Raw genomic sequence first — 139317 nt, forward strand, 5'->3', positions numbered from 1 at the left:
CTATTATCATCATTCTATTGCATGTGAGACTTGGAATGGCTGAAATAATTGCCCAGAAGTTTGGGCTGTGTGAGAAACCCAGCACCTCAAATAGCTGTTTCTAGTCAAACTTCAACTAACAAAAGAATAAACTGTTTTGGTTTGTCAAACAATCCTACTCTGAGAATAAGGACAGCAAAATAGGATTCATATTCCAGATTTGTAAGATTTCAGTTTTGCACAATTTAAATTCTATATGTCTAGCCCAATATTCTGCAAGCCAGTATTCCTCATGAAGGAAAACGTCTCTAAGCTGTTAACCTGGTCCACAGCATAGACCCAGAACCATGCTGCAGACTCTACAGAGGTCAGACTCAAGTAGTGAAACAGAAAGCACAAGCAATGGAATGGGAGTAGAGGACTATTGGCTCCTCATTCTTAGGCATCTTTTAAAAATACAATGGACATAAAATGTAATAGAAATGCATTGAGAGTGGCATACAATGAAGTGATATTGTTTATGAAATACCTTCTCAAATCACTCACCATCAAACATAATCCCTGCCAGTCACTCCTAGGAGAGTAGGAAACAAAGTCTGATATTGGAGCAAAGTGAGGCATACTATGACGGATTACAAAGACAAGGCAGAATGTGTAATAAACCTGCCAAGGAGTATGGTCGAATTGCTAAATCCTGAACATGCACACCAGCTCTCTACTAAGAGAGAATCCACATGCACTGCAGAAGAAAGGAGGATGAGGGAATCCATATTCACCTCAGAAGAAAGGAAAACGTCTTCAGAGAAAAATGCTTCACTGACCCAGGAGCACAGAAAGCTGCTCCGTGTATTCCTGGCAAGTTTCCTTTTCCAAAGTCACTAGTTCACGACATTTTTAAAAAATAAAATAAAGGAGAACGTTTTCCTCCAAGGATACAGCCCCTCAGGAAGGCAGTCTGACCACCAGCAGAGGGTGACCTTGAGGCTCCCAGGGAGCCTGGCTTTCTGCTTCCTCTTATCTTCTCCGCAGTGCCTTCACCTCCCTTTAGTTTAAAGTCTCCATTTCTTTTAGGGAGCAAGGCTTAGGGATTTGACACCAATCTCCTCAGAAATCACATTTCAAATGTCACCAGACGTTGAAAGGAGAATGACTATTAAAGCAGTCAGGCAGAGCAGGCAAGGGAGAGAGTAGGAAATGCTTGGAGAGCAGAATGAGCTCATAGGGAGTTTTCACTATTTTGCATTTAAACAAGCACACTCTGCCCCCTGCTGGAGAGAAGATGTTTTGGCCTTTGTTTTGTTTTTTGATTGTTCTATTCTTCTATTGTCTACTGCAGGCCTGACCCTCATGGGTTCTGCAGCATGGATTCAACCAAGTGCAAAACCAAATGTAAATTTTTTTAAAAAAATTTTTAATGTATCTGTATTGACTGAAGAAGTGCGAACTCTTTTCATTATTTTCTAAACAACACAGTATAACAACTAGCTTGGATTTTTCAGATTTGGGGATATTTGTATATGCATATTTTGGGGGTAGAACACAAGTTTAAAAATTAACTTCATTTGTATTCATCTTGTGTACAGGGACTGGGAGTAATTTGATGCCCCCAAGGTCAGGTATGGAGTATTCCATTTGTGACATGTCAGTAGTCAAAAAATTCAGGATTTTGGATAATTTTGGATTTTCAGATTAGGGATGCTCAACCTGAGTACATAGTCTAGAGAGGATTTAAAGTGTCTGATTGGTTATCTGCAGATACTATGCAGTTTTATAAAAAGGACTTGAACATTCACAAACTTGGTATCAGTATAAGGGTTATGGAAGAAATTCCTCATGGACACAAAGGGATAACTGTATGATTTTGATAGCAAGAGAAGACAACCAAGAATCTTAACGTCTCAAACTATCTATGGTGACATTTAGCTTCACCAGCTTGAATTTTTTTATAAACTCCTTCTATCCCCCTTCCCTACCACACTTCTCAATTTCTAGTAATAACTATTATATATTCAGCTCAACATTTTTTAGCTTCTGCCTGTGAGAGAGAACAAGTGGTACTTGTCTTTCTGTATCTGACTTATTTCATATAACATAATGTTTCTCAATTCCATCTATTTTGCTGCAAAGTACAAAATTTCATTCTTCTTTACAGATGTATAATTTTCTGTTGTATATATATTCCACATTTTCTCTATCCATTCAGCTGGTAATAGGCATCTAGACTAATGCCATATCTTAGCTATTATGAACAGTGCCCTCAATAAACACAAGAGTACAGATATCTCTTTGGTATATTGGTTTCATTTCCTTTTTTATATAGACCCAGAAGTGGGATACCTGAATGATATGATACAGGTTTTTTGTTGTTGTTGTTGTTTTGGTTTGGTTTTAGTTTCTTAAAGACAATAAAAAGTAGTAAGGTTTTTATTGTTGGAATAGAAACCAAAGTGTACACCACAAGAAGAGATGGAAAGAAGAAAGGATATATAACATAAGGCAGAGCCTCAAGGGATGTGGTGGAGCAGGGACATATGAGAGATTTTGTAACTCAAAAGAAAATTGGAGAATGGAGAAAGGAATTGTTAGAAAGTGTTACCCCAGGTTATGAATTATATTTGTCTATTGTTCTTCAGTGAATAAAACGCAAGAGTATATAAATAGTTAAAAAATTAACTTCATTCATAGTCATCTTGTGTACAGAGACTAGGAGTAATTTGATGCCTCCAAGAATACAATCACTTTTTAAAATTTTCTGTGGCTGCTAGATTCTACCTCTGGGATTTAGAACTCCAGATGTGTAAGAGTGAAATCACCATCATCATTATTACTATTCTTAGCATTACCCAGTTTTTATTTATAGACTTGAAGTTATAGGACAAGGGATTAAAATCATTTTCATGACTAATAACATTTTGCTCTTCAGAAAGACCTCCCTGGTTTACATGGCCTGGCTACCTTTCAAAAGAATGAAAGTCCTCCCCTGGTCTTCTTGAGTATCAGGGGCTCCAGCTAGATGAGGTATGTTGATCATCAAGCATCCTCTTTCCAGAAAGCTGAAATGTGTCTGAATTGAAGGCGATGGAATTTAGTCTTCGGAGGGAGAGGCTGCTTCTGGAGAATGCTATTTTTTCACAGAAAGCAAAGTCAGATGGACTTCACTTGGTGGATTCTCCCCACCAGGCCAGAGTCCAGCCTGCTCTGGCAGTTAATGACTAGGGGCCAATCCTGAATGTCTATTCTTGTCTCAGCAACTCCACAGTAAGTGTCTACAACTACATCATAAACTGGAAAAGATACCTATCTAGATTTACTAAACATGAAAAGAGCAGTTTCAGCCTTGAATACATCCAATTTTCAGTTGCTTCTCAGTGATATTCAGTTTTTAATCAGTGAAAATGGGAATTCTGTTATCTTCTTGACCCGAATAACCAGAGAAAATCTAAAAACAAATAAAAAGCCTGCATCAGCATAAGGTTACAACTAAATGGAAAGGAAAATTAAGAGCAAACAAAAACCATCAAGCAGATCAGTTCACAAGAGCCATATAACATGATCAGCTCTATAAATAAATAAAGACTCTGACCAGTGTAAATAATTTGGAAGTACCTAACATTGCATTACAGGTGGCAATAGAAAATAATCAGATATTCAAATATACAAAAGGAATGACCACCCCAACATCTCATCTTACTAAATAAAATATTTTAAAAAACTAAAAAAATAATGTTCAGGTCTCCACCAATCTATACTAGTAGAAGTTGTAATACTATAGTGTCTGCCAGTAATAATTCATAGCTCAGGTGCTAGAGTCAAGGCCATGTGTTGAATACATTCTGAGGATCAGTTGAATCTGTTCAATAAGATATTATAGATATTGTGAAATGTGAAGTGTCAGAGATACATTGAATAATTTTCTAAAAAATGAAATTAGTTGATGAATTTAAGCAATCTTACAAAACTCTATTGTACAAATTAAATTTAACAAGTGTCCAAATAGGAAGCATTTTTCATGGGGTTAAATAATTACTTTTATTAGTACCATATAGGGCACATTTGATGTGACAAGTGTTTATGACAACTCTTCATATTAAATTGAAATCATTCCTCATAGCAAAAGGAAAATAGAGCTTCTCTCTCTCTCTCTCTCTCTCTCTCTCTCTCTCTCTCTCTCTCTCTCTCTCGGTACTAGGGATTGAACTCATTGCCACTCGAACACTGAGCCACATTATTCTCATCCCTATTTTGTATGTTAGAGATAAAGTCTCATTGAGTTGCTTAGTGCCTCACCATTGCAGAGGCTGGCTTTGAACTCAAGATCCTCCTGTCTCAGTCTCCAGAGATGCTGGGATCACAGGCAGAGGACAGTAGAGAATTCTAGGCCAACTTTTCTAAAAACTAGATGCATTTCCATTTCTAATTTGTAACTTTTATTTCTTATTGACACAAAGATGTTCATGTTTATAGGGTAGAGCGTGATATTTCAATCCATGTTTATGCCATGATTGCATCAGGGTAATTGGCATAATACATTACCTCAAACATGTACCATTTCTTTGTGTTGGGAACCTTAAAAATCCTCTCTGGTAGCTATTTTGAAATAGCTATGTCAATCATAGTTACCCTGCTGTGCTACAAAACTCTAGAGTCATTTCTCCTATCCAACTGCACCCCTGCACCCATTTACCATCCTCTCTCCCTCCTCTTACCTTCCCAGACCCTGGTGACCTCTACTCCATAATCTATGAAATCTAATTTTTTAGCTGCCATATAAAAGTGAGAACATGTTGTGCCTGACTTATTTCATTTAACTAAAAGTCTTCCAGGCTTATCTACATTGCCACAAATGATAGGATTTCCTTCTTTTTATGGCTGAATAATATTCCTTTATGTGTGTGTGTGTGTGTGTGTGTGTGTGTGTGTGTGTGTGTGTGACATTTTCTTTATCCATTCATCAAACAGGAAGAATTTGATGAAAGAAATTTTGTAGATGGGGTAGGGACAGTATCTAGAATAGTGAGTCCTAAAGCATAATCACACTCACCCCAGGCACACATGCACATATGCTCACATGCAAACACATTACATGCCACAAAAACGCATGCAACTTTTTAACATGTAATAGACAACTATGAATATGAAAGAAATACCTTAATGTTTGAGAGGGCCCTCGGTGGGCCAAACTTGATAGGGTTGGGATGGATGGTTAACTTCAGCAAGCTGGTTTGCAACTGAAGCTTGGGTCTTTTTGCACAGGGATGAAATTACCCCAACATATGCAATCAGCAGCAGCAGCAGTAGTAGCAGTAGCAGCCTTCAGCAGCCCTCCACTTCCAGCCTCCTGAGTTATTTCTCTACCTACCCAATGCTAAAATTCTCTATGAGCAGGAATAGAGATGGGAAGGAGGAGGAGGCAGTAGCAGAAGGTGGTGTGCAAGAATAGATCCTGTTCTATCACCTTGAAAGAGGATTGCTAATAAGCCGCTTGTGTGTTTTAATACCGACTCTCTAGTAGGACATAAGATTTTTGAGTCCTTAAACTGAAGATGAAAAGAAAGTCCCTCCAGTATGGGGGCATCAGCCTTTTAAAAAATTAAATTGTTCAATGTACCATTAAAGAAGATTATAGTTTTTGTTTCATCATAAAACACTCCTTCTTCCTTGTTATGTGTTATTTCACAGACTTCCCAGAATAATTTATCCCACCAATTCTTCTTAGAGACCCTAGAACACATTGGTAATAAAGGTGCACTCAGAAATATTTCCTGAGGTTTAGGGTATGAGTTGGTGGTTCTACTTTACTACGAATCATCTACCCACAATCTTAGGCTCATATCCTTTTAAGGCAAAGATGGAAACTCTGCCATAGACATGATACCATAACTCCATGAACATCAACTTAATGATGGCAAACCTTTGTACTCAATTAGCCTGTCTTCCATTTAGTTTGTGTTTCCAGCAGTGCAGAAATTCTGGCCACAATGACTGAAGTTTTAAAAAGTATCATGGGCTATGGGTAGGCCTAATGTACTGCAAAAATAAAGAAAAATAAAAAAAAAACAAAGGGGAAATGTCATGCTAGCTACAGAAATGCATGCTTTATGGTGGGTTGAAAACTTTGTAAGAAAATAATCAAAAGAACAGAGAAATCGGTAGGTAACTGATAAGGGATAGATAGAAAGTGCTTTGACATGAAGAAGAAAAAACATGATTATCATCATGACTTTCTGATAATAGACAAATAGTAGAGGGGAGAAATGATTGCCTTCGGTGCATCTTGGCTTTAAGTGATTTGAAGATGATACACACTACAGATGTATGCATCTCCGTGGGAGCTACGCTAAACAGTAGTAGTTGGTTCTCTAAGCATGCCCAGACCCACAGCATCAGTACCACTTGGAATGGGTTAGAAACATTCATTCTAAGGTTCCACTTTACCCACCTAATTAGAAACTTGAGGTGGGGCCCAGCAATATGTGTTTTAACAAATCTTTCATGTGATTTTAATGCCCTGATTGTGAACAACTGGAGAAGTGTGTCAATTAGCTTTTCATTTCCGTGCTCAAAATCCACATCTGTGAGCTGTGTGTGTGTGTGTGTGTGTGTGTGTGTGTGTGTAGGGGTGTTTAAAATTGTTTAAAAATAGATGTTAACCTTTACATTTTTTTCTCCTTTGAACTCAGTCATGTTAGTGAAGGAAATAATAAGCAGAAACAGGATCACTAAATAGCAATAAGTGGTCTAAAATGATAGTAAAAGAACAACAGGAAAATACACAAATATGTCATTTTTAATTTTCTTTTTCTTAACAGCTGAGTGTAAGCCCCTTGAAATTCTGTTGATGTGAAAGTCATATTTGTTTTAATTTGGAAGCGGCCTTTGGCACATCTGTTGCTACCTTCTCAATTTTCAGATGAGGAATTTGAACAGGGTAAGGTTTTACTGACTTGCCAAGCTTAAACAGCAAGTTGGTGATCCTGGGTCTGAGTAAAGAGATCTCAGGTAAAAGTTTAAGTTGAGTAGATATTCTTGACTTGGGCATGGGGGGGGTGGGGGGTGCAGATAAAATGCTTAACTACCCTTTATTTTATATACTTTTATGATTCCTTTAAACTATCTTCCCAGTCACTTGGCTCCTGCCAGAGGCTGGTGCTGAGACACGTCTCACTAGAGGAACACAAGTTCTCTCCGGAGGTGACAGGCCAGCAGAGGGATCAGGGTAACAGACAGGGCCCCAGCTGCAAGGCTGCCTCTGCCAGGCGAATGAAAGAGCCTTTTCACTCCCGGTTTCCTCCCTCCTCCACACCAGGCACGGCACCAGCAACCAGCCCCCACCTTCCCTCTGCGAACACATCCTTCAATTCTGGAAGGAAATCATACTCGAGTTGGCCAGGAAGGATTGCTCTTGAGTGAGTAGAGGGATAAACTTATTGTCATTATTCACCACTATTGTTTTATTTATGCTCTCTATTCCTCCTTCTTTCAAGGGTATTGGTGGGGTGGGAGGTGGCCTTTATTTTCAAGGGCTGTTCTCTGTCCCATCATTCTCTGCCAGGTCTCTATGTCTCCAGAAGGTGAGAGTGTGGAGAGTCAATCCATTGTTTCTCCAGTGCCAAGTTCACTGCCTTGTACACAATGTAGGCTTTATAAGTCCTTGGTGAGCTCCTGAGTAATTGTGAGAAATCAGAAGGGAAAATGGCAATGGAAATTATAGGGGAAATTCTCTTGTTTTGTTGCATAAAAGGGGTAGTTTCTGAGAATAGAATCCTTTGTCTTTACTCTTAGAAGTAAAGATAATGAGAAGGTGTGGAATCATGGTAATGTCACCCTGAAGGTGACGTTAGATGACAAGTCAGATCTCTGTGTTTCTGGGCAAAGAAATCTTCCCAGATTTCCTTGGAGGAAAGTGTCTTGGGTTTGAAGATCCTTCAAACCAGAATCCAGATATTGGTCATAGCTGGCAGTCATGCTTAAATGAAAAATAAACCCTAACAAAAGGACTTGATGAAATAATAGCAAGATTGGAGGCAAAATTATGTTCTATGTCATCTTAGAATTGAGGGGTCTACTAATACTAAGACAGATTTTGATCTATAATAATGAGGCTATCACTCTAAAATGTCAGCCTTAGGATACTTAGGAATAAATTGCAGTACTCCTAATGATACTGCTATTTTTTTTACTATATCTTATTCTATAGCTAATAAGAGACTAAGTGAATTAATTCTGTCTGGGTCTCTTGCTGTTTAAAGTATTAATGAAGAATGAAGAGGATGAGATGTTTTCGAGAAAAGAAGCAGGAAGTAAATATCATCTGATTTAGAAAAGCGTAGAAGTATTCAAAGGCAAAAAATCTGAAATTTGTTTCAATCATTACCGTGTAGTAGATTAGAATATTTATTTTTAGCTTTAGTAATAATGGAAAAATGTAAAACAAACATATATGATATATAAATAGCTTGACTTTTCTAATACTGAACTTAACCAACTGATTAAATTGATATTTTATTAGGAAAAGCATATAAATGACATATTGGAAATAACTTATTAGCATTTTTAAGTAAAGAAGGATAAAAACTATTTTGGCAGGACAATCATAAAAATTGTGGAAATGTAATGCTCTTTTTCAGCAATCGATAAACATGTTCTCAATAAATTTTCTCTGTCCTTTTAAAATAATTTTTTCGTTTTTTTTTTCTTTTTTTCTCTTATTGAAATATGGTCTCACTATGTTGCCCAGACTGGCTTTGAACTCCTAGGCCACATGATCCTCCCACCTCAACCTCCTGAGCAGCTGTTTCTACTAGTATGCGCCACTCACTGCCTCCATCTTGTCCCTTTCTTGATGGCTTTTCTGCCTCAAAACTTTCTGGATTGGTTTGAGTCCATATGAATCTTCTGCAAGCATGATCAGAGAGGAAACTTGCCTTTGTTGTGTATTCCTGCATCCTCAGAAGCTAATATAGTAGCTAACGTATTGGCAAATTAGAAGGGAAAAAGGAACAAACAAACAAATAATTCATTTCTTGTTAACATGTTTAAAATACTCCTAACAGGGGCTGGGGTTGCAGCTCAGTGGTAGAGATATTGCCTAGCATTGGATTCGATCCTCAGAACCACATTAAAATAAAGGTATTGTGTTCTCTACAACTAAAAAAATTTATTAAAAAAAATATTCCTAACTGATCATTTCCATGAAAGAAATGTGATAAGCCTGAAAGTTTTATACTTATGATTAGTTAACTAGTAGCAAAAGTTTATGGGCATTAATGTATGTATCTTGAGTCCTTTTCTTGTTTATAATTTTTAGACCTAAAGCCCATTAAATGAGAAGAGGGGAGACACAAATAAATCACGCATCTTAATTTCGTGGAGGCAAATGATTATCTATCCTTTTTCTGAGGATACTTTCATTTTTTAAAAGCTTAGGAAAAAATAATTTTAATATTTGTGTCTATTATACATTTGAGCTAAAAGATCTTTCAGATATATTTTAATTGAACTGGATCCTGGTACCAGATGACTATAGGATCACATTCTTACATGAGTACATGTTACCAGAGAAGTAGAAGCTCTGCTTCCCAACAGGGCTGAGGAACATTGCCATCTGCCCCCTCGTTTGTTTTCAGATCCCCTTTCCAAGAGGAATTTAGAGGACATTTTTCCTTCATATTAAAGTACTTTAAACAGAACAATTTTAAAAGATACATGTTGTAGGTTTTTAGCCTTTTATGAGTAATATGTTTTCAAAACTCAACTGCTCCCAAAATTCCATCTAGAAACTATTATAGATGGAGTCACTGCTTTGCACATAATATTTGATGCATTCATTGACATTGCCAATATAGAAAATTTCTGTGTGGGCAGGCAGTTGGAGAGGGGGAGGAAATAGATTACTAAGAGGCTAGAGGGGAGCAAGTCTCATGAAAGTGGTAGTGAAGGTCATTGTGGTGCTGGCTAGTGGTGACAGTAGTGGGATAAATTTACTGGAGCCATAGAACAGGTTCTATGGAATTTGTGGCATTTCAGAGAGATCTAGAAAGCAAAGAGCTGAGGAATGCAAGGTTTGCTCTGGAACAGCTGAAGGCATTATATGGATGGGGCAGACACCATATAGAGAGAAGGAAGAGAGGCAAGGCTGATTTGAAAGTCACACCAGATTGTATGGAAACCTCAAATGCCCTTCTAAAGCTATTAGATTTATTTTCCAGACAATATGGAGTCATTAAAGGCTTTTAAGCAGGAGAGTGAGGTGAACAGATTGTGTTTTAGAAAACACTGCTCACAGATGGAGAAAGGATTCAATTAGAGAGATCAGTGAGAGGAGACTACTGCAGAAATCCAAGTAAGAAATGACAAGTCTGATAGAGCGGTGGTCATGGCATGTTTGAAGACAGTTTGAAAGTCAAATACACAGGATTTGACAGCTAGTTCTGTGTGGAGAGATGAGGAGACCTAAAGATGAGCTCTTACTGCAAACACAGCTGAGTACTCTGGTGCAGGCTTTAGCCCATTCGTACAATCCACAAATATTTTTTTTTTTGTAGAAATAAAATATTGCAACAAGTAAAATCATTATTTTTATCCCTCATATATGCTCAATAGAGAAATGGGTTGATAAAAATAGGTGGGTTATAGGAGAAAAAATATTTGAAGAGATGCTTGGCTTTGCATTAAAACAAAATAAAAACTTCTGGGGGAAGAGTTTAACAGATTGATAAAATGAAAAAATAATAACTTTAACATAACCCAATTTTATAAACTAGAATACACAACACACACACTTGATGGCAGGACGAATGGTAAATGTATACATCAAATTGCTAATGGCTCTTCCTAGATAACAGGGTTATAGATTTAGTGGGTTTCACTTAATTCTTTGTGCTTTTTAAAAATTTTTGTATATTTTTTATTCATTCTGTGTTGCTTCTCTAAGGTAAAATTAAGCAATACTACTGTTATTACTTTGGGAAAAAAATGAAAAATAGCATTAAGTTTAGAGGGCATGAGAGAAGAGCATCCCTGGCAGTGGAGGGGTATATGGAAAGGGACTGGACACAGGGAGTGTTGATGGGAGTCACTGTTCAGCATCATACAGCATCAATAATCAGGCAGATTGCAATGGTGGTTACATGAGTCTAAATGCAATCTATTAAATTTCAGAGTACATATCCCTCTTCCTCAAAAAAAAAATATTTTTGAAAAGTGCGTGTGAAAACTGGAAAACTCCAAATAAGGTCCCTAGTTTAGTTACTAGTTCTGTATCAAGGCAAATTTTCTGGTTTTTGACAATGTCTACTGGTTATGTGAGATGTTATCTTTGAGAAAAGCTGGGTGAAGGGTATACAAAATTATTATTTTTATATCTTCTTATAATCTTTAGATCCAAATAAAAAACAGGCTGGAGCACTATCACAGCTGATACATTGGAACATGCCCATTTAGACATACTAAGACAGGGCTGCCTCAAAGCTGCCTCATAATTTAGAGTAAGCTACTGTATGCTAATGTTATTTTAAGGCTATCTTGAGCATTGATCTAATTTCAGGCCAATTTCAAAAGAATGTGACCAACGTCACAAGCTGAAACAACTGGGACATTCATGCTACAATCTGTCTCAGTCAATACAAACTCTAAATCTGTGGGGGGGATGGGGAGAAAATCAAGCAGAGGCAGAGAAAATTCAGAAAAGAAAGGAGAGAGCCAGGAGGCAGCAGTTCAGCATTTCTGTGTGGGCAATGGAGATGAGGGGGTGGGGAGGGACCTATTTAACATGACACACAACTTATTTCCAGATATTTGGAAAGAGAATTTACTTTCATTAAAATACTTCCATAGAAAAAGTAATAGGCGAAAAATTAGAAAAATTAAATCAACTAAAAGTATTTTGGGTTCTTATTGCCTTCAGGAAAGGAAAATCTAATTTAAAAAAAATCTCATTAATAATCTTTAGATTTATCCTATTCTTATAGACCCCCTGGCATATAAGGACAACTTGAAGTCCTATGCTCCTGATATTGTGATGCATCCCATAAATGCACAATCTCAGGCCCTACAGCAGACCTATTCAATCCGACTCTGTATTTTTAAAGAGTATTCAGGGTATGCACATTAAAGTACCCGGAACTCTGACTAGTTAAGTTTGCCTTTCCACCACAATAATCATCACCAACAGAAAATTAATTCATACAAAGGACAATTATTGACAGTACTTTAGAAAAATAACCCCTCACATAACTAAAACAAGAAGTGAAATAAAATTAATTTTTAAAAATTAATGTTATTTAATGTTATTAAAATACTTTCTATGGAAGTATTTTAATGAAAGTAAATTCTCATTTTGAAATCTCACTTTGAAAGAAGTCTTCCTTCTCTGCATTATGATCTGCTTTGTTGCTGCTGCTTTGGGGCCAGCAGCTGAAAGGCAGCAGGTGGTGGGGCTGTGGGCTATTTCAGGCACCAAGCAACCTCTGTGGGTGAGCTTTCCAGAGGGGCAGAATGCACACCTGTGGCCCACACAACTTTCACCTGTCCAAGGCCTTGAGCTTCTTTGCACTGTGATATGGAAGTTAACCAAGAAAAGCTGAATGCACAGAGAGTCCCAAAGCAGAGAATAGAAGTAGATATTCTAAATCTCAAGATATGTCCCTGACAGTAATGTCCATTTCAGAATGTGGTACTGGAATGTATTGGTTTTTTTCAATAACTGAGTTACTGGTGGTTAGGTTTTCTAACAGAAATGTAGTGAATTTATTGGTCTTGGTTTTGACTCATGAGATCTGGATTTACCTATGCCCCTTCAAAACAGGTCACTTCTCTGAATCTCTGATTCTTCTTTTATACTAATGGACACTGTTTGCCATACATCCAGTGAGGCTAGAGTGATAATAATGCCTATCTAAAATGGATTGCACATGGTAATATTTACACAGCATGCTGTAAACCTTGAAACATTATACAAGCATAAGATATTTTTATTATTGTTGTCACAATATCAAAAATTGATCTTAAAATCAAAGAGCAAAAATACCAATTGTGAATATCTTTGGGTAATCAGTATAGCTTGCTGTTTTAGTAAGCTTTTCATCACTGTGACCAAAAGACCTGACAGAACAACATAGAGGAAGGAAAGATTATTCGGGGCTCACGGCTTTAGAGGCCAGTCCATAGACAGCTTACTCCACAGCTCTGGGCCTGAGACAGGGAAAAGTAAAAGGGCATGGCAGGGGAGAGCAACTCAGGATATGGCCACCAGGAAGCAGAGCGAGCTCTGCTCACCAGAGACAAAATATAAACCCCCAGGGCATGCCCTCGGTGACCTACCTTATCCACCCACACCCTACCTGCCTACAGTTACTACCTCGGTTAATCCGTTAAGACTCTCATAACCCAATTCATGCATTGGCTAACACATGAGCTTTTGGAGGACACCTCATTTCTAAACCATGACACTTGCTTACTCTAATAATGTTGTACTATGATTTTGAATGTAAATAATAGTGATAATATTTATCTAAAGTTTAGAAAGTTGCAGGACTAACAGGGAAGGGAAAATACATGGTAACTTGACATCTAAGAAGCTCTATGAACACCCTCACATTTACTCCCCAGGTCTGTTTTCCTCCAGGCCTGAATTCTTAAAAGCCCTTGAAATTTAAAATATCATGTCTAGGTGACTAATGCCTGCTCTGCTGGCTTACATGATGCATATTCTTTAGAAAAGATAAAGGCAAGGGAAAATATTGTTAGGGATTTATGATGTAAGTATATTCCAAACATTATCTATTGACTAGCTGACATCAACCTCGATCCTGAGGACCAGACCATTGGTAACCCTCCCTGTGCTCCATGATTAAGAGAATGATACTTAGCAGGCTGCTGTCACTCCACCACCACCACTACCACACACACACACACACACACACACACACACACACACACACACATACACACACACACATACACACTTCTCAGTTTCACTGTTTACAAAGATTCTTTTAAAAGGAAGAGCCCAAGCCCCCAAAAGCATGCCTTACTCTTAAACATCTGTGCTCCTTCTCCCTTTGAGCTGCTGTACTGCTCTATTGCCTGCTTTTCTAAATAATTTTTTTTTAAAGAGAGAGTGAGAGAGGAGAGAGAGAGAGGAGAGAGAGAATTTTTATTATTTATTTTTTAGTTCTCGGCGGACACAACATCTTTGTTGGTATGTGGTGCTGAGGATCGAACCCGGGCCGCACGCATGCCAGGCGAGCGCGCTACCGCTTGAGCCACATCCCCAGCCCCCCTAAATAAATCTCTTTACTTTCTTAAATAAATCTTTGTGCCTCTTTTGACAGTTCTACAATCCCTTTCCGTGGAGTAAGTCAAGAACCTTCCAGGACTGAGTTGACATCCCCTCCCTTTTGGGAGAACTTCTTGGACCCTTTTCTGGTGACAACATGGTTCCACCTAATATTTGTATTACAGTTAGTTTTTGAAATGAACCACAGTTCCTTTTAGCAGTGCTTGTGCTTAAGAACTTTATGGTTCTGTGATTCAGAACTTGGATTTTGGTAGAAAGTTCAGAAGAGACATATATTCTTTTGACCAGTTGAGGTGGTTTTTAATGTGTTTTGCTCCCAAAAGTTTGAGGTAATACAACTGGCAAGCATCATTCAGAAGATTGGGATAGAAACATGTATATTTTGATTTTCTGCCAACTAGAACTAGTTAAACTGGTTGAACTTTAATGTTGAAACTGATCTAGACAACTTTGCTATGGTTGCTAAAGGCAATTGCTGCATTGTGAATTTTAGCTCCAAGATAGTGTATGCCTAATTTGAGTAGTAGAAAAATACAGAAACTCTCATGACATTTCTAGGCAGAGTTGTCCGACCATTACAGATCTCTTAAGTTATTATGGAACTCTCAGAGCCCATGGGGCATCTCAAAAGGTTCTCTATGGAGTTATCAACAATCACCAAGAAAAGGAAAGGGTCATTTTGCATTGAAAGTCATGACTACACTAATATATAATACAGTGTAACCCTTGATGTGAAAAATTCAGAGCTTGGAAGGGTGAGGAGGCAGGAGAAAAAGAATTCTTACCCTATTCATGCAATAAACTTATTTGGCAAGTTGATTCTCATATATAGATAGTGTATATGGCAAAACATATGCCTTCAAAGATTTTCCAAAATCTATAAAACCATTGTAGAGAAGAAAACCTCTAGGGTGGTTGAATCGTAGAGTGAAATGAGGTGCTATGTATACCATGTGCCTAGCACAGTGCTAGGGAGATACTGATAAAATGTGAGTTCTCTTTCTTCCTCCTTGCCCATATGTCTAATCCTCCTTTTTCCTATCTCAGGCAATACATAATGTCACATTCAGTTGCTTTGTCACACAAATCTAGAAGACCCCCCAAATGTCTTTCTTGCCACCTCTCCTTCCCACTCTCCAACTCCAACAAACCTACTGGGGTGAATAAATCTCATCATTCTGGGGCAGCTGAATTAATTTTATGTTTCCCTAAAGAAAAAAGATCAAAAATTAAAATTTTAAGTTTTAGGAAAAAAATCATGTTAATTTGCTCACATGATAGTAGGTAAAATTGCTACCATTTATTTAGCATTTACTGACATTCAAAGAGTATTTATTTAAATTCAACAACAGTCTGTATAATGTTCCAGGCACTATCCTAAGTACTTTAAACAAGAAAAGAAAAATTATGAAGCAGTTAGTTACAGTTTTTACCAACGAGAAAACCAGTGGCACAGCTAGATACGTAAAATTGCCCAAAGTCACAGAGACAAATAATGGCAGACAGAATTTTAATGCAGGCAACTGACTCCAGGATTGATGATTTGCTACCTCCCTTGGGGTACAGAGCTTTGCATACATTATCTTATTTAATCCTAAATTGAGGTATCTATGAAAAAATTGTTGCTATTCCAATTACACCATGTTGGGAACTGAAACTTTGAGAGTAAGTGATTAGCCTAAGTTCAAGTAGGTAATAGTCAATCCTGCCAGGATTCAAATACAGGTTTGTCTGATAGTCCATAATGTTAGGTATTTGTCTACTGTTAGGGTAACTTGAAGAGGCCACCCCTGTCCTTGACAAAATTACTCTTTTACTAAGATGTTTTAGATTTTTCTATAATATATTATCTGTTAGGATAACCAATAATAAGACATTGTGATATAAAAGATCATGCTCAAGTTTTAAAATCAAAGACTCCAGTTTAAATTATAATTCTTACTAGCTGCAAGACCTTGACTATTTAATGTGAATAAACCCCACTCCATATTGTTTTGAGGGAATTTGAAGATAATATATTTGTAGTGAGCATACAATGTTCAATGCAACATTAAATTCAACAAAATAACAGGTCTGAAAATAGTCTTTGGGACAAGTCTCAGGTTCTTGCTGTAAGGTTTGGGACTTTCTGAACTTTCTTTTCATTTCATCTAAGGTTAGCCACTTTATAGGTTCATGCGAATGGGGTGTGATGAAATAAAACTGAGGGTTTTCCACTTGGTTTGGAAAAATGATATTTATTACTATTGCACCAATTTCAGTTTTTTAGAAAATTATTTTCATCTAAAAGGGTTACTTAAATTCCCAAAGTTCTTAACTTATTCTGATGGAATAATTTATAAACTTGGCAGAGTAAGTTTAATACATATATATGTATGTATTTTCCATGGACTGTTTAAAACTGAATTTTGTTAGCATTTTAATATCTATCTCTTTAGTGCTGCATAAGAAGCACCCTGCTGTTATAATCAAGCCTTGCAACCAAATAGAGTTCAATGATGCTCAGTTATACAACACTGGGACACCTCATGGCTTGTCTGCATATAAATTAAACTAAGGAAAAATCTTGGGTGGAAGAACTAGCTCTTTTAAAAGAAACAAGCCATAAAGAGATGATAAATGTTTGAGGAGATAGATATGTTTAATGAGATTTTCACATCACACAATGTGCACATGTATAGAACACTACACAGCACCCCATTAGTGTGTACAATTATTATCATTTTATGTATCAGTTAAAAATAAATTTAAATTAAAAAGCCCTGAAATTCTCAATACCTACTTCTATCCTAAATTTAAAATTCTAAAATAGTCAATATCTTCTTTTAGTTGGTAAGAGCAATACCAATTATTCAAGCCAAATGAAGCTATTGAGGAAAAAAATGTAAATGCCAGTTTGATTTCTCACTCTCATGGCAATAAATCTTTGTAGCAGTGTTAAAAAGATACAAGATTTGTTTGTTTGTTTGCTTGTTTGTTTTGGTTGTTTACAAAGTATATTCACACCAATTTGTGTCTTCATACATGTACTTTGGATAATGATGACCATCACATTCCACCATCATTTCTAACCCCATGCCCCCTCCCTTCCCTTCCCACTCCTTTGCCCTATCTAGAGTTCGTCTATTCCTCCCAATGCTTCTCCTTCATACTCATGAATCAGCCTCCTTATATCAGAGAAAACATTCGGCATTTGGTTTTTTGGAGATTGGCTAACTTCACTTAACATTATCTCCTCCAACTCCATCCATTTATCTGTAAATGCCATGATTTTATTCTATTTTATTGCTGAAGTAATATTCCATTGTGTATAAATGCCACATTTTTTAATCCATTCATCTACTGAAGGACATCTAGGTTGGTTCCACAATTTAGCTATTGTGACTTGTGCTGCTTTAAACATTGATGTGGATGTGTCCCTATAGTATGCTGTTTTTAAGTCCTTTGGGTATAGATGGAGGAGAGAGATAGCTGGGTCAAATGGTGGTTCCATTCCCAACTTTCCAAGGAATTTCCATACTGCTTTCCATATTGACTGCATCAATTTGCAGTCCCATCAACAATGTATGACTGTGCCTTTTCCCCCACATCCTCGTCATTTATTGTTGTTTGTATTCATCATAGCTGCCATAGAGATACATGTTTTTAAAGTTTTTATTGCTCTAGGAAAAATAACTTTTTTTTTTGAGGTACTGTGGATTGAATCCAGAGATGAGTTACAACTCCAACTTATTTTATTTTATTTTAATTATGTTTGAGACAGGACCTCCCTGAATTGCCCAGGCTGGCCTCAATCTGCTGATCTTCTTCCTTCAGCCTCCCACATAGTAGGGATTACGGGTACGGACCACTATACCTGGCTAGAATTTTATTTAAAAAATAAAAAACACTAGCAATTAGACACTCAAACATGCAAAAAAAGACTGAGAAATGCAGACTGTTCAGGAATATGATTTAATAACAAAGAATTTCTGGGAATCATTTGAATTTTTTTACTGTAAAGATGCAACCCTTGAAGTATTTTTTAACCAAGTCTTATAAAATAGTAGTAGTTTTCTTTTTTCTAAGAACAGTATCTTTAACCTACGAACTCTTTGAGCTGATGCACTTGTTGAGTGCTGGGTTTCTGGTCATCATCTCTAACATTTTATTTGAGCAATCAGGCTCAGATGGGTCAGCCTCAAGAATACAGTCCTGGTGATGGAATTTCTGCATCTAGATCTTTCCATTAAACTGTCTGCATATTGCCAGAAAAGCATTAGATGTTCTGGAACCCTCCCCCCTCCACCTTGGTCCCCCAGACAATCAAGGATGTCCAATTATGAATTTGTGTTGTGGATTTTATCAGCAATCCATCACTTCTTTACATATATTTCTTCTTGATCGCCCCAGTAAATGAGCTACACAAGAAAGAGAAAGAGATAGTGTTTGATGTTATAGCCAACCAGCAGTAAAGATATTCTCTCCTCTTTGTTGTTGTTGTTTTATTTTGAGACAGGACCTTGCTAAATTGCTGAGGCTGGCTTTGAACTTGTGGTCCTCCTGCCTCAGCCTCCCAAGGTGCTGGGATTTCAGGAATGAGCCATTGCATCCAGCTTTCTCTTTGTTCTTGTAATCCCAAATTATAAGGACTTGGAAAGCTTTTATAAGTATATATTGACTGCATAAATATAACCCTATTCTATTAATGCAGAAAATCTAATCACTTTGCTGTTTTACCAAGGAGTTCTTTCATATTCCACGTATAGTATCCTTCTATTAAAAAAATAAAAGCAGTGTTTAAACAGAAGATGTGTGGTATGACTCACCGCAAAGCCACACATACAGAGTGGGACACTTCCTCTGATTCCTCTGTCTCAGCAGAATCCCCACCAGGGTCTCAAGACCTTTCTGTAAGTTGGCCACTCCTGCACATTCTTCTGAGAAAACTACTCAGTTTTCATCAACTCACCTTATACCAGCAAAGAAATCTCACTTGTCAGATCTAATTTTTGCTCCCATCAGGTCTCTTGGTGGTGATGTCTGTCACTGTGCAAGGAGCCTGGATAGCAAAACTTCTATTCATGCACCTACTTCCTCAGGAAGCAGGTCCCAGATGAGGACCATCCACATTCCCAAGAACAAAACTATTAGCTATCCATAGGGGTAAGAGCAGGAGTGTCCATACTCTGCCCCCTATCAAGGAGGATAATGGTGATCCAAACCCACCATACCCCAGAGCATAAACAACTCCGAGAATCTGTGTTAGAGCTTGAAGCTGGCATGTCCCTCAAGGCTCCTGTGATGTGGAGTTCATGCAGCTATGATAACTTTATACAAAGCATGTGTTAGGAACCCACATACCCAGTTCTGTTCTAAAAGCCATTTTAATTCCATTATAGAGCAAGAGTTTGATACACAGCAGGTCCTTAATAAATATCATTTGAATGACTGAATGGATACAATCCTAAAAAGCAGACTTAATTTCTCTCAAGATGGTTTATTGGAAATATGTCTTCTTTGACTTTGTCCTCTTTCTCTTTACCTCCATTTTCTATCCTTAGCTCCAGTTACTCTTTTAGTTATTACTTAAAGAAGATTGAAACAGAAAATTATTTTGTTATGAACAAAGAGCATGTAAAGAAATAAATCCACATTGACTAGAGCTGGCAGTAAAGGGGACACACACACGAACACACACACACACACACACACACACACACACACACACAGTGAAGGAGTGAGTCAGGGCCTTCCCAGACCACACTCAAGCTGAGTGATTCAATAGGAGGACTCCCAGGTCTTAGAAAACTATTATACTTACAGTCACAGTTTATTAAACAAAAGAATACAAATTAACATTAGCAGCAGGAAATGGTGTGTGTGGGGGGGCAAAGTACACAGAATCCAAATGCAAACCCAAGGAATCCTTTCCCAAAGTGATTAGCTTTTCTAGACAAGATGTGTGAAGGGTTGCTAACCAGGGAAGGTCAACTGGGCCTTGATGTTCAGGGATTTTACTGGAGGTCAGTCATGTAGGCCTATATTGCCTGTTATGATTGACTGAGCAACTCAGACTCCAGAACCTGAGAGCAAAACAGGTGTCCTCCATAGATCACCTTTTAATATAAATTATCTGATAAAACTGGTATTGCACGGCCCAAGGTCTCAGGCATAAGGCACACAAAGGCACTCTTATCAGAGAGACTATTCCAAGGGTCAGAGCTCATTTCCCAGGAGCTGGCCAAGGGCCAGTCCTGGAGATAGGCTTCTCATGAGTTGAGCAGGGTCTGAGCAGTCTAGGTCTATTCAGTTGTTAACCTTGACCTGCACAGAAAGGTTATTGTTTTAAGGCAGTCATGGTCACAGTCAGAATCTTATAATAAAGAAAAACCTTCTTTAAGCTTCTTTTGCTTTACTTTTCTACCTTCAAAGGACATCAAATAGATGTCTTTAGTCAACTAATTGGCAGATTAAAACATGAAACAGTTCAGTTTTTCTTTTAATGGCATGATTCAAAGGAGAAGAATAGACTGTAGTCAACCAGCCCTTCAACCTGCTGAAACTATGTAACCCAGATATCATCTAAACTCATTCCACTTCATTAAATCTAGATAAAATCCGTGAGAAAGGAAAACAGTACCCTGTGACTTATGGGAGCAGGCCTCATACTATTGACCAGGTTTTGGTATTGCCGGGGGCTGGCCTGTTATTTAAAGCTAGGCTTTGGGGTTATCCTATTGAACATAGCAGCTGCATAGAACATGCACATCAGACAAGGCTCCTCTGTGACTATGAAGGATTAAGACAAAAATACAACCACTCTGAAATGGTGTCTGAACAGGGAGTATAAATGTTGTACCACGTATAAAAACAGCCAAACACCCACCTATCCTGGCTAATATGAATGACTTCTTAACTGATAGTTTTAGTGTGGTTTTAGTCCTCTCTCCTTCTAGATGAGATTTATTAAGAGCCTCAATTGTATAATTATCTTTATTTCTTGACAGCACCCAATTTAAAGCAAAGTCCTTCTTCTATATATCCACTTCCAAAATCAATTAACATGGGCCTAAGTCCCATAAGTCCTTCCCAACACCCTCTTAATGTCCCATAAGTCTTTCCCAACAGCCTCTTAATGAAATGTCTCATAGCTCCACTGCTGTGTGTTTTACCTTGCTTCAATAACTAATAAACACGAGTTTTTCAAACTTCAGGTATGTTGTTGGGTCTTTGATCAGAGGGCATTGCATTTGCTTTGAGCCTGGATTCCACACCTCTAGTAGAAAATTCAATACCCTCTTTAAAATAACCAAAAGTTCCCAACAGACTTATAGCCTCAAGGGTACCTCTGGGTTCTGATCATTTGCTTTTCCTAATTTGGTTCAGTTCATAGATTCTTTCAACATCATTCTTTGTCTTGCTCTGTATATATTTGTCTTCTTCTGTACAAGTTAACAAAATAGATATTAAAGCCTCTTTTCTATATTTAGAGCTAAAACAAAATAAAATAAAATAGAAACAACTTTTTTTGGCAAACTGGAAATTTAGGCTTATATCATGATGCATAAACAACCTCAAATATGACATTCAAAACTCTGTCCTTCTGAGTCCTTTGTCAATCCACAATATTGTTTAGCTTCTCTCTCCTCACTTTTTACTGCTCCTCATTCCCTACTCCACCAGTGCAGATCTCTGCTCATTTCTAATGTAGTGACAATATTCTTTCATTCATTTGTCTCCTATCAGAGCCTTGGAGACTCATCTTAATTCTAGATGGCTTACCATCTAAAGCCATTCCTAAAGCCATGTAATTACTATGAGAAGAATTTGATGTCTGGTGTTAAATTCCATCCCACCATCCTAATGTAAATAGAAAATAAAATAGTTTACTGAATAATCCATTAACTTCTTTATAACATAAAAAGTACAATCAGACTAGTGCAAAACCAAATCCAGATTAGTAAGAAATATCACCCGAATTGCTTCTAACAGTTACCCCAAGAGATTTTTTTTAAAAAGTGGGTGTACTTGCTAAAGACTGAATACTTCATGTGGAAATAGGAAACCTTCAAAACCTGATTATGTATCTTCAATTCTGTATTTAAAGATTCTGTTTTATACTAAGGATTCAGTTTTTTTAAATGTTGCATTTGTCTATCAGCCACGGTATTTTGTCTGCAAGGGAGAAAATATGCTGTTCTAAGAACATCAATCTTTTGTCAAATTTTTGCTTGTCATATAACAAGGGATTTAAAGGAAGAGAAAATGCAATGATCTTATAGATTGATGACCTAACCTCATGTCGGTCTCTTGAAACATTATTATCACATTAGCCCTCAAAATAATGTGCTCACTAGGAGTTTCATTTCACTGAGTCCCTATCAATTTCAACATGAGCAATTAGGTGACAGTACCATGATAACCTAGATCATCAGTTCATGAGATGGATGCCCTGACACCTAGCTCAATTCATGGCTAAACTAATTTGGACATTTCTCATATTAATGTCATGCAACATTAAATGTCATTTAATGGTTTTTCTTATATCTGGTTGACAATATCATATAATAAATGAATATACACACACACACACACACACACTTAGCATGTGGATAAAAGTAACTAGGTAATCTGAAAATGAATATAGTACAATTTATGATAAATTTTTTTATAAAATTCTTCAAACTAAAATGCAGGCTTCTATACAAACATCTTTTTACAAACTTTTTTTGCATAATCATTCATGAGTTGTAATGAATGTAATGGATGTTACATACTTACATACCTAAATAGGCATATATCACTCCTAAAGCCCACTAATAGGTAGACTTTTCTTCTAAGCACACTCATGTAATCAAAATAATGCCATATATTATTGTTTTTGTGAGTGGCACTGTGAGACAGTTAAAATAGTATTTATATTTACTCTTTTCTATACTGTGAAGTAAATTTGTAATTATGGAAAAATAACTTCATCAATTTATGGAAGACACAATTAGATGGAAAAAATAACTCAGATATAACAAAACCACTCTTTGCTGATCGTTAAAGAATTTTATCAAAGACAGAATATCAAATATCATTATGACCGAGCACGGTGGTGCATGTGTGTAATTCCAGCAACTCAGGAGGCTGAGGCAGGAGGATTGAAAGTTCAAAGCCAGCCTCAGCAGCTTACCAAGACACTGTCTCCAAATAAAAATGAAAAACAGTTGAAGATGTAGCTCAGTGGTAGAGTACCCCTGGATTCAATCTCTAGTACAAAAAAAAATTATATCTATATATCTTATGAACATTTGAGTGCCAACTTTAGAATGAGTTATTTCAGTTAATTCATACAACCCTAAGAAATTGGTCTTGTTATCACAGCTTTGTCTTAACACATGAGAAAACAGGTTCATAGTGATTAAGTATTTTTGACAGTGAGATGAGGTAAATGTGAACTCAGGTACTAGGATTCCAAAGTCAGGGGTGCTCAGCTATAGATACATGATTCATACAATATTTATCTGGATTATGAATACTGCTGAAGGTATACAGAAATTTACAAGAATACAGAAGTTTTAAGAGAATCAATATCCACATCCTTAAAATTTTACGGGGTACTTCCTAGCATCTCTTTTTCTACGTCTTTCACATTAAAATTTCTCTCACTTTCCCCAAGAAATGCACACTTCTATTTTCCTAAATCACACTTTAGTGCATTATTCAGGATATAAAAACCTCAAGAGTGTCAAATAAAAGAACAACTCAAAATATTTGGTGGAAGCCTCTTCCAAACCACCATAAACCAAGCTTAGAACTTTTGTCTTTCCCCATCTAGACACAATGGTTCAGGTAAGACCTTAGAAAAGAGGAATACTTTGTTAGGCCATTACTAAATCAGAAATATTGTGGCATGCAGGGAGTATGTGAATAATGATAATTTTTGTTTGAAAACTTTCACCTACCTCTTTAAATTCTTCATTATTATTAAAGAGTGCTTATTTATTTGTGTTTGAGACAGGGTCTTGCTATGTTGCCCAAGCCTAGAATTTCTGTGCTAAAATGATCTTTTTGCCTTTGCCTCCCAAGTATCTGGGACTTCAGACACATAATATCATTTTTGGCACAAAGACATTACTTTTTAGAAGAGACTGACAAGAACAAAAGTTAAGTATTCACCAGCTGGTCCATAACCAATTATTCTTAGCTGGAATGCTCAAGTAGAAATGACCAAATCAAAGCTCCTTCAAACATGCTAACTGGAACAACATATATACAGATGGAAAGATAATGGAAAGTCCTTGTCTTTGAAATGCTTTTAGCTGGGTACACTTGGGTAGTCCAGATGGCTTAAAGCACAAAGACTTAGTATTTACAGAGAAACATATAATGGCCCAGTAGAAAAATGTCAGTGTCAGCTGTATGCTTACATAAGTATAAAATGGAGAGAGGGCATGACTGAAATAGCTGTGCTTGTGTAAGGGCTAGCTGGCATACCTCATCTAGAAACCTCATTGCTAGGTCATAGGTCAGAGTGTGTTCTTAGGAGGTAGAGGGAAGATGGGTTGGCAGTTTCAGACATCTCATTTCCTTGTGACTGGGTAAAAGTGCTGATTCTTGTTGGCCTGATTAAAAAATCTGAGACTTTGTTTTTATCTCAGTAAGATGTATTAAATGTTAAAAATTATTTTCACGTTTTTAAATATAAGCTATTATTTTCTGCTAATCTCAAGCACTGTTTCAGCATAAGCAGATCCAAGTTGTATGGTGGATACACTCTACACAGTTATTTAGTATTTAGGAAAATCCCTTTGGCAAGCCATCTAGAGTTAAGATGAGCCTCCAAGACATAGACAATAAAGGACAAATGAAAAGAATACAGAATTAGTTGTTGTTGTTTTATTCTAAAAACACAAAATTAGGGAAAAAGTAAATAAAAAATTACAAATTTTTAAAAGCTGATATACTACAGACGCCACAAAATCCAGAAAAAAAAACATAATTCTTACATTACTTAGGTGATTGAAAAATATCATGGTACCTTTTTTTGACTCTTTACTATAAAATAAAATTTAAGGGAGAACAAGGATTTGAATTGAGCGTCTGCCCTAGAGTTTAATCACAGTAACAGCTTTAGTTGGTTGTAGAAGTCCCTGTAGCCAATTAACTAATTAGGCTGCAAACAACTAGTTTAGCTGTAACGAACTGGATGGCCAGCTAAGCTGTAGCTAACTAAGTTCACTTCTGTTTTTCTAAAAACACTGTCAGATCATATTGTTGATTGAATTTTTATGATACTATTCTAGTTGTAGGATGCTTATTCAAAAAGTATTTACCCAAATTTAGAACATATGTAATACAAATAATAATCATTCAATATAGGATACATCTTTAAAACTGCTTTAGTTATAATTTACATATTATAAATTTCACTCATTTTGAATATTGTATTCAATAAATTGTTTTATATTTACTGAGGTAGATATCCATCATTACAATCTAATTTTAGAACATTCTAACTTAAAAACTTTCTGCCCATTTATAGTCATTTACCATTACCAACTCTAACCCTTAGCAACCACTCAGGTACTTTCTCTTCAAATTTGCCTTCTTAAAAAAAAAAATCATACAAAAGATTCATACAAATTCATGTCTGATTTATTTCACTGAGCACAATGATTTTAAGGTTCAGCTATGTTTATCATGTATCAATACTTTATTCATTTTTGTGGCTGAACAATATTCAATTGAATGGATACACTGTATTTTAAGAAATCCATGCTTCAGTTGATGAATATATGGACAGTTTTTACTTTTGATCTAATGCTGCTGTGAACATTTGTGTACAAGTATTTGTATTATTAAAAAATATTTTACATATTCTATTTTCAAAATGGTCAGGGGTCAATATCAATTCCATTCAAATTTTAATTTTTAACAATGTAAGCTAAAAAATTCTGTCTAGATAAATAAATTTATTTATTACCTAAATAAAGTAAGTAGCAGCAGAAGAGGTTTTATAACAGCATCACTCAATTCTTTGAATCAAAAAATTGAAGACTTGCTCTCAAAATTCCACCTAAGAATGGAATTGCTAAGTTATATGGTACTTCTATGCACCAACTTTTTTTAAAAAAGAAAAATTGTTTTCCAAAAAATGATTGCATCATTTTACATTCCTAACAGCAATGCATGTGGGTTTCAGTTTCTGAACATTGTTTCCAAACCTGTCACTTTTATTATTATTATTATTATTATAGTCATGTTAATGGGTAAGAAATTATCTTATAATAGTTTTAATTTGCTTTTCCCTAAAGACTAATGATGTCATCTTTTCATGGTTTTTTGGTCATCTGTACATCTTCTTTGAAGATTTGGTCATTTCTACATCTTCTTCATCATTTTCATTTGTTACTTTTTTAAATTATTGAATTGTAAATGTTGTTAATATATACAAGACAAAAATAGTGATTTGCAGGTATTTCTCATATACTGTGTGTTTCCCTTTTCCTGATAGTATATTTTTCAAGAGCAAAGTGTAATTTGATGAAGTCCAATTAAACTTTTTTTCTTTTATCACTTAGGCTTTGGAGGTCATATCTAAGAAATCATGGCCTAACATGTTCATGAAGTTAATTTCATAACCTGGGAAGTTATATTTTCTTCTAAGAGTTTTATCATTTTAGTTCTTACATTTAGGTCTAGGATCTATTTTTGGTATATGGCATGAGATATGTGTGCAAATTCACCTGTTTGCTTAAATATCTGATTGTCCCATTTGTTTAAAATATTTTTCCCATTGGATTTTCTTGTCACCTTTGTTAAAACTTAGTTGGCTATAAATGCAAGGACATATTTGGGGGATACTAATTCTAATATAATGATCAATTGTATTCCATATGTCTTTACTCACACTAGCACCACACTGACTTTATTACTGCAGTTTTATAGTCAGTTTTGAAACTGGAAAGTGTTCGGGCCTCCCATTTGTTTTTAAGATTGTCTTGGCTATTTTAGGTCATTTGCATTTCCATGATTTTATGAATTTTAGAATCAGTTGATCAATTTCTGCCTAAGTCTTCTGGTATTTTTACAGGGATTATGTTGAATCTGTGTATCTATTTGAGGAGTATTACCATCTCAATATTAAATCTTTCAATTCAAGAGCATGGAATATCTTTTCAATTCAATTCTTTCAGTCAGGGCTGAGATTGTGGCTCAGCAGTTGAGCGCTCCCCTAGCAAGGACAGGACTGGGGTTCAATCCTCAGCACCACGTAAAAAAATAAAGACATTGTGTTGAGTCCATCTACACCTAAAAAAATAAATATTTTAAAAAATTCTTTCAGTCATATTTATAGTATTTAGTGCACAGGTCTTTTACTTATTTTGCTAAAATTATTTCAAAGTACATTATTCTTCCTGAAGTATTGAGAGTGGAATTCTTTTTTTTTTTTATACCAGTGGCACGTAACCACTTAGCCACATTTAAATTTTTGAGTCACAGTCTTTTATTAAATTTTTGAGACACAGTTTCCCTAAGTTGCTGAGGCTGGCTTTGAACTTGTTATCTTCTTGCCTCAGCCTCCAAAGCCACTTGTATTATAGGTGTGTGCCACCTGCCCAGGTTGTGAATAGAATTCTTAATTTCATTTTCAAATGTTCATTGCCAGTGTATATAAATATTATTAATTTATGTATGTTTAACTTGCAACCTTGATGAACTCATTTATTACTTCTAGTACTTTTGTAGTAAATTCTTTTGGGTTTTCCATATATAATGACTTCACATATAGAAACTTCCATTTTAAGCACTAATCTTTATGGACAAAGGAAATTTTAAAAATTAGAATTTGACTTAATTTTATGCAGAGAAGTATAGTAGATGATCAATAAAAGATTTCCAAGAATAAATAAATATTATGTTAAGATAAAATTTCAGAGTGGAATGAAGTGGGAGTTCAATTGAGGGAAGTGGGAGTTTTGATTGAGGGAAGCAATAATTCATCTGAAACAAGCCACTGCCTTAATACAAGTTACGTAATTATATTTAAACATTTAAGGAACTACAAATAGACTTTTTAAAGTCAAGCTTATTCAAAAGTATTAATCTACCATCTATAGCTTTTTACTAACTTTAAGAACTTTTGAAGAGAAGTAAAGCATGTTTACTTAGACTTTTCCCTTTTAGCATTCTATAAGCCCAGTGGTGTTGCCTTATCATCAGAAATCTTATGTTTTCTACGACATTGGTACAAATATTCTAACCTATTGAGACCCTTGGGCGGGCAAACCATTCGCTGGGTCCTGTAGTTATGAGGGCTGGGCTCCGGACCGCAGATCAGCCTTTGTTCCCAGGTGCACAGCGCCTGCGGCTCCCTCCAGCGGCCACAAACTGTCATGACCCACTGCTCTTTTCCTAGAGTCTCCAGATGTCTCCCTTTCGTGGGGCTAGTAGAGATTGCGCAGGCGCAGGGGCGGCCGACGTGGCCGCGGAGACCCTGCTTAGGGGGTCGTGTTGAGTGGCTGACTCACGAGGTTCTCCAGGGTTTCCTACCCTCGCTCCCTCCTCTCGCTAAGGTTTTACGGCGGTTCCTGGGTTCAAAGCCGACTGACGTCCTCCCCTGCACCGTTTGGAAGGTCAGAGAGCGCAGAACCTACTCTGGGCCGACTGGTGCCGAGTGCGTGGGAAAGACGCCCGCGTGGGCGTCACGTGGCGGCGAGGAGGCGGCGCGTGACGTGGCGCGCGCGGCCTGGAACGCTTTGTGAGCCGCCGACGCGCGCGGGCACTCGCAGCCTCTGGACTGTGGCTTGCGGAGCCCCAGGTTGCGGCGGCCAGGCGGGGAGCTCTCTGGGCGGTGCCGTAGCGCCCAAGGTCTGGAAGGCACAGGTGGGGCGGCGGCGAGCGAGTCGCCCCCGCGCGGACCCCACGCTGCCTGGCTGGTGGCCTGGCGCCCGGGGTCGGGTGGGCTCGGCCTGGCGGGCAGGTGTGGGAGGGCGGGAAGCGGGGCCTAGGAGGCCGGCCCGGTGTCCAGGTCTCAACGAACTTTCGTCACAGGGTGCCATTTCTGGGGAGAGCAGTTCGAGAAGTTCTAAGTGAATCCCCATCCCCTGTTTAAGGAACCGTCGGCCTCCCTTCCCGCCCGTCTTACTGGTGCGCACCCTCCCGCCCCCGCCACTCCCAGGCCGCGGTCCTCCCGGGTTATCAGTTGGCTGTTGTGCAGCCCCACCTCCGCTCTTCACCGCGACTTCCCCTCCCTCTGCGTTCTCGGCTGCCCGAGGGTCGGAAGCGTCTCTTTAGCTCAGACTCCACAACCAACAGTAATTATATTGGGAATGCGTAACGTGGGGTTTTACTCTTTCGAACACTTTGGTTGATATTTGCTAGGGACTGAGTGCCGCAGAGGATCTCTGACCTAGTTCTGTGTCTGGAAAGTTTCTCTCGGAATGCGCGCTGTAATGACGAGGCATTATTGCGTTACTGTAGGGTTGGCCCGTTTCCCACTCCCTTTTCCACTCCGGTGGATTGCTGTAGTAGTCTTTTGAGGATCCTCGAGGTTTGCTAATTTGTTACTGCTTCAGTTATTTAAGAGTTTAACATTTTTTGAAGTTGACAAAAGAAAAATAACGGCAACATATAAGAATATTCTCCCCACCCCCCGTCAAAGAATGAATATTCCAGTTTCTGATTCCCTCCCTTTTGTGTTCACTTAATTTGGTGGTTTCATATGACCCCTTTGAAACAGGAAGCCTTTATACTATATGGTGCTTATTGAAACAGTTTGCCCAGCAAGCCAGAATAGGGTAAGATGGAGTAGGATGTTACAAAGGGAATTGCATACAGATAATATAAAAAAACCACTCTCTTTTAATTTCTCCACTCCCCCTCCCCACATCACTAGAAGGAATGAGTGATTTTTTTTTAAAGATCTGTTGCGCAGAATGGTGAATATAGCTAATTGAGTGTTGTACATTTCAATATTAGATAAAGCCTCAAATGTTTTCATTTCAAAAATTATCAAATATTTGAGGTGATAAATTAGATTTAATCATTCCATATTAAAAACCCAAATATACCATCACTTCATATCCCATAAACACATACAACTGATTTGTCAATATATAATTTAAATAATAAAAAGTAAATTTTAAAGAAAAAACCCTGTTTCTTTTTAAAAGAGCCAGATTGGCTGGCAGGCATACATTAGACTAACTTCTGCTAGCTCTAGGGAGATTAAATGCTGAATTGTTAAAAAACTATTTGGCAATTTTGCTTGTTAAACATAATTGTTTACTACCTTCATTATTTATGGGATTGAATTAAGTTGCCAAGTATTTTGGTTCAGAGTTTTACCTCTGCAAGCGCGAGGGGTTTTTAAGGCATATGCATATAGTTATATGTGAAATTAAATGCCTTTTTTTACTTCTTTTATTAGAAGGTTTAAATAATATAACAAGTTTATCATAGTATTTGGTAATAGATTTTGATTTGTCATATGACTATTATACTGGTGAAGGTACTCTATTTAATACCTTAGGTTGACTTTTCAAAGACTTTTCCAACACTGAAAATTAAAGCATGTGAAATCATTTTTTTACCTTTTCAAGATACTCAATAACTACTTAGGAATATGATAGGCCCCTGCTTTCTTGATATTCTCTTATCTTTCTTGTACCTTAAGAAGGAGGAAGAATGTAGAATGTTTTTCCATGATTTTGGAAGGAAGAGGGGGTTTGGGTCTGTGTAAAGGGAAGACATTTTGATGACACAGCAATAGGTGTAATTCCAGGGAGAGGGGGTTATCAGGGTTCTTTTGTTTTTTAGGAGGGTGGGTACTGGGGTTTGAACTCACGGGTCCTCACCCACTGAGTCACATCCCCAGCCTTTTAGATATTTTAAATTTAGAAATAGGTTCTCACTAGGGCCTCCATAAGTTTTAGCCCTATTGTTGTATACCACAAGCACTTAAACTTTCTATCTATCCATATTCCATCTTTCAAAATGGTTCTTCCATAATTTTGCTTACATCAAGATTCACATTATGAATTATTACCTTGAATTATTCACATTCTCGTTATTATGACAGTAATCAAAACTGGAACGTAATATCCAATGGTTACTTTTTGTTTCTAGTTTAGTCATCTTGTTTTCCCCGGAGTTAATAATTGTCTTGATAATTATTTCCTTAATTATCCATGTATTTGTCACAAAGTAAACTTTGAATCCTATTAATTAATTCTATTTTTCTCAGAAATTAAAAGTATGTTAAGTCAAGTCTTCTGTCAATTTTAGTTTCTTGAAGAAATCTTTTCTGGAGTTATTTCTACCCTAATCTGCATAGGTTGCATCTTGAGAATTTTCCATCATGAGTCTTGGTTGGGATACCTTTCTCCAAACATGGAATCCCAGAAATAGGATCTAGTAGCTGGGCAGTCATTTGGCTGGGCTTGAAGTATTTTTACTAAGAATTATGAATAAATTTTACCATTTTATTTTAAATTTTACTTGTTGCTTTGAGGAAATTCCTTAATATTCTTATTTTTCTTTTTTTAAGCTTTTTAAGAGGGTCCCTTTGAGCCCAGTTTTCTGAAATTTTATTGTATGTTCCTTGATGTGAATCTTTTTATCCTTATAGGTCTTTTTAAATCTGGAAATTTATGTTTTCCAGTTATGGAAATTCTGTGAATTATTTATACTACTCTTTCATCCCTTATTTTTTTGGCTATTCTTTTTTTCTGAAAGTTTTAGTTTTCAGATGTTGAACTTTCTGGATTTTCTTACCTATTTTTTCTTTATTTTTTAAATCCATTTGCTCTGCTTCCTGCACATTTTTTCATGATTTTATAGCCTTTTTTTTATTTGTTTAGTACTGGGGAGAGAACCCAGAGTTGCTCTGGCACTGACCTATATCTCCAGCTCCTTTTATTTTTGAGACAGGCTCTTACTAAATTGTCTCTGCTGGCCTTGAACTCATGATCTTCCTCAGCCTCCAAAGTAGCTTGAATTACTATGCCACCACTCCCAGCCTATAATCTTTATTTTTTTATTCCTCTACTGATTTTTTCTTTCTAGCTATATTTTTATTTAATTTCACTTCCTCTTTTGGGTGCATTTTCATCTTATTTGTATTTTATGGATTCAGTATTTCTGCATGTTTATAAATGATAGGGTTTAATTTTTTCCCTGCATGTCGTTCTTTTCATCCAAATGCATCATTTTCATTTTTATCTTTAATGTTAGAAGTTTTCCTCACTTTTATGATACTTGACTGCTTGCATGTGTGTGTATATACACACATAGAGACACACAGACTTCTTCAGGGGAGATATTTTCTTTTCTTTTTTTTAGAGAGAGAGAGCCGCTTGAGCCACATCCAGACCCTACATGGATGCTTGTTGTCATGGATGATACTGAACCCTATATATACATTATTTTTCCTATACATATGTGTCTGTGATAAAGTTAACTTAAAACTTAGGCATAATAAGAAATTAACAAATGATAATAAAATAGCAGAATTATAATATATCTTGATAAAAGTTATATGAATGTGGTCTTTCTTAAAATACAGTGCAGTTTATTCACCCTTTTTTTGATGTGAGATGGTACATTGTCTGCGTGATGAGATGAATGACATAGGCATTTAATGTGGTATTATTAGGCTTCTATTTAAGTTCTGATGTATTGATAGACTCTAGATGTATCCTCTGCTTTGGGTGATCCTGGACCATCGAATCATGACTATGTTGATTATTGGATGTCAGGAGTTGATGACATCCATGTTTAGGGTCCTTGGTAGTCCAGGTGGTCTTTTATTGAGACTGTTCAGAAGATCGTGTAATTAGAAATTTTTGTATGGCCTTCTATATTTTATGCCACAGTGCTTCCTTTGCACTTGTAGGACTTCTTCAAGAAGAAAATGGTTTCACCGGGTGCAGTAGCCCACATCTGTGATCCCAGTGGCTCAGGAGGCTGAGACAGGAGGATTGAGAGTTCAAAGCCAGCCTCAGCAAAAGTGAGGTGCTAATTAACTCAGTGAGACCCTGTCTCTAAATAAAATACAAAGTAGTGCTGGGGACGTGGCTCAGTGGTTGAGTGCCCCTGAGTTCAATCCCTGGTAACCCTCCCCATCAAAAAATAAATAAATAAATAAATCAAACAAACAAAAAACCCAGAGTGGTTTCATTGCAGTTGAAGAATTGTGTTGGATGGTATCCCATTTTCCTTAATTGACGAAGAACTCAACTCTCTGTAGCAGCAATTTCTCATCAGCACATGCAGTTTGGCCCAAAGCTAATGTTGAATCTGTAACTATTCCTTGTTTGCATTAAGTGATTTTTGATATTTTTTTTTTAGGGAATCCCTTGCTATAGCAAGACTTACTAAGTCTTTCTGTAGACTCAGTGCTTTCTATTGCAACATACTTACGCCAGTTAGTCAGGACACATTGTATTCATGTCTTCCACCCATAAATTTAATGATTTTTCTGTCTTAACTCAGCACTTATTGCACACTGTAGCTGTAACTTTTGAATTTAGAGATATGAAAGAATACTGGCATGAATATCTTTTTCCTTCTTTTTAGATATAAAAAGAAGGAAAAAGATATTAGATAGATAGATAGAAGAAGATTCATTATTACCATAGATCTTAGCAACCTCAACATTGATTTTTTTTGTTTATTAAGTTGGGAACTTTTTCACTTATATTAAGCACTTTTACAGCTTCTTTTTGGTACAGCCAAATTTTTACCAGCACAACTGCTTTGTGCTTTGGGGCCATTATTAAGTAAAATAAGAGTTACTTGAATATAAGCACTATGGTACTGAGGTTGATCTGATAACCAAGATGGCTACTAAATGATGGGCAAATACATGGATATGCTGGCCAGAGAGATTATTCACATTTTTGGTGGGTTGGAGTGAGATTTTGTAACACTACTCAAAACAGTGCACAGTTTAAAACTTATGAATTCTTTCTGGAATTTTCCATTTAATATTTTCAGAACATGGTTAACCTTATGTAACTTAAACCATGGAAAATGAATCTGCAGATTAGGGAGAACTGTACATATTTTGGCGCACACACATACACACACACACACCCTTACCTGCAAATGGAATTGCTGGGTCATAGAGTAAATGAATGTTCAGCTTTAATAAAAATGGCCCGTTTTCCAAAGTGGTGTGCCATTTTTTCCAGCAGCAAAGTTTCTTTTTTTTTTTTTTTTTGTGGTGCTGGAGTTTGAACTCAGGTAGGCCTTGTGCATCGAGCACTCTACCAGCTGAGCTGTATTCCCAGCTCTTCTTTTATGTTTTTCTAACAGTTTTTAAATTTTTGCCATCTGAAAATCACTGCGGATTTTAGTTTTATTTTCCTGAGAAATAATGTGTTGAACACCTTTTCATGTGGCTTTTGAGTCTTTGTGTGTGTATGTGTGTGAGAAATGCCTGTTAATTTCTTTTTCTCATTATGAAAAATAGGCATGCCATTTTAATAATCTTTAAAGTCAGTAAGGTTGGGGAGGGAATAATGCTAACTATACATAATTGAAATTTTTCTCATTTGTCCTTTCTAAAGTATGATTCAACTCATTTTTTATTAGCTAATCTAGATATATTTAACAATGAATTTCAGAATGAGATTCTTTTGTTCCAATGCTAAATTTTGACATAGAGAACTATTTCATTTATTGTAAGAAACAAGAACAAAAAATTACTTACTAGACATATTTTGATGTATTCTATTCTGTTTTTTAATTAATAAGATATTTGGACCCAAGAGCCTTTATCTGTTCATCAGCTACATATTGAATGTTTTCTCTGTGTCAAAACTAAGAGTAAGCTTAGGGGATGCCATAGTGAACAAGTCAGAGAAAACTGTCCTCTTTAAATATATTCAGGTAGATGAGGTGGATCCTAGAGAAGTAAACAGTTAAGCAAGATAATTACGAATGTTTTCTATTTTGCAGTTATGGAGCAAGAGCCACAAGATGGAGAACCTGCTGAAATCAAGATCATCAAGGAAGCATATAAAAAAGCCTTTTTATTTGTTAATAAAGGACTGAATACAGATGAATTAGGTCAGAAGGAAGAAGCAAAGAACTACTATAAACAAGGAATAGGACACCTGCTCAGGGGAATCAGCATTGTATCAACTGAAGCTGAACACACAGGCCCTGAGTGGGAATCTGCTAGACAAATGCAACAGAAAATGAAAGAAACACTACAGAATGTACGCACGAGGTTAGAAATTCTAGAGAAGGGCCTTGCTACTTCTCTGCGGAATGACCTTCAGGAGGTACCTAAGTTATATCCAGAATTTCCACCTAAAGACATAGGTGAAAAGTCACCAGAGCCTCAGTCCTTTAATTTACCTCTTCAGCATGCTGAAGTAGATGGAAACACTTCAGCCTTAAGTGCAGGGTTAGTGGCTACACCTCCTTTGTCCTTACCATCTCCAGGCTGTCCATCAGAAGCTCCTCCTGCTTATACTCCTCAGGCTGCAGAGGGTCACTACACTGTGTCCTATGGAACAGATTCTGGGGAGTTTTCGTCAGTGGGAGAAGACTTCTATAGGAATCATTCTCAGCCACCTCCTCTTGAGACCTTAGGGCTAGATGCAGATGAGTTGATTTTGATACCAAATGGAGTACAGATTTTTTTTGTAAATCCTGCAGGGGAGGTTAGTGCACCTTCATATCCTGGGTACCTTCGAATTGTGAGATTCTTGGATAATTCTCTTGATACAGTTCTAAACCGTCCTCCTGGGTTTCTTCAGGTAAGTCAAAGGAAAACATAAAACATAATTTCAAATATATTTAGACATCTACATATCGTATATATAAAATGACATCTTTGCATCATTTTTGACAACATTTATAATGTATCTAGGATTGTAAGACAAGTGAAAAAATATTTAAGTTCTACTTTCTTCTTAAATGTATTTATGAGCTTTGAACATCTACATTTCTGTTTGATTTTCTTTTCCTTTCTTTTTTTTTTTTTCGTTTTTTAAGATAATGAGGTCTTGTTTTGGTATTTGTGATGATAGGACCTAAGGAACATCAGAGTGTTTATTCTTAAGTTTTTAATTCTTTACCTGGAGTTACTTAGTAACTTTAATTTCAAGTTATGTAATATATACAAATTATGTATGTAATTCATGTGGCTGTGTAATTGTAAATATCCACAAATGTTATCAAGACCCAGCTGAGCGTCTGAACTGGGCTAGAATCAGCACTGTCTAGAGTAGTAGTTCTCAACTAGGAGCAATTTTGCCCCTCCAGGAAACTTTTGAGTACATCTGCAGACATTTTCAGTTATTGCAGCTAGAGAGTGGTTGCTGCCAGCATCGTGGTTAAGGATAAGGATGTTGCCAAACATCTACACAGGACGGCTACTAAAGCATTTAAAAAAAAAAAAAAATCCAGCCCAAAATCTAACATAAAGTTAGAAACTACAGATGAGTTTACCAGAATGTAGTTGGTCCAAGTGCAAAGACTGCCACTAAATAATAGTAATGTTAGAAGCATTGCTGTGGATTTAGTGAGGTATTCTGAATGTGATAGTTCAATACAACCTGCTTTTAAAAGGTTGCATGTAGAAACAAGGGAGATAGACTCTTGAAATAAGAACTTGTTATACATTGAGTATAACAAAGGATTTTGCATCAATGAGAAATCACTATTTAAGCAAAGTATTTTCACCCAAAGTTCAGATTATGTGGCTTAGTTATAGCACTATTTTTTTCTTATATATACTAAGTTCTTTTTTAAAGATATGTAGCTTTTACATGGAGTTAACTTGAATGTTGTTTAAAGAACCTAGAAGTTATTAAGAAATTAATATTTTTTAATTCAGGATAAATTAGTTGCCAAAATATAATGATGAAGAGTTAATTGCTAGAATTTTTCAGTTATATGTGGCAGCATTCTCCCCACCTGCAAAATCTCTTGACTGTTTTTCCTCCGTTGAGACTAAATCTCATCTGGATTGAATTATCTTCCCTTAGAAAATTGGTATGTTATAACTGATGTTATTGAAAGTTGCCCCAACCCCTTAAGGGTTTTTCTTAGAAAGAATTGGGACTATCCAGTTCAAATAGTCAAGGTGACAATGCATTTTAAAGAAATTGTAGTAAAGTACATAAAGATTTTCACAAACTTTGGTCATTTTACAATAATCTACAATTTTTTTTGTCAAAAATATAATCCTATTACTTTGTTAATATTTTTATTTTCACTTGTTAATTTCATCAAACCAGTAACAACTGAAATCAAGGAAAGGATGTTTTTTTTTTTTCTTGGTACATATTAAAATACATAGCTACTCAGATATTTAAGAGTTTGTGAATTACCCAATGTCATTTTGGAAGACTGTACTTTTTTTGTAGCTGTCTGAAGTTTGACTTTTATAAAAGAAGTGACTTTTGGGATAAATAGAAAAGAATATGTGAAATAAAAAGAATTTTAAAGTGCTTATTAGGCACTTTCTAGGAGTCACTTGAGTATTCTAGTTCTTGTATGTTTTTATTTTGTTGGTTAGAGATGATGGTAGTGTATCAGAGTTTTCCATCTTTCATATGAAATTTCTCATGCTCTTTGACTTACATTCATCACACATTGTTTTAATAAATTGGCTTTCAAATTTTCTTTATGATAATAGTGTTCTGGAAGTTGTGCACAATAAAATTTTGGTTACTGAAAGAATGTTAACATATTAGAAATGAATGCATTTGGAAATTCTGATTTAAAATTAATCTCATGAATTTAGATAGCCATGATTTGAATTTAAGTCAAAGTGTATTGATAAACTGCCCTCCCCAGATGGCATTGCAGGAACACTTTGTATTATTTTGTCTTAATTTCATAATACATAGTGAGTACACAAACATATCTTAATCTCTTCTAGCTCTGTCATGGTAGGTTCTCTTGGGGTTTAAAAAAAAATTTACATTATGAGTGCTGGGTTTTTAATTAAAACAGTTCTTTTCTTTTCTGATTTAGACTGCATGATCTCAAATCCTACCTTCACTTTTTAATTGTTGACCCTTAGCAAATTAGTTAACCTGTTTGTGCTTCAGTGTCAATGTGCAAAAAAAATTACAATAATACTGCTTTGAAATAAAAACTAAGTGCCTATCAGTTGATGAATTGATAACATATAGTATATAAGCACAATGTAATACTATTCACTGCAAAAAAGAATGAAACCCTGTCATTTGTGTCAGTATTGATGGAACCTAGAGGTCATTAAGTGAAGTGAAATAAGCCAAGCACAGAAAGACAGGAACCAGGATTTCCCTGATGTGGAATCTAAAAATGTTGATCTCATGGAAGTTGAATGGTGGTTACCAGAGGGCTGCAAATGAGGGTGAGGTTGGGAGAGGAGTGAGGTAGGATTGATCGATGGGTACCAAATTATAGTTAGGAGCAAGAAATTCTGGTATGCTATTGCATTATAGGGTAACTACAGATAATAATATAATGTACATTGCAAAAAGCTAGAAGAAAGGATTTTGAAAGTTTTAGCATAAAGAATGATAAATATTTGAGGAAATATATGTTTAACCTGATTTGAACATTGTGCAGGGTATATGTGTATTAAGATATTATATGGTACCCTGTTTTTATATTTTCATGTTATCATTAAATACCAATTTCATAGGATTGTTTTAAATTAGTAAATAACATGTGTAGTACTGGAAAACAGTTTTGAGTTTGTACATTTCCACAAAGGGATATCTAATTTGAATAATTAATTCACTTTGATTCTTACATTTAAAGCTAGAAGCATATTGGTAGCACTGGACTATTTAAGGCCATCAGTTTTAAAACCATTATTAGGGGAGCAATAGCATTTTTAAAGTTTTCTTGCAGGAACATCAGATTAGCAAATGATTAATTTTCATTAGGTATTTATTGATATTGATGGTTCTATAAAATCTTTTAAAATGTGTGTTAGACTTTAAAATGTTTGTTTTATAACAATTTTATTATAACATAGATGAAAATTATTCCATTTATTGATAATTTTTTTTTACCTAATTCTTTCAGGTTTGTGACTGGTTGTACCCTCTGGTTCCTGATAGATCCCCAGTTCTGAAATGTACTGTAGGTGCCTATATGTTTCCTGATACAATGTTACAAGCAGCAGGTTGCTTTGTGGGAGTTGTCTTGTCTTCTGAGTTACCAGAAGATGATAGAGAACTCTTTGAGGATCTGTTAAGACAAATGTCTGATCTTCGGCTCCAGGTAATTTGTATTATAGTCATTAGGGTAAAAAAATCTATTTTAACATAAGCACTTCTGCTTTTAAAGAAATTATTACAACATCTGATGTGATAAGAGTTAGAAGATAAGAATATATATTTTCCTCTGTGTTCATAATTTCATGCTGGGAATTTGCTGTAAATAGTGGATAAGATTGTGGAATTCACATTTTTCCACTTAATATTCTTTAACTCAGCTCTCACTGAGCTTATATGGACTTTAATGTCCTCTTTCCTTAAAATGGAGATGTTAAATGCAATCAATCCTAGATAACTGTCAACATTCATAATAAAAAATATTTTACCCCTCTTGGCAAACAGTATGTTTTAAACTTCATGGTGCTGTGGTAAACTTTAAAGCATTTATATTAATGGTAGCAAGTGGTTATGCTCTGTGAATGTTAGCTGTTGTTTCCTTTAGTATGTTATTGCTTGGTTGGAAAAATGGACTAATTGGTGTCAAATGAAATGAAGGTAATTTTAGCCTTAGCTGATAAGTTGTTAGACATAAGACATCTGATTGATGTTTTACAAATAAATATCAATTGAGTAAATTGTCTTTGTTCTCATGATATGTGAAGGCCAAATGAAAAGAAAAGAACATGTGATTTAAAATACGATCATCCTGTGAAGTTTCCTTATTTAATCTGTTTCTTCTGCCCACACACTTACCTTTCATTGGAAGGTTGAAATAGACTCATATGAGGTTTTCCAATGTTTTGCTCATCTACTGTTTGACAAGAGGGGGAAAATATTTTTTTATTATGAATGTTGACAGTTATCCGGGATTGACTGCATTTAACAGCCTGGTAGTATAATTTTTTGTTCTTCTCTTTAGTCAGCAAACAGTTGGAATCCTTTATTTAACCTGTTTTTTTATTAAATGGTGAGATGGGAAGTCATCAGGACAAATAGATATATATGTGTGTGTTTGTGTGCATATATGTGTGTATATGTATACATGTGTGTTTGTACATATATGTATGTGTGTATGTACATATTTAATACCTATTTTCAGGTACCTGAGAATGACCTGGTGATCAAGGGCAGTACTTAAGAATAACCAATAGTTCTTAATATATGTTAGCAAACACATGATCACTTGTATAGAAATGTGTAGCCTTGGTGTGTTCATGGGGAAGAATTTACAAACTCAGGAAAATGAGCTGTACTTATATTACTGGGCTTTTGAAAAGAAATTAAATAGACTTTATGTTATAGCATATGTAATTTTCTCTAATTTTAGTTTTTGGTTGTATGTTATTTTTACTTTGCTATATTGTTCCAGAACCTCAACTGTAAACAAAAGGTAATAGCCATAATTTTTATTTGTTTTGACTTTAAAGCATTCATTCAGCAAGGTGTATGCTGATAGAATACCTGTTATATTAAATGCATAAAATAAAAAAGTCAGCTTTTAACAATGCAGAGTGGACATGAGTTTTATTAATTGCCTCTAAACTCAATTTTAGTCTTGTATATACTTCCTAAAATTTATTATTGGTTACCTAAATAAACATAATTATCATATCTGATTTAAAGATAATATACTAAAATCTGTTACCATTATGCTTTGTTTTTTGAAATTTATTATAGATTATATGTGTAAACAACATTAGAGATTTGAGGTTTGATGATGAGATAAAAAAGTTTAGAGAAGAGAAAAATAGTTGTTTATAGACTGTCAAACACTGATTTTTGCATAATTGTATCATGAGAGTATGATCTAATGCATCTGGAGGAAAGTCATCTTTTTAACAAATGGTGTTAGTAAAACTGGTTATCTATATGTAGAAGAATGAGAATAGATTCTTATCTTTCACCCTATACAAAAGTCAACTCAAAATGGATCAAAGACCTAGGAATTAAAAGAGAAACTATGCAACTCCTAGAAGAAAATGTAGGGTCAACAATCCAACATAGGCACAGCTTTCCCAGTAGGATCCATCAAGCTCAGGAAATAAAGAAATTAGTAATTGGGATTGCATCAAATTAAAAAAAAAAAACTTCTGTACAGCAATATAGCAAGAATGTAAAGAGAAAAGCTACTGAATGAGAGAAAATCTTTGCTAGCTCTTATTCTGACAGAGGAGTAAAATCCGAAATATATAAAGAACTCAAAAAACATGGAAAAAATTAGTAAATAGGCAAATGGACAAAATAGACACTTCTCAAAAGAAATACTAACGGCTTAATAAATAAGTATGAAAATATCTTCAGCTTCCTTAGCAGTTAGGGAAATGAAAATCAAAACTTCACTGAGATTCATCTCCAATTAGAAAGGCAACCATCAGGAATACAAACAATAATTGATGCTAGAGAGGATATAAAGAAAATGGAACACATTTACACATTTGGTGGGATTATAAATTAGTATAACCACTTTGGAAATAAGTATGTAGGTCCCTCAAAAGATAATGGAACCACCATATGACCCAGCTATACCACTCTTTGGAATAGCTTTATCCTAAAGAATTAAAGTAATCGAACCATAGTGGTTCATGAATTGCCATGAGCAGCACAATTCACAACAGTCAAACCATAGAACCAGCCTAGATGTCTGTCAGTGGGTGAATAGATAAAGAAAATGTTATGTACATACACAGTGGGGTTTTATTCAGTCATAAAGAATGACATTTTGTCATTTGCAGGAAAATGAATGGAACTTGAAAACATTATGTTAAGCTAAATAATCCAAACTCAGAAAGTTGAGAGTTGTCTGTTTCTTCTTGTATGTGGAAGCCAGAGAGGAAAAGGAAAAGAAAGGTGGAGGGGAAATCTCATGGAAAAAAAGTGGAGGAGAGGGACCAGAGGATTGGAGGAGTGGAGAGAAAGGGGAAATACTGGGGAATGATATTGGCTAAATTATGTTGTTATATTGTGTGCATGTCTGAATATGTAACAGTGAGTCCCATCATTGTATAAGATTATAATGTACCAATAAAAAAAATACGGGAAATAAAAATCAATGATAGAGAAAAGAATCAAAAACAAAAGTTAAGTCTGATTTGAGCTAAGGTTAGTCCTTTATGACCTAGGCCAACTGGCAAAGGGCAGAAGGGGAAAATGAATTCCAAATCCCTGGAAGAGCAAGATGCCCCTCTGACCAATTGAAGGAAGAAGCTTCTGCCACTTCATTAGACCAAGGCAACAAGGATATGCGTCATAGAGGAAAACGTGGAAAAAAGGTAAATGAAAGAGCAAAAGAGAGTGGGTGTGTTCTTTTATGATGGTACCTTTCACCAGTTTCATGGGTTTCACATTTACTGAAACACATTCACTTATGCAGATTTCATTAGCAAAGACACTTAGAATCAGCTTTAATATTTCTCTTACCAAGTATTTGTTCCTTAACTATTTTAAAAGGTATTCTGTGTTTGGGAATAGTTTTTCTTTAATACTTGAAAAATTTGAATATTTAATCATTAATGATGTGCTTGCTTTTTTTTTTTTTTAGATTGTTCTCTACTTTCCTGTATTTACTAAGAACTTAGGGCTGGGTATGCTACTCTTTCTTGCACTCTACCATTTTTATCAGTTCCTTATTTTTCATGATGGGCAAACAAAGCTGAGATTTGGTTTCTTAAAAGTATATTTAGTAGTTTCTTCTATAATTGTTCAGGTTCTGATTATTAAGTATACTCTAAATGGCGTATTTGGATTAGAATTCAGTAAATTACTGAGTATTAGAATAGTGGGTATATGTATTGGAAAAAGCATAAATTTCTTATCTCAAGGAGTTATATAGTTGAAAGCACAGATAAGCAAAGAAATAATTTTTATCTAATGCAATCATTACAAGATTCAGCCTAATCTTATAGGTAAGTGTGGATAGATGGGATGGGTGGTATGGGAACCTCATCCTAGAGGACATCATGACCAAGGGGAGTCTTGAATGATAAAAAAAAAAGTTGACCATACAGTATGATAGCACACTAAAGGAGATTCTAGGCAGGAGTAGTAATATAAGTAAATCAATGAAGAAAACAGTATTGTATGTTTATGTATTGCAGGCAGTTCACTGTTGTTGTTGCTGTATTGTTCATGGTCATTGCTTGTTAATTTTCTTTGGAATTAATGAATATCACATGAATAGTCCACATTTACTCAGAAAGTGTCACTATGACTAATGTTGAACATCTTAGACCACCGTTTCCCCTGCCACTATAATCACTTTGGGAGTCTAAAATGATTCTAAGACATTTATTTTAATTTTGAAGATTTTTTAATAAGCTAATCCCAAGAAACCAAATCAAAGGTGGGTATAAAAGGATATATAGTGAATAGTAAGTTGGCCTCTCATTCCTGTCCACCAGTCACCTATCTCCACTCTTCACATTGTTAGTAGCTTATTTTCCTTCCAGATTATATTTTATGCATAGTCAAACAAATATACACATAGATATTATTTTAACATAAAATTTTGGCATTGCTTCTTCCTTGTATATTTATTTGGAAATTCTTCCATATCATGTTCATTTTTTATAATATTTCTGTGTTAGAAAAATCAAATGATATTAAAAAGGAATATACAGTTAAACAGCTTTACTTTTACTTCATCTTTTCCCTGTCCACACCATTTCCCTTGCCACTATAATCACTTTTATTTTTATCTTATATACCTTTCCAGAGTTTCTTGAGGCAGACAAAACCAAGTACAAATGGTTAATCCATACCCTACCCCACCCCCCTCTTTTTTTTTTTTTTTTTTTTTTTTTTACTTTTACAAAATATAATAGATTTTCCTGTGAGGGGATTTTTGTTTTTGTTTTTTTCCTTTGGAGGTAAACTTGAGGTATTGTTCCATTTCAGTAAATAGAAAACTTCCTTAATCCTTATATTCATTCTGTGAATATATTATAGTTTCTTTAATGAATCTCTTACTGAGAAGTGTTTTGCATGATTCTGTTATTTTGCTATTACAAATAAGGTTCAATGATAACTTTCTAAATCTGTTTATTCATTAGTGTGTAAGTAACTGGATAAATTCTTAGAAGTGGGAAAACTGAATCAAAAGATAAATGCATTTGTAATTTGGGTAGATTTTTATAAAATGCCCTCCTAGGATTGTACTACAGTACAGCAGTCACACACACATCACACATTGGTGGTTTTGATTACTTGTGATCAACCAGACTGAAAGTATTATGGAAAATTCCAGAAGTAATATGTTTAAATTAGGCACTATTCTGAGTAGCTTGATGAAATCTTATGTCTTTCTTGCTCCATGCTTTCAGAGACATGAATTATCTTTTTGGCAAGTGTGTCTGAACTGTATATGCTACCTCTCCTTTAGTTAGTTTGTAGCCATCTTATTTATCAGATGGACTGTTGCAGGATTGCAGTGGTTGGATTCAAATAATTCTTATTTTACCTAATAATTCCCCCAATGCATAAGAGCAAAGGTGGGTGCCAAGGAGAAGCTATAAAGAACTTCCTTCAAGTAAAAAGGAGGGGGTAAAAAGTCAAATGCAAGTTTCTAAGATCTATGGTAAGAATAAATTTTCTGTGATATTATGAAAAGAACAAACATTTATGCTAGTTTTGCTGTCACAAAATATATTTCTAACTGTACCTAATTAATAGGTTAAACTTTACCATAGGTATATATGTATAGAAAAAAATAGTATTTGTAGGGTTCAGTGCTATCTGTGTGGTTTCAGGCATCCACTGGGTGTTTTGATCCCTACCAAAACCAGTTTATTCAGAAAGTTCTTTCCTTATCAACTGAATCATTTAGCAGAAATCTTTTACTCTTAAGTACCATGTGTGCATACTAATATGTAAGAATGAAATTTGTGTGAAGGAACACATAATCCTTCCAAAAATAAGGAGGGAATAGTGTACCTATTTCCTTATAGCCTGGTCAACAGACTGGTAGGTGGTCGTCTTTCTGTATTTGGTAGTCTGATAGATGAGAAGTGATATAATAGAATATCTTAATTCAATTTTGAATGATATTGAGCATCTGTGCTTAAAAGGGCCTTCAGTTTTGTTTTCTGCATATTGTTATTCAAGTACTTCATTTTTATTATTGGTTTGTTGATCTTTTCTCAGTTTTCAGGAGTTCTTTATATATTAGGGATATTGACCCATAGTTGAAGATAGAAATTGTAAATATTTTACCCAGTTTGTCTTCAGATTTTACTTACAAGTGGTTTTTCTCCTCCATGTAGAATTTGTTTTTTGGTTGTTTTCGATTTTAGTTTTTCAAGTTGTTTTGTAATACTGTGAGGTCTATGTTAACATGTTCCTCGTTTCTCATTTCTTACAGTGAGTTAATTTGGCTTTGAGATTTGGGGGTTGGCCCTAGCTATTGTAGCAATGGGCTGTTATATTAGCAAAGCACATTAATTTCTGTGCTCCCCATTTCCATTTAAATGGAAGGTCAGTCATTCTGTTTATATATTTTTACTTGTTTAAATTAAGACTTTTATTTGATCCCTACCAAAACCAGTTTATTCAGAAAGTTCTTTCCTTATCAACTGAATCATTTAGCAGAAATCTTTTACTCTTAAGTACCATGTGTGCATACTAATATGTAAGAATGAAATTTGTGTGAAGGAACACATAATCTGGTCAAAGAAAGAAAAAAAATAGTCAATTTAAATATTATTTGTTAAGTGGTATTTTGGAGTTCTAATAGTATTTAGTTCATTCCAGTGGAAACATTCACAAGAGCAGAACAATTTTCAGCTTCATAATAATTCTGGTATTATTATTTTTACTATTATTATTTTTGCCAGTGCTGGGGATTAAGCCCAGGCCATGGCACATGCTAGGAAAGTACTCTACCACTAAGTTACATTCCTAGCCTTTTTTATTCTGAGACATGGTCTCACTGATGTCACCCAGACTGGCCTTAAACTTGGAGTCCTCCTTCCTCAGACTCCTGAATAGCTACAATTACAGGTGTGCACCAAAACTCTGTTCCATTATAGTATTCTATAATACTTTCAATAACTAGGCTGACTGGAGATATTTTTACTAATTATATCTATCTAGTATTTGTTGGCTGAGTATTTTATAAAATAATAATTGTTCCCTCTACTACTTAGATAACTTTCACATTATAAATATTTTACTATTTAGACTAAAGATACTTCAAATGAAGAAATTAATCTGAGTCACATTGTACCCTGTGAGCCGGTTTCAGAAGAAAAAGCAAAAGAATTGCCTGAATGGAGTGAGAAAGTGGCTCAAAACATTTTATCAGGTATTGTGAATTTTTTCTCTTATGGCCTGAAACCTCTATAACTACCGAAGGTATTGTTTATAATGGAATATTTTAATTATAATTTGTATTTTGTTTTTAAATGACCAATTATAGAAATAATTAAAAGTAGAAGGAACTCCAGTGTCTTAGAACCACATATTGTCAAGTAAATATAAATTCTTGCTGACATATCATCTATTTTACTCTTGGGAAAACTGGGAGTAAAAAGCTTTAAAAATCCTCATACTCTCAAGTAGATTTGAATATAAAATTCCTTTCCCCTTTGAGATTTCTTCCCTTTCCTTGCCCATTCCCCCATAAGTGTGGTCTAATGTTTGTGTTCTCTCCCCTCAATTTATATGTTGAAATCTAAATCCCTAAAGTGATAGTATTTGGAGATGGTGCTTTTAGGAGGTTAATCATGAGGGACAAGCCTTCATAAATGAGATTAGTCCCTTATCAGAGAGACTCCAGAGAGCTGCCTTCCCCATTCAGTATTCACAGGCACAACTAAAAGGATTTGGTGAACAAGGAAGTACATCCCCATCAAACTCCAAATCTGTTGCCACCTTGATCATAAACTTCTCAGCCTCCAGAACCATAAGAAATAAATTTCTATTGTTTATAAGCCAGTAATTTGTGGTATTTTGTTATAGCAGCACAACAGTCTAAAAGACACCCTCTAAAAAAAAAAATGAAAAGATATCCATCAATTTTGGAAGTATGTTAGTTAGCCTTCTATTACTCTAATGAAATACCGAGGCAATTTTCTTTAGAAAGAGAAAGGTTTAACATAGAATTCTGTTGGTTCCAGTTCAAGATTGGGTGGTAAAAGCACAAGATGCATTTGTGGGGAGAATAGGATATACAGGTGGAGCAAGAAAACAGAAAAAGAGGAAGAGATTGGGGTTTCTTCATGAGCCAGCAAGCTAATAAAGGAGGAGATTGGGGTTCTGTCTTCTCCTTTGAGGAGGGTACAACCCAATGACCTAAATAACCTTTCTCCCATAAGGCCCTACCTTCTAAAGGTCCATAGCACCTCCTAATAGCACCATTCTAGGGACCAAGCCTTTTAACACATGGATTTTGGGAGACACCATCTATATTCAAATTATAACAAGAAGTAAAACAGCACTCCCTAAACACCACAGCAATGCAAACACCAGAAGGTCTAAAGGTAATAACTCATCTATTTATGAAGAAGGCCTACTCTTTAGTTATAGTTACAAAAGGCTTCAGATCAATTATTCTGAAACCAGAGCTTTAATTGGTTTATATTTCACTTTGCTTTTTAATGTAGTGGCATTCTGATTTATACCTTTTATTTAAAAAAACTGCCACTTTTCAATAAGGCAGATTAATGATAGAATAAATGGGTATTTATTTATTTAAATGAGTATCAATTCAGGGTTCCGTCTCCATACAAAAGCAAAGGAAGTCTTCAACATAACCAACAAGCTAAAATAGAGAATTAGGAACTAATAAAATATTTTCCCATTGCTAAAGAACTGTGATTGAGATGAGAAGAAAAGATAAAACCCATACTTTCAAATATAATTGCAATAGTTAATATTGACCCTTGAAGATATTTTTTTAAAGAAAATTTTAAAGAAAAACCTTCACTCTTATCACCGTGCTCCTAACTTTGCAGGCTGCCCAACATTAGGAGGTCAATATTCAGAAAACTTGCCTATCGCCTTCACACATGTGGATAACTAGTTTCAAAGGTTATTTTCCGAAATTTTTTGAGTTTGTACTGCTGTAAGTTTGTTTCATATTGTTGTGTAAAAAAAAAAATTTAAACACATAAAACAATAGGTGTTAGTTTACCCATTTTGCAGCTGTAGTATAGGGGCCTGCAGCTGGGTGAACCAGTTGCTGGCATGCCCCAGTTTCGCCCAAAATAGAGGCCTGACAACCCACACTGTGCAACATGGAGTGTGCCTAAGTGACCAGGAGAAAATCAGATGTGGACAAGGGTTTACACAGAAGGAATACTGGTTGTGGAAACCCACCCAGCTCTCCCTGTCCCCATCCAGTCTGGCTGCTTCCCAGGACCAGTTAGGAAAGAGATACCTAGCTGGGAATTTGCAAGAGTAGGAGAGGTTGAATTTGGAAACTGAACTGGAGAGAGACCTGTTCCACAAGTGATGAAGTAGACTAAACATTAATTCCTCCACCCCACAAGTTGAACCTAAGGGAGATCCATGGGGTGCAGTCTTCCAGCAGGGACTGGCAGTTGGTGGGCCCTGGAGGTGCACTTATTTAAAATCTCCAGATCAAATGGCATTCAGCAAAGAACCTGGAGCCTACCTAAGCCTAAACCCTTCTTTCAGGAGTTCTGCTCATATAAGATTACCTAACACCATCAACCCCACCATGAGGGTGGAGCAACTATCACTCTAGATGACCCCACCTAACACTACAGAGAGGGGAAGCTAAAAATCTTTTGAACTCCAACAGAAACAATTCTTTAACTTTAAAGATTTTTTTTCTTTTCTCTGTTTAATTGTGACCTGAATGGTTCATGGACACTTATACATATCATATTTGGTTTTATTCCTCATTTTTGAAGCCAGTTAGTCTTCATGGGTCAGTATTTTGAAGACTAGGATATTTCATTAGTATGTTTCAGGGGTTTTTTGGTATTCTTATTTTTAAAAATTTTTACTTTATATATTTTTTCTCTCACTTATGTTTCCCATGATTCTCTTTCTCTCTCCTCTACTAACAGCCAATCTCTATTGTTCTCTTTCACTCTTCCTTTTAATTTTTTTACTTCTGTCTTTTTTCCTCTTCCCTCATAATATCCTACATCACTTCTGTTTTATTTCTGTCCACCATTCAAAGTCATAAACCCTTTTGCAAATTTATTGTTTTTACTGTAGGCAATAACTGGATCATATAATTTCTGTTTATTGTGACAGTTAACTTTATAGATGTCAGAGCAAGGACTGTTTTGTTTAAGGCTGTATATTTTTTGCATTGGTGATGGTTGTTATTTAATGTCTCCCTTTATGACATACTGGAAACCTTCAGGGACACTATAAATCCACAGGTTAGAAACTCTGCTGTCTCAGATCCATACTTTTAGATGGATAGACACAGAAAACCATGTGAAAAAAACAGGGAACAGATGGCCCCAAACAAACCAAAGATATTTCCTTAGCAGAATCCACCACAGTAGAAAAAATGTCAGAGGAGTTTAGAAAGTCCATTCTTAAAATCATCTGCAACATAAAGGACAATGGTAAGGGGTGAAATCAGAAAATACAGAAAGTGAAAGATCTATAAAGAGATAGAGATTCTGAAAAAAAAAATCAAGCAGAATTTCTCGAAATGAAAGAATCAGTAAACCAAATTAAAAATTCAAAGCAAAGGATCACCAACAGACTAGCCCACTTGGAAGACAAGAATTTCAGGTAATGATTTCAAAATACATGATCTTGAAAATGAAGTTGATTATGGAGGAAACCATGAACAGAACTTCTAAGAAATATGAAATAACATGAAAAAAACAAATTTAAGATTTACTGGGATAGATGAAGGGTCAGAGATACAAACCAAAGGAATCTTTTCTGTGAAATAGTATCAGAAAATTTCCCAAACCTAAAGAATGAAGTGGAAAATTAAATAAGGTATCTAACAGGTCTCTAAATATATAAAATTACAACAAACCCATTCCAAGACACATTGTTATGAAAATGTCTAACATAGAATGAGAATAGAATTTTAAAGGCTGCCAGAGAAAAATGACAGGTCACATTTAGAGGGAAACAAATCCAGATCTCAGTTGATTTCTCAGCCCAGACCCTTAAAGCTGGAGGTCTTAAAATAATATATATCAAGCTCTGAAAGAAAATGGATGTCAACCAAGAATACTATACCCAGCAAAATTAAGCTTTGGTATTGATAAAATAAAAATCTTCCATGATAAACAAAGGTTAAAAGAATTCACAACTAGAAAGCCTGAACTAAAAGATTTCATCAAAAAAATAAAAGTGAAAACCAGCAAAAGAAATTATACTAGAAGAATAGTCCATCAAAAGAGAAACATTCAAATTAAAAATCAGAAATAAACCAAAATGATAGGGAATAAAAAATCATTTCTCAATAATAACATTGAATGCAAAACTAAACTCTTCAATCAAAAGACATAAGCCAGCAGATTGGATTTAAAAACAAGTCCCAGCAATATGCTGCCTCCCCAAGACTCACCTTATAGGCAAAGATCATCCATAGGATGGTAAAAGGATGGAAAAAAACACATCATTCACATGGATCTCATAAACATGCAGGGGTTTCTATTTTTGTACCAGATAAAGTAGACTTCTAGCCAAAATTAATCAGAGACAAAGAAGGACTTTTATACTGCTTAAGGGAATCCTACATCAACAGTATGTAATTATCATAAATATTTATGCCCTAAACACTGGAACACCTATGTACATCAAACAAACCCTTCTCAATTTCAAGAATCATATAGACCACAATACAATACTGGGTAACTTTAACATGCCTCTGTCACCACTGGATAGATTCTCCAATCAAAAATTAAACAAGCTATAGAAAAAGAAATACAGTTGATAATTAGATTTAAAAGATATGTAGAATATTTCATACATCAATGACTAAATACACTTTCTTCTCAGCAGCACACATAGCAACTCTTAGCAAATACATAATATCTCAGGGTCTTTGCTAGAAACTCAAATGGTGGCTAGTCTTTCTATGTTGGGTGCTGGAATCATCTAAAGGTTCCTTTATTCATACCTTTCTCATCTGAGTTGGGAAAGGTCATAGTATGGGGAGACCAGATGGTAGTGCCTACATTTGAAAACTCACGGCTTTACTTCCTCATAACATGGTCATCTTAGGCTAGTGTGACTTACATGGTAACTCAGGCTTTCAAGTGTGAATTGTCCACCAAACAGAAACTGTATTACATTCTCTGATTTTTCTGTGAAATTTCCAGCATTACTTGGTTATAAGCAAGTTACATGCTTATATTCATCAAGATGTAGTATATAACATAGCTCACATCTCAGTCGGAAGAATGTCAAGGTCATACAGAAAGAAAAACATTGGGGAGATACTGGTTTTTGGCAGTCTTTAGACTACCCATCACAAAGCCCTGTCCCTCCTAGGTTCTACACAGTGCTTCTACCAGAACAAGTAGAATATCCTTGAAGCTAAGTAATCTTGGGAAGAAGTCTCTTTAGAGGGGTGTGTGTGGGGGGGTGTTTTTTTATTTGTTTGTTTTTAACAGCAGGGCCTTATTATAAGTGAGCAAAAACTGAATACTGGTAATACGTAAGCAGCCTTTGCTATTTGAGGCTTCATTTCATTTCTTCATTTTGTGTTTCTTCATTCTATTAACTTCCTTTTCATTTTATGTCCTCAGGACTAGTTCCTAGTAATATCTGTCATAGTTGGTGTCAATAAAATTATTTAACTGCCTAATCAGGATATATCTCTCTTTATGTGCTTTTTAATAGGAAGAATAAATAATAACTAGTGCACCAAATATACTTGTTATAAGTAAAAAAGAAAGGGACAGAAAATATTAAAGATTTACTCTAGTTAAAACTTCCTGATCTGTCATGAGACTGTTTCTACCTGACTCATGCAAACTATATATAAAATAACAAGTAACCAGCTGTCTAAATTGAGTTCTTTCACCCTAGCCTATGATTGGTTCCTATTCACTGTTAAAGGATGAATGAAAATTAGCAAACACTGGTCATAGGTTTTATGAATATGAAAAAAGAAAAAAGTTAAATAGTTGTATTTCAAATTTGCCTGTGTTGAATACTGGTGTAAAAAGGAAGCTGCCATATATTTTCAAAGGAGTAGGGTCCAATAAGCTAATTTTGGAGGTTGGTGACAGTACTGTGATTTGAATATACTGTTGAAGCAGTTTACATTAAACAGTTCTGAAAAATAAAATGTCCTTGGGATGCCATATTTTCATTATGCTTTTCAAGGATCTGATATAAATGAAAGAAGCAGAAGCTTTAAAGGTTGTAAGGTAGCAAAATAACATCAAGGCCATTTGAATGTACCTTCTTAATTCTCTAATTTCCCTCAATTCTATAAGTAAAGATAGAATCTAGGATTCTATAAACAGTTGACATGGAGTGTGGAAGTGTGGTCACTTTCTGCTTACACATTCTAATATATGTAGAGCCAGCTACTATAATGCACTCATAGTTTCTCCAAGGTAGGTGTTTTTTATTACCATCATGTGCCTCTGGACTCTCAGGAGAAATTTTCCTTTTTGATTAGTTCAGTCTGACAAAGAATAGTCACAAAGAAGCTCTTCTATTCTTTAGTACATTATTTACAGGACTCCATTGGCCCAGTATAGTCATCTGGCTGTTAGGTCCACAGAGAACTTTTTCTAATAGAGGGGAATCAAAATTAATGAAGCATAATCAAAGAGTAATCCTATATTCAAACAACTTAAACTTTGATGGGGGTACATGGTGATTAAATGCTAAAATAAATCATTTGTAGATTTTTAGGGGACAAAATCAAACAGGATAATAAAAAATTCATGTCATAAGATGAGAATTGCTGCCATTTCCTCCCCTCTGTTAGCCAAATATAGAATATCGAAAACTGAATTAAAAAGATCAATGTTCTAAAAATCGCATATTTTTTATAAAATTATTAAATACTCAGAAAATTCAGATCTGTATCATCTTGGATTTCAGGTGGCCTTTTACAAGGAGAGAAAGCTGTGGTTTGGGGTTTCTATTTTTAATAACATGTTTAAGGAGTTTAGTAATTGTGGACTGCAGTAATTGGGTTTAAGTGAAATAATTCCAAATTACCTGCCAACTTTTCATTTGTTAAGCATTCATTCATTGTCTGCCAATCAATCTATGTCTGGTACTACACATGCCATTTAAAAGTTCTAGATAGCTACCAATAAAGTATTATGTTTATCTTCTATTGCTGTGTCTACAGTTTTAACATATTTATCTGTGTTATGCTATTGCCTGATAATATATTGCTTATTTTCATCTAGTATTTTGCTTTATTAGTCCTATGATCTTTCATTTATCTTACTTCCATTTATTTTCCTCAGTCACCAGTAGACTGTATCCCTCCCCCTTTTTTACAATGTTTAATTTGGGGGTTATAATCTCCTTTGTTCCATTATCAGTTTGATTTCTCAGTCTCTTCACGTTCAACCAGTTTTTCATTTCTTCAGATTTTTCAACCTACAAGTTAGTAACTCTAAAATCTTTTTTTTTTTTTGTGTGTGTGTGTGTGTGAAGGACATGTTCAAGCCTTTTATTGTTATGGGAACCTGTTCACCTAGGTTTATGACTTGGGCCTCCTTCAGAATTAATTATTGGGCATGACTATGGGGCAGGATTAGAGATGGAAGTAGGGTATTGACTGAATTAGGAGAAACAAAAAAGTGGCAAGTCATCTCCTTCATACTAACTTAAAAAAAAATTTAGGTATGATTTTCATGTGATCACTGGATGCTTACTCATGGACTGGAGTAATCATGTAAAAGTAGGTCATAGACCTTAACATAATATCCTAAAGTATTTTATATGGATAGCTTTAAAAGTTCAATGTTTTGGGGTTGGCCAAAAAGGAGATTGTTTAAATTTTAAGCTCTCTGTAGAGGAGTAAAATACTCTTAACTTCTTGCTTCTCTCACTCTACCTTTTCTTGGAAGTTTCCAGTGCTGAGGACTTTTTCTTTTCACCAAAGATGACCCTGGCATTCCATTTTTCCCTCTGCTTTTTGATCAAAGGAAAGAGCTAGGGACCATAGTAATGGGAAATGACAAATCCTCTAGGCCTTTCATCTTTCAAATTTCCTCTTCTCATCCAGTCTTTCACGTTAAGTTTTTGTCAGTCAGATTTAGCAATCTAAAGGGTCCTGAGATCTAGGAGTTGGGTTTAGGATACAATGACCTTTAGCTTAAAGTAAGCAAGAATTTATGTGGTATTTGAAAGACATCCTTTGTGTTTGCATTGTTCGTGTCTTTCTCCCTCAGGATTTCATGGGAGAAAAATGGTACCTGGACCAAGGCAAAAAGAACAAGAATATCCGGGTCCTCCTGCCAAATACTATCTTAATGGCACCAAAACTCAAAATTAGTATCTAACAATAGTGTAAACTGTGGTAAGTAACATATGGAGAAACTACAAGTTGTAGTACCAGCATACAGTAACGCAGAATTCTGTCATGGAGAAATGTTAAACTTAAGTATTGAAAGATAAGTTTAGTTTGAAATAAGATGTGTAATCAAGGCAGAAAATTATAGGTTCAGATTTGGCTTTAAAATTTATGGCATTGTATTTATGGGACCTAAACTCCTTTTATGTTTTTCTTGTCAATATTACTTATTAAAAGGTTTCAAGATATATATACTTAATGCTATACAATTAATAATTTTCCTTTAAATAGGTGCTTCCTGGGTGAGTTGGGGTTTAGTCAAAGGTGCTGAATTTACTGGTAAAGCAATCCAGAAAGGTGCCTCTAAACTCCGAGAACGAATTCAACCAGAAGAAAAACCAGTGGAAGTTAGTCCAGCTGTCACCAAGGGACTTTATATAGCAAAGCAGGCTACAGGAGGAGCAGCGAAAGTCAGCCAGTTCCTAGGTAAATTAATTCTAGATAACATTGCTTCTTTTTAGTAAATTAAAAATAATCTCTTAACCCACATTTAATCTAAATATTCATTTAGATGTTTTAATCTCAGAATTAGAATGCAGCAATTTCACCTTGCTATTCATGGTAGGACCTGTAGATCTTCAACATCAGCCTATCTGGGAGCCTAGAAATGCAGAATTTTAGGTACCATACACACTTTACTTATTCAGAATCTTCATTTTATAAGATCCCTAGTGATTGTTTTTTGCTTATTAACATCTGAGAAACTGGTAAAAGGGTAGTTTTGATGTATTGAGAAGGAGAGTATATGTTATCTTGGAAAGGAGATCCAAATGTATTTATTATTTATTCTTTGAGCTTCTATCTAAGGAATATGACACATTGTTTAGTGGATCACAGCTCAGTAGTTGAGGGTCAAGGAAAAGGGATAGATATATTGTTTATGAGATGTTGACTTAGTGATTCTGGTGCCAGTCTTGCCAAGCTATATTCTTCTTCCTTTGTCTTTTGACAATCACAGCACTAAAATTTGATGTTGTAAGAAGGTCACATTGTTAATGGATTACCATTAAATTAGTGAGATTATCTTCTTTGATATTTGGATACTAAATAGTATTCTTTGAATCACATTTTGGGTTGTTTACTTTTATAGACTTAAATATCTTACTATTTCTTGAAATATTTGGTGCTAGAGAGAAAGAGTATAAATATGCTTTGCTGAAAAACTAAAGGTACATCCAGTTTTGTATTGTAAAAGTCAAAAGAAAATCATCCACCTTTTCTATCTAAGCACAAGTGCCAAAAAGAACATGTATAGCCATGTATGGATGGTAAGGTTACCAGTAGTAGATAAAAAGCACACTTTAAGCTAAATAATAGCCTTTGTTTGAAAACTAGCCAACCTAGCTTCTCATTTTCAAGTAGAAATGGTAGCATTATGTAATAAAGAATTTTACTAAATGATTGTGGTAAAATCAAGGAAGAACAGGTTTTCTAAATACTTTTTTTTTTTTTAATGGTCATATTAGTTGATGGAGTTTGCACTGTAGCAAATTGTGTTGGAAAAGAACTAGCTCCACATGTTAAGAAGCATGGAAGCAAACTTGTTCCAGAATCTCTTAAAAGAGACAAAGATGGGAAGTCTACCCTGGATGGAGCTATGGTTGTTGCGGCAAGTAGTGTTCAAGGTAATAAAAAGGCCCAGAATGTTACACTGTGTTAGTTTGGAGGGGTTCAAACCTGGGCCTTTTGTATGATAGACAAATTCTCTTAACACTGACTGAGCTACATCCCCAGCCCTCAGCAATTTTAATTGGGAAGCTTTGTTTGCTTTGAGTTGAGATTTACTTACTTTGAATACATTTACAGGATTTTCAACTGTCTGGCAGGGATTGGAATGTGCAGCTAGATGCATTGTTAACAATGTTTCAGCAGAAACTGTACAAACTGTCAGATACAAGTAAGTTGAATTTTATCACTTTAATGACTAAATCTTTTGTATAATTTGTTAAAATCCATGATGATAAAGATGATTATATAATTATTATTTTTAAGTATCTGATAAAACATTTTTTTCACTGTGTTTCTCAAATAGGGAGAAGAGTAGTATTTTTTAAATTTTATTTATTTTTTTTAAAGAGTAGTATTTTTAACATAACAATAGAATTCTTGTGACTTTGCTTCATGTTACTAATTATAACAAATGTTTACCATTAGTGCAAAGACTAGGCTTATTTTTTTTTTTACAAAAGCTTGCATTTTTTTATACTGTTAATGACTTCGTTTTGATGGTGATGTTTGTTTGAAAGGAATCAATTGAACTATAGTACCCCTTATTAATGTTATCCTACTGTTGTACAAGACAAATTTTTGACACATCTTGACTCTAGAACCACTGTATATTTGTATTAAAAAGCACAGATGGTATGTCTTCTATTTCATATATTAAGAAGTGAACAAACAAATGGTTTGTACATGTTTATTTGGTAAGTGGTGTTAAGATTTCTTTCTAGTTTGGCTTTTGAGATCTCTGAGGAGTGTGTATAAACTCTAGTCCTGCCCTTCTAGGGCTTCAGGGTAGGTAATCATGGGTTTTTATAATGCAGCTTTTAGTATTACTTCTTTATCCTGGCAGATTACCCAGTACCTAAGTTTCCAACCTCTGACCACGTGGTGTCCCTCTCACAGGAACCTTGTTTATGCTGGCAGACATTCTTGTGTCTCTTGTCAGACCTGTATCTAGTTTATTCCTACTGAGATTAACTGGACGAGACCATTAACTGGAAGGAGAGTTAGGTTTGGTTGCATTGGTCATGTGAGACACAGAGGAGGTAGTACAACAAAACAGAAAATAATAAAAGCATCATGTTACAAATCCACGAGAAAAGAGGTGTTCCCACAAGAGCCGTCAGGAAGTCTGAAGACATCAGGGTTACTCAACCAGTGTGTCAGGAAAGAGAAAGAGAACAGATTTGTGTAAAAGAGGGGAGGAAAGAGGATCTGTGACACTGTGACTTTAAGATCATGGACATTATCCTTTTAGCTAGGAATTGTGGATTAGCTAGTTTAAAGAAAATGTGTAAGAAAAGAATTTATTCACATGACTCTGGTGTGGGCTGTTAGGTTTTATCATGGTCAGCAATTGTGAAGTGTGTTGGACTTTTGAGTCAGCGAGATGAGGAACAAGAGGACTATACCACAAAACAGGGGAAGTTTTAACTAGGTCAAAAGACCTAGGATACCACAGATTTCAAACAGCTTATGTGAGACCTAAAAAATAGATGTTGTGGCAGCAACTGTATTTAGTTTATGACAGATGGTATTAAAGATGAGATTTAAAACAAGATCTGCTTTTATCTCTCTTTTTTTCTAATTATACTGCCTTTATAGTAAGCACTAGAGGAATCAAGATCTAAAAACTATATCTAGTATGAAGGAGATGACTTGCTTTCTTAGCTTTGAATTAGTTCAGATTTTATGACATAGTTACAAAAGAAAAAACATTAATAATGTTCACTATTCTTGGTCATTTGTGTTAATTATTCATTGGCAGTATTGGCATTCATATTTACATATTAGGCATTGTCTGTGTTCATTGCTTTTCATATGTGTATTTTAATATTTTTATTCTACAGATGAGGAAATCAAAGCATAGAGTTAAATACCTAGTTAAAGATTTCAGCCCTAGTAAATTGTAGGGCTAGGATATAAACCAAGTGTTATCATCAGAATCTTTGCTCTGCAGTGCAGAGAATAGTGCTGGGGCACTACGACCTTGTGTTGTGAAAGTTTAGTACCTAGAGTTTTTGTAGCATTACCTAATGATTTTAGACTCCCTTTGGTTTAGGAATTACCAAAGTTAATTTCCATCCTAAATTGATTTGATCTGCTCGATTTGGATTTGGGGCATGTATAGCTTTGAATCAAAGCAACATGGCACAACATATTGTAGTCAGTTTTACCAAGAGTTGAAAAAGAAAATATAGAGTATATCTAAAATTCTTTTGATAAATGTAAAAACTCACCTTCCAGTTCACCTCTTCTTCTCACACTGACCTCTAATATTGCTAATTTTTTATGCCCTTGAATTTATTTTGATTAGTCATTCAGAATTAGAAAGTTTCTTTTATAAGCAAGAGCAAGTCAGAAGTGCCTTTTAGGCCAAAAGTCAGTTATGTTTAGATTATCATTTATTAGCATAATTAGATAGTTATATCAGAAGGTGAAAGTACTTGTTGGGTTTTTCCAAGTTTGATAGTCTGTTAACGAAAACGTACTAGGTTTTGATATAGAGAATATTTCTGATCTTAGTAATATGATAAACAGAATATTTTAACAGTGGTTCTAAATTAATTTCTGTAATAGTATATATTGGAATTCTTTTTATCCTTTCCTTCATTTGGATGACAAAAAGGTGAAAATTTAGTTAAGTAGCTTTGTATTTGCAACTGTAGGGATGATTTTCAGTTATCGTAGTAATTTATTTTCAAATCCTCTTAGAAAGGATGAGAGAGGCAATGGGGAATAAAGGATCTTGTCCAGGTAATCTTATTTTCTTTCTTTTTTGGGGGAGGAGGGGTGGGGAGTATGAGGGATTGAACTCAGGGGCACTCAACCATTGAGCCACATCCCTAGCCCTATTTTGTATTTAGAGATAGGGTCTCACCAAATTGCTTAGTCCCTTGCTGATTTGCTGAGGCTGACTTTGAACTCATGATTCTCCTATCTCAGCCTCCCTAGCCACTGGGATTATAGGCATGTGCCACCACACCCAGATATCCGGTTTTCTCACTGATGGAAATAAGTATTCAGCCAATAATAACTTGGTGAAAGAACTGAAGACATGGAAGATCTAGTTGTTCTGTCTTTTAATTGAGTTCTCAGTTATTTACATAAATTTATACTTTTTTACAACCTTATTTGTTTACATTTATTATAGTATCAAAAAGCAGAGGAGCATTTGTGTTGTGGAAAGTAAACCAAAGTAAATGTATATTATTTATCATTTTAGTGATAAAATGTTACTCTCTCAAGTAATTTCTTTTAAATCTACTGCTATATGCATTATGCCTGGAAGAAAAACAAATACATAAAATCCATTATCTGATTTCTGGTGATATAAGCCTATATAGAGGGTTAGCTAGCTACATTCTTAACATTTTTTAGGTAAATGTATAGCACTATTAAGACTATTTTTGTCAGTTACATTAGTAGTTTTGTCTACTATAGGAACAATGAAGGTAAGTAACTTTAACTCTGCTATACTAAATTGCACTATAGTACCTATTAATCATCACTCTTCTTCATAGTTTCTAGATTTCACTATTGAGCTTCTTTAGTTCCACCTTCAGTTGTTTAAGGAGAATAATATAATTCCAGTAGGTTAGACTATTTTTATTTTCCCCTAACAATATTTTTATATTGGAATGTTTGTTTTTGAAAAATAAGCGTAATAATAAATATTTTCCTACAAGAAATTTATTGTTGTATGACACAGTATTTTATTGGTTTGTTTATAATGAAATTTAATTAAAAGATAACCTTAAAATTTGCATGGGGTGAAGGGGTAACTCCAGTGGCAGTTGTCATTAGTACTTAAACCAGTTCTCTATGACATATACTCAGGAGTTACATATACAGAATCTTCTTTTTCCATGTGCTATCTATACTGATATTTAAACACTGTCACTGTGTCCTTTACTTGTTTTTTTTTTCTTGTTTTCTATGTAATCTTAGTTCCTTTAACAACTGCATATATAAGGGAAAAATAGAAGTTTATCAGTATTATTTCCAAGATGTGGCATACAGAATTGAATCTAATATTCCAGCTCTATTGTGATCACATCGAATATAGTGGGATTTGCTTCCCTTATCTTGTTAATATTTTTCACTTGATAAAATAATGGCACACAAGTCAGAGTATGTTTTTTTGGTATCTTGTCTTTGGACATTTGCTACTTGTACCTAAAATTTAGAGTTTTTATCTATACTGTTTAATTTTATTTTGTTGATTTTGACCCATCATTAAGTCAGTTCTTCATTTTAGGTTTTGCTTTTGGTATGGGATGTTAGCCAGCCTTCTAGTATGGGTTTTCAGTTTATTTGAAAGATAGTGACTTTTTCATGTATATCATTTTTTTCTGAAATTTTCATGGATAACTTTTAATCACATGCTTGTTTACCTCTCCTGATTGATCTTGTTTTAGTATTTAATGTTTGTTAAGAATGATGAGTTAGTGTGCAAATCTAACAATATTCTCATTTAGCCCATCTTTCCATTTGGTCTTATCAGACTGTTTCTCAGGATTGTTTTCTTCCACTTCTATCTTTTACATATTGGTCCTCATTAAAGTTTTTCCTTGTTCTGTCCTCTTTTACTTTTCATGGATAATCTTATCCACACTTGTGGATACAATTATGACCTGTATACCAACAACTCTCAAACTTGTGTTTTTTGTTAACTTATGTCTTAATCTTTAGACTCAAACATCCAAATTACATTACTACAGATTTTTCTGTTGTTTTTTTTATATTCATCCCTTGCTCTCAAACCTTACTGCCTTAGAATATACCGTCATCATTTCCTATCCAGCCCACAGCTTATTTCCTAACTGGTTCCTTTACTTCCAGTTGTGTATACTCTTCAAATTCAGAAAGTAACCAGAGTTAGAGGAATCTTTCTAAAACATAAGTTGGATCATTCCATTTCCATTGGTAAATTTTTTTTCATTTTCCACCAATTTCAAGATAAAATTTAAACTCCTTAGCTTCACCTACAATTCCTTCATAAATAACCATAAGTTATCTACCTTTGATGACTAGGTTAAAAAAAGCTATTAATGCTTCAAATATTTCAGGGTAATATATCTGAGGATAATTTTGAAGGTGGCATATAAATTGATTTACATGGAAATTTTACTTGAAAGTTGTAATTGAAATGTTACAATAATTAGTAAAATCTAAAATCACTGGCAATATGCTATGTGTGTCAGTATGCCTGAACACGGGGCTGGGGATGTGGCTCAAGCGGTAGCGCGCTTGCCTGGCATGCGTGCGGCCCGGGTTCGATCCTCAGCACCACATACAAACAAAAATGTTGTGTCTGCCGAAAACTAAAAAATAAATATTAAAAAAATATGACTGAACACATTAGGAAAATTGTTGAAAAGTCTGATTCATATAAATTCCTTTGATTTATTTAGAACATTTCATATTTACTTTGTATTATTCTTCATTTGGTAATGTTAGTATATAAAATCTAACTTAAAATCTTATTAAAGTTAATTTATTAAAAAGAGATCAAGAATAAGCTTTATATTCTTGCCAGATATATGCTTCCTATGAGTTCTTAGCAGTGTAGTTTGAATATGAATAAAAAATGTACTGAGAAGTTAATTATCTATGAAGAAAAGAATAGACACTTTTATGAAAACTGGTTGTAAGTCTTTGGGAAGCAGATGAGGTGAGCATATATTTAAAAATAAAACTGAAAGGTCTCTTAAAACGTATTTAGTACTACTTTAGAATTTTCAAAGTGCTTTCATATATACATCGTTTTATGAGATAAAGAAGTTGAGAAGCAAAGAAATTGGGACTGGACCACGGTCATATGACTAGTTATTTGCACATCTGATATTAGAGTCTAATTTTCTGATTCCTAATTTTATAACTATTTTCCATTAGCTTAACAGAAACTTGTTGTGATAACATAGAATAAAAAGTGAAATCAACAGGGTATCAAAACAAATTGAGTTTTAATATTAAGGACAGTGTTGTTTTTAGAATTGCATTACACATAGAAATATGAGTGCAATAAGAGGTATTAGACTTGAAGTAGAGTAGGAAACATTGTAAGTATCTAGCAGTGGAGGTTTATTCATCTGGAGTGCTTCCTGGACTTGAAAACCTGACTGTGGCCAAATTCTTGTTATGGTGTCCCAGTCCTAGAGAAGTAAGCTTTAAGAAAAACTGGTGTCACTAAGAGTTAGTTACTTTTTCAGTACTGAAACAGCCACTATCCCTTTTTCTTGTTTAGTCATAGCCATTGCCGCCTGACAATAGTATTTTCTGTCTGGGGCTTGGTTGGCTATGAGAAGGTCCCCACTGTGTTCTGCACCATTAGCAAATCCTGCAGAATGCTGAGGACTTACAAAATAATAGGGACTGACCAGGCATGGTGGTACATGCCTTTAATCCCAGCTAGTCTTTTATTTTCAAACATGGTTTTTACTGCAAGGGAAACTATTGCTTTGTCACAGTGTGATTTCATTTTGAGTTGTTAATTAAATTAAACCTTAAGGTTTGATTTTACTTTTTAGGGATAACATAGTAGTCACATAATTTATTAAATACTAATTCAGAAGACCTTATTTTATATTTATATTTCATCGTACATTCTCTCATTTTCATTTTATTTTGTAAGATACGGGCATAATGCAGGAGAAGCTACACACCATGCAGTGGATTCTGCCATCAATGTTGGTTTAACTGCCTATAATATTGACAACATTGGTATCAAAGCAGTGGTGAAGAAAACTGCAAAACAAACAGGACAAAAACTCCTTGAGGACTATCAAATACCTGGTGCTTCACGGGGAGAAAGTCAAGAAGGAGCAGCAACTGCAGATATGAGAAAAGAGAAGGATGAAAAGACAGAAGAAGTAGAAAAGAAAGAAGGAAAGAAGAAAGATAAATAGTGGAAGTGCTGGGAATCACCTATACCAAAGCCTTACCAGATGGAGGAAATTCTATTTAATAGGCAAATGTGAAATTCCCTGCAAATTAATCAGTATTTTTTAAAATGCATTCATTCCTACAAAGTGACTGTCCTATGTTTTATGACATGTATTCTACTTACACAAGGAAAATAATCAGTATTCTTGCACCTGGCCTTTAGAAGTTTGCAGTTATATTCTCAGTAAATTTATTTTTTCCCAAAATGCAGCCAAAATATTTTTGCAGTTAAAATAAAGCTTATAATACATGTGCTATAACACTCATAATAACATTATAAAATTATTTTTATATGTTATCTTTCCGAAAGTAGAAAATTATATATTTACATAAAATTTGGCATTTAGTAACCTTAGTCCTATTTATAGTGGGAAGGAATGACTTAACATACTGCCTCTTTTTGCACTAATTGTGGATCTTTTTAGACACTTGTCAGAATTTTCATTGTGGAAGCTAAACAAAAACTATAATCTGAGCTAAAAGAATTCTTAGATAATATTTTTAAAGTGTTTTCAAAACAAGGATGAAGTTGGATCATGAAAAATGAGGTTCTGTAAAATTATTTGGTAGCTTATATGTTGGTTCTGAAATGAGATTTTTTTAAAATTTAAAATCAATACAAATAAATCTGTAAATCTTTTGGATTGAGAATGGTATTGATTTATTAAGAGCCTAGAAAAGTTTTCAGTATGATTGATATTGCATTAAAATTTGGAGTGATTATTATCAGCTTAGTTGGACAAAAAATACTCTAAAAATAATTTTGCCATATATTGTCTCTCAGAAAGGCAAACACTTTGTTTAAAAAGTTTTTGGAAAAAAATATATGAGCCGTTGAATTTACTGATGGTAAATATATTTTTATTTTTGGCTTTAGCCATTAGAATTTGTATTTAAAAAGCCAATAAGTTATTAAAAGGGAAGATCCTCTTTGTGATCAAGGTAAATAATATGAAAACGTTAGGCTCAACTAGGTGTGTAGACACAATAGTTTCCACTTTGGGTATAAGAATATCCACCAATCTTAATTTAAGCTACAAATAGATAAGTAAATACTTAATGGCATTTTATTTTTGTTTACTAATTTTAAAAGATTGGTATTATTTTCATAGCTATATTCTATTGCAATCATTTGTAAATCTCTAGTGGCTAGTTTGTGGGACTTTATTGGAAAATAGCTGAAGAAAGCACTTTGTAAATAAATTTGCTGAACCGCTTGGCCTTAAATGTATTCATTGGGCTTGTCTTTTAGGAACACAGAATTGGTGGAGCTTATTCATGAGGCCAAAGATAATGTACTAGTTGATAAGAGAAATAAAATTTGAATTGGTAAATAGCCTCCAGTCAGTCTTTGCTTTGTTCATGTTTAAGAAATGAAATGGCAAATAGTGGAGCCAAAGTTTGAAAAGTTACCTTAGACTAGAGGTCCACAGATATGCCTCATTAACCAAATCCAGCCAGCTATTGAAAGTTCTATTGGAGCATAGTTAAACTCATTTATTTACATATTGGCTATGGCTGCCCTCTAGTACCCTATCAGAGTTAAATAGTTGCAAGAGACTATAGGGCCCACAAGCCTAAAATATTTACTATCTAAACCTTTATAGAAAAAGTGTGCTGACCCCCATCTTAGAGCAAAGAAAATGGACCTTCTGTCCCCAAGGAGTTGGGCCACACCACCCTCCAGGTATAATGCATTTACCAATCCAAAAGCTCTCTGAACTCTTATTCAGGAGTTTTACAGAGGCCCCATTATATAGGCATAATTAAGTCATTGACTATTGGTAATTAATGAATCCCAGCACTCTCCCATCCTCTTAGAGGTCGGAGTTGGGAGAGAGATATAAAGGTGAAAGATCCAAACTTCTAACTACCTGAGTGATTCCTTTGGCAGCCAACACTCATCTTTCATAAAATCAGACATGGTTGAAAAAGGATTACTATGAATAACCAAAAAAACTCCTTTGAAAATTCCAAAGCACTGGAGCTCTGCCAGGAACCACAGACGAACACCGAATACCTATTTTGTACATCATACCCTCTCAAAGCATCCAAATATCTGGGTACTCCATGGTCCATAAAAATTAATCATCACAACTTTTTAGCCCAGTTTTCATTGTCTAGAAGCTTTCTATAGTTTGAATGTTTGTGTCTCCTCCCAAATTCATGTTGAAACTTAATCTCCAATGCAACAATATTAACAATCAGGGCCTTTAGGAGGTGATTAAGCCATGAGGTCTTTTCCCTCATTAGTGTGATTAGTGCCTTATAAAAGGGCTAGAACTAGCAAGGCCATTTTTTGGCATTCTTCTACCATGTGCGTACACCCCATTTGTCTCTTTCACCCTCCATACTTTTACCATGTAATGACACAACAACAGGGTACCTCTTTGGAAGCAGAGAACAGGTTCTTCCTAGACACTGGATCATCCAATATCTTGATCTTGGGCTTCCAGCCTCTAGAATTGTGAGAAAGAAATGTTTGACCTTTTACATATTACTCAGTCTCGAGCATTTTGTTAATAGCACAAACAGACCTAAGACCTTTTGCCTATCTTTGCTTGAATTGTTGAGATTCAACAGATATAATATAAAAATAATGTGCATGATTCTGAGCACTAGAAAAATTAAGATATTTCTTTTTATAGAATAGGAAACTGAGGTTATAGAGAGGTTAAATAACTTGCTCACGATCAAAGAGAATGGTATTAATTGGTAGGAAGATGAGATCATATATTAGCTTCAAAAATGAAGGACCTATGTAGAATGATAGGTCAGTCTTCTGGTCTTTCATTAACATAGATACAGAAAGACAAGTGGCCCTTACAGAGTTCCTCTGATACTAGCTGCTTAACAATGTTGGCATTTTTTTAATTAAATTACAATTGGCTTAATGGTAGAAATTTTCCTAAGATACTAGCAATAATTCATCAGTTCTAGATTTTTGTTACAGTGTGAGCTTCCCTGTCTATAGGTATTTTAGGGAAAGCTAAGTAAGCTTTGGGAAAGGCAGTTTCATATGTACAATCTTTTCACATTCCCCACACCCTGCCCCAGCCACATCAGAATAGGTCTCGAGTCTGGAACACTTATCAAGAATTAAAGAGAAAAAAAGAGACCACACTGCCTAGACCTTGTGTGGAAATACCTTTCCCCGTTTTCAGACTGGATGACTATTGCTTTGATCTGCCTCATCATGCATCCATTCCCCTCAGGTACCCCATTTTTCCATGTTTCATAATCCCTGGCGGAAGGGGTCAGGGTTGTTTCACAACAGCACAAGAGAAATGCAAGTAGGCACACTTTCCTGCTGTGGCTGACTGGGAACCCACTAGCCATGAAGAATCCATACACACTATTGGAGCTAAACTTGCTCTGTTTCTGTGTAACTTATGTTGTGCCATCCAGTGTTTGTTGTGTTTTCCTTGCTGACTGGTGCCAAGATGCAATGAGCAGAAATGTATGTAGAATCGATAACTGGGGGATGGTGCTCTGCTTGACATTCAGCCAGATATAAGATTTGTTAGCCAGACATCATTTTATATTCTACTTCTCAAGTAAATCTGATAGATAATGCTATGCTCAAAGGACTTTCACTGGTCTTTTCTGACCATACTAAATTGGTATTTGTCTAAACAGACTTCCAGTGGATTTTCCAATTTTGTATTTATACTTTAGCAACAAATACTTGAAAGAGAACACTTCATTGATTTCTGAAAACATTTTTATCTAAAGACATCACACATACACTTCTATTCACAATATATCTAAAAGATTCAGGAAGATAAATAAGAAGATACAAAAATAAAGTCTGAAATAATATCTTAACTATACCTTATCAAAGGTCTGTCATATGTAAAGAAACAGCCTGATCACCTTGGAGGCTATTCACTGGAGATAACAGTTACTAGTGGGGAAAAGTGTTCTCCATCACCACTTCCAAATATACTGTTCAAATTTATAAGACTGATTTTGGTAACCAGCTCAATCTAGGACCCCTGAATATAGGAAAGGGTCCTAGAATTTGCATGTTTAAAAATACTCTGCATGATACCTTTAATGGAAAAGTGTATGGGGGGGGATTCTGTTGTGTAGCTCAGTAACTGACTTGGGGGTTAAAAGGAATTGGGAGAGAATGTCGAGGTATAGCCACTGTCAGTGATGACAAGATTGAGAATATGGCTGTGGAAGAGAAGTAGAAATACAAGTGATGAGAGTTGGGAATTGAAGGATGAGATTGTAGGATGGGATTGGAAGTCCAGTTAGCTAGGAATACAGCAAGACTTATAAGGAAAAGAACCTTGGTTGTCTTAGTATATACAGAGTGACTATGAAGTCTGTGAGTGAAGCCAGGAGGAAGAGTATATTTTGTTATGCAAAGGAGGCATGAGGACTAAAAAGGCAGGTATTTTACATTTAGGCGGAAGAATATAATTTGGAAGTAGCATTATAGAAGGAAAGGATTCTTGACCTTCCTGGCCTAAAGGAGAAATGGGGTTCTACAGAGGAAATCAAACAGAAATATCAGTTCTTAGCTTTGATATCACAGAATGTATAGGTAAAGTGTGCATAAGAAAGATTTGAAAGAATATATAACATTTGACTAGCTTTTCACCTATTCCCAGCTCATTCTTACTTCTGCTCATCTGTCTAAAAAAGAGAAAAAAATTAACTCTGGCTGGGAAGAAGGGAGGAAGTCACCAAGATGGAGAGAAGACTGCTAAGTATCTTTAAGAGGAGATTAACATGAATTCATATTATACTTCTTGGGTTGCGGATATAGCTCAGTGGTAGTGTACACCTAACTATGTAAAGCTCTGGGTTGTATACCCAGTAAAAAAACACACACACGAGAAAGTCATATTACACTTCTCTTTTTCATAGATTCTTTGAAAACAATATATTTAGCATCTTAACTTTGTTCACAAAAACTCAATTGTTTTTAGTTGAACTTATGCTCAAAATGCTTCAGGTTATCTCTGGCCTACAAGTCTGGGTAGTGCTTTTGAACATTAAGCACACTACCAGTAATGTGTTACTATGTTTGTGTGTTTTTCAAGCAGTTCAATTCCAAACTGTTTCCAAGCTTAAAACTTTTCCTAGTACAGAGATTTTCCAAAGTTCTAAAAATCTCCTTTCTTTAGAAACCCTTGTTTTAACAGAAGACTTTTCCTTAGCTCCAGCATCTATCTTGCAAATCATTCTAATTTTTATTTTATATGAACAGTACTTTAAAGTACAGCATCCATAGGACCCTATTGCAGTCAGTCTTTTAATATTTTTCCAATAATATGTTGTCAGTTTCTGAAAATTTGTTGGTAAACAGCAACCAAATAAAATACACTTTAAACATATATGATTTTTATGCTTTTATACCTTTGAAAGACTTTCTATTTATAGGATCTAACATTTACTGACCTCTATTTAGCGCCACTTCTCAGACTTTTGAGAATAAAGAAAATCTTTACCAGATACAACATTTGTGCTGATTTCTATCAAAAAAAAAAAAAAAAAAACATGTTCTTGTGCTTAAGCTTCTCAAATTGATTCAGGAAAATGTACCAAAATTAGAAAGTAAATTGTGTTAGCTTTTCCTTGCTGTGACCAAAATACCTAACCAAAAAAAAAAAAAAAAATGAGGAGAAACAGTTTACTTTAGCTTGTGATTTAGTCCATGGTTTTTAGAGTCCATTGCTTTGAGGCTAAGGTGAGCAGAACATCATGGAGGAAGGGTGTGGTGGAGGGGCGCTGCTGCATTCGTGGAAGCCAGGAAGCAGATAGGCTGCAGGGAAGATGAACCTTTCTAGGGCAGGCCCACATTGATCCACCTTCTCCAACTAAATCCTACCTGTCTACAGTCACTACCCAGTTAGTTCATTCAAGCTAAGATGGACTGATTAGTATACAGCTCTCATAATCTGATCATTTCAACTCTGAATATTCCTGCAGCGATACAGAAGCTTTTGGGGAACACTTCATATCCAAACCATAATAAATACACACTGGGTAAGTTAAGAAGAGGGTTTGGTTCACGGTTCTTGATCCAAGGTCGAGGGGCAACATCAGGTGTTGGCCTTTCAGCAAGAAGTCCCAATGTAGTAGTGTAGGATATCACTGTCCAGAGACAGGGAGTATGAGAAAGTCCTAGTCAAAGGGGCTCTCATAGCAGACCCTCTCTGGAGATAAGCCATTAACCAACCCATTAATCATGAGTGGATTATTCCTCTCATGTGGGCATAGCTTTAATCACTTCATGAAGGTCCCCTGCTCTCTTCTCTTTAATATCTCATAATTCCGACATGAATTTTGAGGGGGGAAAAGCCATATTCGAAACAAAGTAGCCAGTGTACCTGTCAATGTTGGGGACAGGGAGAAGATATTGAAACACAGATGTATCTCAAGCAGAACGCAAAATATGTAATTAACATATATAACGAAATTTCAAGTTGCAGTGGACATTCCTCAGATTTGCCTAAACTTCAAGACAAGAGTATCCCGAAATGAGGTTTAAAACTCTTTTCAGGGGGTACCTTTTCAAGGTCTGCTCCTCCTGGGTCACCCCTAACCAGAGCCTCTGGTGCGCGTCCAACTGAAGCAAAGAAAGGTGCAGCCACTTTTGACCCAGCATTCTCTAACAAGGCCCAGGAATAAGGAAACATGAGGCACTGCGCAGTGTTTAGGAAAGCAAGCAAGGCCAAAGGGAGGTAAGAAGAAGGAGGGGGGTGTTCTGGAGCCCCTCACACTCAGCTGTGGAGCCGGCGCACATCCCTCTTGGCCTCCAGAACGAGGCGGGAGTTGGGGAGGAATGGGGCCCTCAGTCTAGCCACAGGGCTGCTCCCAACAGGACCCAACATGCAAAATCCGCCTCCCTCAATTCCCGACCCCGTCGGCGCCCCACTGGGAGGGCGGTGCGGGCGACGCCCTATGACGTCACGCGTGACGCGGCGCAGTGGGCGGGAGAGGGTGACTGTGAGGCGTTTCGCCATGGCGACCGCTCCTGGCGACGCTTTTTCTTTCCCCGCTTGGGGATGCCCCTTCCAGGTCTTATACTCTAAGCAGTGCCGAGTCGAAGGGCGTGGGAGCTCTCTGACCGCTCGCTATGGGGGAGGGAAGAGGCGAAAACTTGGACGGTGTGAGCACCGACCGCCTTAAACTGGAGTTGCTGGAAGAAATCTACCAGAAGTGAGTCGGCGGCGCGCGGCCTCCCGCGCCCGTGAGGGGCAGGTGCGCGACCCCAGGCCTCCCGGGGCGGCCCTTCAGACCGAAGCCGTCATGGTTGCTGAAGGACAGCGTCAGGATTAATAGAGGGCACGTCAGGCGACATCCCCTAACAGTGTTCTGTGCTAGAGGTTGATTTGCCTTTTGATTAGTTATGCCTGTCAGCATGCAGGTTGCACTTTCTTATGGTTAAGACTAAGTGGCCCTGCGCGGTGGCGCACACCAGCAATTATAAAGTCTGAGGAGGCCGAGGCAGGAGGATCGCAAGTTAAAAGCTAACCTCAGCAATTTAGGAGGCCCTAAACAATTTAGTGAGACCCTGTATCGAAAAAAATTGCACCCTTGGGTTCAATCCCTGGTACAAAAAAAAAAAAAAAGCAATAAAGCAAGAACAACAAAACCAAAAAACACCCCCAACAACACTTCCCCCCAAGTGTATTTGGTACATATGTTGTAATTTTAAAATAGGTCTTTGGTTTTTATGTTCTACTGAATTCGGGTTTTTCAGTTTAAAATCCCAAGGAATTTATTTAGTATTTCATCCTTTAGAAGAACTTAAGAAATGGTAACTTTTTGTAAAAATCGGGCCTTCTTCTTATGCTTTCTTTTTCTCTTTCTTTGTGCAATGCTGAGGATTGAACTCAGGACCTTGCCAATGGTAGGCAAAGGCACTATTGAAAGCATGTTCATCTCCAGTTTCTCAGATGCTTTTTCATTTCTTGTAACAAAGGCATAGACAGGTTTATTTAGGAAGATAGATAACACATTCAAGGGAGAATGTGTGCTGTCTCCAGAGTAAGCAGCCTCTCCTATGCTTTTTAGAACAATATTAGTATTTCTTGTTAAAACTGACTATGCTATTTTTTAAAAGATAATCTTATCACACCCACAGGCCCCATGAGAATTGACTTTTCTGTGGGTCCCATAGCATTCTGTGCTTCATTCTGTGCTTTTCTCTATTATAACTCCAGTCACACTACTAATTAATTTATTACTTATTTTTAAAATCTTGAACCAAATGATAAACATTCTGAGGATCAGGTTCTGCCTTCTCTGAGGCAGTAAGGGTTCAGAGCAAGTATTTAGAGGAATTCTGCATAAATTTAAATCTCGGCTCTTATTACTCAATAACTATAGGACCTTATTTAAGTTAACTAACTTGCTTAAGCCTCATCTTTCTCTTAAGAGTGTTATATAAATAGTTACACTTCCTATTGTTGTTGCCAGGATGGAATGAAATGTGTAAAATGTTTAGCCCTGGCTAGTGCATTCCAGGTAAGCATTCAAGTGGAATTGAGCTGCTGCTGTTGATATTGTTCTGTCCACTTGCTCATTTTACTGTCTTTAACAAAATGCCTTAAATACAAAAGGCATTCAGAAATATTTACGAATGCTTTTTTAAAGAAAGAGTGTGTGTGTGTGTGTGTGTGTGTGTGTGTGTACGTACATGTGTGTGTTTTATTAGTGTTTCTTTTTTCTTTTTTTCAGGTTGACACTTGTTGCCTACTGCCCTTGTTAGCTCTTCCTGTCTGTAATAATTTGCAGCTCTTATTTTACAGTGTTCTGAGAAACTCAGTAATCAATTTCTTTGGGATCATATTTAAGGGTAATTGGCTTCCAGTGATTACCTGAGAGCTTTGAGCCGTAGTGCTTATTTAATCCTTTCTGGACCTTATTAATCAGAAGCTTGTATTTGTCTGATTCTTGATACTCAACCATTTCTTCAATAAATAATGTTTAATAATATTCAATAAATAAATGATATTTCATAAGAAATTATTCCTAAAGTAATGGGGGTTACATGTATTAGTTTTCCCATGTTATTTTTAATTGCATCATAATTAACAAAATATTTTTAATAACAGGGATGTAGTGCAACTCTCAGTGTTTGAATTAAGACACAAGATAGCAGAAATGGAAGCCAAACCCAATACTGACAATGAAGGTATATATGTAAATATTTTTATATATATATATCTCTTGTATAATTATTGTTCATTTTACCAAGATACCTATAGTACATTAAATTACATATAATGAATAATAGTACCAAGATTTCAGTATTACTCTCTGGTGGCATTAATAATAATTTATAACAAAAGCTTTAAAACTGATACTTCAGAATGTCAAACCATTACAACATAATTATTCAAAAATGTTATTTCACAAAACTTTTCTTATATGACATCAATATACTGTTTCCTTTGTAAATAACAAAATATCATAAATATTCTGTTCAATTTATGTCACACCCTTTATATATTAACTACTGGATCTTCAGTTTAACTGTAAAATCCTGATCTAGGATTTATCTGTTTGTGTTGGAAGAATTTTTGTGTGTAGGGGTGTGTGTGTGTGTGTGTGTGTGTGTGTGTGTGTGTGTATTATATATATGTACACATACCCACATACACATATCCTTAAAATTTATAATGTATGCCAGACATTTATTAATTCCACAAATAGTAATTGAGATTCATATATCAACACTTTGGAAGACCTTTATTTTCCCTATTTTAAAGAGGTGCAATGACTATTGGGGAGAAAGTGACAAACTAAAATATGATTATGAGAAGTGATATATGTTCTGCAAATAGAGAAACAGGATCTTAGAGAAAGAAAATCTAGCACAATTTTAGTGAAGGTATAAAGACAGCCTTTACAGAGGAAGCAGTGCTTAAACTAAACAAAGTAAGGAGTTTATTAGAATTATGGGGGTGTGCTTTGGTTCTTAAATTCATTTGTACTTCTTTCTTATACTAAGAAGCCATGAACAAAAAGAGATTAGTAGCTAATTGAGAAATAAAATGCTGCTTTCTATGAGAATCTAATACTCTGTTAAAGCTTGCTTGGAGAATACTACACCAAGGCTAAAGTAGCATTATATATCTATCTGTACTTTAGTTATAATTAGCTCTGTGGGGGCAGACTTTGAATTCACCTACCAAGTAGTTGTATTGGCAAGGGTAATACACTCACCTACCCAGTTAGAGAAAAAACAGAAGACATGCTCACACGTATAGTATGGAGTCCAGTACCTATGCCCAATAATAATATATTGCTCACTAGTCATAATATAAACTGTTCTTATGGAGAGGAAGTAGGATATGGCCACAAAGAGTAGGAAAGCTTTTGTCTAAACTGAAGTCTTAAATGAATAGCAAACCACTTGTCCCTTAATCAAGGCCAGGAACGCTGTCAAGTGAGGTGATCCTTTTTTTGTTTGTTTGTTTCGATGAGAATAGCTAGTATTTGTGTAGTGCTCTAAAAGAATTTTCAACTACCCTTTTAAAAAGTATTATTACCCCATTTTATAGATGAGAAAACTGAGATCCTAAATGACTTTCTGAAAAATACAGAGGTAATGAGTGATATTTCTGAAATTTTCAATCCAGGCATGCTAGTGTCAAATTCCACTTAGCCTCCACTTCTTTCTACCTCTTAGGCTTAAATTTGCACCTTGATTTTTTAATTTTTAGAATTTTTCATCTAGAAAATTGAGCCTTGGTTTACAACTGGGAATAGAAATAGGCCAGGTTTGCCTAGTACATCCATGCTTGTCTAATTTTTTTTTTTTTTAACTCATTCCGATCAGAAGTTTTGCCTGCTCAACTGTGTAACTATTCTTGTCCAGGTCACCAATGATTTCTAGTTTGCTAACTCCCATGTCAGCTGAGTCATCTTATATGATCTCATCAGCTGATCTCAACTTGTCCTTGAAGCCCTTTGTTCACTTGGCCTCTGGGACACCATACTCTCTTGGTTGTCCTACTTATTAGTCACTTGTCATTTCTTCATTTCTAAAAACTCAAGAATGCCTCAGGGCTCAGTCTCCGTCTTCTGACATTTCTTCAATATATGCTTAGGCTATTTCTGGTCTTCTAGGGTTAAATACCATCATATATTGACAACACACATCCATATCTCCACTTTGGACCTCAAGTCTGATTTCTAACCCCAAGCACCTTTGGCCATTTCATAATATATTAAAAGAGCAAACATTTTTTCAAACTTAGTAAATGCTAAATTTTTTTGTAAAACTCAATTTGTCTTTCATATTTCAAAACAAAGAAAAGAATACTTTTTTCTGGTATAATACTTAATGATGAAAAATTAGAGGGATTTCCATTCCTTGGGGTGGGAGGAAGATGCCTATTGCCATCATTCAAATGTATTAGTGATTTCAAAGTTCTAGTCAAACAATAAAATGTGAAAAAGAAATGAATGATAGCTATTAGGAAGAGATAGACTTTTATGATTTCCATTTTCATAATTTAATATCCAGAATTTTCCAGAGGATCAATTAAAAACTAGTAAATATTTAGAAAATGATTAGATAAAACCTGATGCAGTGGCATGTGCCAGTAATTCCAGTGGCTTGAGAGGCTGAGGAAGGAAGATCACGGAGTTCAAAGCCACTCTCAGCAACTTAGTGAGGCACTTAGCAACTCGGTGAGAACCCTGACTAAATAAAATATAAAAAAGGGCTGGGGATGTGGCCCCTGGGTTTAATCTCTTATACACCCCCCCAAAATTGTTGGATATAATAATAGAATAAATGTTTATTTTTAAAAAAAACGTTTCAGCAATAACAAGCTAAGAATATAGTGTTGAAATTACCTCAGTCACAATTTCAACATAGTCCACAAAATATCTGATCATTTCTTTGGCAAGAATTATGCAGAACCTGTATGAAGAGACAACAAAAGACTATGACTATAGAGGAATAATTGTTAAATCAGAATTCTCACCTTATTCTACCCAAGAGATTTCATACCAAACAGAAACTGTAAGGGAAAAAAGAAATTGAAAAAGTTTTCCCCTTAGCCCATGCCTTGTTGAAATTCTAAGCTTTGTTAGTGGGAGACACAAAAAAAGCAAAAAAGATGGACTGGGGATGCTGCTCAGTGGTGAGCACATGCCTAGCAAGTGTGAGGCCTTGGGTTTGATCCCCAGCACTGCAAAAATAAGAAACAAGAAGTCTTTGTGAACTTTGTTTTAGTTGATGAGCTCAATTTATTTTTCATTAGACATATTTCTATTGGAAAGAAAACTAAATTAATAAAAATGTACCACCCATTTATGTGCTCAAACCCTGAGCATCTCAGAATCTCTAGTGGAGTGGGGGAAAATGCTAGGAGTTAGCCTGTAAAAAGAACATTGACTTTAGAATCAGGTGGCCCCTGGCTTTAATATTACAGCTGTGGGACTTAAATGCATAACTTTGAATAAATTACTTAAAACCCTCTTTGTCTCAATTTCCTCACATATAATTGGTGAAAAATATATATAACTTGTAGGGTTGTTTGAAGACTAATATATTGAGTTTATCCTCTTCATTATTTTTTTTTAAAGAGAGAGTGAGAGGCAGAGAGAGAAAGAGAGAGAGAGAATTTTAATATTTATTTTTTATTTATCGGCGGACACAACATCTTTGTTTGTATGTGGTGCTGAGAATCGAACCTGGGCCCCACGCATGCCAGGCGAGCGTGATACCGCTTGAGCCACATCCCCAGCCCTCCTCTTCATTATTTTTAAAAAATATGTTTTAGTTATAACCTTTATTCTATTTACTTACCATTATTTGGTGCTGAGGATCGAACCCACTGCCTCACATGGGCTAGGCAAGCGCTCCACCGCTGAACTACAATCTCAGCCCCTTCATTATTATGTTAATAAGGAGGGAAATTTTTTCCTCTGTGGGAGGACTAAATATTATAAATGTGTTCATTCTCACCAAATTAACTTACTGGTATCATGTATATCTTATTAAAATACCTAGGTCCCCCCCACCCCCCAACCCCGCAACTTGAAAAATTTAACTTTAAAACTAACTGGATGAATAAATAGGCAGAAATAACTGTGGAAAGAGATACTTAGAAAATAAATTCATTAACACTTAAAATGAATCAACAGAACAGTAAAATTAGTCTTTTCAGAGTCTCATAGACCAAAAATGAGTAGGTTAAACCACAGACATTTATTTTCTGACACTTCTTGTGGCTGGAAGTCAAATCAAGATATTGGCAGGGTTGGTTCCCTTCAAGCACTCTCTCCTTGGCTGGTAGATGGCCACCTACTCTGTATGTGTTCACACATAGTCTTCCCTTTGTGTCTGTAACCTAATCTCCTTTTATAAAAACATCTGTTGTATTGAATTAGGGCTCATGTATGACCTCATTTTGCCTTAATTGCCTCTTAAAAAATCCTGTTTCTAAATACACTTTCTGAGGTACTTGGGTTTATGACTTCAATATATGAATTTGGTGTGCAGGTGATGGAGCAGGGTATGTTGGATGTGAAAGAGTGGTTAGAACACAATCCATCCTGTAACAGGAAAAGAGTCTAGTTTGTTAAAACCATAATGCAATACCATAAAATTTAGGACCAGGTTATTGTTAATTTTGAAAATTGAATCTTTCGAATTAGTCTTTTAGTTACTTTAAAAAAAGTACAAAACCATTTTCATTTATGAATTGGGGGAATAGATTATTACAGACAAAATCTGTACAATACTCTGAAATCAGACCCCAAATAATCAATGCATTATTCTATTCAGGCTCTATAACAAAATACCTTAAGTGGCTTAAATGATAGAAATTAATTTTCTCATAGTTCTTGTGGCTGGGAATTAGTAGATCAAGGTGCTGCCCAGTTCAGTTGATGGTGAGAACTCCTTTCTGATTTGGAGACACCTATCTTCTTACTATGTACTCACATGGCAGAATCAAACAGAGTCAGTTAACTCTCTGGTTTCTCATCTAATAACACTAATCTTACAGAATTAGAGCCTCAGTGTTGTGACCTCATTTAAGCTTTATCACCTCCTCACAGACTCTCTCTCCAAATACATACAGTCAAATTGGAGGACAGAGCTTTAATATGAATTTTGGGGGCAGGCACATAAATACTTAGTCCATAACAATCCTTTAGCATCACTTTCTAAGTACTGTTTTCTCTCTCCCTACCATCAAAAACGAAACAAAATAAAAATGTCAGACTGCCTGCTGCATTTGGGAAAGGGCTTCTGGGTAGAAAACTGGAGCCAAGGAGCCTATTACCAGTGATGTTTTATTGGAATTTAAGGAAACTAAATGAAAAGTGATGAATTATTCAATAAATTCTGTTTGAAAAATTGGTGTAATATTGAGAAAGAAATGCTCATTTAGATCCTCATTCTATATACTTAATGCTAAAAACTTCCAAATGGATTATAAAGTTAATATAAAAAAGAACAAAAAGCATAGATGAGTATCTGTCTCCCCATCTTTATTTCTCTTTCAAATCAGATGTCCTGTGTATTCCATAGCATCCACTTAATTGAAAAATTTCTCAAATGTTCTAGTTAAGTGTGTTTTTTTTTATCTTCCTATTTTTATTGCTGAATGATAGCAAGGACAATGTCTATTTTATTTTTGCATCGTTAGTTCCTTGTAGAGTACCATATTAGTCTTTTTCTTTTCCATGATAAAAATATTTCATTTTTCAGTCTTTTCAGATTAAGATAACTTCATTGTTGCCATCATTATAACTGTAGTGATTAGGAAAAAAATGACTGAATTATTAAAACACATGTGGTGTGCTGTGGTTTGAACATGTCTCTCCAAACCCAATGTGATAATACAGAGAAGCTGGGCCTTTAAGAGGGGATGTGGCCATGAGGGCTCCTCTTTTTTTTTTTTTAGTGGGATTAAGGCCCTGACCAAAGAGGCTTCACACACTACATTTTGTTAGCTTGCTTGTCTGTCACATGAAGACACAGAACAAGAAACCTTACCAGTGCCTTGATCCTGGACTTCCTTGCTTCCACAACTGTGATAAATAATTTCTGTTCTTTGTAAATGACCCAGTCACAGTGTTATAGCAGCACCAGATGGACCAAACATAGTGCCATTTTTCAACCCCAAACTGTTCTTTTTAATAGTTGAAAAAGTATTATTTGGCATTGTTTTTTTAATGGGACTTATCTGTATTACTAAAAAAGATAAGATCTTAACAGGTAAAGATTGAACTGTTTCATGTTATTTGAATGAATAAATAAGAGTTGGTGGGCTAATCTTGATCTCCCCCCACCTCAGGCAGTGAATGGAAAACCCGTTATGAGACACAACTAGAAATGAATGATCAACTAGAAAAGCAAATTGCATCTCTTAAAGAGAAAATGGAAAAATTCCGTGGGAATCCCTCAGGTACAAAAGCAATTATATATATGTATTATAAGTTGAGTTAAAACTGATAAAATATCAATTGTTTATATTTGCTTTATTGTAGACAGTCTATCTTCTATTCGTGTCTATGAACGAATGCCTGTGGTGAGTAAAAGATGGTTAAAAAGAATAACTGTAGGAAAGTATGTATATTTTCCCCCAGACAGATTCTAAACAAAATTTTAAAGATTGTCAACAGGATCCAAATAAAATATTTTGTTCAGGAGAACTGTTCCTTGCATCCAAAGAATCTAGTCACAGGCCATCAGTTTACTCTCCCTGTTGGAAAGCAGAGCATAGATTCTGGTGTAAGTACAGATAAGCAAAATAGAAGAAAAAGAATCTCAGTAGTCAGGCTAGCAGGGAACCTGAGCATGTCTATTCCTTCTAATCAGAAGAAGCCTAATATTTAACACAAAGAATATATCTTCTACATTTCTAAAACATGTCCATTCTAGTTCCTTGTAACATACAAACACATGTACTCACATATACACATCGATGTATTTGTGTACATACATATACATATACACATTACATATGCAAATATATTAAAGAGAGATATCAAATCCATCAGAGAACCCATAAAGTTACCTTATGAGGATCATGAAACCTCAATGGGCTGACTAATCTGCTTTCTTTTCTGGTTGCCTCTTTGGGAGTTAATTTTAATTCATAATAAATTACTTAAGTTTATCTGTTTTGTAAAGTGTTTTACAAAACAGATTCATTGTTTTTTAGTCATTCAAATCTATACTTTAAAATGTACAGAATCCTGAAGCATGACCTTGTTGGATTCAGAGCCTGCTTAGAAATAGCCTTTTCCTCAAAACTCTGAATTATTATTTCAGAAATACTCAGAAAAAAATACTGTGAAAAGCCAAGGGTACATCTATTGAAAATGCAAATGCAATACTCTATGAAATTTGTAGGATTTAACATATCATTATCATCATCAGCAGCAGCTTTAATTGAACATATAAAGTATGCAAATTAATTTCATTTCCTTTTTTCAGTCTTGCAACAACCCCATGAGGTGAAGTTTAACCTTATTTCCTTTGATGCATGTGATGATAAGCTTAAACAGATGAAAGAATTTGATCAGGCTCACACAGTCTGTAAGTGGAGCCAAATTCTCTCCCTCTATAAAAAGTCTTTATGCATTTACTACACCTTGCTGTAGTGCTTATCAGAAATAACAAAAAAAAAAGTTTTTTAAAGAGCTATAGGTAGAGTACTAAGTTGATATACAGAGAATGAGAATGAGAGCATTTATGGTTGCTTTTCTTTGAATAACTGTAATTCATTATGAAAGTTACAGGGAAATTCTGCATTTTCAATAATAATGAATTGTGGAGAAATAAGGCTATTTGTTCCTGTTACTTTCAACTCAGAAATGCTCATATTTCTGTGTCTTGGAAGTTCAAGAAAATAACATTTTCTTTTTCTGTTTTTTGTTTTTAATGGAAAAAGTAGCTTTTTTGTTTTTGTCTCCTTCTGCATTATAGTGGAGTTATATCCCCCTCTTGTGGCATTCAGAAATTGCTGCTAGACCATTTTCACTATAGTGCCCTTTCTTAATTGCAGGTAGAATTTCAATAATACCTATAGAATATAAAGTATAAAATACTCCCTACAGAATATAAAATATTCTGGCTACCTGATTTTGATAAGGCAGCCATAGTCCTCAAGAAATAAGTATCAATAGCCTAATATTTGTATAACATGGTAAAGTATTTTATAGTATATTTATTCCTGCTACCTGAGAATGAGATTCTGTAACATATTTATATTGATAAACTAATTTTTCTTGGTGTTATTCTTGAATAAAGTGTGCTTCTCTGTAGACCTAGAAGCAGATAAGTAGTATTTCTCTTCAGAAAAGGACGAGGATATAAAGAACAGCATAAGCCAAGCAGAAAGAGAACTTAAATTCAATATAAATGGAACTGGTCCTTCTATCCTCTGGGCAGATGCCCTACACAAGAATTTAGTTTTTCTTAAACAATTAAGTCCAGGAAGGCTTTTCTGAGCAGGAGGTATTAGGAATATGGCCTACAATTGATGATGGAAGTATCTATTCAACTACTCAGCAAAAAGCACTGGTTTCCAAGAATCCTATATCCAGTAAGAGATCTCTTATTATATAAGAACAAAAAATATATTAAATCGTAATATTCAATATAAAGACCAATATTTGTAAAATTCAGACATGATGTTTATTTATAAACATTTTAAATTCCTTTTAAGTTGATAGAAAAGAAGACATACACTATTTGTTTTTGTGGGACAGTATGGATTTACATTATTTGTAAATTTAATCTTTATTCTCATGGATCATTCCATCTTTAGGACTAACATATACAGACATACTTATAAAATTAATGTAAATTTTCTTGAATACTAATTTTAAGTAACTTCAAACTGTAGGCTTGTTTATGGATGACAAAAGGAATGGATACTAGGGTTTTTTTGTGTGTGTGTGTGTGATTTTGGAGATTGAACCCAGGGTCTTATGCATTCAAGGCAAGCACTCTACCAACTGAACTTTATTCCTAGCCTGGATACTCAATTTTGACGGGCACACATGTAATATTTAAAAATACTATTTGACAAAAATAAATGTTATTTTCAAACTAGATCAATTAAATGGGCTTGATTTTAATATTTTGAAAAATTACTCTCAGTTAGTTTAGAGGTTTCATCTAGTTTTATTTTATTGTTTTTTGAATCACTTTTCTCCTCTGAAGGTATTATAGAATATATTATCTTGAAAATATCTTTCAGTGGTATAGTTATTCACATTTAATTTTAGCACTATGTATCAGTTAAGGATTGCATTTGGCTGTATATGAGAGAAAGCTCTAAGCAAGCACTTTTTTTCTATTTTCCTCCCTCATGTAATAAAAAGGATTAGAGGTTTGCATTTATTGGTGCAATGACTCTATAAAGCCCTCAGGAATTCAGGCTCCTCCTCATTTTCCACTCATGTGTGAGGGGCTAGAAATACAGTGTTTTGTGTAAGTAGGAAGAAAATAGATACAGGGTATGCAGTTAGTTTTATCTACCATACAAGGTCATTTTATTTTAAAGTTTTTGCATTTATTTAAAGTTTTTGGTATTTCATTTTAAAGTTTTATGTGTTTATTGATATTATTTGAAAGTTAAAGACAAAAATGAAATCATAAAGGCAACAGTGCCTACTATTTATATTTGTTTGGTAATTTTTATATGCATATATTTATTAAAAAGAATAACATAATAAATTAGGAGAAATAAAAGCAAGAATTAAACAGGATTGCACTTAGTTTTGTTTTTTATATTTTAAATATAATTTTAGCCTTACTACACAATTTTGTATTCTATATTAGAGCACCTAAATCAATTACTACTTATGTTTCTTTTTTTAAATCTGATTTGCTATACATGATGGCAGAATGCAATTCATTTTATATTACAAATATAGAGCACAATTTTTCAAGACACTGATTGTACACAAAGTATTTTCACACCATTTGTGTCATATACATGTGCTTAGGGTAATTATGTCTTAACTCATTCCACCATCATTTCTACCCACTTGTCCTCTCCCTTCCCCTCTCTTCCCTTTTCCTTCTCTAAAGTTCCTCCATTCCTCCCATGCTCCCCCCATCAATCGCCATTATGCATCTGCATCCTCATATCAAAAAAGACATTAGGCCTTTGGTTTTGGGGGATTGACTTGCTTTACTTAGCAAAATATTCTCCAACTTCATCCATTTACCTGCAAATGCCATGATTTTATTCTCTTTCAATTCTAAGTAATGTTCCATTGTGTATATATACCACAGTTTTCTTATCCACTCATCTACTGGAGGGCATCTAGGTTGGTTCCATAATTTAGCTATTGTGAATTGTGCTGCTATAATCATTGATATGGCTGTGTCCCTGTGGTATGCTGTTTTTAAGTCCTTTGGGTATAAACCGAGGAGTTGGGATAGCTGTGTTGAATGGTGGTTCCATTCCAAGTTTTCCAAGGAATCTCCATACTGCTTTCCAAATTGGTGACTGCACCAATTTGCAGTCCCACCAGCAATTTATGAGCGTGCCTTTTCCCCCACATCCTTGTCAACACTTAATGTTGTTTGTCTTCATAATAGCTGCCATTCTGACTGGAGTGAGATGATATCTTAGAGTAGTTTTGATTTGCATTTCTCTAATTGCTAGAGATGTTGAAAATTTTTTCATGTTTGTTGATTGATTGTATGTCATCTTTTGAGAAGTGTCTATTTACTCTCTTGGCCCATTTATTGATTGGGTTATTTGTTTTTTTTGCTGTTAAGGTTTTTGGGTATTTTATATATCCTGGAGATTAGTGCTCTATCTGATGTGCTTGTGGTAAAGATTGCTTCCATTCTGTAGGCTCTCTATTCACCTCACTTCTTATTTTGCTGAGAAGAAGCTTTTTAGTTTGAATCTATCCCATTTATTGATTCTTAGTTTTTATTCTTGTACTACAGGAGTTTTATTAAGAAAATTGGGCTAATCTGACATGATGGATACTTGGGCCTATTTTTTTTTCTATTAGGCACAGGGTCTCTGGTTTAATTCCTAGGTCCTTGATCCACTTTGGGTTGAGTTTTGTGCATAGTGGGAGATAGGGGTTTAATTTCATTTTGTTACATGTGGATTTCCAGTTTCCCCAGTACCATTTGCTGAAGAGGCTACCTTTTCTCCAATGTACATTTTTGGTGCCTTTGTCTAAAATAAGATAACTGAAGTTATATGGGTTAGACTCGATGTCCTCTATTCTGTACCATTAGTCTATAGGTCGATTTTGGTGCCAATACCATGCTGTTTTAGTTACTTTTGCTCTGTAGTAAAGTTTTAGGTCTGGAATAGTAATGCCACCAGCTTCATTCTTCTTGCTAAGGATTGCTTTGGCTATTCTGGGTCTCTTATTTTTCTAGGTGAATTTCATGACTGCTTTTTCTATTTCTATAAGGAATGCCATTGGGAATTTGATTGGGAGTGAATCTGTATAGTGCTTTTGGTAGTATGCTCATTGTGAAGTATTAATTCTGCCTATCCAAGAACAAGGTAGCTCTTTCCATCTTCTAAGATCTTCTTTAATTTCTTTCTTTAGCGTGTGGTGGTTTTCATGGTAGAGGTGTTTCACCTCTTTTGTTAAATTTATTCCCAAGTATTTTATTTTTAAGACTATTGTAAGTGGGGTGGTTTTCCTAGTTTCACTTTCAGTGGATTTGTCACTGACGTACAGAAATGCCTTTGATTTATGGGTGTTGATTTTATATCCAGCTACTTTGCTGAATTCATTTATTAGTTCTAGGAGATTTTTGGAGGAATGTTTTGGGTCTTTTAGGTATAGAATCATATCATCTGCAAATAGTGATAACTTGAGTTCTTCTTTCCTATCTGTATTCCTTTAATTTCTTTCATCTGTCTGATTTTTCTGGCTAGAGTTTCAAGAACTATGTTAATTAGAAGTGGTGACAGAGAGCATCCCTGTTTTGTTCGTTTTTAGAGGGAATACTTTCAATTTTTCTCCATTTAGCAGATGGTCTGAGGCTCAGCATAGGTAGGCTTTACAATGTTGAGGTATGTTCCTGTTATACTAGTTTTTCAAGCATTTTGAACATTGAAGGAATGCTGTATTTTATCAAATGCTTTCTCAGCATCTATTGAGATGATCATATGATTTTTATCTTTAAATCTATTGATGTGATGAATTATATTTATTTATTTCCATATGTTGAACCAACCTTGCATTCCTAGGATGAACCCTACTTGATCATGATGCACTATCTTTTTGATATGTTTTTGTATTTGATTTGCCAGAATTTTATTGAGAATTTTTGCATCTATATTTATTAGAGATATTGGTCTGAAGTTTTCTTTCTTTGATGTGTCTTTGTCTGGTTTTGGAATCAGGGTGATATTGGCATCATAGAATCTGTTTGGAAGTGTTCCATCTTATTCTATTTCATGAAATAGTCTGTAGAGTATTGATATTAATTCTTCTTCATAGGTCTTGTAGAACTCAGTTATGTATCCATTCAGTCCTGGGCTTTTCTTGGTTGGTAGACTTCTGATGGTGTCCTTTATTTCCTTGCTTGAAATTGATCTGTTTAACTTGTGTATATCATTCTGTTTTAGTTTAGGCATATCATATGCCTCTAGAAATTTGTCGATGTCTTTGATTTTTTTCTATTTTATTGGAGTACAAATTTTCAAAATAATTTCTATTTATTTTCTGTATTTCTGCAGTATCCATCATAATGTTTCCTTTTTCATCATGGATTTTAGTAATTTGAGTTTTCTCTCCTTCTCTTCATTAGCATGGCTAATGGTTTATCAATTTTATATATTTCTTCAAAGAACCAACTTTAGGTTTTTTCAATTTTTTCAATTGTTTCTTTTGTATCAATTTTATTGATTTCAGCTCTAATTTTAATTATTTCCTATCTCCTACTGCTTTGGGGGTTGATTTGTTCTTCTCTTTCTAGGGCTTTGAGATGTAATATTAGGTCATATATTTGTTGACTTTTCCTTCTGTTTAGGAATGAACTCCATGCAGCGAACTTTCCTCTTAACACTGTCTTAATAGTGTCCCAGAGATTTTGATATGTTGTATCAGTGTTCTCATTTACTTCTAAGAATTTTTTAATCTCCTCCTTAGTATTTTTTGCTACCCATTGTTCATTCAATTGCATATTATTTAGTCTCCAGGCGTTGGAGTAGCTTTTAGTTTTTATTTCATCATTGATATCTAGTTTCATTCCATTGTGGTCTGATAGAATACAAGGTAGTATTTCTACTTTTCTGTATTTACTAACATTTGCTTTGTGGAATAACATATGGTCTATTTTAGAAAAGGATCCATGTGCTATTGAGAAGAAAGTGTATTCGCTCATTGATGGATAATATACTCTATGTATGTCAGTTAAAACTAAGTTATTGATTGTATTTTTGAGTTCTATAGTTTGTTTAGCTTTTGTTTGGAAGATCTATCTAGTGGTGAAACAGGTGTGTTAAAGTCACCCAAAATTATTGTGTTGTGGTCTACTTGACTCTTGAACTTGAGAAGAGTTTGATTGATAAACATAGACGCTCCATTTTGGGGGGCATATATATTTATATGTTGATGTATAGTTCCCTTAAGTAGTCTGAAATGTCCATCTTTATCCCTTTTGATTAACTTTGGCTTGAAGTCTTCTTTATTTGATATGAGGATGGAAACCCCTGCTTGTTAGGTAGGCCATGTGAATGGTACATTTTATCCCAACCTTTCACCTTCAGTCTGTGGGTGTCTTTTCCTATGAGATGAGTCTCTTGAGGGCAGCATATTGTTGAGTCTTTTTTTTTTTAATCCAATCTACCAGCCTATGTCTTTTGACTGGTGAGTTTAAATTTATAAACAAATCCCCTCTAACTTGCATTTTGTTTAAAGTAATAACTTTATATCATTTCAAGTATGAAAAGTGCATTATTGCAATAATACCTCTTGCCAGAAATAATACTAATAATGTAAAATGGTAAGGATACAAGTAGTTTCTTTGTAATTATATGTTGCTTCCAGATATATTTCTCTGCAACTTGTTGAGCAACATTTTAAGATGTCGGACTTCTGCAATAGATGGCACTGATGGTTTTATTTTTTGAAAAACACTTTACAGTTTATTATAAACCAAGAACTTTGGACTTGCAAAGAGGTATAGATCAGATACATAAATATATACATAGGCTAGATTTTCAGCTTTGCAAGCATAAGATTCCTGATCTCTGTTGCAATTACTCAACACTGCTGTTTTAGTACAAAAGCAGTCAGAGACAATACCTAATAGATATGTGAGCTGTGTTCTAACATGTTGGCTTAGAAAAAAAAAAAGCAGTTACTGGCTTTTGAATTTAGGCTATAGGTTGTTGGCTCCTGTTTTAGGAAGCAGTCTGCAAACTTTGATAATTCGTAGATTGGGGGCCTTTCATAAAAACACAAAGGCCTGGTCCCATCGTTCAACCAACTTGTCACCTCTGTGTTCTTTATTAACTCTCCAGGTCATTCTGATAATCATCAAAGTTTGAGAATCACTGATTTAAGCACATGTATACTTAAAAGTGGATTTTTAAAAATCATGGGATCTATACCTTTAAAATATTTGAGATAGTGATAAAGTCTCTATGGATCAACGTGGGTGTCTCTAAAGACACCCAAGATATCTGGCATGAATAAGAGGGGTGATGGAAAATATGGCTGGAAATACATTCAGGGACTAGATAATAAAGGGTTTCATATTTATGTTAGGGAATGTGAACCTTTTTATATATTATGGGAAGCTGCTGGAGTATTTATGTATTTTAAAATCTCTGCTCACCCTCCTATGGAGAAATGATTCCCAGGGTGAGAATTGAGGCAGAGAAGCCAGTTAGGATTCTTTTCAGACTGGGTAAAGGAAGGTGAGTTTTTAGCTTGGTCAGTATAATATGTGGGAGTAGCAGAGGAAACAGATTGAAGATATATTTAGAAATAATTTCATGAATACATGGGTAATAGGATGAGATTGGGAGAGGATTGAAGGATGCATAACTTCCTGGATTGTGATGAACAGGACTATAGGAATCAAAAGTAGTTGAGATGTTAGGAGATGATGATTATGGTTTGTTTGTGCATTTTATATAGGTAAGAGTAGTTAAAACTGGTCGTGGTTTTAGACTACAGAAAGTTGTCTCTGAAAATAGAGATCTTGGAATCATAGGTGTCTCTTGAAGTCATGAAAGTACAAGAGACTGCTGGGGATGGGGTGGGGACAGAGTCTGAAAAACAGGATTGAGCGTGGAAGCCTGGGGAAATACTAACAATTAAGATATTGGCTAAAAAGGCAATTTGGTGAAGATAATAGTGAAGGAAAAATATTGAGAAAGGATGAGGGGGACAATTGGAAAAGTGGATCATAGAAGCCAAGGAAGGAGAAAATTTTATGACTATTCACCAGAAAAATGTTCTCCAAGAAACTTCTGGCTCAGGATAGGATAAAGCACTAGTTCAGGCTAATTATAAGAAAATAAGTACTAGTCAAAGGATAGGATTTGGGGAGAAATGTTGTGGAAAGGAAGAGTAGGGGATAAGAAAATGAAGTGAGGATAACCTACTTCATCTAGAATTATAGCTTTTGGAATCAGACTTGCCCTCGTTCAAATCCAGACTAGAGGACACTGAGGAAATCACTTTACCTCTCCAAGGCTTAATTTCCTCATCTGTAAAATGGAGTTAATTAGCTTTCTTGTGCAGGCTGTTGTGAAGATTATTAGTGTTAATAAGAAAATAGCATAGTGCCTGAAGTAGTAAGTACTGTTAGTTCTCTTCCTAACTTTCCTTGGTAAAGGAGAAGTAAAATTTCATCAAAAACAAATCTGTTGTGAAATTAACCTTAATCCCATTGGAAAGGATAATAATAAAGGTAAAGCCCAAAGATGTGCAATCTGTTTTTTTCTTAAGCTGTGCTGTTATAAATATTTTCTACCTTTTCAAAACTTCAGTACAGTTTTGTGGTTCTAAGTACCTACCCACAAAGTAGGGGCTTCATCAGGAGTTTAACACTTTTAATATAAAGCACAGAACATTTACTTCCTTTGGGCTACCTGGATGTATATTTTCCAGCTCCTGTTGGCATCTGTTAGAGAAATGAAATATTAGGTTAGAATGTTCCAAGAATTTCCAAGTATGTCTAGAACTATTGCAGTTCACAGCAAGATTAGAATCTTTCTTGAGAATTCTAAATAACTAAAAGTTGAGGTTAAATGAGTTTCTTTGTATCTGATGTTTTTGAGTTCTTGCTTGGCACTTCAGGCTTCTTCATTCATTTCTAATTAGATTATGAAGCTAAGGACTTAGCTGAACTCTTTCATCAGAACTTTATGGCTCCCAGTCGTCAGCCACAGATAGTTCCCTGATAATATTTTAATTAATATTTCAGTGCTTTACTATCGCTATTAGCACACGATGGTGATTTTATCTTTCTTACGTTAGCTTATATAGGCCCACTGAAGCTCAGTATTTTTGATGCTATACCATAAACAGGAAAGATGATTGTTGGCCCATCTACTTTCTTGCTTCCCTGTGTTATTCAGCATTACTATGTGCTTACTTGCCTGCTGTGGATTTCTTGAATTTTTGAACTGTGTAAGGATCACCCAGTACATTTATTTAAAATATACATTATTCCAGGACTTCCAATAGAGGAACTCATCTGTAGGTCTGGAGTAAGGCCTGGATATTTGTACATTTTAGCAGGCATTTCAATAAGTTCTGTTGCCAAGCACATTTGAGAAAAAAAGATTTAGGGGATCTGTATCCATCAGAAAAAGATGTGAAAGTCTCTCTTATGATAAGAGTTCCTATACAGACTCTATCAAAAAGCACTTTCATATGCCTGTAGTCAATTCTATCATAAAGTAGAAGTTTTGCTCTTTGACTGATTCATAGTCATAAAACTAATGACCCCTATTCTTCTCTGTTACTGTTTTCCCCATCAATTCACTCTCCTTGTATTACATTACACCCAGACAGTTTGGATCCTTCAGGGAAATGTCTCATCAGTGCATACACCATATCAATTAGATGGATATAGTACTGGGGATCATTCTTCTAGAGTTACAAGACTAGCTGATTGTGGGAGCCACTGGGGGAAGAAGCATTAATTAGAAAAATATTTTATCTCCCCACAAACAGTGTCTGGAAAACTCTTGATCAATTTGTGGAAAAATCAATTCATGGGAAGCCAACTTGTTGAAATTTGAATTCTTAAATATGTTCTTATGAATATATATTTAATAGCATTTTAAGAAATGTTCAATTTTTTTAACTAAAGACTCATAGAAATAGTTTAGCATTTAGTATCATCATTGAAAAATATATTCTGAAAAAAAGATGTTCAGGATATAAGTTCACATATAAGAAGGATTCTCCTTAAAAAGCAAATTTTTGGCAAATTTGAAATTGATCTCTAGGAAAATTGTTCTCTTTTATGTTAATTCTTTAATGAAATGATTTTTTAAATGTTAATTTTTGGCTATTTGTCTGGCTTTCCTTCCAAACTATGTTTTAGTTTTCTCTAGAACTGACCAGAAGACCCACTCTCCTTACCCTGCTTATAAGGACAAGTTTGAAGTAAGAGAAGGTTTTAAGTCTTAGAAAATCCTTTTAAACCATCAGACCATTCTCTTTATCATACACTTGGCCCTTTAGAGGAACAAGATAGTCCCCTCATCATTCTCTGTTTTGCTCCTTTTTTAATATTTATTTTTTAGTTATAGGTGGACACAATATTTTATTTTTATGTGGTGCTGAGGATCGAACCTAGTGCCTCACACGTGGTAGGTGAATGCTCCACTAATGAGTCACAACCCCAGCCCAGTTTTGCTCCTTTTTATGTTCTAACTTCATTGACATATTCTATCGCTTCTTCATCCTGATTCCCTGTACTATCTTCCTTGACACTTGCTTCTTTCCTTTGTCATGATTCAAATTTTTCTTTTATATGGGCTGCCTCATTGACATCTAGCCCAATTTGGCCCTTCCTAGGACCCTTTATCTCACTGCACTCACTTCACATCCAACTGGCATGGTCCCACTGGACTCTCATTTTTGTCATTTCTACCTTCAGAACCTTCTAAGAAATATTCTAAAAGTCTAAGTATACATTTAGAACCCGATAATGAGGCATTAAAATAAATGACCTTAAAGCACCATTGACACCCATAAGTATGTTTTAGTTAAAATATATTAAAGTGATATGCCAATTATATAGTGAAAAGGATTAGCGAAATGATCTTGGGTTCTCAAAAGTGTGGTATTTAAAAAGAAAATGGAATTCCCACTGCCCACCTGGCTCTGGTAGATCTGCAGATCCAATATGAGACTGCTTCCTGAGGTATTCTGCCACACTCCTCACTTAGGTTTACATTCTCCCCAAAGCTCCAAATGATTAGTTTGGAGACAGGTGGATGTCTTCAAACTAGAGAAGAGTTGAAAAGATTTTGTATGTTGAGAAGTTAGCCACAAGGGGGCACTGTATCTAAACATGAGAAATGCTGCATTCTTTCACCATCAGAATTGTCTTTTTTGAAAGGTACTATGTGGAAGCTGTGATGAACTAAATTGTATTCTTGTGCTTTGCTCTTGTAAGCCTTCAATGGAGTAATTTTTTTTAACTCGTAGCTTTCTTTTTCTTTTTTTTGGTGTATTCTTTAGTAATTAACATTGGTTTCTTTAAAAATAGGCGACCAGCAGAGCTTCCTTTCTGCTTGAAATATGGAGTATTTTTAAAAGTTTAAATCCTGGGCTGTGGATGTAGCTCAGAGGTAACTTGCCCATCATGTACAAGGCCTGGGTTAAATCCCCATAATCACAAAAACCAATACCAACAACAAAAATTAAAGTCTAAATAAATTTTACTTCAGATATGTAAACAGTGCCCTAAATTTCTAATTTTTACCTTGTGTTTCAATCGACTTTTACAAAATGACCTTTCCAAAACAAATTTAGAAAGAACATAGGTAAAGTAGATAACTGCTTGGAATGCTAAGAAATGATCAGTCTCTGAAACAACTCTTCTATATAGTGGAAGAATTAATTTTTTATGTGATATTTTGGGGGTGAGGGGCTAATTTTCTGTACAACCATCAATTTAGCTTTACTTTGTTATTCCAGGCTGCAATTTTCTAGTTTATGACTATTGATTATATAAATATATTGTTCATTTTATAATCAATAAAATCAAAGTCAAAATCTAGAATGAACCCAGAAGTTATTATAGTACAATTTTACTATTTTTTTAAGAATTTCTCTGGCTTTATTTTTACATTTTGTCAGGTTCTTTTAATCAAATTAAGCTATAATAAATTCATAAGCAATCCTGTGTTGTAATTTAAAGAAATAGCAAAAATGATTCTATTTATTAATATCTTCATCAACTACTACTATAAAGAAGTTTATATGCAGTAAACTCTTGCAGTTGCTAACCAAATATATTTTGTTATCTAGTAAATATGCGTTTTACCTTATTATTATGAAGTAATTGTAGATTTATGGGAAGTTATAAAAATAGTATATACATATAGTACATATATTGACCCCTTTATCCAACGATGACCCTTTAAAGAACTGTAAAACATTATAAAAACCAAGAAATTTATGTTAGAACAATGCTTCTAACTAGACTATGGACTAATGCTGTGTGTGTGGGGGGAGATGTTGTTGTTATTTGTTTTTACAGATGGATAAACACAAATATTTTGCAACTAATGAGCTAGGGTATCAATGACTGGTATAGTTTTGGCAAAAATACAAAATGTGTTCTTTTCTCCCCCAAATAATATATGTTTATGTTGCTTCTATTCCCATGAGACTTCTACAGTGAATCATCCTAATTTTCTGAGTTGCAATATAATTTAAAAGCATAGTGTGTCAATTCATAGGAATCAGGCACAAGGAGAAGGAGAATGAGGTGTGTCTGAGGAAACATGGGCCACACCAGCTAGAACTGCTTGTGGGCACAGTGCTGAGACTAACAGTTGAAAGAAAAATTCTGTATGTTGACTCTCAAGGGACCCAACAACAAGCTGGGGGATAAAGTATGTGGTATGTTAGAGGCTGAAAGAATATGAAATCAAGGTGTTAAAGCTGAAAGTGGTAATTTAAGAAAGTCAGGACAGGAGAGTGCGGTGGTATGCGCCAGAAAATCCAGTGGCTCAGTGGAGGTTGATACAGGAGGCTATCAAAGTTATATCAAAACTGAGTTCAAAGCCAGCCTCAGCAAAAAGCAAGGCACTAAACAACTCAGTGAGACCCTGTCTCTAAATAAAATATAAAAAAATAGGGCTGGGGATGTGGCTCAGTGGTTGAGTGCCCTGAGTTCAATCTTTGGTACCCCCGTCCCACCTCCCCCCCCAAAAAAATGTTAGGATGAGGCAAGGGGTTCACATCTAATATGAAGTTGCTATTTTAGTTCATTTTCTACCAGCTATATAAAAAGTCTATACCATTAGTATATGACTGTTTTTTTAAGTGATAGAATTCTTCACATCAACCAGCAAGGCATATTGTTAACTTCAAATGTGATCTATTTTAGAATTTATAGTGTTTGAATATAAATTATTCAATATTATCAAAGTAGTATTGTGCTTTTTAAAAAATGTACTTAATTGGAATGGTTTCCATTTTAGCAAGACATTTTGATTGTGAAACTAGTAAAGGAAGCAATAGGTGGGTAGGGCCTGAGAGCTGTTAGACATTTTTTTTTTCACTTGACTCTAGCTGATAATTTGTTATATTCACTTTTACATGTTCCTTTCTCACAAATCCATATTTTCTTTCTAAGTAAAAAAATCATAAGTAAAAAAATCATAAAATATAGGCATTGAGGAATGTTTTTTGAATATGATATTTATTAGCAGAAAAATTGTTCTTGATAATTGAAGGGAGTAAATTAGAATAGAGAAGGAAATATAAACAGATAAAAGAAACAAATTTTGGAAAGCTGTAGCTGGAGGAGTGGTAATTGACTTCAAGAAGTTGAGGAAGCAACAGCAAAGTACCTGCAGAGAAGGGATATCAATGGCAACAAGGCAGTGGGTCTCCAGATCTGCCTAATGCTTTGGAACTTGGCATATCAGGTATGGAAGAAGGTGAGTGTAAGAAATGTGAGCAATTGTTCACTGGAACCCCTCTGCCACTCCCTGTAACCAGACACTCTCCTTTAGTTGGGAGTCTATTTTCTGGAGAAATTGAACTTCCATAACTTTGGACTTTAGGGCTCAGACATAGAAAAGGGTGAGAGTGAAACACAGTACTAAGAATAATGGGATCAAATGAAAACATGCAGTCAGCATAATAAAACTCTCAGTCTTCTTCTCCTAGAAATGCTCAGGTAGCATTAACGCATACAGAGTAGGAAATTAGAGGCTTCTTCAGTTTAAAACTGAAATGCCCTTAAGACAGTTAGTGTGACCCAGAGAGTGGGCCTCACAGACTTCTTAGGACAGGAGGATTAGATGGCTGAGGACCATAGGTGCTGAACTTTGAAATCTATCAAGGCCACACTTTCCAAGAGTTGTTTTCTGGTCTCATGATTGGCTGCAATGGAGATAACTAAGTCAGACCTCTTTCTGGGATACAAGGGACTTCACTGTTGGCTGATTTGGCTTAAAGTTCCCTGATAGTTTGGCCAAACTGTTTTGCATGACAGCCAAGAATACTTCTGCTTCCAATGAACCTTCTAGACTTAGACTACAATGAGACCACTGTCCCAGATTCTCTCTGCCTTCCTCCCTATTTCATTTCACACTGAAACTTTTATGATCCTTGTACATTAAATCCTATTTTGGTGTACATTTTTCAGAAGAGCATATATAAAACTTAAGGGTACTGCGTGGGATCAAACAAAACAGAGAGTAAGATAGGGATTCATGTCTGGCTGACTGACTTCAGAAGATCTGTCCTGATTAGTAGGTGTGACACCAATGGATCTGGCTCAGGATATGTTACTTGCAAAAGACTTTCCTAATGATGACCTTGGGAAATGTCCTGGGAGAAGGGAATACTATGGGAGTAGCCACAAGGCAGGCATTTGGAAAATAATGGAGTTACTCCTAAGTCACATTGACTTCTACACAAGGGTAATGAGAGATCAGCAACTGTTAATAAGAAGTAATATCTAACCATAGAGCCTGTGGGAGCTTCTCAGGAGGCCTCTGTTCCAGCAGTGGAAAGGCAGACACACTAGAATAGCAAACTAGAGTCATTGTGTTAGCTACACAGTTCCAGAGGCATTTGGATGCTAAACTTAGGTGGTTTTGTTATGTGAAGGGAAGAATCCTGATAGGGATAACTAAGGGTGCTCAAATTGTTGCAGAACAACTGGATAGATGCCCCTGAGGATGTTGGCTCTACAATTCTTACACCCCCTGGGCATGTAGAGTGGCCTGCCTAAGGGCTAGAGCACTTGTTGTACTGGAAAATGCTGTAAATGTCTCTTTCTAGTAAGTCACATATACTCCTTCAAACAACTGTCCTCCTACTTCCTTTCCTGGCTGCTAGGCCAATTAATAAGGGTGTTGTTCAATATCTATAATAACAATTTTTTAAAAGAAAAGAGGAACAGAAAGTTGAGGATAGTGCAATAGAAAACACAATTGTTTTCATATTCCCTGGACCTGAACCAACTTCTTGAACTAGGAATTGTTGGCCAAAGAGGTGGCCTGAAATCCTAGAAGGGCTGGGCCTGAAACACCAATTCAAGTATATATTGTGACAATATTCTCAGTCTTCCCTCAAAGAGATCTCTGGCCACTTACACAGCTAACGCTGGAGGAAGAAAGATAACTAGATATTTCCAGGATGTTTGAACACAGGGTCTCTGTTGGTATTGATTCCCAGAGTTGAAATCTTTGGCTAAAGTCCAAATCACAGTGGACTCATTGTCCCACAGACTTCCCTATCCTTGCAGTGGTCATTTTCTCAGTCCTCAAGTACATAATCAGAATAGATATATTTGAAAGTTGAAGTTAACCCATCATATTAGGTCCCCTCATCATGGAAGAAAAAGTATCATGGTTGTGAAGGCCAAGTAAAAACTTCTGAAACTGCCCCTGCCCCCACTGAGATCAAAATAGAAGTCAAAACCACTTTATTATTCCAGGGAAAATAGCAGAGATTAGCCACAATTAAAACTTTAAAAAGATTCAAGGATACAGGTGCCTGTCTTCACTGTTTTATTTGCCAGTCTGATCATGCAGAAACTGGATGGATCTTGGAGAAAGTTGTAGGCTGCCGCAGACTTAACCAATTAGTGGTCTTAATTGCATAAGCTTTTCCACATGTGGTATCACTAGTGGAGCCAATTAATAGAGTTTCAGGTGCAGAAGTCCTAGTCATAGACTTGGAGAAAGTATTCTTTCATTTTATTTAGAAAAGAGGATCAAAACAGTTTGTGACTTTCACTTTCAACTCCAGCATATAGTAAACCACAGAAGTCCTCTATTATTACAGCGAGGAAAACTTTAAAGGTGAACAAACAGGAAACCGATGACTTTGCTTGGGACCATTAGAGAACTGAGGTTTCAGACAGGCAGACTTCCACCCTGAAATCTAGATAAACAGTTGAATCCAAACTTGAGATCTGCTCACCTGGAACAGACACTGCTGGGACTATAAGCTGGTAGGGACATTTAAGTAGTAATTTTTCATGAATTACTGGAGGAAAAATAGGCAAATCTGCTATTAAAGTTGACAACTTCAATGGTCTCTGTCAGTAACTGATAGATCAAACAGCCAGAAAATTACTAGAGATTGATCTGAAAAGCACCATCAACCAACTTGATCTAAGTGACATTATAGGCTTTTCCACCCAATAGCAGCAGAACACAGATTCTCCTCAAACTTACATGTAAGATAGATCACATTTTGGAGGCCCCTATAGATTCTCAGCTTCATAAGGATGGAGTCTGGGTTATCATATTCCTAGCACAATGCCTGGCACAGAAGACATTTGATAAATATTTTTAGAATAAATGAATAAATTATAAAATTAGGCTACAAGACAAGAAATCTAATCATGATATACAGCAGCAAGATACAGGTTAGTCACAAAGCATATTAAAAAGTGTAAGCCTCAAGGGTTAGAACTGAGAATATCAATAAAAAAATATCCTTCTGATGAGATGAACATCATTACCCTAAGTATCTGTATTAAGAAACAAATGGTGTGAATATACTTCGTATACAACCAGAAATATGAAAAATTGTGCTCTGTATGTGTAATATGAATTGTAATGCATTCTGCTGTCATATATAAAAATTAGAAAAATAATAGAGAAGAAAGTGATAAAAGAGAGGGAAAGAGCTTTTTATTGAATTCACCTTTTTTGAAGCTTGGCCAAAAGAGTAGAGAGAAGCTGATTCTTTGCTGTTACCTCAGGTGGAGTGATGGAAAGTGATTGGGATGGTTTCTGAAGCAGGGCCCTATGTTCTATACTTCCACAAGGATTAAATGAGATCATATATAAGGCAGAGTTTTATAATATTAAAGGGCTATGTATTGTTTGTTTATTTATAATTGTTTAATAAGTTACTTGAAGTCAGGGATTGAAATATAGCTTTCTGGAGAATGATCTTTATAATTTTAATACAGTAATACATTCTTTATCTGATAGTTACAATATGAACTATTCCATGCAGGTGAATTTTCCAGATAATGAAAACCCATATCTTCATTTTATTAAAAAAATATAATTTTGCTAGGTTTGATGCAAATCTCTTATAAATATAAACATACTTACACATCTTATTAAAATGATCATATTTGCTTAATTTGACCTTAGAAAAACAAAAACAAAAAACCATCCTTCTGAGCCAAGTGCAGTGGTCCACGCCTGTAATCCCAGGGAGGCTGAAGCAGGAGGATCAAGAGTTCAAAGCCAGTCTCAGCAAAAGCAAGGTGCTAAGCAACTCAGTGAGACCCTATGTCTAAATAAAATACAAAATAGGGCTGGGGATGTTGCTCAGTGGTCAAGTGCTCCCAAGTTCAATCCCCAGTACCACCCACAACGCCCCCCCAAAAATCCTCTGTCATATAGAGAATGCCACTTGATTAATAGTCCTAAATATTCTCTTTATCAAGTCACTTTTTAAATAACTTCCAGTAGATCCCAGTGCTTCAATCCCTATGCCTATCATCCCAAAGCTGCCTTTTCTAGCAGGTTGTTTTCCAAATTTGCCTTTTATGTATTGCTTCAGCTCTAATCCTACCATTAAATAGTCATTTCTGATTTAAGCCTATGATAAATATTTGGCTTCCTTCATGTCCTTTTTCCCTTTCCATTTTGGGGACCTTTTATGTTATACCCACCTTGATTAACACCTTTTAAAAATGTGTGAAACATTTATTTTCCATTTCGAATTTTCTATTTAATCATACTTTGCATTTTAACTGCTGTTTTTTATGCTTCCGTTTAGTATGAGCTCCAACAGTTTTGCACCATAACTCGTTCAGGTCACCTTTAATAAAATAAATAATTTGTATTATAGTAGGTTATTTGTAAGTGAACTTCTTTTAAAAATTCAGATGCATTTTACTAATGATGTAATGTTTAAACGGGCTGGATTCTATTTACATCTATAAATGTACTTAACAAATTATATAACTGATTGATATTGCTATTGTAGCTTAACCTGAAGTCCTTGGAGCAAGGGTCCATAGAATAGCATTTTGAACTACTTCTACCACTCACTAATTATCCCTTGAAAAGTTCTTCATCATAGGCAATATATTCATGAGGGTTTCATTTTCTATAAAATAATTCAGTTTAGCTTCTTACATATGTTCAACTTTAATGGATTTGTTTTTCTACAGTAAGTTTATGTTTGGAGGAAAGGAGCTGGAAGCCATTCAAGATGCCAATGCATAATTAACTTTCAAAGAATAATAATGCCTACCTGAGAAACATCATCTGCTTATGTTTTAACAAGAATGCTAATGAAATATGCGTAGTGGTGGATCATCATTTCCAAGGGATTTATCACTAATGCTATTTGGAGACTGGAATTTGCCTCATTTCAGCCAACCTATATACCCTCAATGCAATTTTTTTAAATGCCAATAATTATTAACAAGTATCTATGAGAAAATAAGTTTTTGTTGAAAACTATATTCACCTATATTTCAGGAAGATATGAACTCTAAACTATTTTGCAGTTTTGCTTTGTAGAGATTTAAATCCACTCCTTTCATTTTTTTTAAATGCTTCTTTTAATAGAGTTAGTGACCTAGATCATGACCAATAAGAGTTGAGATACTTTGACTAGAAGATATTTTATTTAATTTGTAAGAACACAAATAATAATTGGAGTTATTGAAAATTATGTTACTAGTTTGGGAATTAAAATTTGGTACCTGGATACTGTGTGCCTGTGTTAAAATGTTGGTGAATGCGTGGATATGGTTTGTCCCCTCTGAAATTAATGTTGAAATTTAATTGCCATTGTGATCTTGGAAGGTAGGGCCTTTAAGGGGTGATAAGGTAGTTAAGAGGGATTTATTTTTTTACAGGAATGATAGTTAAAATAAGGCTGCCTCTTGTGTATTTTTAATCTTCCAATTGCTCTCATTTGCCCTTCAACTTTTCCACAAAAATACTATGATGCAGCCCAAAGCCCTTGTCAAATGCAGCTGCTTGATCTTGAACTTCTGGTTTTCAGAACCACGAGCTAAATAAACTTACTTTCTTTATAAATAACTCAGTCTTAGGTGTTGTGTTATAGCAACAGAACATGGACTAAGAGCACAAGAGGTTCAAATGCCATCATAAATCATTTTTGGATGGTAGATATGGGTTGGGCAATACCAGGAGAGTGGACAGTTATTCCTCTATGTGGACTTTTTGGAAAAATTTGTCACAAGCAAAAAGGTTCCCATCAGGGGTACCTATTCATAGTCTTCCCAGAGTGTAAGAAAGAACTAAAAAGTGTAGGATGATTAAACAACCTTATCTATGCAGGCTTAGAGCTAATTGGCACCTGGGTCTATTGGACTAAAACCAGCTAATAAATTTACCTAAAGTCACAAATATACCACAGTATTTCCAAAAGAAAGCTCCCAGTTGTATATTCTGATGTTGAGTTCTATGATCATTGGTCTGGCTATGGAGACAAAACTAGTGATAAAGAAATCAGCTTTCCTTGATGTGTCTTTGTTCAATTTTGGTTTTGAGTTATACTGGCTTCATAGAATTTATTTGGGAGTGTTTCCTCCCTTTCAATTTCATGGAATTGAAAAAAAAAAAGTTCTTCTTTAAATGTCTGGTAGAACTCAGCTGAGAATCCATCTGGTCCTTGGCTTTTTTTTGTTGGAAGGTTTTTAATTGCTGTTTTAATTTCATTGTTTGATTATAAGTCTATTTATTTAGGTTTTCTCTATCTTCCTGGTTCAATTTAGCCAGGTAATATGTGTCTAGAAATTTGTCTATGTCTTCTAGATTTTCTAGTTTATTGGAGTATAATTTTTAAAAATAGTTTCTAATGGTCTTCGGGATTTCAGAAGTGTCTGTGGTGATATTTTCTTTTCTAATCTTTATTTGGGTCTTTTTTCTCTTTTGGTTAGTTTGGCTAAGGGCTTTTCAGTCATATACCAAAAAACAAAACAAAACAAAACAAAGCAAAACAATTCTTTGTGATATTGATTGATTCTGTGTATTATTGTTTTGTACTCAAATGAGACAAAGATGCATGAAGGAAAGAAAATTACACAACAGTATCCCTGAAGGACATAGATGCAAAAATCCTTAATATTAGCACACCAAATTAAAAAACACACCAAGAAGATAATACACCATAATTAAGTGGGCTTCATCCCAGGAATGCAAGATTGGTTCAACATACATAAATCAATGAATGTAATTTACTACTTACATAGAATTAAAAACACATACTTATAGCCATCTGATACTTGACAAAAGTACCAAAAATACGTATGAGAATCATATGATCATCTGCATCAATTGATGCAGAAAAGGCCTTTGATAAAATACAGAACCCATTCATGTTAAAAAAAAAAAACACTGGAGAAACTGGCATAGAAGGAACTTATCTCAATATTTTAAAGGTTGTACATGACAAACCCAAAGAGAGTATCATACTAAACTAAGAAAAAACTGAAAGCTTTCCCTTTAAAGTCAGGATCAAGACAAGGGTGTCCACTTTCATCACTTCTATTCAATATAATTCTTGAAATTCTAGCCAGAGCAATCAGGAAATAGAAGGAAATTAAAGGGATATAGATAAAATAAAAAAAGAAGAAATCCCAACTGTCTCTGTTTGCTTATGTCATGGATATCTAGAAAACCCCAAGAATTCCACCAGAAGACTTCTAGAACTGATAAATGAATTCAGCGAGTAGCAGGATACATGATCAACATTCAAATCAATAGCATTCTTATATTATGACAGCAATTTAGCTGAGAAAGAAATCAGGAAAACCATCCCTTTTGCAATAACCTATAAAAAATAAAATATTGGGAATTAATCTAACCAAGGAGGTGAAATATTTCTACAGTGAATACTATAGAACACTGAAGAAACAAATTAGAGAAGACCTCAAAAGATGAGAAGATCTCCCATGTTCTTGGATAGGCAGAATTAATATTGTCACAGTGGACATACTATCAAAAGCAATGTACAGATTCAGTGCAATCCCCATCAAAATACTGATAACATTCCTCGCAGAACTAGAAAAAAATAGTGCTTAAATTTATTTGGAAGAATAAGAGACCCAGAATAACCAAAGTAATTCTGAGCAAGAAGAGTGATGCAGGTGATATCATGATACCTGATCTCAAACTATACTACAGAGCTGTAAAAGCAAACCAGCATGACATTGACATCAAAATATAAATTAAGACCACTGGAATAGAAGACACAGAGAGAAATGCATATACTTACAGCCATCTGATACTTGACAAAAGTATCAAAAATACACGTTGGAGAAAAGACTGGCATTTTAACAGATGGTACTCAAAAAACTGGATATATCTGCATATATAAATATATGTGGAAGAATGAAATTATATCCCTATCTCTTACCCTGCATGAAAGTCAAATCAAAATGGATCAAAGACTTGTACATTAGACAAGAAACTTGGCAACTGCTAGAAGAAAACATAGGGTCAACATTCCATCATATATGTGCAGCCACCAATATCCTCAACAAGACTCTTGAAACAAAACCAAGAATATGTGGCCTGCCATCAAATTAAAAACATTCCTGCAGAGCAAAGGATTAAGCTTGAAGAGAGAGCCTACAGAATGGAGAGAAAAAGACTTTGCCACTTGTTCTTCTGACAGGGAATTAATATTCAGAACATATTAAGATCTCAGGAAATTTAACACCAAAAACCCTAATGACCCAATCAGTAAATGAACAAAAGAAGAAACAAAACAGCCAACAAATATATGGAAAAATGTTCAACATTTTTAGCAACCAAATGCTAATCAAAACTACACCAAGATTTCATCTCACATCAGTCAGAATGGCAATTATCAAGAATACAAATAACAAACGCTGGTGAGGACGTGGGGAAAAGATACACCCATGCATTGTTGGTGGGACTGTAAATTAGTACAACTATGGAAAGCAGTGTGAATATTCCTCAAAAAACTTGGAATGGAACTACCATATGACCTAGCTATCCCATTTCTTGGTATTTATCCAAAAGAACTAAAATCAACATACTGTAGTGATATAGCCATGTTTATAGCAGCACAATTCACAAGAGCCAATTTATAGAATCAGTCCAGATGTCTGTGAATAGATGAATGGATGGAGAAAATGTGTTACATATATACAGTGAAGTTTTGCTAGCCATAAGAAGAATGAAATAATAGCATTTGCCAGTAAATAGATAGAAATAGAGAACATCACACTATGCAAAATTAGCAAGACTCAGAAAATCAAGGGTCACATGAAGGGAAAGAAGGAACTGGAGGTGAGGCTTGGATATCATAATTATGTAGGAAAGATCAAGAAGGTAGAGAATGAGAGGGAGGAAGAATGAGAAAGGGGAGGAAATATGTAATGAATTTAATAAAATTATGTTATATGCATATATATATAAATGTACCAGAGGGAATTTTACTTTTCTACATATATATGTAGAAAGTACCAATCAAAAATAAAGGAGCAAAAAAGAAAAGAAAAAAGAAACAAGCTTGCCTTCTACTAGCAGTGTTGATTAACTTTGCTATTTGCTATAGTGGTTCAGCCGTGTACTCAGCCATCCTACTTTCAAGTCACATATAATTAAGCTAGGCCACCAGTCTTTGACACTGATTAGTCAATCTTTCCTGGAAAAGGGTGGTAATTTTGGTATCTTGCCTAAAAACTTTTTGGTAAAAATAATCTCTTTCCATCTCAGAACTGATAGATTAACAAAGTATATGGCTGGCTAAGGTTCTGTGGATAGGAAAGGAAGGTAAAACTGTATCAGAAACATACATCAGGATGAATGGATAAGAAGCCCTTTTATATAATCAACTTGCCACCAAGTGGATGGTTGATCTCATTGAGGGATAGTGCCCCTTACAGGGCTCATGTTGGTATCTCTTGCTAGCATTTCCAACATTGATAAGCAGCAGTATTAGCTTACCCTTAGTGAGAAGGAACCCATGCTGTTGGGCCAAACAATGCAAAGTCCCCATCTCAGTCACTGTGGTTACTCTGTTCATCAGCTCACTGTTGGCTGACCAAGGACAGAGTTAGAAAATATCTCTTGGCAAAATATTTGGACTATTTAGTTTAATACCTCATCTGTGGTGATGGTTTCTGGTAAGGATTATTGTGTAATATATAATACACAAGAAATTTCACCTTTATATCCACTTTGGTAGGACCTGCCACATTCCTCTTCCCCAGAGCTCTTTGCCCCCAGTTATCAGCTCTGTACAGATTTCTGCCCCCAGTATCATGATAGTCAGGCAGAAGATTGTAAAACTCTCTTAATATTTTCCCATATTTCTACATGTGGTACCCAGGAAACTGTTCACATCTGTCCTTTCTGAAAAATCAAAACAGATAGGATAGGAATCTATTAGGGAAAGTAGAATTTAGAAAAGAAATTTCTTGATTTTGTGAGGTAAACGTTGATGAGAGAGAGGTAGGAGGGATGATGGGAAAACAAGATTATTTATTAAGCCAAAGGAGAGAAGAAGAGTGGTAGAGAAGGCAATAAGGTTGAGAACCAGAGCAATTGGGAGATTATTACAGAGTAGAACAGTTCTGGAAACTAAGACCTCAGTCCAGACACTCTACTTCTGAGCTGAAGCTTTTACAAAAAGGTTTTTAACATTTATTTCACAAGTTACTAGGAAATTAGGGTAACTCTGGTTGGAAGATAGAAATTAGGCATTTTAGTTGTGCAGTTCAACAATTTACAATTATGTGTGTATGTATAAAATATATATTCATATATATATATATATAGTTATTGATGTGAATCAAAATAATGTATCCAATTTTGTCCTTTTATGAAAGAGGAACCGTAAACTTTTCTTTCTATATAAAGAACGTTTCTCTCCTGTTCTCTAGTTTTCATCAGCACATAAAAATGGACTTAAATTATATAATGGACTTAAATTATATAGGATATAGTATTTAAGTGTCTTTACATGTACCTCTTTTGTTACAATGGTAGCAACAGTATAACTACCTCTTGTTGTTAATACAAATAATTTTTCAGCATGTCTGGCCTTTGGAGTCATTTTATCTGAGTTCTACTTTTAGCTCTATCATTGATGAGCTTTATGTCTCTGAGCCAGTTATATAAACTCTAAAAGACACAGTTTTCTAAACAGTAAAGTGGAAACAAACATTAGGCATCTCAAGTATTGTAATAATCTAGTGAAAGAACTTAGTATAATACATGTGATATATAATACATATATAATACAAGTGTTAGAGCTCAACAAATATTTTGATTATTTTATTGCTATTACTGGAATTATAAGATCACAGAATATTAGGTATAGAAGGCATTCATTGGTGAAGAATTTGGTTGTCATTTCTATTGTTGGTCTTAGGATATGAGTACATATAAAATTTACTATTTATACTTTCAGGAATCCTTAAATATATTACTTAAACAACTAGAAAAAGAAAAAAGAAGTCTTGAAAATCAAGTGAAAGACTATGCACTTAAACTGGAACAAGAATCAAAGGTTTGTTTTTATTCTACTAAACAATTCATTTGAAGCTGCCTTTATTTCTAGGGTTATCTACAAACCTACTATATCATTTTCATAAAATGGTACAAAACCATTTCCTACAGTTTTAACAAAAAAGCAGGAGACATGAACCCTAACTTGGCAATTTTCTTGCTAATCTTCTCTTATGTTGGATTCTTTACATTTGTATATTCTACATAGGCTTACCACAAGATCAACAGTGAACGCTGTAAATACATATCTGAAATGTCTCAGGTAATTTTTTTCTTTTACTTTCAAATTCTAAGGCTTTCCCTTCTCCTTAAGTTATGTATTTTATTTTTCTATAATTTGTGTGTGTGTGTTGGGTTAGATAAACAGTTGTTGAAATTATGGGGAAATGTTACTAAGTTTCTAAATATGGAAGATGGAAAGGGAAGTACATAATTTATAAAGAGAGAAAACAGTCTCCCTAATTAAGAGATTATCTTGAATATCTGTTTCCTTAGTTATCCTTTTAGTTTGATCCATGATCACTAGAATTCAAACAGATAAGCTGCTATCCTTTAGCTATCACTTCATAATTATAGACACAGTATTGCTATTCATAGAAATATAAGTCAGGAAAATTATCAGTACACTATCTTGCACATATTTTCAGCTTTTCATTTGTCTTTCAGTTTTACTTATGATATTGTTGGAATTTTAGAGCATTTTTACATTGCCAGAGCTCTTTTATTTATGGTTTCTTATGTCATAGTTTAAAAGATAATCTTCATCTCAATGTTTCATAATGTTTACAGCATCATTTAATACTTACATGGCTTATTATTTAATATTTAAATATTTAAGCTATATTACCTTTATTTTGGCATATATTTTAAGATTAGGATATGAGTTCAGTTTTAAAAGTATGTTATCCAAACAGAAGAGTCCAAAGAGTAATTGGATATGGGAATCTCAGGAAAATGTTAAACTTTAGAGATAGATTTGGAAATTACTATCATATAGATAGTAAGAGAAGTCATGTGAATGAATTAAATTCATCAGGGAGGATAAATAAGGTTAAAAGAAAAGATAGGCTATAATTCTGAAGACAGTGATAGTTATGGGAGTAACAAAAATGGTTGGGATCCTCAAAGCACAGCAGTTAGACAATGAGGTAGAGTGAGTACCTTGAGAGTGAGCTTGATCCAAAAGGTAACCTGCTCATCAAATCTAGAGTATCTAGAGGGATCAAGAAAGGATTAAGAGAAAGAGATTTAGGTTTGGGAATTGGAGCCAAAAATGGGATGAATAGTAAAATATGAGAATAAAAGTCAGCAAAATGGTGGGTAAAAGGAAACTTGGACTTGTAGTGTTCACCAAGCTTAAGCAGGAAATGGAGCTAAGGTAGAATCAGTGCTTGTAGTCTCTCATCCATAAAATGGACAGTCAACTTAAACTTCATGGATCTTGACAATGAGTTGGAAGCACTGCTTCCTCCAAAGGTACGGGTACCCATGTGCCTTTCATCTGACTCTATACCCGGCATGAAATATTCTTTTTCTCATACATGCTAATTCCATCTCCTTCAAGGTATAGCACAAACACCACCTCCTTCATGAGGCCTTCACATGATGAAAAGACCACAGATAGTGGAGCCATTGCAAATTTGGGTTTGAATCCCAGCTCTGCACCTAACTGCTGTATGACCACTTCTTTCCTCACCTGTAGAAAGGGAGAATCTTTATGATGTCAGTATCAGTCTCAGGGTTCTGTGAGTGCTTAGAGACATGGTTTATGTGAAGTGCTAAGTATAGTACCTGGCACATTATAGGTTCTAGATTTCAATTAATGGTGAATATTATTTTCCTGTTTTTTTTCTTTCTTGAACACACTAGTCCATATGTATATTCTACATATTGTGTAGTGACAGCACCATCAGAATTTCAAATTGCTTTCTAGATCCTTGACTAATCTTCACTTAGCTGTAGGTTCCTGAGGTCAGTCAGAGTGCCTCATTCTTGCTGTTACTTTACACTGAGCAAAAAGAGTGGCAAATAATCAATGTTCAAAATGATTTGCCAAATTGAACATAGTACAAAATTTATGAATAAGAATTATGGAGATAATGAAAAGTTCAAATCCTTACACAAAAGGTGGTATGTAAAACACTGAATTTTTTTTTTAAAGGTTAAAATTAAAAGTCTTTTGTCCATGAAGCATTCATTTGCCTTTGTTTATCTTTTAAAAAAAATCATTTAGGTGGAATAAGCCTACTCTGACTATACAAGATCACTGAATGTACAATCAAAGCCTATTTTAACAGCTTCCAGGGAAGATGTTAATCCTATCTCCAGTATAATGTTAATAAGGATTTTCACTCTAAACTGAATTGTTAAATTTTTATAGTCAAAGATGGTTCTGACCATGAGGATACTGCAGTGACTGGAAAGGTTAATGGATGATTTGCAGTTCTTTCCATGCTGAATACATGGAAATTGATTCTTTGGTAGATAACTAGAGCTATTTGCTGAATCTGCTTTTTATACTTCTGCAACTATATCTGAGGCTTTGTCTCACTCTCAAACCACTGTTTTGACTGAAACTGAATTGCCCCATCTCAGAATTATTCTAATTTGCACAATGTATGCACAGTATAGGTATTACTTTGTTTTTTAGAGAGAGAGAGAGAAGAGAGAGAGATTTTTTTTAAAGAGAAAGAGAGAATTTTTTAATATTTAGTTTTCGGTGGACACAACATTTTTGTTTGTATGTGGTGCTGAGGATCGAACCCGGGCCACACGCATGCCAGGCGAGCGCGCTACCACTTGAGCCACATCCCCAGCCCCAAGAGATATTTTTTAATATTTATTTTTCAGTTTTCAGTGGACACAACATCTTTGTTTTATTTTTATGTAGTGCTGAGGATCAAACCCAGCGCCCCTCGCATGCTAGGCGAGCGCCTTACCGCTTGAGCCACATCCCCAGCCCATAGGTATTACTTTTTAAGAATACACAGGTACATTGCATCTCTGAAAAATCAAGTGGTAAAACTGACTACAGCTTGTAGCAATACCTGATAAATTTAAATTTAAGTTTCCCATAAACACTGAATTTTGCAGTGGGTCTGAGTGATTGTTGAATATATTGATTTTGGTTTACTCACAGGGAATCTGAGGTGGTTCTAAATTCATCATCAGGCAGTTTTAACTCATAGACTTGTTCTTAAAACACATGAGATAGTACTTCTTATTCTCCTTCCCTGAAAATTCCTTAAAATTCACTGATTTTATCTCTCATGATATAGGTTCCAGACTGTCCCTGCATTTCCATTGCCTTTTGGGAAAACTCTATTTTGTTATTGTTCATTTTAAAATCAAGCAAAGTCTTGTCTCTGTCACACCCATTTTTCTTCTCTGTTGCCTAAGTGATCAATCTAAAATACAGTTATCATGGCATAATTTCCTTTTATAATACTTTCTGTTTGCTTTGCCCAAAAGATCATAGCAGAGCTCCTTGGTGTTGTCAACAAAGTCCTCTCCCAACATGGCAGTGCCTGTCTTAGCCTTTTCCCTGCTAACATCTGTGCTGCATCTAGACCAAATGCTATTTGCAATTCTTGCATCTATCATGCTGCTTTTTAGCTGAGGTCCTTGCTGTTCTTTCTAGGTAGAATATCCTTTCTCTAGTTCTTAACTGGTTACTATTCTACATGTGTCCCCTACAGCCTGAATTAATTGCATCTCACAAGCTGTAAGCTCACAAAGCACCCATGCAAACCTTTATCAAGGACGTTAATTGTAATCTTCTATTTGTTTTGCTATTTCCTCAATAGAAATGTGACTTATTTGTCTTTGTTCCTGGTCCATAATGTGGTGGTGACATGAATAAAGGAATGAATAAAGGACATGAATAAAGGAATGAATGAATTCCAGTACAACACACTCAAACCTGTCACTGTTAGCAAATGATCTAATATCTTAGATCAAAAAAGAGAGATGGCAAGGGGGCAAGGCAGAGGGAGTTGGGGGGTCTATCAGATATAAAATCTAGTTGTTCTTTTTACCTTCAGATTATACACATCTTTATCTACCACTCATGTTTTCCCCTCTTGTCTTAGAGAAAAGGATTCCAGTCTTCTTCCCAAGTCTGTCTGCTGCCTCTAGGACTCAATAATAATTTCCTCTTATTTTCTCTTTTACTGACTATAGCTTATCCTTTGCTTGCAATATGCAACTCTTCCACCAAAATAACAACCAAAAAATTTTTATTTTATTCCAACTTTTCTCATAAAACTACCACCATAGATTTCTTTTTCTCAGCCAAATTTCATGAAAGAGTAGGTATACTCACTAACTTTGCTTTGAGTATACCCCTCAATCTCTTTTCATCTATCTTCTGATCCCAACACTATGGCCCCCGTTTATCATTTCATAGCTACATACAAAGACTCTTCTTAAAACCTGTGGTATTAGCAGTCTTTGCCCACATCTTTGAATATATGCCCTAGCCCCAATACACACAGTTGACTTGCATGACATTTTTTTTCTTGGGTTTTTCTGATGTTTAAATGATGGCCATATCTTCAATGAGTCTCCCATCCCCTAAAAGTTGCTTTCAGCTTTATATTATTGTGTCTTTTACTTCTCTGTATTACTCTTACTGTATGATCTCATTTTTTTTAGTGACTTCAATTGCCATCTCTAAGTTAATCAATTTTAGTTGTTCCTGAATGGAAGATTATATTTACACCATTCACAGAAAGTCACCACTTTTGTATAATGGATGAATTTCAAAATAGACAGAAATGAATATATTAACTTGTCTTTCTGTCTCTGCTGTACTATATCTATGTTTCTATTGTCTTATCTATCATAAAGACAGAGTATATGTTTATATACTTTTACTTTTATGTTTACTTGTAATGATTTATTCTATGTGGATATTTCTCTATATGGTCTCTGGGGATGAGATAGGGGTATTTCCAGAATCTTTAGACGCTTGTTTATACTGGAAATCAGAATTTCCCATTATTATTCAGCTTCTCTTACACATGCTACTAAAGGATCTGGTGGTAAAGGAGTTGGATATTTGACTATTTTTTCTTCCCTCTGAAATTCATCATTAAAGAAGAGGATAAACACTCAGTTTTTTGTATTTCAGGTCTCTGGCGCACATCAAGTTTCTAAAAGGCAACAGATGGATCAACTGCCTAGAATGAAAGAGAATCTAGTGAAAACGTAAGTCTAATTATATGTTTTCTTTCTAATTAATTATATTTGCTTGTGAATGGTAATGACAAAACGGGTGTCCATTACATTTTGGAAGTGGAACTTCTAGATTTTATAGCAACAGTATAAAATAGCAGATGGTAAGAGAACTTAAAAAGTTTGTGATCTCTGTTCACTATTTTTACACTTTTTTTTAAATTCCCAGAAACATTTTTAGCTTTTAAACATGGGAAGAACTTATTTTTTAAACTAAAACAATGTAGTATCCAATGAAAGCTTAAAACTACACCATTAGTAACAGTATAAACAGAATTGAAGTGTCAGCCCTTACCTTTTTAGTGAGGAAGTATGGTCATTTGCAGTGGTCACTGAAATATAGATGCAGTTCTTAAAAATTATTTATTTATTTATTAAATTTTTAATTGATTTTTAAAAAATAAATGACAGCGAATGCATTACAATTCTTATTACACATACAGCACAATTTTTCATATCTCTGGTTGTATATAAAGAATGTTCACACCAATTTGTGTCTTCATACATGTACTTTGGATAAGGATGTCCATCACATTCCACCATCCTTGCTAACTTCTTGCCCCCTTCCTTCTCCTCCTACCCCTCTGCCCTGTCTAGTATTCATCTATTCCTCCCATGCTCCCCCTCCCTACCCTACTATGAATCAGCCTCCTTATATCAGAGAAAACATTCGGCATTTGTTTTTTTAGGGGATTGGCTAACTTCACTGAGGATTATCTTCTCCAATGTCATCCATTTACCTGCAAATGCCATGACTTTATTTTCTTTTATTGCTGAGTAATATTCCATTGTGTATATATGCCACATTTTTTTATCCATTCATCTACTGAAGGGCATCTAGGTTGGTTCCACAGTTTAGCTATTGTGAATTGTGCTTCAATAAACATTGATGTGGCTGTGTCCTTGTAATATTCTGTTTTTAAGTCCTTTGAGTATAGACCGAGGACAGGGATAGCTGGGTCAAATGGTAGTTCCTTTCCCAGTTTTCCAAGGAATCTCCATACTGCTTTCCATATTGGCTGCACCAATTTACATCCCACCTATACCAATAAACATCAAAACTATAGCAGTGCTAATTTTAAAATACTGACTTATTAAGTGTTTCTAATATCCAGAGCAAATTAGGACATTAGAAAATAACAAACTAATGTGAAATTGTATTTTAAAACTCTATCAAAGAGGAATAGTGCCTGATGGAATATACTAACTCTTATATCCCTACTGTGTGAAACCACAGCCACAAATCATTAAGATATCTTTGTTACTGTTGAAAGATTTATTCTAGAGATACTTATATATGTAGATTTGAAAATAAGGCTTTTTAAAGATAAATAAGTAAGTATTCTTTTGGGGATTAGGTTTGGATGATCCCAAAATATCCTAAACAAACTAACAGGTAACTTTGACTATGACCCTTGGCATGTATTTCTTCAAGTAAGAAGCATAAAACTGAAACCAAAGCAGTGGTTCTTAAAAGCAGTAAACTGTAAAGTTTATTTCTTTTCTTTAGTGTGCTGCCTCATTTTTTTTCCTGCTTATGAAAATTTTTTAGAGTGATTAAAGGCCCTAGAGGAAGAAAATAACAAAGCACTCCGTAATGCTCTGGAATAAAAGAACCTAAGGGAAATTAATTTTAGGACTCATTAAGAGGGAGATTATTAAGGCAATGTCCTTTTGAGAAGGAAAACAGCTACAGTTAAGAAAACTAACATATCCAACATTAAGGGAATAATTTTTTTAAAAAACTATGGTATTATATAAAGTTGAAAAATTAGATTCTAGAATATGTAACTGTCAAAGAAAATGCTAACATATAGTAGTAAATAAAAATTATAATAAAAAATAGTATAATGGGATTATGGATGATTTGTATTTATACTCCTAGTATTCTCAATATGACTATGGATCCTTTATAATCATTTAAAATTATCTTAAAAGAGAAAAATTGAGAGAAAATATATCTACAAGATATCTTACAGAAGTCCCCAAGCCAAAATAACAGTGAAAATATTTATGTAACTAATACTATATGATATTTTTTAAAAAGTGAAAATGCAAGGTGGTAATTGAAAATTTTGCACTGGTTTTGGAGAAGATAGAAAAATCTACTTTGTCTCCAACTTCTATTATTTAATGTAGCTTCTATAAATAATTATTCTCAGATTCAGTTTAATCACCAATAAAATGAGGATGATGAAATCCAAATTGAATGGTTGGTATGAGAATCAGGGGTTGTTGAAAAACCTTAAGTTCAGTAAACATTAGCTATAATCCTTAGTGTTACAAATATAAATAATCTGAAAAGTAGCCAAGCATCCATTTGTAAGAAGAAAAAAATATATGTGATTTGAATGATTTGAAACTAAAGGTGCTAACATAATATTCCAAGGGGTACAGTTACTATCATTTATTTAAACCCCACAATACACAGGAGGGTAATATTCTTTCTGAACTTTTGTTGATCTTGGTTGATACCATATTATGACTAGTGTGCTCACATATTCATATATAACTGAAACAATTTATGAAACAATACAGCTCAATGATTTTCAGTATATTTACAAAGTTGTGCAACTGTCACCATTAACTACTTTTAGAACATTTTCATCTTCCAAAAGGAATATTTATCCATTCATCCCACAAACCTTTCTTAATTAATAGTCTTCTTTGCTTCTGTGGATTTTTCTATTCTTGTTATGTCATATAAATGAAAGCATGGAACATGTGGCTTGTGTGTTTAACGTATGTCACTTAGAATAATTGCTTATAGATTCATCTACATTGTAGGATGTATCAGTATTTTATTCTTTTTTGTGATTGAATAATATTCCAGGTATTGGCATATCACATTTTGTTTATCCTTCATCAGTTAATGGACATTTGGGTTATTTACACCTTTTCAGCATTATGAATAATGCTGCAGTGAATTTTCTGCAGAAGTTTTGAATGTATATGTTTATCCTGGGTATATGCCTAGGAATGCAATTGCTAAATCAACTCTAGTCTGTTTATCTTTTTAAGGGACTGCTAAACTCTTTTCTAGAGTAACTATACTGTTTATATTCCCATGTAATGTATTTTAGGGTTCCAGTTTCTCTACATTCTTACTAACACTTGCCATTTAAAAAAACTCTTTTTTAAAAAAATTTTTAATTGGTTGCTCAAAACATTACAAAAAAATTTTAACTCTCCTATATGTGAAGTAATATCTTATGATTTTGATTTGTATTTCCTTTTTACATTGGATATCTTTTATTTATTTTTCTTCCTTAATTGACCAGGCTAGTACCTCTAATATAATATTGAATAGAAGCAATAATAGTAAATATCTTTAAATTGTTCCTGGTCTTAAAGGGAAAGTTTTAAATCTTTAAAAATTATATTGGTCATAGATTTTTGTCAATAGATGCCATTTTCAAGCTTAGTGCTTATAAGAAAATTTATACTTATAAATGTCTGTATTGGAAAAAAAATGTCGAAAAGAACAGACCAAATCCAAAGCAAGCAAAAGCAAAAACATAAATCTAGTTTGCCTCATAGAAAAAAAATTAGGGAATATTCTCTTCTTTTTGATTTTTATAAAGAGTTAGCAAAGGATTGATTTTGTATATTTGTAAAATCAGTGAAGCCATCTGGTCCTGGTCTCAGTGGTTGCCCTGGTGATTATAATTAATATCTTAGTTAGCAATCTACTTGAGATTAAAAACAGCTTGATTCCAAAATTATCCTATGCTCAATTCCCTCCTCCTTTGTGCTGTTGTTGTGCAAATCACTTCCTTTTGCATCTTGTTTCCTTCCATCCACAGATTTCTAAGTATTGTTTTTCAGTTTTTTTAATTTTATTTGTTCTGTTTAGATATACATGACAGTAGAGTGTATTTTGACATATTAGACATACATGGAGTATAACTTAGGATCCCATTCTTGTTGTACATGATGTAGAGTTTCACTAGTCATGTATTCATATGTAAACACAGGAAAGTTATGTATGATTCATTTTGTCTTTCCTATTCCTATCCTCTCTCCCTTTCCTTCATTTCTTTTTGTCTAATGCAATGAACTTCTATCTGCCTCCTCTTATTGTTTTGTTAGCATCCATGTATCAGAGAGAATATTCAGCCTTTGTTTTTGGAGATTGGCTTATTTTGCTTAGCATGATAGTCTCCAGATCCATCCATTTATCAGCAAATGCTATAATTTATTCTTCTTTATGGATGAGTAATATTTCACTGTACATTTATATCACATTTTCTTTATCTATTTATCTGTTCAAGGACAGGCATCTAGGTTGGTTCTATAACTTAGCTATTGTTATTTAAGCTATTGTAAATACTGATGTGGCTGTGTCACTGTAGTATGCTGATTTTAAGTCCTTTGGGCATATTTTGAGGAGTGAGTAAACTGGGTCAAATGGTGGTTTCATTCCAAGTTTTCTGAGGAATCTTTATACTGCTTTCTAAAGTGGTTGCACCAATATGCAGTCCCACCAGCAATGTATGAGTAAACCTTTTCCCCCACATTGTCACCAACATTTATTGTTACCCTTATTCTTGATAATTGCCATTCTGACTGGAGTGAGATAGAATCTCAGTGTAGTTTTAACTTGCATTTCCCTAATTGCTATAGATGTTGAACATTTTTTCACGTTTGTTGATCATTCATACATCTTATTCTATGAAGTGTCTGTTCAGTTCCTTTGGGTCATTTGTTTTTTGGTGTTAAGTTTTTGAGTTCTTTGTATATCCTTAATATTAATGCTTTGATATGGTATCGTCTTACAGGTGGTAAAGATTTTCTTCCTGTTCACACAGTCATTTTTAGGAGTGAGTTATTTTTAATCAGTTAGAAGACTTAAAGTAACTATAAACAAAAATACATTTTTACTATCTTTTATTATGTTTCCCTATGTAACTACTTTTAATGGGTCTCTTTATTCTTCATGTGAATTTGCATTACTTTCTAGTGTTCAACTTGGAAGTCTCCATTTACCATTTCTTATAGGGCAGGTTTGCTAAGGAATAACTCCTCTAGTTTTTGTTTTTCTGGGATTATTTTAATTTCTTTTTTTATTTTAGAATGATATTTTTTGTTGCATTTGAAGTCTTAGCAGTCTTTTTTCCTCAGCCCTTTGGATATTTCATCCCACTGCCTTCAAGTAGACCATGGTTTTTTGATGAGGACTCACTGCTAATTTTATTGAGGATTTTTTGTACATACAGAATTACTTCTCTAAGCTGCTTTCAAGATTTTCTCTTTTTCTTTTAATAGCCTGACTTTGATATGTCTGAATGTAGATCTTTTTGTATTTATTCTTCTTGGAATTTATTGAATTTCTTAGATCAATGTTTTTCATCACCCTTGGGAAATTTTCAGTTATTATTTTTCAAGTATTCTTTCTGCCATGTTTTCTCTCCCCTCTCCTTCAGGTATACCCATTATACATTTGTTAGTACATATGAAGCCCTCTTCACTTTTCTTATTCTTTATTGACCATTGCTCAAAATGAACAACCCTAATTGATCTATCTTCAACTTCACTGGCTCTTCTATCTCTAGTCTGCTGTTGAACTCTTCTGCATGTGTATGTTTTGGTATATCTTTAATACTCATCCAGGAAAATTAGAACTCTGCCTTAGCCTTCATTTTCTGCTTGTGCACAGAGACTCAAGGTCAACCAGAGGCAACAGCTAAGGGCCTTCTCATATCTTTCCTGAGAAGGCACACAAATCCTACGCATGTATGTAAGACACTTGAGTATGGACTTCTAGATTCCAAGCTATCACAGTTTATTAATGCTTACTCCCCTGCTTTTCCTTTTAAGTTTCCTTGTTATTTTTTTTGCCCCTCTTATTTATTGCTATTTACTGACTCAAGCAGTATAAAGTTAAATAATGGTTTCTAATAGTTCCAACAAATGCCCAACTGACAAAGCTTTTTACACTGGATCATCTCCAAGTTGGGTCAAATAAAAATAGCCTTATAATTGGGTAATCACTAGACTTTAAATAATGAAAATTCTCTGGGAACAAATAATGAGGCTTTAAAGGATTTATAACTTCATTCTGTTTGCCTCCTATGGTGTCTTTCAGACTGTTGGTTTTCACTATAATTGAGGGATATTTATTTTCAAGGCTACTACAGAGTTATTCAGGGAGGTAAGAGGTGAGGGGCAAAAGATAGGAATGGGGTAAGTTAAAGAAAAACTACATATCTCAAGAGTTCTTACTGAATTTCCACTGTTTTTGTTGTTGCTTGTTGTTTAATACCCCAGACTTCTAAGAAAATTGCTTCTCAACATTTTTGAGTTTGTCATTGCTTTTATGGAGAAGAGAATTTTTCTCCTTTGTGAGGAGGAAACCAACAGGTCATTTTTGCTGACATCGGTCTCTAATTTGTATGTTAAAAGCATATTGCAGGAGATAAAAGTGCCCTCTTACTGTCTCAAATAAGAATATAAGCAAGATTAGTTTTATATACAAAGGGATAAGAGGATCCTATGAAAATTTAAGGACACAAATTCATAGATACTTACTGCTTTACTATCCCTGTTCTATTTTATAGCATCTGTATTTCTATTTCCTTAGCTTCAATTCAGTTATCAGGGTAAATATAAAAAAAGATGCAAGTCATTTCTCTTTAGAACTTTCCATGTTAGAGCACTTGAAGGGCTTCTTCCAAGTGTTTGGTGAATCTACCCTGGAGTTGGCTGCCTCTTTAGTTGTGGTGAGATGATGTGGTATAAAATATAACTCTCTAAAACTGAACTTTAAGCAATAAATATGCATAGGAAGATTTCCATGTGAAAGATGGAACAAGCTGCAATGTACAGTTCTGCATGTGTGGTACATAGTGTTTTTGTTATACATATTGGTGACTGAAAAATCATGATCAATGTATATTTTATTTCAGGGGGAGATACAATCCAGTTCATCAGAAGACAGTGAATGCCAAGAAAGGACCAGTAAAAAAGATTGTAAAATCAAACCACCTTCCAAAACTCAATCCATAATTCCAGAACTGGGTGGATTTCTATTACTTCCTTCTTTTTTTCCATCTGTACTATTCAACTGGTGAAGTTAATGTTCGATACATTTTTCAGGAATGAATAGATAAGAAAGAGCTTCCAAACTTCTCTTTAGCTCTTCTTCCAGAAGTTTATTCCTTTGTCTGCATGAATGCATTTTTCTCTAGTAACCCTGAAATATCTAATAGAAATACTTGTGATTTTTAAAATATCTTAGAAAACCTCAAGTTTGGCATCATTATACTCACTTTTTAATTTTTTTTTTTTTAGTTGTTGATGTACCTTTTATATATATGCAGTGCTAAGAATCAAACTCAGTGCCTTATGCATGCTAGGCAAGTACTCCACCACTGAGCCAGAACCCCAGCCCTATACTCACTTTGAATAATATATTCACAAGCTGTCCTACAGTAACATTGCTATTTGGTTTCTAGTTGTCTGTTAGCTAAAAATATGAGTTTATAAAAAGATTTTGCTGTTTTAGGCTATGTCATGCTTAGCTTTTAATTCACAGTTTAAACAAAATTTCAAATCAAATGCATGTTAGATTTTGACTGATATATTATGGTGTTATGAGAATAGTCTTCAATCATGAATCAGCTTGTTTATAGTCCCCATTCTGCCACGAAGTAGATGATCTTGGATGGACAAGTCCCTTTATCTCATCTTTAATTTCCTATTCCTCTAAAATGATTAAGGCAATATAATTTTCTAAGGTTTCTTATCATTTCTAGAAAGTAAATATTTAATCATTAGATTCTGCCACTAAACATGTAGTGATTTAAGTCATTTTGTGATATTTATTAATTCATAATAATGGTCTAGTTCTTTGGACCAAAGAGGTAAGTGTAGTTTTCAGCTAATGGTCTCACCTATATCTAGCGCTAAATCTAAATTCTATTCAGTATCACCAGTAATGAATACCAAAGGTATTTCTACAACCATCTCTATAGATGTTTATTTTCTTTAAGGAAGAATATACAAATTTCATATAGCCAAATAATTTTTATGTGACTTTAAAATGTAATGCAGAGAAATAAAGTAACTTCCTGTAAGTTGTTCTGCTTTGGAACTTTTTAGAAATATTGTCACCTGATCTTACGTAAACTACAGGTATTAGATACTGTGACCCTTATTATTACACAAATGCTAGATTTTTATGTCTTTTAGTATGTTTCCTGGCCTTAGTAGAAAATTGATTATTTAAATAATGTAACAAGTATAATTATCAATGAAAAATAAACAAATTTGTTTCTTTTATACAGAAGTAAGCCATTTGGTGGCCAAATGGAGGAACATTTGACATGGAGGAACATTTGAAGTTATCTCAAGCACTGGGACAGTATTAGTTAAACATCTTATCATGGGGATTCCTCTCATTCAGATGTTAGTTCTACAGGAGCTGTTTTGGGATACTTTCTGCATGTTAGAAAATGTGTAAAACGAAGTGATGGTATGTTGGTAGGAATAGTACAAAGAAGTTGTAAATGGGGGACTCTTGTCTGTATTATAATACCTGTTTGCCTTTCTAATTTTCTAACTTGAATTAAATCACTTTTTATGTTCCCATTTAAAAAGCTGGGAATGTTTACACTCACAACTTCATAGGGATTTCTGTGAAGATATAAAATGTACCTTCTATTTGTTTATTTCTTCATAACCCTTTTCTCTCTGAGAAGAATATGAGTTAACTTTTACTAAATATAAAGGTGTAAAAACATTCACAACATAAAAGATAAAAATAAAAGGTAAAGCTTTGCAAGAAACCCCATCTAACTGAAGCTTTACCTTTAAGCCTCCTAGCTGCCAGTACAAAGAAGAAAAGAGTTACATGGTTATCATTTTTTACAGAAGTAATATGCAAGTAGAAAAAGGTTTTGTGAAATTAAGTTCTGAAGGTAATTTGTCATGTAAGGGTTTTTAAGAAAATGTGATTTTTATAATAATCAAAGAAAGATAATTGTTTGATATCTTTTATTTTGTTTGATATTCAAATATGTATTGACATCAATATATCATTTTTTTAATTGGAAAGTTTAGAATTCATAAAAAACAGTAAAATAGTAGATTAGTAAATCATATTTAATGTATTTCAAAGCTTTAATTTTATATTAAAATGAGTATAACAATATTTAATGTATTTCAAAATTTAAAATACCTAAATGTATCACAAAATATAATCAATTACCATTTATGAAAAATAAAAGTTCAGATCCAAGATGGCGGGTAGAGGACTGCTGCATTCTGTGTCGCTCTGTGACCCTGGGACTCAAGTAGTGGGAATATTGTTTCTCTGCAAGTGATTAGAGGACTCCCAACAGCTGTTCCCATGCAGTAATCATGGCCACTGTGTCACACGCTGCAGTGCAAAACTCCCAGCCACTCACCCATGCAGGACCTCTGTCTGAGTGCCCAAGTAGGGCCACCAGCATCAGCACCCATACAGGAATCCCAGCCACAGCTCCCACACAGGACACCCAGCCACTGCCCACATGCAGGAACTCTGGCTGCCCCTCCCTTGTGGACCCCCCATCTACCAATCTTAAACCAAATAGCTGCTATTAAGATGTTTAAGGTTTTGTCACAATACACAGAAATGGTAAGTTATTAGATCTCAGAAAGCGTGAAAGAGGAATCTAAATAGTTGGTTAGTAGCAGGAGAAGAGAGAGAAAGTGGTTTTGGGGATACAAGTAAGTGGGAAGACAATAGAGTACAAAAAACAAACAGAAATATATCCCAAGATGGAGGTTTCCCTGGTCACCTCCATCTTGGAAAACTGCAACCACTGCCATAGTCCACTACATGCAGTAGCCTACACCTGGGGATAGTACACAGGGTCTGGAGATAGCTGTCAGCCACAACACAGCATGCCACAGAACTGTTACCTCTGAACACACTGCCCCTCACCACTATCTAGCCCCACCAGACTGGACACCCTATTGCTGAAAGCAGCCACCTTCATCTTGGGACACCTTCACTGCCATCTTTAGTTGGGGCAACCCCCAACTTGGAACACTGGCTGGGGCTTAAAAGCAATATCAAGGTAACTTTTGTCCCCAACTCCCCCATCTCCCTGTCATTCCCTAACCTGCCACAGTGCTTGCAGCTACGCCATCAATCTTGTAGCTCACAAAACCTGGTTCTGAACTGCCCAATACAAAACAACTCTCCAGGACAGGTACACAGCCTGCAGAGCACAGCCCAAAGACCTCTGGAGAGAATGGTTCTGATTGGGAAGTATAAAGGGAGGGGATGAGTGAAATAGTTTAGAGACCAGGAATTTGAGGTTTACAGGTGATATGAGGAGATAAGACTAAGAGCACACATCATACAAGCAGGCACCAAAGGAGATCCTTGGGGTGCAGTCTCCCATCAGGGACAGGCAAGTGCTATAGCCCACCTCCAGGAGCTACGCTCCCAAGACCAACCCTCCCACCCTAATAACTTTCATCATCCTGAGGGTGGAGTTACCAGCAAACAACAGACAACCCCACCTATTGGACAAGAAGGGTAGTAGGAAAGATACTGATCTCCAGCAAAAACAATCCTTGTATTTTCCTTCAAGATTTTTTTTTCTCTCTTCTCTCACCCTCACATCCCTGACATTTTTGAAACCAAGTACTTTTCATGAATTAGGCTACTGAGGACTTGGATGTATGAATACTATACTACAGTTGTGTTATATATTCTTTTATCTCCTATTTTTACATTTTTTATTTTTCTTAATATTTGTTTTTTGTACTCTATTGTCTTCCCACTTACTTGTCTCCCCAAAACCACTTTCTCTCTCTTCTCCTGCTACTAACCAACTATTTAGATTCCTCTTTCACGCTTTCTAAGATCTAATAACTTACCATTTCTGTGTATTGTGACAAAACCTTAAATGTCTTAATAGCAGGTATTTGGTTTAAGGCTGTATATTGTTTGTATTGGGATCTGTTAATATGGTTCTCCCCTTGAAAGGAGAGGTATTAGAATCCAGCAGGGACACTATAAGCCTATAGGGTAAAAACTGTAATGCCTCAGATTCACAGTGCTAGAAGGAAGACATATTAACAACATAAAAAAACAAAAATGAGGGATAAAATTGCCCCAAACAAACAAAGATACTATATTATCAGAATCCATAGCCAGCACAACAGAAAAAATTACTGAGAAGGAGTTCAGAGTGTACATAATTAAAATGTTCTGTGAATTAAAGGAGATATAAGAGAACAAATACAGGCAGCAAAAGATCATTTCAATAAAGAGCCACATAAGCAAATACAGGAAGCAAAAGATTACTTCAATAAGGAGATAGAGGTTCTGGGGGAAAAAAAACAACAGAAATCCTTGAAATGAAGGAAACAATAAACCAAATTAAAAACTCAATAGAAAGCACCACCAACAGAGATCACTTAGAGAACAGGACCTCAGACAGTGAAAACAAAATATATAATCTTGAAAAGAATATTGGCCACATGGTGAAGAAGGTAAGATACCATGAGCAGGATATTCAAGAAATATGGAATAACATAAAAAGATCAAATTTAAGAATTATTGGGATAGAGGAAGGCATAGAGTTCAAACCAAAGGAATGAACAATCTATTCAATAATATCAAAGTTTTCCAAACATGAAGAATAAATCAAATACAAGAGGCTTACAGGACACCAAATGTATAAAACCACAACAGATCCACACCAAGTTACATTAGAATGAAAATGCCTAGCATACAAAATAAGAGAATTTTAAAAGCCACAGAAGAAAGGATCAGATTACATATAGGGGAAAACCAATTAGGATATCTGCAGATATTTCAACCTAGACTCTGGAATCTAGAAGATCGTGAAGCAACATATACCAAGCTCTGATAGAAAATGGATGCTTAACCACTAATCTTACATCCAGCAAAATTAAGCTTTAGATTTGATGATGAAATAAAAATCTTGCATAATAACCAAAAGTCAAAAGAATTTACAATTAAAAAGTCTGCAACTCAGAACATCCTCAGCAAAATATTCCATGAAGAAGAAATGAAAAACAACAATGAAAATCAGCAAAAGGAGTATTACACTACAGGAAATACTTATCAAAGGAGACATCAAATCAAGTTAAATAACAAAAATAAACATGACCAGGAATACAAGTCATGTCTCAATAATAAACCTGAAAGTTAATGTCCTAATCTCACCAAACAACATGGATTGGAAAATTGGAATTAAAAAAAAAAAAAACCAACAATATGCTGCCTTCAAGACACTTGTCTCATAGGAAAAGACATCCAGGGACCGAAGGTGAAAGATTGAGAAAAAACATACCACTCACATGGACTGCAGAAACAAGCAGGGGTTTCCATCCTTATATCAAACTTCAAGCCAAAGTTAATCAAGAAGGATAAAGATGGACGTTTCATACTACTTAAGGGAACCATAAATCAAGACAACAGTTATAAATATATATGCTTCAAATAATGGAACATCTACATCAAACAAACTCAAGTTCAAGAGTCAAATAGACCACAACACAATAATACTGGTTGACTTTAACACACCTCTTTTATCACTGGATAGATCTTCCAAACAAAAGCTAAACAAACTAGAACTCAATAATTCAATCAAAAACTCAGACTTAACAGACATATATAGAATATTTCATCCATCAGCAAGTGAATACGCTTTCTTAGCAGCACATGGATCCTTTTCTAAAATATACCATATTTAAGGCCACAAAGCAACTCTTATCAAATACAAGAAAGTAGAGATACTACCTTGCATTCTCTCAGATCATAATGGAATGAAATTAGAAATCAATGATAAAAAATAGAAGCTACTCCGACACCTTGAAACCAAGCAATATGCTATAGAATGAATGGGTTGCAGAAGACATTAAAGATTAAAAAATTCTTAGAGGTAAATGATAACACAGAACATATCAAACTTTGTAGGACACTATTAAGGGAGTACTAAGACGAAAGTCTATTGCATGGAATTAATTCCTTAAAATAAAAAGTCAACAAATAAATGACCTAACATTACATATTAAAGTCCTAGAAAAATAAGAACAAATCACATCAAAATCAGTAGAAGACAGGAAATAAAATGAGAGCTGAAATCAATAAGATTGAAATAAAAGAAACAATTGAAAAAATTGACAAAACTAAAGTTGGTTCTTTGAAAAACTAAGTAAAATTGATAAATCCTTAGTCATGCTAACAAAGAGGAGGAGAGAGAAAACTCAAATTACTAATATCCATGATGAAAAAGGAAATATCACGATAGACACTACAGAAATACTAAAGATAATTTCAAATTATTTTGAAAATTTGTACTCCAATAAAATAAAAAATATTGGAGCCATCAACAAATTTCTAGAGTTGTATGATTTGCCTAAAGGAAATCAGGATGTTACAAGTTTAATAGATCAATTTCAAGCAATGAAATGGAAGACACCATCAGAAAGAAGCCTACCAATCAAGAAAAGCCCAGGACCAGATCGAAACACAGCTGAGTTCTACAAGACCTTCAAAGAAGAACTAATACCAATATTCCTCAAATTATTTCATGAAATAGAATACAAGAAAACACCTCCAAACGCATTCTATGAGACCAGTATCACCTTGATTCCCAAACTAGACAAGGACACATAAAAGAAAGAAAACTTCAGACCAATATCTCTAATGAAAATAGATGCAAAAATTAATAAAATTCTGGCAAATTGAATACAAAAACATATCAAAAAGATCATGCACCACGATCAAGTGGGGTTCATCCCATGGATGCAAGGTTGGTTCAACATACAGAAATCAATAAGTGTAATTCATCATATCAATAGTCTTAAAGATAAGAATCAGATAATCATCTCAATAGATGCAGAAAAAGCATTCAACAAAATACAATACCCTTTCATGTTCAAAACACTAGAAAAATTAGGGATAACAGGAACTTATCTCAACATCGTAAAAGCTATGTATGCTAAGCCCCAAGCCAATATCATTCTAAATGGGGGAAAACTGAAAGCATTCCCTGTAACAACTGAAACAAGACAGGATTCTCTCTCACCACTTCTATTTTAATATAGTTCTTGAAACTTTAGCCAGAGCAATTAGGCGAAAGAAATTAAAGGGATATGGATAGGAAAAGAAGAACTCAAAAACTATCACTATTTGCTTATGATATGATTCTATACATAGAAGATCCAAAAAATTCCCCAGAAAGCTTCTAGAACTAATAAATTCAGCAAAGTAGCAGGATATCAAATCAACACCCATAAATCAAAGGCATTTCTGTACATCAGTGACAAATCCTTCGAAAGGAAACTAGGAAAACTACCCCACTTACAATAGCCTTAAAGAAATAAAATACTTGGGAATCAACAAAAGAGGTAAAAAGAAAGACTTCTACAATGAAAACTATAGAACACTAAAGAAAGAAGACCTTACAAGATGAAAAGATCTCTCTTGTTCTTGAATCGGCAGAATTAATGTTGTCAAATGACCATACTATTAAAAACATTATACAGATTTAATGCAATTCCAATCAAAATTCAATGACATTCCTCATAGAAATAGAAAAAGCAGTCATAAAATTCATGTGGAAAAATAAGAGACCCAGAAGAGCTAAAGCAATCCTTAGCAGGAAGAGTGAAGCAGGTGGCATCACTATACCAGACCTTAAACTATACTACAGAACAATGGTAAAAAAAAAAAAAATCATAGTATTGGCACCAATATAGACTTGTAGATCAATGGTACAGAATAGAAGTCACAGACACAAACCCACACAAATACAGTTATCTCATACTAGTCAAAGGCACCATAAATATACATTGGAGAAAAGATAGCCTTTTCAACAAATGGTGCTGGGAAAACTGGAAATCCATATGCAGCAAAATGAAATTAAGCCCCTATCTCTCAACATCTAGAAAACTCAAAGTGGATCAAGGACCTAGGAATTAAACCAGAGACCCTGCGCCTAATAGAAGAAAAAGTAGGTCCAAATCTTCATCTTGTCGGTTTAGGCCCCAACTTCCTTAATCAGACTCATACAGAACAAGAAATAAAATCAAGAATCAATAAGTGGAATGGATTCAAACTAAAATTATTCTTCTCAGCAAAAGGAACAATAAGTGACAGGAATAGAGAGCCTACAGAATGGGAGCAGATGTTTTACCACATGCACATCAGATAGAGCACTAATCTCTAGGATTTATAAAGAACTCAAAAAATCTTAACACCAAAAAAGCCACAAATAACCCAGTCAATAAATGAGCCAATGACCTGAACAGACACTTCTCAAAAGATGATATACAATCAATTCCACAAATGTACGAAAAAATGTTCAACATCTCTAGCAATTATATGCAAATCAAAACTCCTCTAAGATTTCATCTCATTCCAGTCAGAATGGCAGCTATTAAGAATACAAACAACAATAAATGTTGGTGAGGATGTGGGGGGAAAGGCACACTCATACATTGTTGGTGGGACTACAAATTAGTGCAACCACTGTGGAAAGCAGTATGTAGATTCCTTAGAAAACTTAGAATGGAACTACCATTTGACTCAGCTATCCCACTTCTTGGTTTATACCCAAAGGACTTAAAAACAGCATTCTACAGTGATACAGCCACATCAATGTTTATAGCAGCACAATTCATAATAGCTCAATTGTGGAACCAACCTAGATGCCCTTCAGTAGATGAATGGATAAAGAAACTGTGGTATATGTACACAGTGGAATACTACTCAGCATTAAAAGAAAATAAAATCATGGCATTTGCAGGTAAATGGATGGAGCTGGAGAATATTTTGCTAAGTGAAGTTAGTCAATTCCAAGAAACTACATGTCAAATGTTTTCTCTGATATGAGGATACTGATCCATAATGGAGATGGGGTGCGGAGCATGGGAGGAATGGAGGAACTTTAGATAGGACAAAGGGGAAGGGAAGGGGTATGGGGGTAAGAAAGACGGTGGAATGAGATGGATATCATTATCCTAAGTACATGTATGAATACATGAATGCTGTGACTCTACTTTGTGAACAACCAAAGATATGAAAAATTGTGCTCTATATGTGTACTATGAATTGAAATGCATGCTGCTGTCATGTGTAACAAATTAGAAAAAAATGAATAAAATTTTATAAAATAAATATTACTAGAATAAAAAATATAATAATGAGTATTGAGGATGTTGAGAAATTTGAACTCTCATATATTGCTGAAGGAATGTAAAATGGTATAGTCACTTTGAAAAACTGTCAGTTCCTTAAAAGGTTAGACATAGAATTATGATATTACCCAACAATTTTACTCCTGTGTATGTATAAACAAGAGAAATGGAAACATATTACACATAAAAATGTATGTACAAATGTTTGAAGCATTATTAGTCATAATAGCCCAAAAGTATAAATAACCCAAATGTTCATCAACTGATAAATGGATTAACAAAAGTCATATATTTAAACAATGGATATTATTTGTCAATAAAAACAAATGAAGTACAGATCAATGATACAACATGGATAAACCCTGAAAACATTATCCTAAGAATCCAATCACAAAGACCATGTATTTTATAATTACATTTACACAGACTGTCCAAAATAAGCAAAGCCATAGGAACAGGAAGTAAATTAGTATTTGTCTAGTGCTTGGGGGGTGGGTCAATGAGAGGGAATCATTGAATAACAGGGTTTCTTTTTTGGGGCCATGAAAAATTTCTAAAATTGTTTGTGGTAGTTGTACAACTCTGTGAATATATTAGAAACTATTGAATTGTACATTTTAAATAGCTTAATTGTATTTTTTGTAATTTATACGTCAATAAATCTGTTATAAAACAAATGCTAAATATGCATTAACATTTTATTTCATTGTACATTAGCAGATAAATATTAACTGTTACTTGGTATTTCTCAGAAAATATGATTTTGAAAATCAAATGAATCATCACTAGTGCATTTGAGTCAAGAGCATAGTTTTGAGCAGAATTTTTCAAGTAGGAAGCTTTTTTAGGTACTACACTAGCTAGAACAATAATGGAGAGTTGCTTATATGCTGTTTCCCAATGTTTTCCTTTGATTTCTTTAACTTTGAATAATTCCACCTCTTAAAAAATCTGTAGAGATATTTATAAACATCTCTTGATTTGGGGCTGGGACTGAATATTTTAAGGAACAAAGAACTATGTAGTTTTTATTTTAAAGAAACTATTTCTACCTTTTTATCATCTTCATTAGCTCTATCACTTATAATTGGAGATGCCAAAACAAAGTTACTACTATCAGTTTTTGTACTAATATATTCATATTATGCTGGACAAGAAATTCTTTATTTAGGATTAAGAACTATTCTTGCAATAGAAGTTTATCATTAGTTCTATTTGGCTTCTTTTTATCTATGCACAAGTGAGGACCTATCTAGACTTATAGGCCATATATTATATGCCTTTTTCATAAAATAAGTAAGTCATAGATTCTTATTCAATATATAAATAATTTATACTTTTTATTTTTAAAAAGCCAGAATGAAAGAATTTCAGCAACAACATTGCTAATATTTTGGTATTTGAAAAGAGCAAAGTAGAATATAAAAACAGATATTAAAAATTATAAACATGATTGAGGTATAAACAAGTACCTTTAAAACAAGACACTATATACATGTGAGATCATATCATTGAAAGTAGAGCACTATTTTTATAACAAATTAACATTCAATGAATATGACCTATAAATTAGAAGAATCTTGGATTTATTGAATCCCTTTAACTTTATCAAAAAAACTTTCATATTTACTGTCTCAGTTACAGGGAATTATTTTCTAGAGAACTGCCTAATCATAAGATTATCATCATTGTTTGTTTAAATTGTTTAAATAGATAGAGGTCAGGAATATTATAGAAAAGATTCCTACACTGTTGGAGATCCGGATTCAATGACTGCCAGTATCACCTCTAATGCTATATATTCTGCCATTTCTTGTTCATTTATCAGGTAATGAAACTAGACACAATAATAACTCCCTATAACGTATGTTGATTGCACTGAAGGTTGTAATTCTGAGCTTTCTAGGCATTGTTTTACCAGTAGCCAAAAACTAACAAAATTGGGTGCAATATTAATAATGCCCATTTGATAAACATAAAATAAAGTAGTACTATTTTTCACGTGTAAAATAAAGACTGGCTTTTGAAAAGATTATTTTCAATATAACAGGTCTGAAGTAAGAGACAAGTTCTAATATGCTACCAGTAGGAGAATAAATTAATATAATTCTTTTGGAAAACAATTTGATGTTACTGAATGTTACTGAATAAATTTAATGTTCATACATCAACTCAATAATTATACTTCTAACGACTTATTCTAATGAGAAATCCTGCATATAGAAAACAAAGGACAATCATTTATCAGGATTATTTATAATACCAAAAAAATGTAGACTTCTTTACTATGCAATCAGAGTGAAATCTTAAGTGGATGGGGATTCATCCACATGTTGAATATTATGCAGCAATCAGCATTTGCTATCTTACATTAAAAACCTTTCTTAGTTTCCTGCATTCTAAAGCACCTCAGTGTATTTATCTCCAGGACTTTAATGTAATGAACAATCTAATGCATCATTTGTCACCAGGTATTTTAGTATCTAGCACTGTGACAGGCACTTAATATGTTTGTTTCACTTAAGTGGATGTTTGTAAAACAGATTTTATAATATCATAAGAAGACTTAATATTAAAATCTTACACCATTATGCACAGTCGTATATACAATATGATTTTAACTATTTAAAGTTATTAGTAGAGGAAGGTATAAAAAAGGGGACCTGGGTGTATTTCTAGTGTATACATTTTCCATTTCCATTTTACAGAGTAAGGTGATATAGGCTCCAAATGATCTAGAGAAAGCAGAAGAAAAGGAGGAAAACTTGTGGAATAGGAAAAGGAAACTTTTTTTTTTAGATATCACCATATTTTATTTATTTGTTGGTACATATATATCTTGTGCAATGAATTTTTTATTGGTACATTATAATTATACACATTAGAGGGATTTTTTGTTACACATTCAAAATATGAACAGCATAATTTGGTCAATTTCATTCCCATCCTTCCTTCCTCGGTCCCCCTCCTCCACTGTACTGGTTTCCCTTCTATTTTCATATGATAACCACCCTACTTCTCTTTTTTTCTCTCTAGCTTCCACATATGAAAGAAAACATAAGACCATTTACTTTCTGAGGGAACCTGTTTTAATAAGCAATATAATTAAGAGAAATTACTTGAATTTCCTGTCTAAATGTTTTACTCTGTGTATTAAAGATAGAACTAACTGATTTTAAAGGCACCTTTGCATGTGTATGAAAGGGAAGGAAAAGGATATTTTATTAAACATTTTTGATATTAGTATTATAAAAATAGGTAATAGAGGGCTGGGAATGTGGCTCAGTGGTAAAGTACTTGCCTGGCATGCACAAGGCCCTGGGTTCAAATCCCTAAAAAAAAAAAAAAGGTAATAGAAATCATGGAATTCTAAGCAGTATCTGGAAATAATACGTTGAATTATCCTATACAAATTGTTAAGTTTTGAAAGAAAATAACAACATTAATTTGTCTATATAGTGTTAAAGTAGTTGGGGAATATAAATAGTGGGAAGAGGTTGAAGAAATAACCACACTGGGGAGTTGACAATTTTAAGGAGAATATTTCTCTTTACCTCCATCCTTTACTTAATTCTTCCTAGGTTGAATTGACCTCCTCGTTAATCACTATGTTTAACTTTCTTATTTATGTTCCTTTTGTGCTTCTAATCACTTTTTATCATAAAAGATTAGCATGTTTTGTTCTATAACCTGTAGAAGGGTTTGTTTTTGAGGGTAGGGGTGAGATTGGGCAATGCCTTATTCATCATTGTATCTCTATCAAGAATTAGCCCAGGAACATGCATATTTTGGATGCTCAGTAAATATCTGGAATGAAGGGTTAGATTGAAACATAAGGCAAGGAAGGGTCCTTTAAGGACTCTTAAGGGCCTATGGAATTAAAGAGACTTGGAATTTAAGTAATATAAGAATGGGGTAAAAAGTATGAATTAGTAACCCAAGGATCAAAAATTTAAGAACATTAGATTGGGGATAACACTTAAAAAATTAATCTGCTAAGAGCCAAAATGAAATGAGAAATACAGAGACATTGCACTGAAATCCTTTTTATATTAAATTATTGCCACTAGTTTGGATGATAAAGGGAGAACTACAAAGTGAAAATGTGCAGGGATACCGATTTTAGAGGAGAAGTCTTCCCTTTTCCCTTGAGAGGTGGCTAAACAATCGAGAAAAAATTAACCATTTACCAATCATCCATTTGTAACTATAGTGGGCTTATTTTGATACTTTTAAGCATATAAAATGTTTAAAAGAGGGTCTGGCAAGTAGTAATTGCTATATATGTGTTTGATATTATCATTTTTTATTTACCTCATGGTAAAAGTTCAGCCAACTGAGAAAGTAGAGGGATAAATGGCCACAGAAGATTGCCCTCACTTCTGACACCAATTTCAAGTTTGGGTGTAGGTTCACATAATTACCCTCAAGTTCAGTAATTTACTAGAAGGACTCAATGCTATTATACTCATAATATATACTCGTTTATAGTTTATTACAGAGGAAAAATGTGGATTAAAATCACTGGAGGGAGGGAACACACAGGACAGAATCCAGCTGAGGTCCAGACATGGGACTTCTAGTTGTCTCCTCTCCATGAATCTTAGTGCTACTTCTTTCTGGCCATGATGTGTGCCAACATATATTGCATATTACCAATTAGGGAAACACCCAAGCCTCGTTGGAGGTTTTATTGAGAGGTTTGTTTAACTACACTACAAGAGGCTGACCTTAAGTCTCTGACCCTTTTGGAGCTAAAGCTGGTACCACATGGTAGACCTTTACTGCTCACCTGCTCTGGGATTGATTCTGTGTAGCCCAGTTTCTCCATCATAAATCGAACTTTCAGGCAAACAAAGAGACCTATAGTGGCTGAGGTTGTGGCTCAGAGGTAGAGCACTTGCCTAGCATGCATGAGGAACTGAGCTTGAGCCTCAGTGCCACATAAAAATAAAGTAAAAGATATTATGTCCACTTATAACTAAAAAATGAATATAAAAAAAAGACCTGTCAAGACAAGACATTCTAAGGGCTTGGCTATCATCTCAATATCTGAGAGCAAAGGTCAATCCTTTCTTTGGGTAAGGTTAATTTTTTGCTGTATACCCATCTATAAAATAAAGATGATTATATAATATTACAGATTTTGTAAATATATAATGAAATAATAAGGTACTTGTAAACTCTTAAGTCTAATGCACTGTGAAGTACTACTGATATCATTTTTTGATTAACATTTACCCCTTTTCCCCATTCTAATAAACCATAATAACTTGTCCTGGAAATCCATCCTTTTCAATTTCTATATTTTCATATATTTGCCATTTCTGGCATTGTTTATTCCTATGTAATATATTACAAAATATATTACATGTTTAATCCTATGTAATATATTCCTATGGAATATATTATATATTCAGTCTCCGTCTGACAATACTTCCTTCCATTTGAGGGAATTCTTAAACAGTTTTTTGAAGTAAAAGTCTGCTGGTAATGAATTTTTACTTTTATTTGGAAAAATAATCATCACCAGTTTTGAATGACAAAGTATAATGTACAGTTTAATCAACTTTACAGAGGAAAAGAAATAGGCTGACCTCAAATGATGATCCCAGGGATGGAAGGAGAAGGAGAGGAATAATGCCTTGGAAATAGAAGGGAACATGGTAGATTGGTAGTTTTAGTCTTTCCTTACATTCAAGATATCATTCCACTATTTTATAGCATACAAAGCTTCTGACCGAGAAATCTATGATTTTTTAATTTCTTTTATCCATAATGTATCTTTATAACTGGAAGATTTTTAAGATTTTTCTTTTCTTGGGTACTGGGAATTAAACCGAGCAGTGCTTTACTACTGAGCTACACCCCAGACCTATTTTTATTTATTTTATTTTGAAACAGGATCTTGCTAATTGTTGCTGATGGTCTTGCAAAGTTGTTGATGCTGACCTTGAACTTGCAGTCCTCCTGCCTTCAGCCTTCTGAGTCATCACCCTTGGAATGATTTTAATATTTTTCTATTATTAGTTACAATGAGCCTCAGAGTGGTTTTACATTTATACTGTATGGGTTCATTAAGATTCTTAGATCTATAGGTTTCAAGTTTTCATCTAATTTGGAAATTTGGGGGCCATTTAAAATTTTTTTATGTAGTTATATATGAACAGCATGCCATTTTTATGTGGTGCTAGGAATCGAACCCAGTGCCTCACACGTGCCAGGTAACCACACTGCCTTGGCCCCCTTGGGGCCATTTTTATATTCTTTTTGTGTTACCTCTTTTCTTACAAACTTAATTATAACCTGTAGTAGACTACTTGGTATTATTTAATTTGATTCTTTCTCTTATATCCTCCATTTTCCCACAATATTATGTTACCTTTAAATAATTGAAATATGTATAATAGCTGTTTTACCTGCTTACTTGCTATCTTTGTCATTTCTCAGTCTGTTTCTAGTGCCCAGTTTTTGTCCTGGTTTGGGGTCTTGTTTTCTGCTTCTTGTTGTATCTATTCACTTTTTATTGGATGCTGGGCATTGATGATTTCACATAATTGGTTATAAGCTTTCTTGGGCTTGTTCTTATAGGCAGTCAAGTTACTTACAGTTCAATTTATCTTTTCAAATATTTGTTGGGATGAGTGTAGAGTAACCTTTACCCAAGAGATATTATGGCATAGCTAATGCAGAACCTCTACTAAATAAATGCCCTCCATTGATCACAGGGATGGTTAGAGCTTGAATACCTCCCTGGTCTCTGTAGCATACTAGCTTCACCTAAGAGTTTCATTCTGTGCTTATGTGGCTTAGTATACAACAAAGACTTGGAGGATTCCATGCATATTTCTGGAGTTGTTTTTGTATAATTTCTTCCTCCCTGTAACTTTAGTCGCTTCAGCCTCCCTGAACTCCAGCCTGTGTCTCCTACCTCTCTTTACTTGGGATCCCCTTTGCTGTTCTGAGTTCTGCACTGTACCTCCAGGCAGAACCTAGAGTGATGGAAGGGCTCACGTCATTTTTCTCAGGGGTCACAGTCTTATAGTGTAGGTTGCCAAATATCTGCAAATAATTATTTCATCCATTTTTGTCCAGTTTTCTATTTCTTTGCATCAAATGGGTAAATATTGACCCTTACCCCTTCAGGATCAGAAGGATCCATCCACTTAAAGTATTAAGAATAAAAAGCAAGTGTTTTAAAATCCAATAAAAATCTATTTTACTTTTCATATGTTTCATTTCTTTATGTCATCACTTAACATTTTTCTTACCTTATTCACTAACATTTGTGCTGGAATAAATGACTGGGAAGGGCTTTATTTCATCTTCCTTGGTGAGGAGGTGAGTATAGTCTTGGAAGAAAAAGCAAAGGAGTATATTTGGTGATCAAACTGATGTCCGTGGTAAAGGCTGCTATACACACTTACTGAACTGTTCACGTTTTCTATAGAATACACAACAAGGATACGTTTCACATGTATGAAACACTTTGATTTCTGATGATGTCCATACTCCTTTTTTTAATCATGTGAGTGAACCACTGTTGGTTAATGTGTGTCATATGTGCTGTTGTGATACAGGTACGAAACACTGTGGGGTGTAGCTGTGTGTGATCCTGTGCTTACTTCAGGCCACATACTCTTATAAGACATATGTCTTTCTGTGACTTGCCTATAAATCTTCCCAGATGAGCCGCCTTGGTTCTACTCATTTTTCATTCCTAATCTTGTTTTATAAGTGTTTGTAAAAGGTCTATAATCAAACTCCAAGGCCCCAGGAGATGATAGATCCATAAGTAGGAAGAAACTTGGGTCTCTAAATCACTGCAGATAGGAGATTCATTCTTCTCACTTTGCTAACCCTCATTTGTTGGTGGTTTGAGGAAAAAGTGAATCTTTAGTTATATGTTGGTGTATGTTAAGCCGCTGGGTTTGACTTGAAGCAATTATCCTATGCTCACTTATATTGGATCAAACAAAATTTTTATCCTTTGCCCACTTATATTGGATCAAACAAGATTTTTTGTAAAGCTGAGAGGATTTGGATTTTTCAATAGACAATATCTTTTTTTGCAGCTACAGAGATAAATTCAACCATTCATTGATAGCGATAGCCCCAAGCCTGCCTGCACCACTGATTCAGATTCTAGAAACTCAACTGATATTTTAAAATTGATTTCAACTTAGTATATTTTCAAGTCTGCTGAACATAACTAGAACAATGATTTATTTTTAACTAAAAAATCTCTTTGCTTTTCTATCATTATCTTTCTGGGATGCTCTTCTTTAAGCCTCTGTTCTAATACTTTATAATCTGATAGCCAAATATTGGCTGTGCCCAAACAGCTGTGGAATGTACCTATTGATGTTTGAGCAGGGAAGGATGCCCAGAATAACTTTCACCCAGAAAAGAGGAATGTGCAATATCATTGGTAGATTGCATTTGTGGAATGCCAGTGGATGGGGAGAGGGAAGGCCTTCTTTCCTATAAATGGGATATGTTCCTCAATTAGTCTATGATTCTGATTCCTAGGAAGAAGTTATATACATGCTATGCATTTTTCTCAGTAGCCTCTGGCTCCACTTCATGGGAGTTTCTTCCTTTTTAATCTTCATTCTCACATTTGAAGTTGGTGCTGGGAGTTATGCCCTCCTTTGGGGGTGCACAGATTTCAGGGCTTATTTTTCGTTTGAACAAACTTGGGTATCTGGAGGTAGTTTTTGTTAGTTGTTGTTGTTGTTCTAAAGTCTTTTTTGTCCAAGTTTATGGTTTCCTGGACAATATAGCTATCAAAATAGCAGCTAAATCCACATGTAATAATCATGATTTTGGAATATGATTTGTTTCTTTGGCCATTCCACGCTCCTCTGAATTTGGCTACAATGAAGGTATTAAAATAATAGGTTATCTGTCTTGATAACACTTCCTTTGCCACAAGCCATAATTTTAGTGGCCTTGTGTTTTCTGAAACCCTTCTCTTTAGAATCTAGAGATAGTTGATTTTTAAACCCTTTTATGTCCTTTGATGCTCCCAGTCTCTGGATTTCCCTTTATGTTCTCTCTATTCTCCTTTTATTTCTCCTTTCAAACTGGTTAATTGTATCGTAAGCTGTATTTTTTTCTCTTTTGCCTTTATCAAAGACAACCAATAACATTCATCACACATAGTTATTAGTTTTTCCCCAACATCTTTTCCTTGACTTCTAAACTTGGTCTGGTAAGGCAAACAGGAGTCTTCTAACCTCCTATATTTGTTTCTCTGTTTCTCACTGCAAACCTTCTAAATCAATGCCACTTGTTTTAGTATTTTATTAAGGCAGCACCTAAATTCAGATTATCAATCTCTATCTTAAGACAGTAGCAAACAATTCCTGAACCTCAGAGGCTTGATACGAAAGTTTCCTTCTCTCTCACTGAAAAATCTATTCTGGGATAAAATAAGCAAAATTAAAATGATCTTTATATCCAAGGAAAGAAGGAAAATGGGAATGAGAGATACATAAGGATTTAAAAATCATCAGTACTAATTCCCAACACCACCAAAAACAAAACTGCTAAGAGCCACAGCCAAGTAATATGATGCATGGCATTTTTGGTTGAAAGGTGACGCCAGCTAGCCATTGAGATGATATGATTATGTTAAGATTTGCATTCATATGGATATTGGACTCCTGCTGTCCACCTCGGCCTGCTGGGACTCTTGGAGAGTTCCCATTGGTTGGGGGAAGTGCAGTAGGAGGGATTTCCGGAGGAGGAACTTCCTCTTGGGATCCGCAAGAACTGCTGCTTGCGTCTGTCAGATCAGCAATCTTCCCAGGAGCGTCTGGGGCATTGGCGGCAGTTTTAAAAAATAGAGTTTGTTCCTACTTGAGTGGCTCATGATTTTGTGCCTAGCCAGACTGCGGAAAAAAGCAAAAAAATTATTGTTACTGTCTTTTAGGTTGCAATAATAATATTCATACTATTATACTTTATATTGCATATGTATACATACACTCTTGAGCACATATACAATTTTTCACAATAAAAATTAGTTGACTTTTAAATCATATTGCTTTATATCATATTGTTCATAAGGGAATTATGGATGCCATTTTTTTCTACTTCATATAATGCCTCTCCTTCACACACAAGTTTTTAAGAATGTCTGAATTGTTGGCTATGGAATTTCTCCTGACTCAAGTCAGCTGTCTTTTCAGCCAATGGAAAATGAGTTACTTTGTCATTCTGTGATCTCAGATCTCAGGTAGTAGAATTATAACCACACGCTCCTGGGGAGCTACTTCTAATGGCTGGGCTGGGTTGCTGTCCTGAGAAAATGGCCTCAAAATGAAACAATATGGCAATACATAACCGCACTCTGGACCTTACGTGACACAGACCCTTATCCATAGTTATAATGTCACTTTGGTTTAGTTCCACACTTCCTAGCAAAGAACTATGGTTAAAACGAGGCAGATTTATTAGATAAAGTCCTGTTTCAGAAAGTGAATTAGTATATTGGGTGATGAGAAAACTGTCAAGTCTTATTGAAGTCTAGTGCAGAGCACCAATATAAATTGTTACTATTGCTTCACCTCTTTTTTGCCTAAGGGCAGTAGTTCCTAACTCAATGGGGAAAATATGTATTTATTTTTATCTTCTACCAATTAGATAGTAGGATTTGAAATCTAGTAAAACAGTGTCTGCTTTATCATGCTACTGCTATGGAGTTATAATTATTGAGCACAGGTGTGAGAGGTTGTTATAGACTATTTGAGATACTATAACAAAATACCATAGAGTGGCTTATAAAGAAAAGGAATTTATTTCTCACAGTTCTGAAAGCTGGGGAGACCAAAATCAATACAATATCAGCAGATTTATGTTTGGGGAGGCCCTGCTTCCTAGTTTATAGATGGTGTCTTCTCACTGTACTTCACATGGTAGAAGGGGCAAGGGACCTCTCTCTTTTATAAGGGCACTAATACCATCCATGAGGATTCCTGTATCATGATCTAATGACATCTTAAAGGTCCCATTTCCTAATATCACATTGGGAATTAGGATTTAAACATATGAATTTTAGGGGGATACAAATATTCAGTCTATAGTGGGTAGATTTAGAAATACTTTGAAAATTTCCTGTTGTCTCCCCAGAGTAACCACAGAAGGAAAGTGTGAGTCAGTGCATAGCATGGGTGAAACCCAAGCCAGGACAAATGAGAATGTTTAGGGGTAAGAGTGCTAAACCTTAGACAATGCAGCTGTTGTCAGAGCTATACTTTAAGGATATGAAAAACTGAACATGAGGCAGAAAGGAGGTATGCAAGCAGGAGAGGTTCTAACTTCTTTGATGCAGGGAAAGTGGGACGAGAAAATTTTTTTTAGGCTGGGATCAGAATCAAAGAAGACCAACAAATAAATTAGTATCTGGGGAAGATCAGAGGAAATATCCAGCTTGGTTTCCAAATCATAAACTATGTCAAAGAGATTTGACGGTAAAGATCATCCCTTAAGGACTTCCCAGGACATCTGTGGGCTTTAGCTGATTCATCTAACACTATAATTTCAAGAAAAGTTCCTCTAGCTGGATGTGTGAGTCCCTATTGGTGGGAATCCCAGAACTGTTAGGGAATAGAAACTAATCTAGTTGACTTGATTGAACTCTTAAGTCTAGAAAGCCACATTTGGACAAGATAATATGATTCCTAAGGTCACACTCAATGACTAAAATGACCTTAATTCATTCTTTCATTAAATATTTTCCCAACCTCTACACTAATGCTATTTGGGGACAGGTAATTCTGTTGTAGAAGGCTGTCTTGTGCCTTGTAGGATAGTTAGCAGCATCCTTGAACTACATTCATTTGAAGCCAGTTCACCCCCCAATTGTGATGATGAAATCTGCCTCCAGATATTGCAGAATGTCTCATGGGGAGCACAGTCCCCTTCAGGGAGTGCCATTGTTTTATAGTAAATGTTTGTTCTTTTATAAAGTAAGCTTTCTTTTTCTTTTCTCTTTCTGAAGATTGAAAACAAAAATATTTAGGCTGATTCTTTTTGAAGTATGAACAGTTATATTCTAGTTACAGAAGAAATTTGGTTTTTTTTTCTTCTTCCAACATAAGAGTGACGCTTTCCTCTCACCTAATCTTAGAGGCATTTTAAAATTCAAACTCAAAAACAATATGTCTTTGTTAATTTCAACAAATGTCCTTGACACTGTTAGCATCAGACTTACTATTCTTACCCTCTTGAGCAACAAAAACCTGGTTACTGTTCAGGAGGAGATGCTCAAAACTGCTTCAATTCCTACCTCACCCCAATGTCTAGCCATGACTTCCCTCGTTGCCCTGTATTGGTGGGCAAACCAACTGCCTCCCAGGCATTTATCTAGATACTGTCAGACCCTGATTAGTTGGAAAAGCAATAAAGAGGTGATATTCATGTTTATTAAAGTGTGAACATTTACAGTTGTCCCTTAGTTTAAATGGAATTGTTTCCACAACTGCTGCACATACCCAAATCTTCAGATGCTCAAGCCCCTTATATGAAATGGTGTAGTATTTGTGTATAACCTACTCATATGACCCTATATACTTCATCTGTACATTACTTGTGTAGGTGGAACCTGCCTAATTCAAAAATCTAAAATGCCCCCAAATTTGCAATTTTTTAAAGTCCTGACATGACCCCACAAGTTGTATCACCATTTTTCTCAAGTGAGAAAATCATTAAAATTTTGAATAAAATTAACTGTCCGTGTGTACAAAGTATTTATGAAACACAAATTTCTTGCTTAGACTTGGATCCCATTACCCAATATATCTCATTATATACATGTAAATATTCCCAAATCTACAACTTCAAAGTCTTAAATATTTTAGATCTCAAACATTTCAGATAAGGTATAATCTGATATGTAATATGATGTAAATTCTATGTAAATAATTGTTATAACTGTATTGTTTGTGAAATAGGAAAAATTGTTTGCATATGTTTAGAACAGACAAAATTTTCTTTTTTGAATATTTTCAAACTACCTTTGGTTGAATCCATAGATGGGGAACCTACAGATTCAGAGAGCCAAGTGTACTTCCAAAAGTAAAACAGAATGATTTCTTC

The 139317-nt window shown here is 34.9% G+C and overlaps 2 protein-coding genes and 2 long non-coding RNA genes across 19 annotated transcripts; 2 read left to right on the forward strand and 2 right to left on the reverse strand.

Annotated features, from left to right (window-relative positions):
- Positions 1 to 2637: 2637 nt before the first annotated feature.
- LOC110598739 (uncharacterized) lies at positions 2638 to 8068 on the reverse strand. Its single transcript, XR_002484652.3, has 2 exons — positions 5127 to 8068; positions 2638 to 3418 (listed from the first exon to the last, which is right to left on the reverse strand). It is a non-coding gene; the product is annotated as an uncharacterized LOC110598739 (long non-coding RNA).
- Positions 7210 to 64949, forward strand: Spart (spartin). Of its 7 annotated transcripts, XM_078016113.1 has the most exons (10): positions 28963 to 29134; positions 35216 to 36024; positions 39302 to 39499; positions 42555 to 42704; positions 46609 to 46732; positions 55175 to 55369; positions 56410 to 56568; positions 56750 to 56840; positions 59381 to 59422; positions 63303 to 63530. In XM_078016113.1, the coding sequence occupies exons 2-9, from the start codon at positions 35218 to 35220 to the stop codon at positions 59406 to 59408; spliced, it is 1752 nt and encodes a 583-aa protein (XP_077872239.1). In that variant the 5' UTR covers positions 28963 to 29134; positions 35216 to 35217; the 3' UTR covers positions 59409 to 59422; positions 63303 to 63530. The 7 variants fall into 7 exon arrangements, with proteins under 7 accessions (XP_021586090.1, XP_013216310.1, XP_013216312.1 ...); XM_021730415.3 differs by lacking the exons at positions 28963 to 29134; positions 59381 to 59422 and adding an exon at positions 7210 to 7385 and having other exon boundaries at positions 63303 to 64949; XM_013360856.4 differs by lacking the exons at positions 28963 to 29134; positions 59381 to 59422 and adding an exon at positions 28678 to 28884 and having other exon boundaries at positions 63303 to 64949.
- LOC144365169 (uncharacterized) lies at positions 62616 to 70540 on the reverse strand. The gene is made up of 3 exons (XR_013423438.1): positions 70144 to 70540; positions 66000 to 66072; positions 62616 to 62836 (listed from the first exon to the last, which is right to left on the reverse strand). It is a non-coding gene; the product is annotated as an uncharacterized LOC144365169 (long non-coding RNA).
- A 10-nt stretch (positions 70541 to 70550) lies between these two features.
- Ccdc169 (coiled-coil domain containing 169) lies at positions 70551 to 119291 on the forward strand. 10 transcript variants are annotated; one of them, XR_013423437.1, is made up of 9 exons: positions 70551 to 70795; positions 72697 to 72776; positions 78910 to 79020; positions 79103 to 79143; positions 104699 to 104797; positions 105005 to 105058; positions 109931 to 110007; positions 116943 to 117392; positions 118323 to 119291. XR_013423437.1 is itself a non-coding variant. In XM_078016114.1 (9 exons), exons 1-8 carry the CDS (start codon positions 70713 to 70715, stop codon positions 117040 to 117042), a joined length of 645 nt encoding a protein of 214 aa, XP_077872240.1. In that variant the 5' UTR covers positions 70551 to 70712; the 3' UTR covers positions 117043 to 117054; positions 118323 to 119291. The 10 variants fall into 10 exon arrangements, 9 of the variants coding, with proteins under 9 accessions (XP_077872240.1, XP_005317159.1, XP_040137533.1 ...); XM_078016114.1 differs by having other exon boundaries at positions 116943 to 117054; XM_005317102.5 differs by having other exon boundaries at positions 116943 to 119291.
- Positions 119292 to 139317: the final 20026 nt, after the last annotated feature.

This window comes from Ictidomys tridecemlineatus, chromosome 6 (assembly GCF_052094955.1).
Source record: "Ictidomys tridecemlineatus isolate mIctTri1 chromosome 6, mIctTri1.hap1, whole genome shotgun sequence".
Lineage (NCBI taxonomy): Eukaryota > Metazoa > Chordata > Mammalia > Rodentia > Sciuridae > Ictidomys > Ictidomys tridecemlineatus.

Bases quoted from the DNA above. Each gene is read 5' to 3' on its own strand.
- Spart (XM_021730415.3), top strand. From the start codon at position 35,218: ATGGAGCAAGAGCCACAAGATGGAGAACCTGCTGAAATCAAGATCATC. The intron at 39,500-42,554 runs GTAATTTGTATT...TTTATGACCTAG, and splicing joins TGTCTGATCTTCGGCTCCAG to GCCAACTGGCAAAGGGCAGA. The intron at 56,841-63,302 runs GTAAGTTGAATT...TTATTTTGTAAG, and splicing joins GTACAAACTGTCAGATACAA to ATACGGGCATAATGCAGGAG.
- Ccdc169 (XM_005317102.5), top strand. From the start codon at position 70,713: ATGGGGGAGGGAAGAGGCGAAAACTTGGACGGTGTGAGCACCGACCGC. The intron at 70,796-72,696 runs GTGAGTCGGCGG...TTTTAATAACAG, and splicing joins CTGGAAGAAATCTACCAGAA to GGATGTAGTGCAACTCTCAG. The intron at 110,008-116,942 runs GTAAGTCTAATT...ATTTTATTTCAG, and splicing joins AAAGAGAATCTAGTGAAAAC to GGGGAGATACAATCCAGTTC.